Genomic DNA, 144,179 nt, shown 5'->3' on the forward strand with positions numbered 1-144,179 from the left:
TAATAAAATATAACAATGTCTATTAATAATAAGTTTACATCTGAAATAAAAAGTAGCAAAATAATATAATATAAAATCTAAAAATAAAGATATTAAAAATGATAAATTAACATAATTATTAAATTATGTTTATGAAAGAAATATTAAAAATAAATTATTCTAATTATAATTTTTGCTCAAATATTATTTTAATAAAATACATTTTAAATTAAATTTTTAAAAAATATTTTTTTTAATTGAATTGGTTGAAGTGAGTTTGATCAATTTTATCAATTTTGACCAATTCTAAATTAATGCTATCATTTTTATTTATTGATTTGCAGCAAAATGATTTTTTATAGATTAATTGAATTGATTTTGGATCAATTTTTGGTTCAACTGGTTCGATTAACCAGTTTGGTCCAATTTTTATAACTATGATTGTAAATGCTAATTAGTATAAAAAATGTTGAACAACAAAAATTGACAAATGATCGGTTGAATTACAAGCTAATTTTTTTTTATATAAAAAAATTAGAAATCATTGTGGACTAGGGTTTTTTCCTAGATCGTGCCTTAGAGGCAGAGCATTCAAAAGTGTAATCTGCCGTCTTAGCTTTAGGGTTTTAGGTTTTATGCTTTTCTGTTCATGGGCCTCCTGGGCCTTGTGAGCGCGAGGATTTTCATAACGGTTTTCCTTGGGAATATTTGATTATCAAAGATAGGCTTTTCATCCTTGATTCTCGGACCAGTCCAAGGGGTGAGACCCACTCGGACTTTGGGCGATCATTACCATGGTCGAGTACAACCTGGCCGATCTCTCCATGGCCGAGTACACCCTGGCCGATCACCATGGCCGAGCACACCCTGGCCGATCTCACCATGGCCGAGCACATCCTGGCTGATCTCACCATGCCGAGTACACTTGGCCGACCTCTCTATGGCCGAGCACACCCTGGCCGATCACCATGGCCGAGTACACCCTGGCCGAGCTCGTCCAGAAGGTGGGTGAGATCGCAGTCCGACCGAGAAGACCCATATTCAAGAATCATCGGATCAAAACCTGTAAAGGGTATCAGATCGGGATCTGACCGAGACGGTACACTTGCCTTTCAGTCCTGAGCCTATAAGGCGAAAGGGATAAAGCAACTGCCCCTTCGAACCACATCGGAAATAGGCCGAGAATCATATCGGGAAATAAGTTGATAATCATGTCATCATGTAGAATCGTGGTTTCCCAGAACTTGAAGTGAGATAGAATTGTCATCCTTAATCCTCGGAGCACCTGACGTGAGACCCACTCGGACTTTTGCCGACTGCACCATGGCCGATGTCAACATGGTCGAGCTCATCCTGGTGGGCTCACCTTGGCCGAGCTCATCCTGGCCGAGGTCACCATGACCGAGTACACCCTGGCCGAGCACACCCTGGCCGAGCTCACCGAGGAGTGGGTGAGATCGAGGTCCGACTGATCTTACATACGTGGAAAGTTCGATCGCCTGCTGACCGAGACTACCCATATTCAAGAGTCATATGATCAATACCTATAAAGAGTATCAGATCGGGATCCGACTGGGACGGTACAAAAACTAATAGTAACTATGTCCTCTCTTTATTATTTTCGTGGTTCCATGTGCTTAAATTTGCAGCATGGTGTCTGTACTGAAAAATGAAACTCGAACCACTACACAATCTCACAAGCGTTCGATCGAACCTTTGCTTCTCTCTTCTGCCAAATTGAACCTACGGGTCATAAGAAGCGACAGGTTCGATAATTAGTTTATTTATTTTATTTTATTTTAATTTATTTTCCTTAGACGCCAGTATACTATATACGTGATTATATATTTATATGAATATTAATGACTGAAATAATCCGTGTTAATTTGATATTATTTATTGATATTTTATATTATAACTTTGATATTAATTGTGGTATATAGGGAAAGTGTAGAAGAGGGAGAAATAAAACCCAGAATCTCCGTTTCCAGGGACGGATCTATGTCTAAGAGGGTGGGGCACTTGTCCATACTACCATTTTATACACATATTTTTTATATATAAAATAATAATATATTTTTAAAAATAAATATTATATTTTAATAAAATAAATAAATATATATATATATTTAAATTATCATATATATAAAATATAAATTTAAAATAGTTATTCATTTAATTGATATTTATCAAATTTTTAAAGGAGATCGGTTTTCATATGTGACAAAAAATACTCATTAATAACGAATTAATTTTTTAAAAATTTTTAATTTTTGATAAAAATAAAATTTGCAACATGTATGCTTTACCTTTTATACTTTCTATTTATGCATATATTGATCAAAAAAATCAAAAAAATAAAAATTATATACATTGATTAAAAAATTTAAAATAGGAAATATTGAAAGATTTATATTCTATTTAAAATTTTTATTATAAAATATATTTTGAAATAAATTATCATCCAAAAAATTATATTAGATATAAAAATATGTTTATATCATAAATAAATTACACTTGATTTTTATACAATTTAACATGTTTATTATGTTTTTATTAGTATTAAATTATTATAAATTATATTTTTAGAATTGTAATTTTAACCAAACATTTAAAAAATGTCTATGATAGAAAAATAAATCATATTTAAGACACATTTAAAAAAAATTAAATTTAAACTTATTAAATTATAATATAATATAGTTAGACCTAATTTATTTCATAATAATTGATATAATTTTTTTAAAAAAATAATTATAATATATATTTATACTTTTAAAAGTTATATATAAAATTTTTAATAATATAAATATATAAATAAATATTATCTCACTATCTAAAATTTCTGGATCTATTATTTCCATTCTCACATAATCCTTTGGGTCTTGCTCCGTTCTCCTTACTATAATGTTCTGTTTTCTCTCTCTCTTGCCGTCAATATCTTATTTTGTAGATGCATGCCTCTTTATATATGCCTTGCATTTTTTTAACGCTTCGAATCTGTACGTAGGTTCACTTTTACCTATAAAGGAGCGATGGATTCAGCAAAGATAATCACACACTAATAATTTCAGCAGCAATGCGAGCAAATAAGAATGTTGTGATGCTTAAATCAGTGGGTTCGTTGGAGGTCAACACCCAAATGCAACAATCCACCGACTTCCAAACGGGCAAGTTCTCTTCGCAAACGTGCATCACATACTTACTCGGCAAGACACGTGTTACTTTAAACGTCACCCTAGAGGACGCAAACGTCGTACACATCAACCTCTCCGAAGATAGTGGCAAGGGTTCTTCCGCAAATCTGTACCTGGTGGTCACCAGAAATGACAGGTACAACCATTATTATTCTTAATTATATTATTAATGCAAAATAAATGATTAATATATTTATGCACTTTTTACATTCAGATACGGCATTATATGTAATTACATGAACACGAAATTTATGGGCTCGTATGATTCGTGTAAGGAGAATTATTGTGCGCCGCCTCTGCAAGACAGAGAAGTCATACGTTACTTGTGTCGGGAGAGCGGTTCCGGAGGATGTTTCACGGTGGTGAAGAAGAAGGACGAGAACGACGTAACGGAGAGGGTGAAGGCCGCAACATACAACTTCATCGTTGGCGAAGAGACCATGCACGTGAAAATAAGAATAAGGAAGGAGGGAAGAGAAGGGTTGAAGGTTGAGGTGGAGGGGCCGGTGAAGCTTACGACGGAGTATATGATTCATGTGGTTTCCAGAATGGAGGAGAAGATGGAAAGTGATCAGAAGGGGGTGAGTTTAGTTAGGAACTCCAAAAGTCAACGTCCCCATGATGTCAACATGGAACATGCTGTTGATGACCGCGTGCTTACGCAATGGGGGATTGATGGACGGGTTAAGTCACGATAACTTAATATACTTAAATTAAATGGTTGAATTTGTAATAATACGTGTACACGTATTACAATTTGATTGATTATTATAAGTTTAATAATTTAAATTTATTAAGTTATCTTTTCATATTTTAAAGTTAAAGATTCTAAATTCAGTAGATTATATTACATGAGAAATAATAAAGAGAAAAGAAAATTAGGATGAAAGAGAAATGCGATGTATAAATATAATAACGAGGGTGATGGAGAAATAAACATCCCTCATGTAATTGTGCATGTGCGGTATTTTTTTTCTTCTTCCAATTATGATTTAGGAAAGTAACGTAAATAAAATGAATGTTACAAAGACCATTTAAAGAAAATATATTTTAAAGGATTAATAAAAGATACGTTACGCTACCACGCATAAGTATATTTCAGCATAACGTTATCATATATTGAACATGAAAACTAATTGGCGGGACGCTAATAAAGTTATATTTCATATTATACTAGTGCATGTGTCCAACGATGAGTATGAGATTAAGATTTTTTTTCACAGTAAATAAAGATTTTTTTTAATGTAGTTGCAAGTCGTTCTGCTAAATATAAACTATTAAATATAAAACTAGCTCCACTTGTTAGATATGCGTTTGTATCTATCTTAGCTGAAATTTTGTCTGTTGGGTACGCTTTGGTTTATATATACATATAAACCTTAGAATGAAAAGAGAGTGATATACATACAACTCTGAATACTAAATAAAGAAAAAGAGAATTTGTTGTCATCCGTGGATGTAACCCATTGGAATTGGGTGAACCACGTAAAATTTTTTGTGTGTTTTTTTTTCTTCTCTTTTACTGTTTCTCTTTACTCTGTTTCTGCTTTCCTTTGCCTTGGCTGTGTTTTATTTTGTTCAACAGATTCACAACAAACTGGTATCAGAGCACATGTTGCAATCAAGAAGGGGCCAAATTTCGTTTTCAAAAGGTAACTCTGATATGATATTTTCTAGCTTCCGCTGCTACTATGAAAAAGAAAGCGATCGAGAACCATGATGAACACCATCAGGATTGAAAAATTCAATGGTAAGAACAACTTTAACCTCTGGCGTATCAAGATGCGTGCACTACTAAAGGAACAAAGAGTTTGGGGTCCCTTGGCTACCACTTCCATAAAGAAAGAGAGCAAAACTGAATCGTCCAAATCAACCTCCATAAAGAAGGAAGATCTTGCAGAACAAGAAGAGAAAACACATTCCTTGATTCTACTTTCTCTATCAGATGAAGTGCTCTATGAAGTTGCAGATCAAGAAACAGCTTGTGGTCTATGGTTAAAGCTTGAGAAGCTCTACATGACAAAGTCCATTTGTAACAAGCTACTGCTGAAGCGTCGCTTGTTTGGCTTGCACATGAAGGAAAGTACTTCACTAAAGGAACATTTAGATGAATTCAATTCAATTTTGATGGAACTCAGAGACATCGATGTCAAGATTGAAGATGAAGATTCTGCAATGATCCTTCTAGCTTTGCTACCACCTTCATATGAGAGTTTTGTGAACTCCCTAAGTGTTGGAAAGGATTTCATCACTCTAGAGGAAGTGAAAGCAAGTCTACACTTGAGAGACCTACGACACAAAGCTTCTGCAAGTACCGAGGAACCAAATGGCATAAGACTTGTTGTTACTAATCCTTCAAAGAATAACAAGAAGAAGAAAGACAAGGGAAAGAAAAATTCAAAGGGTAATCACATAAACCCAAAAGATATATGCAATTACTGTAAAGAACTCGACCACTAGAAGAATGACTGTCCAAAAAAGAAAAATCAGAAACCAACTGTTGCAACTGTCCAAGAATCTACTACCTCATCAGATAATGAGCTTGTACTCTCAGATTGTTGACAATCACCAACAATCAATTCACTACAAGAAAATGAAGATTTTGCGATAGTTATATGACCTACATTGCGATGGTTAGAACTACCGCAAAGACACCATTGCGACGGTTCACCAACTATCGCAGAAATGTTCGTCACGAGTGAATTTTGCGACGGTTACTGGAACCGTTGCCCAAACCGTCGCAAAATTGGAATTGCGACCCTTACAGCACCCGTTGCACTAACTGCCTCTAAATCAGTTATTAAATATTTATTTTTTATTTTATTAAATTTTTTAGACGTCTCAAATTCGGTTGTTATTCTTCTTAAGGATCGATTTCATATTCACAATACTTCACTAGGTCACCCATCCCTGTATTACTCCAAGTCAAGCACACTTAACTGTGGAGTTCTGATGAGATAAGCTACAAAAAAGCAGATACATGTTGTCAGTATAAGTAGTACTAATTAATTCATTTAAGTCATTCTGAACTATACAATCTCATACTTATACTATCTTTGGATCCCTCTCATTCCGGTGTGTCCGAACCATTATAAATATATAATAATTATATTACTAATAATAATTATATTATATTTAGTTAATCTTTATTTATATATATACTTACTTTTATAATTAACAATCTACTTATTTCTATTTAAAATTAATATTATGATATAATTTAAATTATTTATTATAAATTTAAAAGTTTAAATAATAATTTATATATTTTAAAATGAGAAAGGTTATAATAACACCGGTGTAACTTTTACTAAGTATTACACCGCTTAATAATCTTATATTAAATGTGAATTTTGTAAATCTAACCGTTGGATTGAAAGTTCATATCACCTTTATATGTTTATATCAAATTTTGTTAAAATTGACCAACTTTAAGGTAATCAAAGTGGTCATATTTTAGTATATTTTGAAATGTATATATTACGTCAATTTTTTTTTTACAAGAATGAAATATCAAATCATCTTGAATTAATATAAAATTTTGTATATATGATCTAAGAGTAAAAAATTTTCAATCTAACGATTGAATTTATAAAACTCACATTTAATATAAAGTTATTGAGCGGTGTAATACTTAATAAAAGTTACACTGGTGTTATTATAACCTTTCTCTTTTAAAATATTATTTTAATAAATTAAATTTTAACATTTTAAATAAATTATTAATTAACTTAATTTATTTATTCATCTTAAATCTAAGATATAAAATTCAAAAAATGTATTTATCTTTGTTTTATTTTCTAATCAATTTTTTCTATATTAATTATTAGTAAAATTTAATAACTTTGAATTTAATAATTGGATCGATAAAATTTAACTTATACCATGAGTTATTGAGCGGAGTAACTTTATTAATAGTTACATTGTGAGTCATTTGATTCCTCCTCTCTCTCTCTCTCTATATATATATATATATATAAATTTTTTTTGATGATAATTGTGTATCTCATATTAAACAAAATATATATAAAATTGTTAATAAAATATAAGTTTATTAAGATAATATAATACTTCCAAAAGAAAAATATTACTTTTGCTCTAATATACTATTAAATGTATTTTTAATCCTAAACTTTATCAAACTTCACCGTAATTTTTGAACAAAATAATATTTAGTTTGTACTAAAAATAACTTTTAAATTCTAATTAAATAGGGGTTATATATGTGTGTGTGTATTATATTCAAACCTAGAAGTGATTTTGAAGTTATTATTTGTGAAAAGATAATTAATTTATCAAATATCTCATATTTAATTAACCATTAAAATAATAAATGCCATAAATTATTTATTATTTTTTTAATATTCTCGATTTAATCCACAATTAAGATGTATTATTAATTTCACTAACACATAAAATGTAACATATATATATATATATATATTTTTTTTTTTTTTAATTTTTAGTTTCCTAGGATTAACATAAAACTTTTTTATTCTAAAATAATTTAAAAGATAGAGAAAAAAAAATTAATATAGTATATTAAAGTATTTTTCCTTTTTAACATTTCTAAATGTAATTACATGTCATTATTATTTTATTTTTCTATTTTTTATTGAAAGTAAAATTATATAATTTTAGAGTGTGCATGACTTTGTATGAATTTTTATTTCAATTTTTGTCTTGTAAATTGTAACGGTTGGGAGGAACCGTCGCAATGTTGGAAAATTTTGCGACGGTTTGGAGAAACCGTCGTATGAAGGGTCGCAATATCAAAGCGATGACGGTTTCAGGATAACTATCGCAATTTATCCGTCGCAATTTATCATTTTTCTTGTAGTGAATTAGCTGATCAATGAGTACTTGATTCAGGCTGCTATTATCATATGTGTCCTAATAGGAGCTGGTTTCTCACATATGAAGAGAGATTAAGAGGAAGAGTTTTCATGGGAAATGACATGCCTTGCAAAATAGTTGGTATAGGTACAATCCAAATCAGAATGCATGATGGAGTAATCAGAACTCTTATAGAAGTAAGACATGTACCAGATCTGAAAAAGAATCTTATCTTTGTTGGAGTTCTAGATTTTAAAGGCTTTAAGTGCAATGTTAAAAATGGGGTAATGGAGATCAAGAGAGGGTCTACAGTTGTGATGAGAGGTTTTAAAAAGGGAAATCTCTATATGCTTCAAGGATCAACTAGTTCTATATCAGAATCTGTTTCTGTTGCTGAAAAAAACATACCTGATCTCACCTACCTATGACACATGAGTGAAAGGGGAATGATGATTCTAAGCAAGCAACAATTGCTTGGAAATCATACTGTCAAAGAACTCAGATTCTGTGAGCATTGTGTTTTTGGTAAACAACACAGAATCAAGTTTCCAAAAGCTCAACATTCAACCAAATCTACTTTGGATTACATTCACTCAGATTGCTGGGACCTTCTCAAGTACCTTCGCTTGGAGGAGGCAGGTATTTTCTCTCAATCATAAACGACTACTCAAGGATGACTTGGATATTCATTATGAAGCACAAAAATCAAGCTTTTAAATGCTTTAAGGAATGGAAGATTTTGATGGAGAAACAAACAAGTAAAAAGGTCAAAAGATTAAGGACTGATAATGGTCTCGAATTATGCTCAAAAGAATTCAATGATTTCTGCAAAGCTGAAGGTATTGATAGACAATACACTGTGAGAAACACTCCACAACAAAATGGAGTGGCCGAGAGAATGAACAGAACCCTGCTGGAGAGAGCCATATGTCTTTTATCAAATGCTGGATTGAGTAGAAGTTTTTGGCCTTAAGCAGTAAGCACAACTTGTTACTTGATAAACAGATCACCATCCATTGTTATAGATTGTAAAACACCGATTGAGGTATGGTCAAATAAACCTGCAAACTATTCCTTACTTAGAGTTTTTGGTTGCAATGCATACTATCATGTTAATAAGGGTAAGTTAGAACCTAGATCTAAGAAGGGTCAATTCATGGGATATGGTGATGGAGTTAAAGGGTATAGAATCTGGTCACCTTCTGAAAGAAAGGTTATTCTAAGTAAAGATGTTATATTTGATGAATCTCACATGTTTCACCCGAGTTTGGAGTTTACTGTTTCAGGTAAAAATCAAAAAGTTCTCAAACAGGTGGAGGATGGTAACGCTTCAGGAACCACATAAGATGAGGACAAATCAGAAGATCTTAATGAAGAGTCACAACAGCAACAATCCGGCGTTGATGATAGTGATCCTTCAAGTCCTCAAGGAACAAGCCTTCAATCTGATACATAAGCCTATCAAAAGCCAAAAAGAATATCTAACCCTCCTGTCAGGTATGGTTTTGAAGACATGCTGACTTATGCATTGCATGTAGCAGAAGAAGTTGATACAACTAAACTAGTCGCATACAAGGAAGCCATGGATCATGCAGAAGCTGATAAATGGATCCTTGCTATGAAGGAAGAAATGGAATCACTTCAGAAAAACCAGACCTGAAAGTTAGTAAAATTGCCAAAAGGAAGACATGTAGTTGGATGCAAATGGATCTTCAAAAGAAAACCAGGAATCCCTAGAGTTGAACCCTTAAGATACAAAGCAAGGTTAGTCGTAAAGGGGTTTAGTCAGAAGGAAGGAGTGAATTTTAATGAAATCTTCTCACCTGTTGTGAGGCACACTTCTATAAGGGTTCTTCTAGCCCTTATAGCCTGTCAAGATTTAAAACTTGAACAATTGGATGTAAAGACAACCTTTTTACATGGAAGACTAGAAGAGGATATCTTAATGAAGCAATCGGAAGGCTTTGTGAAACTAGGGAAAGAAGACTATGTGTCAACTACAAAAGTCTCTCTATGGACTGAAACAATCACCTAGGCAATGGTACAAGAGATTTGACACTTTCATGATCAGTAAAGGGTTCAACAAAAGTCCCTATGACTGTTGTGTTTACCACAAGAAGGTGGAGGATGGCTCCATGATTTATCTTCTATTGTATGTAGATGATATACTCATAGCTGCCAAGAACAAATCTGAAATTCAAAATCTGAAGGCTCTTTTGAGTGGAAAATTTGACATGAAGAATTTAGGTTATGCCAAAAAGATCTTAGGAATGGAAATCTACAGAGACAAATCTCAGAAGAAACTTTTCTTTGTCAAAAAGATTATATTCAAAAGATTTTACACAGGTTCGGTATGCATAATGAAAACCCATTGAGTACACCTATGTGAGTCAAAGAAAAATTGAAAATTGTTGCTCAGACTCTAAGCCAAACTGAACAAAACAATGTATTACAGGTTCCCTATGCCAGTGCTGTTGGAAGCCTAATGTATACTATGGTATGTACTAGGCCTGATCTTGCTTATGCAGTTAGTGTTGTAAGTAGATACTTGAATCAACCACAGAAGGAGCATTGGCAAGCAATTAAAAGGATATTCAGATATTTGAGAGGAACATCTGATATAGGTCTGATCTATGGAGCAAACACAAATTGTTGCCTAGCTCGATATTCTGATGCAGATTATGCAGCTGACTTAGATGGAAGAAAATCTATAACTGGATATGCTTTCACATTCGGAAGCTGTCTAGTAAGCTAGAAAACAACTCTTCAATCTTCAGTTGCGCTATCTACAATCGAAGCTGAATATATGGCCTTAACTGGAGCTGCAAAAGAAGGGATATGGCTAAAAGGTTTGATATCTGATTTAGGTGTTAAACAAGAGCATGCACTGATTTTTTGTGATAGCTTAAGTGCTATCTGTCTTGCTAAAGATCAAGTGCATCATGAAAGAACCAAGCACATAAATGTAAGGTACCACTTCATCAGATCAGAAAGAAGAATTGAGGTTCAGAAGATTGACACTCTTCACAACCCAGCTGACATGTTCACAAAATTTGTCCCTTAGAGCAAGTTCTTTCACTATTTGGACTTGCTCAATGTTGATTGTTGGAAATAGCTTTCTAAGATAGGTGGCAACAGAAATTTTTTATGATATAAAATTTGATGTTTTCTATACTAAGAAGGTCCAAATGTAAGGTGGAGAATTGTTAGATATGTGTTTGTACCTATTTTAGCTGTAATTCTGTTCGTTGGGTACTCGTGTAATTTTGTCCGTTGGGTACTCTTTGGTTTATATATACATATAAACCTTAGAATGAAAAGAGAGTGACATACACACAACTCTCAATACTTAATAAAGAAAAAGATAATCTGTTGCCATCCATGGATGTAGCCCATTGGAATTGGGTGAACCACGTAAAATTCTCTGTGTTTTTCTTTCTTCTCTTTTACTTTCTCTTTACTCTGTTTCTGCTTCCCTTTGCCTTGGCTGTGTTTTATTTAGTTCAACAGATTCACAACACCACCCTCTCTTTCGTGGTTCCATATGCTTAAATTTACAGCTCAAATAAAAAAACTATGAAGTACCAGCTCGGATACGATACTAAACATGACAGAAACACAAGTTAACAGTAAGTGTTGTTTTAGTCACATGACAATGTCTATAAGTTACAGGAGAGGTGTTTAATCTGAAAATTAATATATATATATATATATATATATATATATATATATATATATATATATATTTTAATTTAGAAGTGTTGAAGATGTGTTTGGCAAGTATTGTCTCCCAGCAGTATCCTATATGCAATCCTTCAAAGTTGGCCCGAAATTTATAGGTGAAAAATGAAACCCGAACCATACAATTTCACAAGTAGTGTTTGATAGAACCTCTTTTTCTCTCTGTTGGATCACTTTCTTATCTTGAAGGCTTTTAATATATATCAAGAGTGCAAGTAAAACAATCCTTTAATTGGTCCAGATTTTTGTTGCAATTTAGGCATGCAAAATACTTGGAGGCAAGAGAAACACAATTAAGAATCCTACTTGCAACTAAATCATTACATTTTTGTTAATCAAATTTTGTTCAAAAGGTACAAACAAAGTCCATGTCATCAGGATAAAGGAGAAAACATATAAAATATACACATATTCTATTAATAAGAGACCTTTTAAGAAATGATAAAAAAAATAAAATCATAAAGATACAAACCTAAAATAAATAATTTCATATCTGTTAGGTGCATACAGCTGCCACCGAAACACTTTCGGTGGTTTTCTGCTTTTTTAATTAAAAGCGGGTCCCACATAATAATAAAATAATATTAAAAGTTTAGGAGAAATTATGAAAATGACATTGGAACTTTCCTATAAATAAGGAAGCTGAAAACCATAATTTTCATCCCAAATTTTCTTCTCTTCTCCCTTCCTCTCTTATACACCTTGAGATCTGTTCTCGGTAGTAGTAGTCTCCTAATTCAAAGGAGTAAGTTATAGAGAGAGAAGTGTTGTAATTTCCTTCCTTTCAGTAAATAATATGTTTACTGTGGTTATTTTCTCCCTTGTCTCTTTTTATTCATCTCTTATTTTAGCTGTGAGTAATTATTAAGTCTACTCTGATTCTAACAATATCAATGTGTGTAAGAAATCCCCTTTGATGTATACATTTTTTTCAAAGTTAGGATCGATTCATCAATAATATTCATGTTTGTTTTGGAACAAAGTGCCATTGTCACGACACAACTCCACAAACCATAATTAATTATCCCTAGTCAGCAAAGGTGAAATTAGAATAGTTTAAGGACTATCTAAGTGATGAATGAGAAAGGAGTCTGTATTGATGGTGGGGTGGGTTGTTGGAAGGAGATATGTTCCTATGTTAGCCATGAAACTTGAATTCATACCATACTATGTAAAATAGCATGTAGCAATATGAAATAATTGATATTAGAAGCTTGTTTATTTCGATAAATAATTGTCTGATTTATAATATTCCCAATTTTAAATAAGGTGTGCTCATGATCAGGATAGAAGGCTGATAATGTAAAATATATTATCACTTATTTATTATAAAAGGTAACATTTATGACTTTTTGAATTTAGAAATGAAATTTCTCTCTGGCTTTCTAGTCAAGTCGAACAGGAGTGACTTGACAAGCAAAATTTGTCCGTCAAAACTCGAATTTGGGCTCCCAGGCCCACTACGTTAAGATTTATTTGGGCTAATGAAACAATATCCCGGCCCACATATTTTCACAGTCCTAAGGTTAAAAATATGTTTGATTTCCTTTTCATTTTAAAATCTACTATTTAAAATAACTCCATAGCACTCAACAATGAAGATCAAAGTTGTAGTTTGCTCCTCTTAATGCAAAAGCAAACTCGTACAAGTCCCAAAACTTTCTTAACCCCAGACCGAACAAATCCAACATCCATTAAATTACCAAAGAACTTCCAACCCGTGGGGACCTCACTTTGAATAATAAATTAAATTACATATTTATGTCACCAGTGAACATTTTCATACTTGAAGACATTGTGGAGCAGCATATTCAGATGTTTGGCCACAACATTCAACATCCAGGGCAGCAGAGGTTGGCATGCTCTGATGCTCCTACAAAATATTTATAATATTTAAAATTAATACATTAGTAAAACTAGTGATAAAAAAATTAAGCTACCCAAATGATCAAGTTGTTAGTATATAAGCTCAAGAACCAATGGCAGATCAACAAATTTTGTCACTGGGAGAAATATATAACCAGCAATTATAAATTTTTAAATCTTTGTATTTAATTTAAGAAGAATGCTAACATATTTCTATCGTACCATCTATTATTGATTAATTATTTTTTTATTTATAAAATTATAAAATTATGAGAGACTCATTCCACAGTTTAACTAGAAACAAATTTAATGACAACTCTTGGCAACTAGCTAAATGATTACATGCAAATATGCAACTACTCCCTCCATCCCACAATAATTAGAATTTTAGTATTTGAAAAATGTCTAAAAATGATTAATGTAATATTAATTAACTTTTCTTAATTTTCCATTTAAATTATATGATCATGACAATTAAAAGTAATGTATTTACTAAAATAATGGATTATTTTAATAAAATTGTGGGACAGAGGGAGTATAACCCTGCCGTTACTACAAGACACACAATTGTAAATTGCCGCACGTGTTTCTTTGCATGCAAACACACTACTGATGAAATTGAGAGAGAAAAGCTTAAGAGTTGAAAAGTATGATGAAAACCTGGCAACACCCTTTAAACCAGCAGAAAAGTATGGTATACCTTCTACAGCATTTGCAGCAGTAATGACCACGGAATCTGAAGGAGTGACAAAAGACCTAACAAACAAGGGATACATGAATATTACACACAAAAAGTTAGAAATTATTTAAATATATCACAAATGAAGAGCAACACTACCTTTTACCAAGTATCATGTTGCGATCTGATCCTGTGCTTCTGATTTGCCCAATCCTAAAGGAGCAACAAATTCTTTTCTGTATGTCAAATTGGGGTCTAGGTGCCCTCCTACGAACTTCCGAAGTCTTCTTGTATCCAACAAAGTGATCCACAAATCAAAGATAAATCACAACTATATCATTTAGACCATATTTAAATACAAATTTAAAAGGATTTTTTTTAAGAGTTTGTTTACTAAAAATATTCTTTATTTTTAATAAAAAACTCTTAAAAGTCTTTTTTAGATTCTATTCAAACAAGCTCTTATAATACTTAAATAAAGCTATCCTTGGCATTAATCAACAAGAGAATAAGACCCTTGGTGTACGGGTCAGTAAAGAGCTTTCTTGTGCCCCAAGCTCTTCCACAAAAATATGCTTTCCATATGCTCCAGCAACCTCATATAGTGCCATTGTAACTTCAATAAAGTAAAGAAATTTACCATTAGGTTTTGGGATGAAGAAAAGAACAAAGAAATCTCAGTTTAAAACAACAACCACAAAATATACCAGAATGTGAATTTAGGAGATGACAGCAGTTTCCTCATAGATTCAAAATCAAAAATTGACAGGTGAAATTTCAATCATGGAGTAAAAAAAGGATTGAATCAGTGGAAGCACTAGTGAACATAGAACATAATCAAGATTTCCTGTAGTAAGAAGAACTGCCTCATATGCGACTCTAAACTGAATACTCCAGATGGAAAAGGCAGGAAAATCTATTAAAACACTTTTGCAGTTTGACCAATTTAAACATTTTCTTCCTTCAATGTTCTCCAGTTTTGCAGGTCAATTGGCATCATGACATGATATAAATAAATCCTCTTGCGTAAAACTTCTTTGCATAAATGCAGAGCGTAAGATAAAGTTGTAAAAAAGTCTTTTCATCAATTTAGTATAGTCACTTGTTGAATCAAAAACCTCAACATCAAATGGTCCTTCAGGGCCTGTAAAGTTTGTAATACCAGTTTTGGTGATATCGACCTGGGAAAACATACAGAATGGAGAAACAAGGTTTAGGTTGAGCAGTACATCTGATAGATCTTCAGCAATCAAGTACTCCTTAATTGTTGTTGTGAATTCATTTATCTTGTTACATCTGGCAGATCCTCAGCTACCTTTTGTAATTCCACCATAAAAGTATGGACTATCTTCGAGGAAACAAACATATTCTGAGCATAACAGAGAGAAGCAAGGACAATGAGAAGCAAACTGCAGAAAACATTACTCTCGTCAGCTCCGACTCTTTCAGGTATAACAGCAGATACTGAAGGAGTTGGAAGCAACCCATTTTGACCAATCCAAACACGTCTTACTCCATTTGCTGCTGATATTTTAGTTGTAATCTGCAGATTCAATAAAACCGTTAGTGATTTGCAATGCGATATTGACATTGAGAAGACAAGCATGTGATGTAACAAGGAACGAATGTCCTCTCATATAAGTCATAAGTGATGGTATACATTACCAATGGTATAGTAAGTTGTCTGGTATTGCAGTAGCTACCTATATTTGCTTTTTAAGGAATCTTTCCGTAATGTAGCTTTTCTGGCGTTGCAGGTATCTGACATTTTCTCAGGATCTTCCTTCAAGGTTTTCTCTGATTCCTTGGAGAAAGTGGAGTCATCAAAGTGCTATGTGTACCTTCTGGCATAAAAAATTACTCAAATTCTGCTCTTAAGAAAGGTGATGTTTACAATGAAGCAATCAAATCTGGTGCAAAGGGTTTGCCTTTTCTCAAGGTCTTGGATGATGGTAATGGATGAATTTCTTATTAATAATATTTATTTTTTGATATTGATAGATATTTATTATATTTCATTGTCTATTGCGTAATAAATAATATCTATCAGTAAGGAGTTTGGGTATAATAAATACTAGTTGTATTTGTTATTTTTTTTGCTGTTATTCTTAATCATGGTCTAATGCAGGCTCGTCATCATCCTTTCACTGCACCAAATCCTGAAGACATGAATGACCTTGCATCTGCTCGTGCATTGGCTTATGACATTGTTTACAATGGGGTGGAGGTAATTGAGATTGATTTCTGATAACTTTCCTCTCCCTATAAGCTTTGAGGCTGATGATTTGGTCACTGATATCTGAATTAATTAATAAAAGTATTAATGCCTATTTTTTGTCAGATTGGTGGGGAAAGTCTGAGAATTTATAAACGTAATATACAACAAAAGGTTTTGGAGATTGTTGGCATCTCAATGGAGCAGGTTAGTGGACCATGAATCTGAATCTGCAACAATAACCGACTCCATTGCTATGCTTAATTATCTTTTTCATTTATTTTGTATCTTTTTAGATTTATAAAATGTTTCAGTGATGCTAGACAAATTTAAACTAGAATTATGTATGGTTATTGTTTTCCTATATATGTCCCATTACTTTTTCTGGCTTCACCATCCACTATGTTTCTGAATGAATGTATGATAAGTCTGAGTAGTCTGATTATTTTAGTTACCATCCTGATAAAAATAGGTACATATCTTAATGGAAAGAAAAACTGAATGGATCTATAACGGAATGGCTAAAGGGTAGGAATAATACGAGCCTATTAAAATCTCAGAAAATGCTTTCCAAAATGATACATATCTTAACGGAAAGAAAAACTGAATATAATTATTTTCTTTAGTGTTGTTTACTTGAATAAAATTGCTATCTTTGTTATAATTATTTTAAAAGTTATATTTTAAGTAATTTTTAATTAGTTTTATTATATACAAATATTTAAACTAAAAATATATTAAAATTAAAATCATTTTTTTAAAAATTTTATAAGTTTAATACATTAATTAGTCTTTGAATTTGTTAAGAATTTTTTAATAAGACTCTTATATATATTTTTTTTAATTTGACCCTTTTTATATGTTTATAAAAATTATAAGTCTAGTTATAATTCGTGAAATTTGACAATATTTTTTTTTTAGAGATAGAAAAGATTACAAAAATGGTTGAAATGAGGGATTGAACCTAGATCCTCATGCTTCTAACTACCCTAACTTTTCCCTACCCAACCACTAGGTTAACCCTAGTGGTTAATATTTTTTATATCTTCACAATTAGACAACCACATTAAATTAATGTTTCATGCTATTTATGTGTATCAATTTTTAATTCTCACCTCACTAGTCTCCCAAACACTTACTCCCTGAACTTAAAAGGTAGAGCTGTCAAAACGGGCCAACCCGGCCCATGTGGGCCGACCCACTTTGACCCACTTTAAAAACAAGCCAACCCAACCCGGCCCACTTGTGATTTTCTAAAAAAAAAATTGGCCCGGCCCGGCCTACCACGGGTTGGTGGGTTATACGGGCCAGCCCACCAGCCCACCAAAAATTAAAAAAAAAATTATCAACAAAATTCAAAATTTTAAAATAATTATAAATTAACATAATAGTCATAAAATTAACATTATTAATAGTCATAAGTCATAATTCATCATACAAAATTAAATACAAATCACGATAAAAGTATAAAATAAAAATTTTCAATATACCATCACACAAAATTAACTACAAATCATACTTAAATTTTTATTGCAAAAAAAAATGATGGATTAGTGGGCCACCCGGCCCACCACGGGTTTAGCCAGGGTGGGCCGGGTCAAAATGAGCCGGGTTGAGATATACCCACCGACTATAAAACTTCAATTTTTTTTGGCCTGGCCTGGCCCATTTTCAAGGTGGGCCAGGTTGGCCCACGTGTCCCGGCCCACTTTCACAACTCTATTAAAAGGTAAACCAAATGGTGAAATGAAAGGTAAAGGGCAGTGAATAGATAAGAGTATGGAGAAGCGGATGAAGGTAGTGAAAGAGGTGAAATCAACGAAGAAGGCAGAGTGTGTATGCAATGAGTGAAGTGAAAGGGGAAGATAAGGCAAATGAAGAAGGAGGGTGTAAGAAATAAGAATGAATAGAAATGCGGACCGTGAAATCATAAATCGATTTTTCTATAAAAAAAATATTCCATGACACATTCCATGTATAATGTTAACACATAAAACAGAGAACTAACAAAGGTTAGGGACTAAATTATAAAAAGTATAAATTGATGAAGGACTTAAAATTTTATTTGATCAGGAACCTAATTAATTTTTTTTAAATGCTTAGTGACCAAATAGTTTATAAAACCTATTTTAGTCTATATTCTATGAAAATTAAATTGAGGCCTCCCAAATGGATGGTTATGCATCAATAATTATTATTATGAATAATAGATGATATACATTTTAGGTTAAATTGAAAACTTGATTCCTATACCCAATACCATATTTTTATCCTATATGGAAAGAAAAAAAATCAACGTTTTTTTTTTGACATAAAAAATATATATTTGTAAATAGATCCTTTTCATTTGCTAAAGTAAGTTATGATAGATTTCGTTCTCTTACTTGATATCATTTTTCGTTTTAGTCCCTGTGTAAAAAAAAAAATCACTTCATTTGATTTCTATTTTATTAAAGAAAAAGTTCAAATTTTAGTTTCTTTAGACAATTTAGCTAAAAGTCCAATAGTAAACAATAAGCTGGATTTAATTAACAGAAATCATTAGTCTCGATCGTAAGTATATTACAAAACTAATCAAATAGTACTGCATAAACTTAATTTAACTAATATTTTAGCATGTTAAATGTTTAAATTAACAATTAATTTAATTGATATTATAATTGGTTCTCAAATCTTAAAATCTTAATTTTTTTATAAAAAAATATTCTAAAAACAATAATCTTAATATAGTCAAAGTTACGAAGATTTCAATACTATGTTAAAAAAATAATGTTAAATATTTATTATATGTAATTAAAATTTATAATAATTATATATAAATAAATATCATATTTAATATATAAATTATTTTATATTTAAAATTTGTATAATTAGATTTTAAATTTATATAGTGAAGCATGAAAATTGTTGATATTTTATTTTAAAATATAAATTATAAATATATAATAAATATAAATTATAATAAATAAGAAGTTTAAAAAAATTTAAATTCTCTGAAAAAATGTTTAACATAACATTTTTATTAAAGCATAAAAATATTCTCACACAAGATACTTGATCATGTTTAATATATGTTTATATTCTTAATAAAAAAATTTACTTAAAAAAATATAAATAAACAATTTGAGCCAATGAAAAACTCTAATAATAAATATAAAAATTTAAAAAGTTATTTTTTATTATAATCTTAAAAAGATAAAAAAAAATTGCTACTACATTAATAGTACAATAATAGTCGTAAATACAAAATAATATTATAAAAATAAAATAAACATAATAAAATTGTATAAAATAATAAATTATTGTTTTAATAAAAAATAATTTAAAAAATAGAGGTATCTGTACATGGCTATGAAATCTAGTATTGTACTTATTGTTCAGGTTTTAGACTACTGCTATATAATTGAGACTTGAGAGAGAGAGAGCAGCGTAGGAGGGAAAACAAGAGCACCCAAAAGGAGCGAAGAAGAAGCTTTACTACTCCCTTCTCACCGTTGCCAAGATGAGTACCATGAAATTTTGCCGCGAATGGTTTGTCCCCTTTTCATTTTTCCTCTTCAATTCTCTTTTTTTTTTTTTTTTTTTTTTTTTTGTTGATTCAATGATTGTGGTTCAGCAACAACATTCTGTACCCTAAGGAAGACAGAGATCAGAAGATTCTTCTCTACGCATGCCGCAACTGCGACCATCAGGTTCTTCTCTTTTACCCCTTTTTGTATACCCTTCAAGCACCCCACATCACTGATTCAAAGAAAGCAGCCACATTTTGTTTTCAAGTATAAAACTTCCTTCATGCTATTGCCGTGTCTAGTGCTTGTTTGCATTGGTTTATTTGGGACAGGAGAAAAAATTATATTTTTAGCAGAAAATAAGGATTATTTTCTGAATTTAAGCTGTACCCAATAATGGGTCGAATTGGTGGTTGTCTTTCTTTTGAAGAGGGTGTTGAGAAGGACTCTTTGCAATTCTGAAATGCTCAACGTTGATGGGATATGTGTTTGACTAGTTGTTTATTGTTGTTGTTGTTCAGGAGGTTGCTGATAACTTCTGTGTGTATAGGAACGAGATACATCACTCTGTAGGAGAGCGCACTCAAGTGTTGCAGGATGTGGCTGCAGATCCAACGCTTCCTCGAACTAAGGCCGTTCGCTGCACTCAATGTAATCATGGTGAAGCTGTCTTTTTCCAGGTAAAGTCTCTGTTCTAATTATGTACCTGAGGAATTTTGTTGTTTTTGAAGTTTGCTATCATGGTATTAAGAGCTTAGAGGGAAGATAGGTTGTTCAATGTGCCCTGTCAAGGTTAGGGCATATTGCAAGCTTCATGATTTAGCTCCACATTGGATGGGTACTCACTTCTTCCGTGTGTTTATGGAATGATGTGGAGGTAGAGCTGTGAAGATTTGAGGATAGTTGAGTTTATTATTTTGTGGATATACTACAGTTTTTCACTGTTTAATATTAGTGCTGATCTTTTGACCTTCACCCTCTTAATTTGGAAGAAGTGAATTGCACAAGGAGAGCAACAAAAAAAAAAGTTTAAGTCTTGACTATTTGATAATGTGTAAAGGTGTGCAGATATTATGCTTTGCGCTGCTTAAGATATCAAATCCATGTGTGAATCTGTTTGGGGTTATAAAAGTATCAAGACTGTGGCATAGATAACAGGAAGCATGAGATCATTGTATAGGTTATACACAATTTGAGAACCTTGGCTTAATGACATTCATTAGTTGGAATGTCTGTCTGGCAGTTCAAGTTAAGAATGAAAATTATGCCAGAACAAGTTTGACCTTTATTCAGCATGGTTTGTCTTGCTGCTCTAGCATCATGGTAGTATTAATTGTTCTAGTCTAGGCAGTTTTTGCAATGAATAAATTTTTCCTTGTCTTTTCTGGAAAAAATATTGGTGAAATGTAGTACTGTGATGATTTGTTGTGTCCTTCTGCAGTCTTTCCTCAAATAAGAAACAAAGTGGAATTTTTATTTTTGCTAAATAGGAAGTGTTTTAGTGATATATAAATCCTCATGTATTTAGTTGTTAACTTGTTTTACTTAAAAAAAAAAATGCTAATGTCTTTTATGTTTTAAATGTTTCTTTTTCAATTATTGATCGTGTATGTTATAATTCATGATTTGGAAAACAGGGCCTCCAATTCTATATTAAGGTTCTGGTAACCTCTATAAATTTCTTTCTTTTATGCTTCAAATGCTAAATCGGTTGCTTAATTGAACACTAAAGACTAGTTTGGCACACCTTAATGAGGGACCTCATTTTGGTGCAAATGTCTGTGCTACACTTTAAACACAAAAAAACACTCATATCTGTGGAGAAAAAAATGATGCAGATATGTGTATAGATGAAATAAAATTCAGTATAACATTTTGAATCTGAAATGTTGTATTTCCCGTTGAAATAGAAATATAGCATTGAAGAAATAATGCTCATTTCTTTACAACCCCTTTGAATGCATTTTCAGAAAATTTTCCGGCTGCATGTTAAGAAACCTTAATTTAATTACTTATGGAACATCTGAATTTTTTATGTATTCAGGCAACGGCCAGAGGGGAAGAAGGAATGACACTTTTTTTTGTTTGCTGCAACCCCAACTGTGGATTCCGGTGGAGAGACTAAAACTTGTGCTTCCTCAGATCAAGGTTCAATATTGGGGAAATCTAACATATTTTGTTTATATTTGGTTTAGCTTATTTGGAAAAGTTAATTGGTTTTTGTTTTCTTGTCATTTGTCAACTTCCCCAAAAAGTATTTCTCAAAATTTAAGCTAAAACAAAATGGGCTTTGTTGTCCATTCTATGGTTGATGAGAGATAGTTTTTTTTTTACCAGTCTAGCGATGTAGATGCGAGGACAATAATGCTGATGTTGTGTTACCTGTTTAACTGCAGTTCTTGATCAAATGATTAGAATAGTTGATGGACAATCTATTATTGGTCACTGCTGATAAATTTTCTGGATTAGAGTTTTTTGGTTTATTGTAAGGAAAAAAACAAGGAGTGACACTGATTTTCTGGATGGGCCTAAATTTCATGGTGGAGAGTTATCAGTTAGGAATCAAAATGCCTGGCTTTTTTGTTGTGCCGTGTGATACTATTTGATATAAAGGTGTATTCAAAGTTGAATTGGATTATTCTTTTTCTTTTTGGCAAGGGGTGACAATGATTAACACAGGAATATAAGCCATCCGAGATTTTGTATAAAATCAGTCCTAAAAGTAACGTTGTAGATTTGGACTCCTAAAATTGTTAGTATACAGATTAGTCTTTAAATTTGTCAGGATCTTTACACTTTAATTTATAATTGTCAATCAAGTGTAACCAAATTTTAGTTGTATTGTACCGTTGCCATTTTTATAAAATATTGTATATATAATAATAAACCGACATGGAAATTGATTATTAGGTGTGGTGCAATGTTGTTGTGCATGAAGACAAGCGAGTGGATGTGGAAGTGTGTTCATGGACTATTGGAGCCTGAGGATGAGGATCATAGGTTTTGTTAGTAATGAGATCTAGCACCATAACCTCTAGACGTTGGGGATTCTATAGTTTAATCTAATACTTGGGAAAAGAATGCCTAAGTTATGAATTAAGAGTGACTTTAGTTGTTAATCTCACAAAGGGATGCATTATGTTTTTTCTGTGTGTTATCGATCTATGTTTTCCGGAAGAAAGATTGAGAGTATAAGATTTTCATGACTTGGGTGAAAAAAAACATGTTGTAGATGGTTGGCGGCGTCTCACCAATTTGATTTAGGCTTGTATTTATTATAAACTTCACATATAGGTTACAGCTGTTTTCTCATCTAAGATTTATCTTATATATCATTCTCACAATCTTTAGTGCAATTTGGTGTTTCAATGTCACTTGAATAAAAAAAACATTAAGAGTTTATTTCACATTTAATATAAGTTTGATTGGTGGAGATAGAATATTAAATAAGAGTTAGATAATAACATGATAAATGATAAACTTGTTTATACTTTCAATATATGATGTGCACCAAGTAATCTTTAAGATTGTATACGTTATTTTATGTTTGAAATGAATAAGATAATGTGAGAATATGTGTGATAATATTTCCATTTTATCATTATTTTATTTTATTTTTAAAAAAAATCATTTGTTAAGTCTATGGAGTTTCAAGATCATGTCTCCCTCGTGTTTGCTCTTGTTGTACCTATGACTATTTTCGAGAAGAACACATAGAACAATATTAAGCACGTTTAGGAATTTACGAGGGACAATCTACATAGGATAATTTGTGATGTTATTTAAACATGGAAATACAAAGACTAATTAATATTATTTACTGATGTAAAGACTAATTTAATAAATTTTTAAGTATAGAGGCTAAATTAAAAAATCTGCTACTCATGCATGGACTAAATTATACATTATTTTATTTTTAAATTGTAAATCCATATAAAACAAAGTGAAATATTATTAACCAACAAATTTGACGGTTTCAAAATCCTTCGAATTCAAGGGGTACGATAGAATTTCTCACTTAATTTTGCTTCTATTACACCTTGATTCTATCTTTTATACTTTCTTCAAAAGTACATATTTAATTTACAAAATATATTATAGTATTTCTTTATAGTAACACATAAGTTTATAATAAGTATATATTTGTGATTAAATTATTAAATCTTAAATATATATATATATATATATATATATATATATATTTTAAATAATCTTTAATGGATCATGATTTCATAACTTACAATAATATTATTTTAACAAATAATTATTAATTTTACTTTTTTAAGGTATACATAATTAAAATTACTTTACATTCTAATTTATTACATGTTAATAAATCTATTTACAAGAAGATTTTGTCACGTTGACAAATGTCACTTGGAATCACTAATTTTTTTTCTCCTACTTTTTTATATTTTTAATTAATAAAATTATATTATTATATTTTCTTATAATAATAAAGATGTTTATAATAAGTATATATTGTGATTAAATTAATAAATTAAATTATCAAATTATATGTGAATTTTTTTCTTAAGAATCTTAAATGATCTTATTATCAAGATTTTACAATAAGATATATAAGAATGTTATTGTAACCAATAGTATGAATATTAATTCAAATGCTATTTGATTACATGTCAATAAATCTATTTATTCAAATAGTTGAATGTAGTGTTATGATATTTCATATGTAGTTAGATATGTTAAAAATAACTTAATGTGTATTTGAAACTACGTTACGTCAACTTACATCTACGTATAAGAAAAATAAATATTTATAACTTTTGTATTTATTATTAATTCTAACTAAATTTTTTAGTCTAATGTAAGTAAATAATCTTATATTCTTATGAATTATATTTTTGTTGATTACTTAGTCAGATGAAAGTCCAAATCTTTGTTGGATAAGTGAATTAGATAGACTACTAGAAAGTATTAAATGTGGATTGGGAAAGTATATTTTGACTATTGGTTGGTACTTGGAGAAAATGTGTAGAACAAAGGAAGAAGGAGGGTAGTGCAGTTAATATCACACTTTTGCAGAATGGGTGATGAATCTCATATCTTGTGTCTATTGAGGGAAATTCATGTTTTGATTTTTTTTATAAGCGTTAGGGCTCCAAATTATGTGATTAGAGGCAGTTTACTTAATTTACTCTTTGAATTGATTTTTTTTTTTTACTCTCACCGGAAGCCACCTCTTGTGCTTTACAGGTTATTATTACTATTAATAAAATTGTTTGGCTTCTAAAAAAAAACTTGGGACATTTCTCTATATCACCATTATATATTATTTATTATAAAGAAGATTTTGTCATGTCAACAATGTCATATATCATCATATTTATTCTTTTTTCGCCTAAATTCTATTAATTTTTTTTAATTTATAAAAATATATATATTTATTTATAGTAAAAAAGATGTTTTTAATAAGTATATATTTTTTGATTAAGTTAATAAATTAAATTATTAAATCTTGAATGGGTCTTTGTTACCTCTTGAATGGATCTTTTAATTTAAACACAATATATATTTATTATAAACATCTTTGTTATTATAAATAAATATAATAATTAAATATATTTTCAGTCTCTTAAAAGGAGTAGTTTTAATATAATAATAAGACTAAAAATAATAATTTTAAATTTTAGAACAATGAAAAGTAAATAAATTTTTATGAGAAACAAAATAAAAAAATTATTTTATAGGAACTAAGTGCACGTTTAAGTTTAAATATAATGATATATTTTTATAATAATAATAATATATAATAGTGTTATAGACAAATATTCTAAGTATCAACCAAATAGTTAGAATATCTTTTACCAGTTGACATTTAACCTTTTCCAGATACTTTTCCATTCTTTTATTCACCCAATCATAGACATATTTTTTTTAAATAAAAAAATATCAAAACACATTGATTTTTTCATATTAATTATTGCACTTATTCTAAAATTCTTCCTAAATAATTAGCATATTTAAGTCATTAACAAAAATCAAGTTAAGTAATCACGATCAATTACAAATTTATATCATTTAACTATAAACATTATAAATTTATGCATGTTGCATCGTTTTTTTCCCCTCACATTATAAATTGAACTATAATCGAAAATTAATATTTCATTCCTATTATTGTATATTAAGATATTAAGATTTTAATGTTTTGATTTCATTAAAATTAATACATATTCTAATTTTAATCTTATCTTAATCTTAATCTTATTAATAATAAATCTAGGATAGTTTCTCATTTTATTTTTTCACTCAATCTTAGACACATTTGTTCAAATAAAAAATATCAAGACACGTTGATTTTTCCATACACTAATACTAAAACTCTCCTTGAATAATTATCATATTAAAGTCTATAACAAAAATTAAAACATACATTAAGTAACCACAACTAATTATAAATTTAAATCATTTAACCATAAACATTATAAGTTTATATACGTTATATCATTTTTTCTTCACATCATAAATTTGATTATAATCGAAAATTAATATTTCATTTTTATTATTGTATATTAAGATATTAATAAGATTAACACATATTTATTTTGAAAAATAATTAATTATAAAAAAAATCATTGATTTTATTATTAGCGATTTTTTTATTTAAATTTATTTATTCCAACAATTTTTCATAATTTACTAATAGTTAGACTCATAAATTAATTTAATAACATATTAATCATATTAAACCAAATTATTTGTTTCTTTATTTATTAAGATATTAATATGTTATATAAAATATGACATGGTTGTAAAATTTTTCATTGTACCTATTGTAAACTCAACATATCTATCTTTTAGGAAAAATTTTAATATTTTAAAATTATTTCAAGATATATAGGGCAAAATTAGAACTAAGAAATGACATGGTTGAACAAATAAATAATTACACATTGACCTTAATACCTGAAGATGAGAATGAGTATTTATGTGTTGATGGTCCGTTATTTATTAGTGGAGATTTTGATAGACTAGACAATGTTCACACTCTATAATTTTTTAACACCATTAATGATTTTGTATTGCCAAATCATATCTTAAGACTTAAATTGGAGTACTCATTATGTTACTTAGAAACATAAATCAATCAGAAGGTTTGTACAATGGTACTCGATCGATTGATCATTACAAAATTGGGGGAATTTGTCCTTGAAGCAAATGTTATATTAGGAAGTAATGTTGGAATGAAAATGTATATTCCTAGATTATATTAACACATTCAGATAATAGGATCTCACTCAAATTTTAACATAGACAATTTTCATTTTCAATATCTTTGGTAATGACTAGTATTAAAAATCAAGGTCAATCGTTAAAACATGTTGAGACCTATCTTCTTAATTATTTTTTTTCCTCTCATGGATAACTTTATGTTACAATGTCAAGAGTTACATCAAGGAAATAATTGAAAATATTGTCAAATTTTTATTTTTCTTTCAGGTTGATTTGTTATTATTTTATAATCAATATTGTAAAACAAAGATTTAAATGTGTGTTTTTAATTTTATTTTATATTATCATTTGCAAATTTTTATGTTTTATTATTAGTTTTTTAAAGTTATACTTATAATGTGAACATAAAATAAGAATTCTTTTCAACAAAGGAGTATTACTTATATTGAGATGGACATTTCTTCATCTATTTTAGTAATTAATTTTTTTAAATTATTTTTATTTTTTATATAAATTTATTGTATGTGAATATAAATAATAATTTACAAGTTAACTTTTTTATTTGACAGGAATTATCCACTAAATTTTGTGACACCGTTCTATTAAAAAAAATAAAAATCATATAAATTTAGTAGATTTTGATGTAACATATTTCAATTTAATCTTATTTAACAAACTGGAACTTCTTTCAACACCATCAAGGAAGGAACTAACATCCCAATTGGAGCGAAGAAGGATAACCATGATTGCTTTTACTCTCATTTCATCTTAGTTTACATTAATATATGACATTTATAATTTTCAAAACTCCCATTGGATGAACAATCTAATAAACACTTTTTTTGTTTTTAGAACTTGACAATTTTATATTGAAGTGTTTCGATTTTTGGATATTGACAAATTTATATTGAAATAATTTATTTTTATACCTCCTGAATTATATGATTTCTTTTGATTTGGGTATTTATATTTAGAGTTAAACACCTATACACTGTCAGTGTAAAGTTTTTTTACACTAACCGTCAATCAGAATCGTTAATAATACATTTTCATCTGCTCATTTAATTAAATTAAAATAAAAAAGACACTATTAACACCAGTATAAAACACTTTACACTAGCAGTGTATAGGTGATTAACTCTTATATTTATATTATAGTTTCCTAAGTAAAACAATTTAAATGTGATTAATATAACTTTCATGTCATATATTTTAATAATATCCATTACTAATATATAAAATTTATGAATAATTTTAATTTCAACTAATTTAATATCAATTTTATAATATTTCAAATTAAGTCAATCAAGAAATAAAATAACATATTAGTTTTTAAAACATATTAAGGTTATATATATAGAAAAAGTTAGTAGAAATTACTCGGGCAAAATATATTTAATGTATGTTTCTCTTTATTGTTTGTTGTGTGTTGGAGTGAGAAAAGGTATAAAATTGTTCCATAGAGATAGAGATGAAAGTACAATACATGATTCCATATATTTTCCCTATTTTCTTTCTGTATGTTGTTTGTTACACAAAGATGGAAATGGACTAGCAGTGAAGTTTGTATTTGTTCGACGACTCAGTTATTGACGTGATGTTTTTTTTTAATTTAAAAAATGGACTAATACATAAAGTAACATCAATTATAAGGATTAAATGAATTAAAGAGTAATGTGTAATTCTTGAAAAACTCAAATTATGATTTGTTAACCTATAATTCGAGATAAAAATAAACTTATAATGCTAATAATTAGAGATGACAAAAGAATATATTTATCTACTATTCATCTTATTTATCTACAAGTAAATTTTATTTATTTAATTTTATGAATAGTTAGTAATTTATTTATTATTTTTTTAAAATTTATTATATTATAATATGATATGTTTATTAGATTGAGATTTTAAAAGACTATTTTGATATTAAAAAAAAGTTTTATAAATTTTAAAAGACTATAAAAATATAATGATTAATATAAAAAAAAATAATGAAATAAAATATTTCAAAAATATTTTTTAAAAAATTTAAAACATTATTTTTATGGATATATTAGATATTCATTCATCAAAAAGTATCGTTAATGAATGAACCGGATGGCTTTTTTCTCCTTAAATTGATTGAATGAATTGAATTTTAAGTGAAATTTTAATAAATTTAAATAGATTAATTTTTTTTTTACCCAATCCGATCCATTTACAAAATTATTTTCCATCCACCAATATGTCACCCTTACTAACTTAAAAATTAAGTTATTTTGGAGAAGATTTTAACTAACAAGGTAGTCTCAAGTCAAAATCATGCTTCTAAAATTATTTGGTCAAACACTAAATTGTACATATAATTAAAACAATTTCTTAAATACAAATACGAACCCATTTACAGTTGTAAGTATATGTTTAGTTAATTAGTTCATATAAGCGTATAAACAAAATGAATAAAATCTCTCCCTCAAAATCTTCTTCCCTCCTAGTTCTACCACCTTCCATTTAAAACACCAAGAATTTATTGAACTCAATTCAGTTGTCATTACAATCAGTTCAATTGAAACCAGAAACATTTTATTTCTTTTTGTCGGTAAAAAAGGATTATAAAAGACAACAAAAATCAAACTTAAGTTCACATATATACTATTCCGGCCATCTTCCACTAAATCCACCATAATGTTTCAAACAATTTATTTAAGAATAAGACTTGAATTACTTTTTAATCATTATATGATTATTTTCAATTTCATCCTTTTTATCCTATATATATATATATATATAAGAATGATCACATCAAAATTCTTCATAAATGATTGACAAATTGATTACAAAACAAGTATGTTTTTTAAATTAAAAGGAGCAACATGAATATCTTTCTATATAAAAATTACTAAAATGAAAATTTTATAATATAAAAGAGAATTATATCAAAATTTAATAATTTTATAGGAATTGAAATAATAACGTCAGACTCAAATAAAACAATTTTTAAGAGGACTGAAATGAAAAGGCATATATTAGAAGCCACTAAAACTTATTTAAATCTAAACATAATATTCGAAGATATTCTAATTGACTATATGAGGATGATTAAACATTTATATTATTTTTGGGTACATAGTTAAACATTTATAGATGACTGCTCATTATCATTGTTTCATTTTAGAAACTCTAATTATCAAAAAATTTGTAAAGCATCGGTAGTAATTACCCCAAACCATAACCAGAAGACAAGACCATAAACTCTGAATGTGAATTATGCATTTGCAATCAATGTGGTATCTCTGTACAAACAATGAATGTAGCCGCAGAAATTTTCCACAGCAAAATGCTACTTTATCCCGATATTCCTATTTCTATCCTCAGAAGCTAATTTAGCAAGAAAAAACTAATCCGCAGTACAATTGAAAAATCTATCTACAAAAAATATATGGGGGAAAATAACCAGCAGGGGCTGCTTTTGCCTTAATGCTGGCCTGTGGCCCCAGAAAGCCAAGAGCTATAATGATGATAATGTCCGTGTGAACCATTCTGATAAACGTTTGATTTTTGCCGACATCTCTGCATCCTTTTCAAGAAATGCGTTGGCATTAGACAATAGAATTGTCACATCGTGCTTCACCGCCTCCAAACTACGGTAGTAGTTGTTCTCCAATCTTGACTGTATCAATTCAAGAGATATAGGAACAGGAAACCTGCAAATTTAGCAAAAATATTTACAATATGTTTGATCAGATGGAAATTGTGGGAGGGGAGGGGGAGGGGGTGATTTTTTTTTTTTTTTTTTTAATGTTACCCTGCTTGGTTAAAAAATTTGGATGGAAGGAGGGGGAAAACGAAGAAGCTAAAATCCCTCCTTCCTATTTTTGTCTCGCCTCCTATAATGGGAGGATTAGTTGGGAAAGTGTTTTGTAATTTTTGAACTGCACAGACTAAATTGCTTCAAAATCTTATTTTATCTCTGATCTCCATTGTTATTTATAATTATAATGATATATTATCCATATTTTCACCCCTTCTCTTGCAAACCGAATAAGGTAACGTTTTCTTACCCTTCCCCTCTCCCCTTCTCTTGAACCAAATCAAACAAGGGAACCTTCCCTTCACCTCCAGTCTATTAAAATCTCTCCCATCTCCTTCCCTCCTTTGAACCAAATGCTGTTATTCATAGTTTCATACACTATAGTATCGCATAAAAAAGGCTAGATGGAATACCTGTTCATAAATTTGGACTTGTTCGAGATTTTCCTCAATTCATGCACTCCATAACGATCCTGGATATCAATAACAAAGTAGTTAATTATTTACATTCACTAGCACATAAACTAAAGAACACTATGTAATGGAATTTTTTGGACTGATACCTGGACTGTATTGCCCGACTGCTGTAATTTGGCGAGAGCGGATTGCAGTTTATTTCTCATGTTATCATCAATGTGAGGCTGTTCCCATTCAGTATCAGCATCAAAAAGCTCCCAGGGACTATGCAAATGTGTTTCGGTAAGGTCACTCTTGTACCGAACAGTACAACTCTCCCATGGACTGCCTGGAAATTCAGAAGACTTGGCTTTCACGCACAGAATTCGACCATCCCACCAATTACCAGAGGAATTATCCTCATTCTTCCACCAAACCCTGCATTTGTCCCTGCGTGTCCAATTTCTTTGCATAGCAGCATCAAACCTAGTTCTTTCAACAAGAAAATCTGGGAAACTAGTCACTTCAGGTAGGGTTAATTTAAAAGATTTGCTGACTACACTTGAATTAGGATCTACAAATTGAAGGGTCATTTTGCAGCAGCTATCACCAGACCCTGGAACATGGGAATACTCAAGGCTTTGAACTCTACAATATTCTACAGCTCTTATATGTCCCTGAAGTGATACCCAAGGCCCTGACTCTCTTCTACGGCAATAATCTATATACTCCTGGTGCCCCTGAAAAGCAGATATTTTCATAGGAAAACACATTATTCAAAATTTGAAATTAAAAATAAAAGAAAAATAGCACACCCGTGCAGAAGTTATATCATCACATAAAATATCATCGTTACTATGTAGTAATCTCTAACCTGTCTCAAATATACAACTTCATCTCCCTGTTGTGGAATATATCTGCATCCCTCCTCATGGGTTGATAACAGCAACCATGATCCTTTGGTAGCTGATTGTAGTGATTTCCTTTTATTTACAGGACTAGCCTCATGAATATTATAACTAGACCTCCGACTCCTAGTTGACCTCAAACCTACGGTCAACTTTGAATTAGAACCCCTTTCTTCTTCTGTGAATTGTTCTCCACTTGTGGAAACATTTTGTGGACTTTTAACCAAACCATTTCCATGCACTCTGAGATTATTCTTCTCATTATTTGGGTCACAAGTGGTTGGTTCCAACTCTAAGGGTCCATTTGTATGAATAGCCTCATTTGTCCCATTATTGAAGTCTGCTGCTGCATTAAGAGTACTGTTGCTCCCATTTGAAGTGGATTCTCCTGGGCCACTACTGTCAGCTAAATTAGTCACAGTCCTGTGTGATCTTGATCTTCTATAAACAGCTTTATACATTTTATCTCTCTGTGAATGTGGCTCTAGAAAATCATGTGATGTACTATTTTGTCTAATCCGAGGCTCTATTTCTTGAGTTCCATTGTCTCCCTGATTACATGTTACTTTAGTGTTGTCGTCCACAACCACATATTCATTGTTGAAATTATTATTATCATCACCGCTACATGCACTATTCTTTAGCATGGAAGATTTTGTTTCATGCTTGGATGGACTTTCAGGATCCCTTGAACCCCTTTTAGACCTTAGTTTAGTTGAAACAGAAGGAAACCCAATATTTGGTTCAGGTAGTTGGTCAACCCTACCATAGCTGATGGAAGCAGGAACAGTATCCTGAGGAATCATGTAAGCAGAAATTAGTGATTCATCATTGTCCCTGCAATTGCTGGAAGCTGTGATCTCTTCTGCTTTCTGAGTAGGATTAAAAGGCTGCGAGGTAGTACCATCACAAATTTCATTAATCTCCATCAAACTGTCATCATTTTGGATTTCTAAATCAGGGGTTAATGGACTGAAGTTCTTGTCCTCTTTCTCATGCCCAGTACTAACAACATTTTCTTTTTCGTCATGATGACATGTTTCGGCGTCTGATGGAACAGTTTCTCCCACTCTCAAAGGCTTAGATGAACGAGCCCTAACCATTCCCCATCTAATTTCCCCCAGCATGTCAACATGGTCTATTACCTGATCCGTTCTTTCAACTGTAGGGTAACTTGTGCTACCAGAATAATACCCTGAATCCTTAGAACTTGGTTTGTTCATAATAAAATCAGTAGCTTCTTGTGCAGTTTTTGATGATGAACCAACTAACTCAGCCTGGTAGTCAAACTCATTCGCAGGCTTGGATATTTCACGAATTGGTAACTTGAGAACCAATCTCCTCTTGTTCATTGAATTCACATGAGTTCCAGTTAACTCGTGAGATTTTGTGTCCTCGGATTCACAATATGATATTTCTTTTCCCTTAGAACAATTCAGTTGGTCATTCTGTAAAGTTTCACCAGATTCATCACTGTCTATGTTAGACTCTTGCAATGTTGATTCACTATCTGAAAAATCACCAACCAAACTATCTTCTTCTCCATCTGTTGGGGTACCAGTAATTTTGGAAAATAGATGCAAAGCATTGCGTGCAGCAGCCCTTTGAGGTCTGGAAGATTTTGATTTAGAAGATTTCCGTCTTGATGTCTTTTGGCCACTTTTTCCCTTCCTACTTCGGCTACTTCCAAAAGTATTTCCATCACACTCATCCAAATTTCTCCTTTTCACACGTCTCCCTGAAGACGTCATAATCTCAGTCTGTAGAAAAAGAAAAGGAATTATTTAAAGTTGATACAAAAATAATGAGCAGTTTCATTTTATATTTTTAATATGTACTTACTTCAATCTTCTGTTTTTTCCTTTTTGATCTACGAATGCTATCCATGTGAGTCTCCTCCCCGTCACTGTTATCTGTGCTACACCCTGAATCACCAGAGGCATTGGAGCTTGAACATCCTTTCTCACCCCTAGAAGAGAAATCTTCAGTGACATTATATTCTGAATCTGTATCATCACTAAACACTTCAACTTCAGGTTCCCATTCCATAGCATCTATGAACTCAGGCAGTGGTTCTGTAAGCAAATCCAAGTCTGCCAATGGAAGCATATGATAATCTGGGTCCAGACTGAAATCAGGACCCACAGCAAGCTTTAGTGAAGAAGGGCGCCATTCAAGGCCTAAAGCTCCTAATCTTCTTTGCTGAAATTCACTCTGATAAGGTTCTGGGTATGGTATCATTGCTGGAAATTCAGCAGAGCATACAACCAACAACTTATAAGAATACAGGAGTGGATAAAGAAACATAAGTCATAAGAAATAGATAACGCATAAAGAACAGATCCAAGAAAACAAATAACCTGAATCACAAAGCAAATCTTGCAGGTTCCGCCGATATGGAACAATTTGAGTTTCCTGATACAAATTTTAATATTATTTAAAATTAGGAAACACATGTTATATGATAATAGATAAAACATGCATTCAAAACCAGACTCACAGTATCAACAAAAGCCATTTTAATTTTTAAACATGGTTCACCCATCAAAATCACTTCACATGTATGCCTATATAAAAATCATGAGCAAAGCCGGTGAATGGTCCATCCCAGAATGCATCAGTGTGAAAATTAAATACTTCGCTAAACTTTATTAGAATATAGTGTTAAATCTGTATAAGCTGTTATGTAGTTACAACTACTTCTGAATTCTGTTTTGCTGAAGTGGCTCAGCTTGTTAGGCTTCTGTTAGATGCTCAATGTTATATATAGCCTGTTGTATTCATTCATGAATATAAAGAAAATATCAATAAAGAAGTTCTGTCAATTTCTCTCTTTTATATGAAACTTAATATGGTATCGTAGAACTTTTTTTTTCTTCCTTGGGCCTGTGTTCATTTGATGGCACAATCCTCTTTGCTTCTCACCAACAATGGAAATTCCTCCATGCATGCTCTGAATCACTATACTCACGCAATCTCTGTCAAGCTCAACAACAAGAATTTTCTTCTATGGAAACAGCAAGTTGAAGCTGTTATCAAATCATTACATCATCTTCATCAACTTGTTGTTAGTCCTCAGATTCCTTCACGTTGAGTCTGAAAAAGATTGCGAGCTTGGATTGATCTCTGAAGCTTATCAGTGCTAGGAAACACAAGATCAGATGTTGTTTTCTTGCCTTCTTTCATCCTTTTCTGAATCCATACTCACACAAGTCATTGGATGTCATCATTCCTATGAGTTAGGGGAAAAAGTTCACAATTACTTTCACAAGAATCTTCATGCAAAAGTTTGGCAGTTGTGAACTGAACTTTGCAGTCAAGAAATTGGACCGGTCAATTTTTGAATATTTGTTTCGTATCAAGGCTCTAGTAGATTCTCTTCTTGTTGAGGATCTTGTTTCCTATGAGGAACATCTTGGTGCTATTCTTGTTGGCCTTCCAGAGGAATACAATTCTTTTGTCATGATAATCCATGGAAGATCTGATCCTCCTACTATTGAAGTTGTTGAATCGCTTCTGCTAGTGCAAGAAGCTTAGTTCGATAAGTTTTGAAGAACTCACACCTACATCAGTTACTGCAAATGTTGCTCAAGCCTTTGCATCTCAGTCACAAGTCAGAGTCTCCAATGAACAGGTTAATGGAGGATCTCAGAATTTAAACTCGCAATGTTTTGGATATGGTGGTGGACATGGACATGGTCGTCACTATAGTAGAAATCGTGGTCAAGGTCACTACAACGATGGTGGAAATCATCCTACCTGTCAACAATGTGGCAAGTATGGTCATGATGCGTTCAATTGCTAGAATTGCTTTGATTCAAATTTCATTCTTGCTTAAAATAATCGTCAGAACACTTGGCATTAAAACCCTAACTCTCAGTGTGGTCAACATGTTGCATATGTCACTAACTCTCAACCTGCTCATTTTTTACAAGCACCAAATAAACAAGATTCTCAATCCCAGTATCCTAACTCTAAAGCCTCCCATCTCATCACTTCTGATCCTCAGAACCTAACTCATAGCACTCCATTCAGTGGCTCGGATCAGGTTCTCATGGGTAATGGTCAAGGTCTGTCCATTTCCTTTATTGGCTCATCTAAATTCTCTTCCCCCTTTGATGCTGTCATAATACTTGCACTTAACAATCTGTTATTGATTCGATATTACATGCAATTAGCTTCTGCCCATTTCCTTTATTGACTCATCTAAATTCTCTTCCCCCTTTAATCCTGTCATAACACTTGCACTTAACAATCTGTTATTGATTCGACATTGCATGCAATTAGCTTCTGTATCTAAGTTGGCAAAAGATAATGGAGTCTATTTTGAGTTTCATCCAACTAATTGCTTTGTCAAATCAGGCTTTTCTTAAAGGAATGATGGGGAGTGATGGCCTTTACTGTTTTCCTCGATCCAAGATTGCCAAGACTGATCAATGTTTTGCTGCTTACAATTTACATGTTATTCATAATTCTGTTGTTTCTAATGTTGTATATACTAGTGCGTACTCTGGTATTGTTATTTAGGGCATGTTAACTCTGCTGCTGTTAAAACTGTTTTACATCTGTGTAATATTCCATTTGTTAATAGAACAGTCTCTGAATTTTGCAATACTTGTTGCTTAGGCAAGTCACATCGCTTACCCACCCCTTTATCTTTAACTGTTTATAATGCTCCGGTTGAGCTTGTGTTTAGCAACCTATAGGTACCAGCACCTTTACCCTCTTTGAGTGGTCATTACTACTACATCTCCCTTGTAGATGCATACACAAGGTTCACTTAGATTTACTTTCTCATGAAAAAATCAAATGCATTCTCCGCGGTTTAGCTTTTTATGAAACTTGTGGCCACTCAATTCTCTACAAGTCCTAAAGCATTTCAAACAAATTGGGGTGGAGAATTTCATCCTCTCACTAAAATGGCATTGCAGAACAGAAACATTGTCAGATTGTTGAAATGGAATTAACCCTTTTGTCTCATGTTTCTATCCCACTTCACTTTTGAGATCACAGTTTTACTACTGCATACAGATCATCAACAAATTACCCACCGTGGGTCATCCCAATGGCCTGTCATGTCACCACATATGATAGTTTATCAAGATTCACCAGACTACAAGTCATTAAGAGTATTTGGCTGTGCATGCCTTCCCTCTTTATATCCATATAACCTGCACAAACTACAGTTCCACTCGCAAGAATGTGTACTCCTTGGTCAATCACCATGGCACAAAGGCTACAAGTGCCTTGCTCCTAATGATCGTATATACATATCCAAAGATGTATTATTTAATGAGTACAGGTTTCCCTACAGTTTTTTCTGCCACAAATATTACCGACTCCAAATCAACATCTGTTCTGTTGTACATAATCCTCTGCATATCTTACCCCCCTCAACAAACCCAATCCACTCCCACTTCATCAACAAACCCAAATGATCTTTCCAATGAGCCAACTGCTGTACCTAGTCCTATACAATCTGACACAGCTCGAGATATATCTAGCCTTGCATTCTTATAGCTCACGTTGAACCAACATCAATTAAAAGCAAGCTCTTGCCCACCCATATTGGTCAACTGCAATGGAGGATGAATATACAGCCCTTCTGACAAATCAAACTTGGTCACTAGTTCCTTTGCCTCCTAACTGCACAACTATTGGTTGCAAGTGGGTCTTTCACGTCAAAGAGAACCCTAGTGGTACTATTAACAAGAACAAAGCGCGTCTTGTGGCCAAAGGGCTTCATCAACAACCTGGCTCCAATTACATTGAAACATTCTCTCTGGTGGTTAAACTTGTAACTTTACAGGTCATACTAACTTTGGCTTTAACTTGAAGATGGTCCATTCAGCAAATTGACGTAAACAATGCGTTTCTCAATGGACATCCTCAAAATGTATATGACACAACCCCCAGGATTTGAATCCAGTGACAAAACTCTAGTTTGTCGGCTTCACAAAGCACTCTATGGGCTCAAGCAAGCCCCTAGAGCCTGGTATGACAGACTTACAACGACTTTCCTCTAGCTCGGATTTGTTGCTAGCCATTGTGATTCCTCCCTATCTGTGTATTCAACTGGTTCTAGTTGCATATATTTTTAGTATATGTTGATGATTCTTATCACTGGATCCTCTTCCACCTTTGTTGATGATCTCATTAAAAATCCTAATATACAGTTTGCTTTAAAACAGCTTGGATTGCTTGACTATTTTTTGGGAGTTGAAGTAAAGTGAGGGTTCTATTTTGCAGACTCAATCCAAGTATCTTTGTGATCTTCTTGATCAAGTGAAAATGCTTGAAGCAAAAGGTATCTCAACTCCTATGGCTAGCAGTACCAAATTGACTAAAGTTGGGACTGCTACTGTATTTAATTCGCATCATTATCAATCTATAGTGGGTGCTCTACAATATCTTACGCTAACTCTACCTGAAATTGCCTTTAGTGTCAACAAAGTTTTCCAATTCATGGCAAACCCTTGCAGGCTGTCAAACCAGTGTTTAAAAAACCGGACCGAACCGGCCGGTCAGACCGGTTGGACCGGGAACCGGTGGTCCAGTCGGTCCGAACCTTAAGTTGGATCGGTTATGCAGTCGACCCGTTTCAAACCGGATTGAACCGGTCAATTTTCCGGTTCAACCGGTGAACCGGTGGGTCAAACCGGTTCAACCACTTTTTTTTAAGGGACCATAAACCAAAAAAATAATAATGAAAATTGAATCTTTTAATAGAAGAACAAAGATTCTTATTAAATATAACAATAACTACTTGTTCTAATGTATTTGTTTATATAATATACAACTTAAATAACTTTTATAGTATATTATTAATTTTATATTATATATTTAATAATATAATATATATGTAAATATTACATATATTATTTTGTGATATCAATTGCAAGCATATTATATATGTACATATTATTTATATTTTTAATTTGTATTAATATACAGTTTAATATGTAATTTTTTATATATTTTTTACAAAATAAAAATAAAAATAATTTTAAATAAGATAGAAAAATTGAAATTTAAAATAAGATATAAATTTATTAAAATTTATAAGTATAAAATATATTTAATATGAATATTTTTTTAATAAAAATAAATAAAAACCGAGTCATGCGGTTCAACTAGTGACCCACCGGTTCAACCTTTGACCCACTGACCCAGTACCTTAACCGGTTCGATGACCGGTCCGGTTTTTAAAACTATGTGTCAAACGCATTTTGCATTATCTAAAGGGTTCTATCACCTGTGGACTTTCTCTCCAACCTGCTTCTGTTAATAGTCCTATTTCTATTCGAGAGTACTATGATGCGGACTGGGCAATGAATCCAGATGATCAAAGGTCCACCTCTGGGTATTGTATTTTCCTTGGCCCTGATGTGGTTTCGTGGTGGTCCAAGAAACAACCTCTAGTTGCTCGATCAACCATTGAGGCTAAATACAAAAGTTGGGGCTTCAATCCTTACTCGCATAATTTTGTATTCCTCATACTTCTCCAATAATATACTGTGACAATCTCAGCACTATTGCGCTCTCTCATAATCCCATACTTCAAACCAGGACGAAACATCTTGAGCTTGATCCCATCTCAAAAAAGTCGTCTCCAAAGCTCTACATGTTCATTACATTCCCGGTGTTGATCAAATAGCTGACTCTCAAGAAACCTCCTTCTGCTGCTCACTTCAGTGAATTACCGGACAAACTCAGGGCACTTGAGTCTCCACAACCACCCTGAGTTTGAGGGGGGCTATTAAAATATAATATTAAATTTTTAAAAGTTGTTGTTACAACTACCTCTGAATTCTGCTTTGCTGACATGACTCAGCATGTTAGGTTTCTGTTAGATGCTCAAGGCTATATATAGCCTGTTGTATTCATTCATGAATATACAGAAAATATCAATAAAGAAGTTTTGTCAATTTCTCACTTTCATTTGAAACTTAATACACTTTAACAAAGTAGTATTTGGACTTTTGGGTACATAATATTTCACTCGAGGTAAAAACAATAGAAAAATATTAAAATTAAAAAGCCTCAAAGCACCCCACCCACTCCAGCCTAACCCAAATGATAAATCGGTACATAGTAGCACAGTCAAGCTAAAAAGATGTTTTAACCTAAGTATGAACTCTTCCAAATAGTAGTTGTGTCATGTTGTACCCGTGTAAGATACATATCCATTACATGGACACTTACAAGCACTTTTTTTATTGCATTTTTATAATTTTTTAAACTTCTATACCAACACTGATCAGAATACCACAATAATTAGATAGCTTTTGTATTTCATGTTTATAATGACTTATGCTTATTTTTAGAGCATGAATTATCTCGTGATTTAAACTTTTTATTTTATGCTAATTTTATTTTAATTTAATATATTAGATTATAGTTGTGTTGTGTTCTAACATTTTTAAAATTCACCGTATTATTATGTCAGTGTCATCATAATATTGTATCCATAACCCATTTGTAACCGTACTTCCTTGGTTCTAACATTTTCATAAATGAAAAGAAATAGTAGCAAGCAAGTGATCAACTAACCTGATCTAGTACATTACCATGAGTATCTTGAATCAGAGGTCGATAATCACCAAGAAAGAACTGCAAATATTTGCAATCGACATTAGCACCAAATCAGTAGCAAAGGAAAGAGAAAATTAAAATAGGATGATAATGTATGTACCTGATCATATTTGGCATCTTTTTGGGACTCACCTTGACCTGTGCTTAATATATATAGTTGACCAACATCATCTGAAAGTATAATTGATGTCCCATCCCTATGTCATAAAATATATTTCAACAAAACAAAAAAGCATACTGATTTAGACAGTATACAATGAATTTATTAAACTCCACAGACCAATAAATAAATCAAGGCTATAAAAGGTCCACTGTAACAAACTCCAACAAATCATGATGTCATCATCAGTCAACGTTATTTAACTTTACAAGAAAACAGCATTCAATGTTACCGTGATTCCAGCATCATATCGCAATCTGTATTGTGTACAACAATGGATTCAATTTCAACATGGCACTGATTTAAGAAGCAAAGGCATTTGAAATTTAACACGACAACTTTATCCTAGTCACGGAGTGATAGTAAGAAAATGATATAAAGTATTGGGACAAAAATTTTAAATTAACAAATAATAAATATGCATCAAAAGAGTGGATCCTAAAAGGATCACTTAAAAGCCACATCCTCAGCAAAATACTTAACTGATTCTAAATTTAATATTATGAGGGATTATAAATAATTTTGAAAGTCAAATAATAAAAGTATGTTGCAAACAATTAAAGAGAGTACAAAACTGACTACGAGTATCTGAAAATAACAACTGTAAATGATTATGATATGAGAATAGCTTTGAGAAAGAAAAACAACAAAATATCCAAAAACATTTGATACAAAATAAAGTTCTGAGCTAGTTCTCTCATTGTATACTTACGGAGAAAACTTTCCATCCACCAACTTGAAGCGTGATATCTCATATATCCGGATAGGCATGCCTTCCCATATCTAGAATAAAATATGAAAGTTATTTAAAATATAGAGGAAAGCCTACAGAGCAGTGAGATAAAAGTAACTGGTGACTCACATCCCATACAATAGTTCTTCCATCATATCCAGCACTCATAGCTATCCGGGGATTGAAAGGATGAACATCCAGAACATATGTCTAAAATGCAAAGATAGAAAGCAACTTAAGACCGATATACCCAAGAAAAATTAAGCATCCAAAATTTAAGTTTTTTTACTTCATCAATTGTCATAGGACCAAGAGAAGAAAAAAAATAGCATATCATCAAAGAGAAAAGTAGTAAACTGAGCAACAGAGAAGTGAACAAGTATGCAAGGGCTAATCAAAGGCAGACAATGCAACTTAATGTTTAGAAGATCTCAGTTTGATCAAATTCCTCCTTGAAAGAAAATGACTTTCAGAAGTCAGAGCTATTAAAATCTTTCTCTTAATATTATAAACTTAAACATCAACAACTTTTTTTCAATAATAATAAAAAAAATAAAACTAGTCAGCCGTGTGTTAAATGTTTAATCCATGCTACCCTTGATCTAATAACTGAAATTTCTCAATGAAATAGTATACAGCTTCAGTGTACTTCCATTATTTCAAGCCCAATGAGTTTTCAAGTAAGGAAGTATGTCTAATGAACCATTGTTAACATCTTCAATCTTAATTGCTTAGACTTTCAGGTTAAGTGTTCTCCACTTTTTTAATCAATGAAACAAATAGATAGATGTCAAAGCAGCATCAAATTCTTTTGTGCATAATTTTATAAATGAACACTTAAAACCAAAAAATAACAACCAAATAAACTGGGCTGCATAAAAAAAAGATGAAAAACAATCAGGGATGCTGGAGACATTGGACTATTGGAGAGATGAACTGCTAAAAAGATAGCTCAACAAGACAGAGAGAATAATCATCAGCCTAAGGGGACGTTTGGTACATGGCAAATTTTCACGGTGAGGAATCATAATTCCCGGGAATCACAATTCCTAGGAATCATAAAAATCTGTTTAGTTGGTCATAAATGTTTCTAGGAATGTTTTTAAATGTTACCTGAGAATCAAGGATTTTTAAATGTTACCTGAGATGAATTGCTAAAAAGATAGCTCAACAAGACAGAGAGAATAATCATCAGCCTAAGTGGGCGTTTGATACATGGCAAATTTTTTCATGCCCAGGAATCATGATTCCTGAGAATCAGAATTCCTAGGAATCATAAAATCTATTTGGTTGGGTCATAAATATTCCTAAGAATGTTTTTAATTGTTACCTAAGAATCAAGGATTTTTACTGCATTAAATAAGTAAATAAACATAACATGATATTTTTACTGCATTAAAATTTTATTTTTACTTCAAGAAAGTTAGTTTCTCACCTCCCCAATAGGAATATTTTCATGGGAAACCTATGCAAAAACCTCCTAAAAATGTTATTTTTTAAATAATAAACCAATTGCGGGAAAACAAACCCAAAGTCAGATTCCCAAGAAAGTAAAAAATTTCCATATACCAAACACTCCCTAAAGGGATAGTTAACTTAAAATATTACATGACCAAAGAAGAGACTTCACTGGAAGAAAAGCTAAGTGGAATTTTCCTGGCATACAAATATACAAAGCAAGAACTAACTTCTCCATGATAAGCATTCAGAAGCTTGAAACAGTAAGAGCTAAGAAATGATATATTTATACTTATATATAAAAGCGATTTCCTGTTTTTGTGTACATAATTTTTGAACTGTTTTACCCTTAAAATTTTATATAATAAAAAATAAAGTTAAAAATTAATTATTCTTACAAACTTAAGACTCAAACCCGAAACCTTAAAATTTGAGAACTAGACACAACACCAGTTGATTCAATAACATTAGTAATTCTTAAACACCTTTAAACAAATATAGAGGTACAAACAAATATAGAGGTACAGAGTATCTTGACCCTATTAGTAGCATACTAGCATAAGTGTAACTCTTCGTATTCTAGAGTGTTCAAGTTAATTAAGGTTTCTGTTATAGTTTTGTAATGACAGCTGTATTATGATGTAACCATCAGTTTGGTTTCTTCTTGTCTAACAACCTTGTATACAATCATATAAATGTAAATCAGTCATGAAAGATTAATGAAAAGTAATCATAATTCTGATATACAATTACTGATTACACACTTTAAACTCCAAGAAAAAACCTAACTAAACTCAGAAATAGAATGAGGCTATATTAGAGTAGAGTTTTACTCTACTCTAATAGGCAAGTGTGAATCATTGCAATTGAATATTGGGACTCAAATTTGTGCAATGCTTGAGTCAAAGCACTCAGCTGGTTGCATATACGTGCACATTTCTGAATTAATTACATGTTAGATTTACAAGAAGCATAAATATAACAGCAACGCCCTAAGTTACATTTCTGAATTAATTGAATATTGGCACTATGCATGAATCTGAAAACTCCATGAACCTAAGCTTTAAATGCATCAATTCCCTATAGATCAGTTTCCAAAGATTGTCAACATAGATTTCCATCAAAATGAGCGCTGATGAAAGAAAAAACACCACCAGTATGATTCACCCAGGAGGAAAGAAGTACTAGTTGAATGGTTGTTGGTGAGAAAAGAAATCCCCACTTCTATGATTCACCATTGGGAAAGAAGTCAACAGAATACCATTGACTATTCTTATCATTTTCTGTACCCTTCTCTTCTTTCTTAACAAATCCATTGTTAACAATAATTAAAAAAAGTCACCAGAATGATCATGGATGGGAAGAGAACAGAATGACAGTTGAAAAACACCAGCAGCCAAACAATGAGAAACAATTCAAACCACAATGCCAGTCATTACACAACACAAGGCAGATTGGCACCAAAAGAAGTCAAAGTCTAACTAAAAGAGAAAACACTGAAAAACAAGCCAAATAGCACAAAAAACAAGAGAAAGCCATCATGATTCATAAAGAATGCCAATTGCCAAGAAACTTCCCAAACAACTCAAACATGATGCAAGTCAGGAAGAGTACACTGGAAAGCAGCCTAAGGAAGCCAAGCAATCACATGAATGTGGCAAGCAGAAGAGATGGATGCAGGGCTGGAAAATCATTTGTATTGATGAAAATGAAATCTATGAATTGGCAATTACAACAGAAAGTGAAAACAGTTATATATAGCCTTTCAAGTAAATAGAAAAGCCTAACTACACCAACTGTAACTGCTCTAACTAATTTAGAGTTGGTTAGAGGTGACAGCCATCGCCTACATAGGAAAGGACAAAATGAAATGCAACCCAGTAAGTATACTCAAATATACTCCAATAGAAATGATGCAACAAGGTAAATGGTGGTTACAGCAGCTGGTGATGTATCTTGACATGCTCTCAGGCATATAAAAGAGCAAGGCTGGTCAGATTCCCTTGAGTGGCTCGTTAGAGCTTTAATCATTCTGGACATGCCAGAGCTAGTGACAAAAGCTGTGCAGACAAAGGAAGATGTGACTCACAATCATGGAAGAGAAAAAGGGGTGAGGCAAGATCTAGAGACTAGAGGTTAGTGAGTCAAACGAGACAGATGGTGGCTGGAAAAATACACATTGTATGACAAAAGACTGTTGCTAGAAATTAAGGCTGGATGAGACAAAATATTTCAAAGAATAGACTTCCAAATTTTAGGGAACTCAACACTGAGATAATTACAAGGCAGGTTATAGAGAATGGTATCATGGTACTGCTCTAATACCATGTTGAGATCATATAATTTAGGCAAAGCCATAGAGAGGGATATAAAGAGAACATAAAGGCTCTAGATAATATTCCCATTAATGATATGATACAAAAGAAGAAATCATTAACCCTTATTTACACTAATACCAGACTTCTAATGCCAATCAAATAAAGAAATCGATTAGGAAATATAATGAAATCTCAAAACTGCTCTTAAGAGATCATCTAACCATACTCTAAAATATTTTAAAAGATAATTAAGCTTTAAGATATTTTCTATATGTTCCAACAGACCTTACTTTGATTTCAACCTTCCAAAAGCCTGTAAAATGAATACCTAAAACTTGGCATTAGAAGGCTGGATAAACCTAAAGTTCATAAAATATGTCAATATGCCTTTTGCAGAGGTGCCATGCATCCTCACAGTGCAAAAGAAGTTTCTTTTGTATCTGAACTCTACAAAACACATAAGTAAAATCATAAATGAAAAGACCAACTCTTTGAAACATTAATTAAATTAAACTGAAAATCCTAACTGATGTTTGAAACAAAAACAAAGAAACACAATGCTCAGAATCAGATGTCATGCTTGTGAGTTAAATACCATCATAAAAAGCCTCAGAAACATATGTCCGGCATTACATTTACAAAAGACAGTAACAATGGTAACGAAGTAGGAAGATAAACCAAAACCAATAAATAAACACTTACAGATTCAGTATGACCAGTCAATGAGTGTACTAAGCTGCCATCAGAAGCATTCCAAACACAAATTCGGCAATCTGCAAGAATAACTTGCAATTAGACATAATAATCTATTACTGTCAAAATTATGAAAATTAAAATGGTTGTTACATTATCATGACACATGCTCGATAGTGGCATGATGACAAATGCAATGCATGAATAATTAAAGGTCTCTTTAGTAAAGCAAACATTTTTAAGTTTTCATCACCTGTCTCTATTACTAATTACAAAAGAGCCTCATTATTTTCACTTTCATGTTTTAAAATATTAGTACAAAAAGGGTGAAAAAAAAATGTTTTCCCTAAACTTCAGATATTTAAATATAGAAAATAAATATAAAAAACAATGGGATACTTTTGTAATTTTCTAATGAAAATACAAAATAAAAACAGAAAACATTTTTTCAAACCAAGCACACCCTAAGAAATTGTAAAGTGTTTTCAGATATTGGTTTCATATATTGCAAGCATAAAGGCATATAAAAAATAATATTGAATTGACTAACTAAAACTGTCAAAATAGCTAATTGCCTTAGAAAGAGTATTTGGAAGGTATAAATAAGAATCTAGACTTAACAATAGTTCTCTATGATTTTAAGATGATGCATTCATTGCTCAAGGTGACAGAAGCCCTCAAATCTTCTTTTGTTGACTGAGTCCATTTGGCCCAGCTTAAAAGATAGACTAAACATTTCAACACCTATATATTAAACATGAACGGCTATTGTGTGCGAGAGCATTTTTAGGAGCTATTCTCTAACAGAAGCACTTTTAGAGATTTTTTTAACTTATTATCTAATTCAATTTTTTATTTTTCATATTTATTTATGAATTAAAATTTAATATTTTAAAATAAATTGTCAATAAATAAAAGTAATCTTGTGCCGCAATATAAATTATTTATTTTAAATTGAAAATATAATTTATATGTTTAAAAATATCTATTTATACAAATTTAAAATATAAACTATATATTAAAATATTGTATTTATTTGTATATATAATTTATTATAAAATTTAGTTATATATATACAATAAACATTTAGCCTGTAAAATATACATGTTAAAATACTAGTCTGTATAATAGCCCTTAATAAATAAATAGCTTTTGAAAAAACTAACTCAGGGAACTTAAGTGTAGTTTAAGCAGAACTCTTTTGTTAGAACCTCACTTCGAGTCTCACCAGTTTCTATTTGAATATATTTTATTTTATTTTATTTTATTTTTCTGTGGGTCTAAAAACTCTTGCTCTCTAATTTGTTTTGTTGAAACACTAGCTCTCTGAAAACTTAGCTATTTTTCTCTTGCAAGATTTATTTTTTTTAAAACTATTTTTCACTTTTTATTTCTAATTAGAACTTTTAAAAAAATGATATGTTATATAGAATTGCGTGAAGTGCTTATTATTTTATTAAATATTTTGACATATATAATACTTTTTGAATATTTTTAATATAATTCAATATTATTAAATTTTTCCTAAATAATTTTTATTTCTTCAAAAATAATATTGAACAATATATAATGAATTAAATATTTTACTATTTATAATTTAAATTTAAATTTCCGTAATTGATATTATATATATTATTTGCAAATAATTGTTAAAATAAAATTTTATCAATTAAGTATTTTTTGCATTTTAAAAAATTAAACTTTCAATATTTGTTCTTTAATATTTTTATTTGCTTTATTATTATTAAAAATAATTTTACAATATTTTTTGTTTGATAAATATACTTTTTCATTAGATGAGATGACTAATTTTATGTAAATTTGAATTTTTTTGAAAAAAAAAACCAAATAATTTATAGTTTTAAAGGAAATTTTAAGCTAAAAAAAATAAAATTTAACAAACAATTTCTACTTTTTTAAAGTTCTTATTTTTAGCTTTAACTTAAAAGTTACTTTCCTAAACTACGTCGATTGATGAATCATTATAATTCATTAAATCTAGCAAGAATTTCTGTGCTAAATTGCCAAACACAAAAACCAGATAGATAGCTAGATACAATGGAGCAAGTTATAAAATCACTTATCACTAGTGCCGAACTTAAGTTTTTTTTTCCTATTTTAATTGAACAATTACTAATAAACAAAATAATATTACCTACAGTAAATTGTATATAGAAATCAAAAATCAGAAATGGTTGGAAGAAAGAATGGTAGTAAGAAATAAAGAAAGCACAGGAAAAGAAATAAACAAATAAAATTGGAAACATGATAGCAAGAATGGGAAACAACCAACTTACCCATAATAGCTGCGAGGACAAAGCGGTTGTCAAGGCTCCAAACAATCATATTTACACCACGTGGAGTTGGCAGAATTCTCTGACGAGGACCACCTCTCTGAGGTTGAGGAGGCATAGGTGGAGGTGGAACTCTCAGATGATATGCCCGTGTCCAGCGACCACTTTTTCCCTAAATGAAATAAAATTAACAAATTGAAATATAAAGTAGCACTCATTATCCAATAACCATTAACTTTTGCAATTTGAATACCAATGTTGGCCAACAATTTTCAAGTTATGTTAAAAGAGAAAGAGAGATAACATTTGTAGAAGAAAATTATATTTGATGAAGCCTTACATGTGACCTGCGTGATTTGGGAATCCATATAATAGCACTCCCATCACGAGAGCAGGTAACAATGTTGTCATGATTCAACCTGGGATAAAATATAGCCATTTAGATAATAGATCATAGCAGAAGCTTAGAGAAATGGGAATATGACATTTCTTGTTCTGAGAAGCAAAGGAGAGGAGCGTGCTAGGAGTAAGATCATTTAAGAAGTTACTTTGAATTCTTAAACACAGAGAGTAGAGACACACAAACTCACCAGGAATTTTTAAATTTGGGAATATTTTCCTCCTTCCAAGTTTCTGCTGTGGAAAATCGAGATGCTACTGCACATCCACTGCAAAATAAGGAGTAACAGACATCAGCATGCAAAATTTCATTATCAAAGATCACAACATACTGAAACAAACTAACCTGAATTGCACATAATTCACATCATTTTCATGCCCAGAGAGCACATCTATCTCATGATTTGGTTGGTCAGTGTCATCCATACTAAGTTTACAAGCATTCCACACCTGCAAAACATTTTAAGTTAGCTTAAGAAATAGTGAAGATGGATATCTATTTGGACAAATTTAGAGCTCTTTATGGTTTTCATCATTCTAAACTCACCAAAGATGCATTTAGATGTAAGAAATATGTCAGATTACAGATGGATAATCATATAAACCATAAAGGATCAAACACCTCACAAACTATTTTCAGAGTAACTGGATGCGTATTATTAGCATTTGACAGCCTAATGAAAATGGCCAGTGACCATGTCTAGGCAGTCAGAAAACGGTTTAAGCCAAGAAGGTCATCACTAATAGACAGGCATCAACAAAGAATTGATAAAGTGGGATCAGGGATCAACTAGCACTGTGATGTTGATTTAGAAAGTTTGAATGGGGATATGAAAAAAGGCTTCTATTTATAGAAGAACTATATTCTGCCTCTTTGAGAGGTTATTTTTTCCTCAAACAGTCACAATTTAGAAGCTCACCAGAAGAGCAGGAAGGGAAAGAACAAAAATGCAAAAACAGATGATTATTTTCCACAAAGAAAATAAAACCTTCATTTACCCTCGCATTACAGAGTTATTTATGCATCTCTCCAAACTATAGGTAAGCACTTAAAAACACACACACACACATACATACCCTAGCAAGATTGTCAGAGCTACCAGTTACAAAGACAGTTCCATTAGCATTAAATGCACAGCAAAAAATCTGATGGCTCTGTGGTAAAGTACTTGAAGATGGGCCACTGCTCTTCCCTAAAGCCAATAAGGTATTCCAAATTAGTTCTTTTCACCAATAAATCAATCAATCATAGTTCACAAAATAATCGACTAACCAATTACTGAATCAGGAGGTCTTGGAACATATAATCTTGGACTTGACTGGGTATACCTTGCATCCCATATCCTACAAGTTCCATCATCAGAGGAACTGCAAAGTAAACAAAACATGGCCAAGTTAATTTATAACAGAAGCCTGGAATGCCCAATGGTGACGATCATCCACATAAATCATGCCAGAAAGTTAATGCACACAAAAACATGTGACCTGAAGGTGAAAGAAATTTTCAGTGTCATAATCACACAAAATAGCATCAGTTAAAGGCATCTTTAAGAGAAATCAAAGCATCAGTTCAAGGCATCTTTAAGAGAAATTAAAGCATCATTTTAATCAATAGATGAACCATTCCAATTACCATGGATGATCTCTCAAAAACTAATCAAAGTAACAGGTAAATTTACACCAAGGTTGTCAATCTCGAGAGTTTACGTAATCTCATGGAGGCTCCGTAAACTCGTATCGTAAAAATAACATAATAATTGAACATTTTAACTCCATATTAAAGAGTAAAATAGAAATTACATTAATAATAAAATGCTAAAGTTCTTAACAAACTCGCAGAGAAGCAGAGTCGCGAAGAAGCAGACTCGTGAAGCCGCGCGACTCGCGGAGGAGAAGACAGGCTCACGGAGGAGAATGGTGGTTCGTGCACAAAGGAAAAGAGATTCACGCAAAGGAGAGTGGTCATTCGCAAAGGAGAACGACAAAGGCGAAGTGGTTCGCGCCTTCACCGAAGGAGAGTGGTCATTCGCGGAAGAGAACGACGGAGGCGAAGTGGTTTGCACCTTCACCGGAGGAGAACGCACGGGTCGCACGGCGGTTTGCCTTTGTCGGGGAGAAGACAGCGTCACAGCGGAGTTGCGGAGGAGATCTTTGCTAACAGGGGAGAGTGAAATGAAAGTCTCATTTCAGCCCTAACCCAAAACGAACATTTTGTGGAGAACAAAAAAAAAATGTGATCTGTTAAACTCGAGATTGATCTCGCGATATTACACGAGATTACACGAGATCACCAAGATTACTCAAAAACGAGTTTACTCCCGAGTTATACAGGTAAGTTGTCCTAATCTCGTAAACTCGTACGATTTTACGAGTTATCACTAAAGATTGACAACCATGATTGACACTAAATGTAGCCCCTTAATATTTCATAAACAATTATTAAGACCTAAAGTAAAAGGAAAAATCAGAGAGATCATCAAGGATTTGATAGAAACAAATAGAAAGAGACAGTAACAAACTTCACTGCATTCAAAATACCAGGGTGATTGTGATATATAGTTCGCATAATTGCCTGTCTACTGGTCTGAGAAAGCTCACGTTATTTCAACAAACCATATATATTTAGATTATGGTTAAATATGCCTCAAGATTGAATTGGCATCTTCAATATTACTAAATATATTTGTAAATATAATGAAAATATTGCATTATAGCTTACATGACATGAATCCACATTGCTGGGCATACGATTATATTATTAACTCCTTTTCTTTCTCTATTGACCAGAAGACTTACGATAAAAGCTGGTATACAGCATTTGGTCTGGGACTAAATGCTATGGCTGTAACAGCTCCGGTATGTCCCCGCAAAACTGATATTGGTAAGCCATCTGGCAAGCGCCACTATGAAAATCATATAGTCAAACATAATGTACCAAAAAAAAACCTGGGGAGAAGGGATAAAAAATCAAGAAACTTGCTTAACAACAACATGATAGCTTACCACTCGGATGACACAGTCATTTGATGAGGATGCAACTAAAGCATTGTTTGAACTCACAGCCAAGTCAGTGATATCACCCTATTAAAATATAGCACATAGTTAATCCAATGGCAAGCAAAAATTAAAGCAATGCCAGTCTATACAAACAAAAAATACATATTTACAGTAGAAAAACAAACTCACATCATGCCCCCGGCAACTGGCCAAACAATATGCAGTTTCCATTGACCAGACTTTTACGAGTCGATCATCTGAACCAGTAATCACATATCTTCCTGATCGATCAAATATAGCTGTAGAATACATGTTAAGGAAAAATCAGTTTCAAGACAAGAAGCAGCATAACCTACAAAAAGATGGAAGAATTCAATGAAATACCCACAGTAAGACCTAGGGCTGCATGAATTTATCCAATATTGGAAGGTACAGTAATTGAATTCATTCAAAATATCCCATATATTAGGAAGGAGTAAACAAAAGCATCTCCTTCTCCTGTCAGTTTTAGGAAGTTTATTGTTCTAAGAGCAAACAAAATAGAAACAGTAAAAGAGAAACGATATTTTTGTTAACAAGATGTTATGGACTTGCGGTAAAACGTGATCCACATTTGCTATGCATAGAAAAACAACAAATTTGTTGCTGGTGTAAAACTGCTGGGTTTTGAAAATCTACAAAGGTTTTCATAAAAGTAAATAAAATTCAGAAATAAGGATGGAATAGATCTAAAAAATGTTTAACACCATGAGTGACCAATTGTGAAGTTAAAACTCCTTTTATCTGTTAGCTTTGTAACTAAAGTAAGTTATAACTTTAAGCCACTTTACAATTCGGTTATTGTGTACGTTAGTTGTAAATTTCTGTTAGACAGTTGTAGTTTCCTTTCCCTGAGTCTCTTAGCATGTTTGTATTGACATTTTTCTCAGTTGAACGAGAAAGCTTTGTGAGATTGCTTCTCCATTCAATGGAGCTTTGGAATTCAGAATTGCGCTTAAGCACTCATACTCTCTGTAAATATATAGGGGTGTAAACAGAGACTCAGTAGGCTGTATCAAATTTATTTCAGTCAATGAAATACAATTCAGTTTTCTCTAATACCTTCCAGTTTGCTACAACTTAATTTCAAATACCAAAACATTTTAAATATTAATCATCATCTATCAACCGCACCATATTTTACCCTACATTATTGATTCTTGTTAACTCCTTTCATGTTTCAAGGACAAACAGTTCATTGGGAGTTCTTTGGTTCAATTTGAATTATCTGTAGTACAACCATAGAAAAAAAAAATCACAAACATGGGAAACCAAAATTTCTGATTTAAGATTTTCAGGAAAATAAAAACATTTCACGTACAAAATATCCCCTAAAGGAAAAAAGGAAACAAGGACAAAACTTTTTTCAACATGTACTCCTAAGTTACACAAAAATGTCAAAAGCTTGAGTACTTAGTACTGTATGGAATAACCTACCACAATAGACAGCATTACGGTGTCCTCTTAATCTCTTAATATTTTGCATCTTTTGCACCATGGTTGAAGGTTTTGCGATGGCATAGCATGCAGCACGTATAGATGGTGCACGGTGGTGTCTTGGGAAACCACCCCCAAGTTCCCTCAAATTAAGCCCATGAACCTGATTGGCTTTCATATGAGGCCAACGCATATGAGAAGGTGGCCTTTTGATTTCTTTCATTTTATCCCTATCAACTGTAGTAGAAAGCAATATAATAAATGCAGAAAGAAAAGGAAAAACTAATTCAATAAGAGGCACAGCTAATAAGGGAAACTTCTTTTTTTTATATTCAAATAATTTATTAAGAAAGGAGAGATACGAATGAAAGAAGAAAAATCCTCAGAAGCTAAACCAAGAATGAAAGAGCAGGGTAAAAAAGAACATGGCACATGTAATGCAGCAGTCATCTCTCTAGAGATCTACCAAAGACAACCCCCATAAAAAGACTATTGGCAGAACACCACAAAGAAGATTAAAAAAAATAAAAATAAAAAAAGGAACGCAACACATCTAATGCAGCAGGTCAATCTCTCTAGAGACCGATCTACCAAAGAAACCTCCTCCTGCCTCTTCAAAAAAGACCATTAGCAGAACACTACAAAGAAGCTAATTGAACTACTCAATCGCAAATGAATAAGGCAAATACTTGATCAATAAAATTTCTAACATTTATTTTCAGCCATATACACCAAACAACTGCAAATAGAGAAAAACCCCAAAGCCTTTTTAGCATCTCTGTTGGTGCTAAAATCTCTAAAATTATCAGACAGGAACATCTGGAGATCCTCAGGGAAAACCCAATTTTCACCAGAAACACCAAACAAATTACTCCACAGAAAGGAAAATTTTATTTGTTCCAAAATTAATAATCAGTAAATTCGTAAATCAGTATGAGAATTTTCACTACAGTACAAAGTTTTAAGAGTTGATAATGATTGAAGTACAAATAAAGGACACGTACAGCTCAGAAGTGAAAATGAACCACTTCCTAGAAGAGTAGGTACATCAGCTGCATTTGGAGCATTTCCAAGATTCATACCCAGTGATGGGGAAGCTGTATTTAATAACAATTGCTTCAAAAGCTTTACCAAGTGATCTTTTTCAATATGAGAATACCTGCATAATAAAGGAGAAGGGTGCATAAAGGACCTGTATAATAATTGATTATAACATCAACAAAAAATCATAAAGGAGAAAGGGTAAATAAAAATACCTCTCCACTAACATATTGTAATTTAAAGGGCATGATAGACCGTCATCATCTTCATCTCCACTACGTGCTGCAGTCCTTGAATACCAAGCATGATACCTTCTAGGCAAAAGCTGATGCTCAATAAGCTCATTCCAAAACTGTAAATAAGTTTTATGACATGGCCCAGCAGAAAGAAAGTGCATAATGAGGAAATAAACTTCCCTAAGGTCAACATCCACATCCATGTCATGATTCTTATTTGCCTCATCAAGCTCAGCTTTCTTAGGCACCTTACTGGAAAAGCTCAAATGTTTCATATTACCAGAAGGTGCATTGCCAGAAGGAACATACTTCTGCAATGCCATATTCCTGTAAAGCATCAAAGGAACAAATAAAGCACTAATCTAAAAGTTTTCCCTACATTTAAGAAAAATAGTGATAATAAAATTAAAAGACAATTACTGAGGAAAGTATTAAATAGAAAATAACAAACAGCAAATGGCCAAGATTCTAATTTTGAATTCATTTATTAAGAAAGAATACAAGGTAAAACAAAAATAACACTTTCTTTTGCCTGCTTATTTCCCAGGATTCTACCATCCCATGAAAAACGGTGATAATTAATACCCTTCCATCCAATCATACCATCATACCAAACAACTAAACAAATTTTAATCTCAAACTTAAGCAAAAGACATGACTAATGTGCATTTAAAACCACCAGCCCCCTGTCTATAACTAATATTTTTAAGTTAACAATACAGTAGTAACATAACCAAGGGCTGCCCAATGCACAAGGCTCCCAAGGGCAGATGAATGTAGCCTTACCCCGCAAGCAAATAGACTATTATCAAGATTTGAACCCTGACCTCCAACTCACAAGGAAAAAACCTTACCATTGCACAAAGGCTCACCGCAATATTGTAATAACAAGAAAAAAGTTTAAAATGAAAATGAGGCTTATTTATCCTTCAGCTCTCATACAGATAACAATGTAATTCAGAGTCTCATATAGTAGGTTTAAATCTAACTTAACCCTACAAAATCGACTTGTATGAGGAGAATTGCCTCCCATTTAGAAACTCTTTTTCTATCTTATCTTTAGTTGATGTGGAACTTAGATTTCTCCAAATACACTTCCTCACATTTAACACTATTAGGTTTGATACGTACATAGATAAATGGCGGGTAGTCCTTTTTAATGATCTAGGATAGACAAGATTAAGACTTTTCTCAATACACCCCATAACGTCTAACACTATTAGGTTTGCTACATGATAAATGGTGAGTGACCCTTTCTAATGATCTAGGATAGGTAGGGTTTGGGTTTTTCCCAATACACCTCCTCATGCCCAATACTATTGAACTTGGTGCATATATAAGCGGTGGGTGACATTTTTAGAGTGGATCTAGATAACTCTAATATCATCTTAGATAGTGGGTTTGAGCCTAATTCATCCTTACAAAATCATTTATAAGCTAAGAGTTGTTTCCCACTTATAAACTTTGTTTGTTTTATCTCTAGTTGATGTGAGGCTTGGATTTTTTTTCATACAAAGGTAAGGTTCCTGTTTGAAAGAAAGTAATCACAATTAGAGACAGCGACTACCTTGCTTGGAATGATAAGAGAGAACAAATGAGATGAAATGCCACAGCAGCTAAAAAGCAAGACAGTCAGAAAGCACTTGGAGTGTGATACGAGTACACACCATTAGTCATCCTCTCACAAGTTTGTCGATCTCTCAAATGTTTCAAACTGGAATATGTAATTAAATGAGAGGACAATGAGAATTGATTATTTGAATTTTGGAGGGAAGAATAGAGGTGTTCCTTGTTGTTATTTCTTATATTTACAGGGTCATATTTCTCTATTCTCTAGCACATTGTCAGATATTTAGAGTCAAATCATGGACAGATGCTTCATTGACATCTATTAGGTACATCACTATCATGCATGCAATGTGTAGTAATAGGAGAGCATCTTGTGACATTCTACTCTAGCTACAATCTCAGCAGCACCTGCTTTATGAGACAAAGCACAGTGACCAGAGTTTGAGATAAGGATGGTCAGCGTTCTGTTTAATTAATTAGTTTCTTGTCAGTAAGCATGTTGGTAGCTGGTAGGTAAAGTTGATGGTAAAAGGCTGACTAAAATAAACAAGTTACTAAATGATCATGTGCTTAAAGTGTGATGTGCCTTGCTAGCAGCAAGACCTCTCATCTTATGATCCGGTGGCTAAAGGGAGGCATCCTTCATTCCAAATCCTATCACATGACACCGTAAGTAGTTCTCATGTGTCATTGGGAAAGCCCCCTCTATTTGCTTTGAATATGAGGAATGTAGAGCACTAGAGCGTTGTCCTTACATTAGCTTTCCAATCTACAAGTCTTCTGATCAAGGTGTAGGCCTTTGACATCTAACTCCAAAACAAAATGATAATTTGGAAACCAGGTCTGAATCTTCTCAAGTACTTGCATAAAGAAATGTCCCAATTTGAGTTTAGACTTTTGGTAATGGCATTGGTATAATAATGAAACAAGCATGCATTAAAAAATACAGGAAAATATATTTCCCCCCTCTTTTCTCTTACATTTTTTTTTCAGCTACAGCTGTTTATAATGTATCACCCAAAATTGCCAAAAATAAATTCTTCACAGTATGTGATTTAACTGTCAAAAAATATAATGAAATCAATCACCTTTGAGGCATAAGTAACTCAATCACAGTACAAAGAAGATATCCAGATTCACTAATCTCTACTTACTTTCAAAGAGAACCAGCAAGCACATTCATATTTAACATCCAATTTGGTACTATCAGTCTCAGCCTTCTGACCATTTCCCACTCCACGTCCTCTTTTCCCATTCCACATTCATATATTAAAGTTGCATACATACATCTACTCTCCCCAAACCCCACTAGGTGCATGCCTAATGCTCTGGGTTTCCCTTTTTATCCCTCTTCTAGCATGCCTACATTGTATTATATGTCTCACAAATGGCATTGCTCCAGCCATAACAGAAATCCCTCAATTGTTCTGCTAACATGACCTAAAGCTATTAGTCCTTCATGTAAAAAAGAAAAAAAGAAACATCACCCAACAGCATGGTGCCCCATCAAATCCAGAACATTTCTCAGAAGAAAACCTATTCAGCATTCACACACCAAGATCTAAACATAGAACATGAGAAAGGATCAGCACACACAAACAATTAAGCACCAAAATGTCCGCCCTCCCTGCCTCACACTCCAAAACTGCTCAAACAAAAGCAAAGGATAACGAAATATCTGCAGCATTAGGCATAAAATGCACTAATAAAATTAAATCAAACATTCAAACCCTACTCAAATTTTCCAATCACTTCCCCCATTCTTAATCTCACATTCCATTCACCATTCATCAAACTGAAAATCCAAAGAGCCGACTAATCGAAATTAAAAAAGAAAAATAAAACTTACAAATGAGTGACAGATTCAACCAGAGAAGCACTCTCCAAAGCTCTTATCCACTCCACTGAAACCCTGAACCTCCACAGAATCCATGACGCATTCCTCTGCACCATCAAGAGCAAACAAAAAAAGATTAAAAAAAACCCTAAATTCAATGTACCAAAGCTTCACAACCACATAAACTAGCCATAAACTCGCAGCACACACGTCCACAGAGAACCAATCAAAGAAAATCCAACTAACCACAAGAAACAACACCAATCCCTCAAAAATCAAAAAAGAAAAACATTCCAAATTGTTAAATATAATAAACAATTTTAATCCAAACAGGTTTCATCAATGGAATTGAGTACGCATAAAGATAAACATGGTTACGCATGGTGGTTCCTGCACCTCGAGAGGTTCGGTCACTGGAATTCGAGAGTAACCGTGTCCTGGGCCAGTCAAATTCCGCGGAACCCGTCGAGTGTGAATCACGCGCCACAATGCGAATTTAGATTCAAGGAGGGAGCTCTCTGCTGTGCTATGCGTACAGTTTTTTCAGTATCTACGATAAATAAGTATAATGTGGCAGAGAAACAGAATCGAGAGAGGAAAAAGAAAGAAGATGGAAGAAGGAAAAGGGATTGAACCAAACGATGCGTTTTATGCCTTTCGGTAAGGTCGCTCTCTTTCAGCCAAAAATTAAATACTATTTTAATAAAATAAAATATATTTATAATGCTACGCGCAAGTAAGTTCGTGCATATTTTGGACTAACTAGTACTTGAAACGATGTCGTATTTGACTTTACTGGATGCCTCTTCATGGTATTGCAAATTTTTGTTTTATTTTAATTTTAATTGTTCCTCTTTTCATGAGACAATATTATTATTGGCAGGTCTCGTGTATTCAGGCAAAGTTAATAAAGTCACATGATTATAAATTTTCCTAAATCAAAAAGAAAAATTACATGAATATTTAAGTAAGAGTTTAAGAAAATAAAAAATAAAAAAACTTGACAAGACATATTGACTTTCGTTTTGGACGTTATTTCCAATTACGGTTAATAACTAACTCAAAAGTTTCAACTGAAGAAAAGAAATTGTAGCGTGCTCGCGCGACACAAGAACAGTATGATGTTTATAATTTTTTTTAATGTTATTTATAACTTTATATTATAAGTAATGGGTAAAGAATAATAAAATAGTGTCACATTATTTTGCTGTAATTTTTTTTTAATTATCTTTGATAGGTACCTATTATATTGTTCAGTGCAGAGAAAAAAATAGGATGAAAATCATTTAAAATTTTAAAGTTTTTATTATTTAGTTGAAAAAAAATAAAGGAAACTAATCTTAAAAAAATTAGTTTTTTTTCCTAATTTTTTTATTCAATTTAAATTTGAAAATTTTCTCTCTTTTTCATTATTTTCTTCTCATCTAAACACACACGCGCAGCGCGCGCGCGCGCACACACACACACATATATATATATATATATATATAATAATTTCTTTTACGTTTTATAATGATGAAACTATTACATGTAAAAAAAATTTACATTTCAATCAATATGAGTTAAAGTCAAGAAGTGAAGGATATAGATGACATAACTTAAGTCAGCTAAATTTTAGGATTTTTATATTCACTTTCCATTATCATAGTAAGGAGCGTTCTCTACCTCTTTGATGCTTAGTGTCAAGATCATAGGGAATAAAAGGTGTTTTGTGGTTGTTTGACACTTAGTGCCAAGGTGGTAGACAACACCTTGTTTTTGGACACTTTGAAACTAATTGTGGGGTGTTTTAATTTAATGTTTGAACCGTGTTATTATATTGATTATGATTAATGTTTGTTGTCATATGAAAGTGAATTGAAGACTAAATATTGATTGTTTTTTATAAAATTATATCGTACGAACTCATGTTGAGGCTTGTGATGTAAGAAGAAAAGTGAGAGTGAGGGAGTTCATAAACGAAATATTATTGATGAAGATTATCAAAATGATTTCACACACATACTCAAATCTATTTACACACACACACACACACACACACACACACACACACACACACACACACACACACACACACACACACACACACACACACACACATATATATATATATATATATATATATATGTTTAGATCAATTGTATCAATCGCTAACTAAAGATTCATATGTTTAAATTAATATCTGACCAACTATACATCATTATATCAAACTAACTATTAACAGAAAAATATTCAAAGAGAATTATATTCTCACCCCCCACAAGATCAAGGTGGTTGAGCCAAAAGTTTGAACACATGAGCTTGGATGATAAGTCCAAAAAACGAGCTATGGGTAGAGGCTTAGTTACAAATCAACAATTTTGATTAGTTCTTGAGATATGAGACACTTTAATTTGCTTATTAATAACTTTCTCTCGCACAAAAAAGGTATAATTTCATATCCTTGGTAGGAGCATGAAGAAAAAGATTGTGAGCAAGATGAACAACACTTTGATTGTCACAAAAGATAGTTGGTGTGAAGCAAGGGATGGAGAGTTCATGTAGTAGCATTTGAACCCATAACAAATTTGCAGTAATTGTAGCTAAGTTGTGATATTCAACTTTTACACTAGATCTTGCAACCACAATTTACTTGCAAGACCACCAAGTAATCAAGTTGGGACCGAGAAAAAATAGCAACCCCAAAAGTAGAACATCAATCATCAATATCAACAACCCAATCACATCACAAAAGGCTCGGAAAGAGAGCGATTAACTAGGAGAAGCTGGAAAGAGACAAAGACTAATGTGTAAAAAGCCTTTAAGATAGAGGACAACGAAACTTGTACAACTCTTAGAGTAATCACGATGTTAATGTTGTGGAGTTAGATCCATGAAAGGACTTCTAGGAGAGAAGTCCCCAATCGATAGAGGATGTCAAGATAGTGGACATAAAGGAAAGTTAGTTAAGATAGGGATTGGGCTGAGTGGCAATGTGGAGGATGGCATAATCAACATGGTGAAAAGGAATGAAAGCAACTTTGCATGGAGCCCAGGCGACATGCTTAGAATCAAACATATATTTCCTATGCCACAAACTAGCATTGGATTCTAGGGCAAAAGTTGTCCAAAAGACGAGGGAGTTTTATAAGGAGAGGAGGAAGGTAGTTGTAAAATAGGCAACAAAGTTGTTGGGAGTGGGCCACATAAGAGAGATAAGTTATCTGACATGATTGTCAAACATAGTGATGTGAAGAAATCTAGTGGCAAGTGGCGTATGTGTACAATCTTTACCAATCTCAACAAGGCTTGCCCAAAATACTCACACTCATTGTCGAGCATTAATTGCTTAGTAGATGGAGCATCTGGTTGTGAGTTATTGAGTTTTATCGATGTCTACTCAAGTTACAACCATATTCGAATGCTCTCAAGCGATGAAGACAAGACCACCTTCATGGTTGACCAAAACAATATTTGTTACTAAGTAACGCCTTTTGGGTTCAAGAACATCAGGGTGACATACCAAAGATTAATGGTGTAGGGTTCAATAATGATGTTCTCCTCAACCCCATCTTTGGTGATTATATTCTTTAGGTTGAAACGTCCCACCGAGTTCTAGTTCGAGTAGACAGACTTCAAACGGAGGATGTCATCCTTCACCCATGGGTACAGGTACATGTACACCATTCTTTATAGTTCATTTTCTCTCAATATTCACTCACACAACCTCTCCTCCTAAATAGAACATAGTGAATAATGGCAAGGGGAGAGGAACGTACCTATAAATGGAGTCTTTAAGCACTCTAGCATTCATTGCCCCATTCACCACCACATTGTGAATATTTGCCCGCTACCACGATGTTATAGTAGCAATGAACCACTTCCTCTCTCTTTCACCTTTGGTAAGAAAACTCGAGAAGAGGTGTCTTCTATTTATAGGCCAAGGAAGGGAGGTTTGAAATGCCAAGCGACATGAGACATACGTCGTTCGATCAAAGGTCTCTTCATTTTTCAATGCATGTCATTTGGTCAGATTAAATTCATATCATCTCACATTGTGTTTTGAGAAGAGTCTTAAAGAGAAGGTGCAACCCATTGAGCCACAAGTAGAGGTTTATGATGAGTAAACATTGAAGAAATGCATCATTTGAACATTCAAGTTGAAGCGTGTGCTTGGGATAGAGGCGACCAAGCTTTTTTAGTTACTTAATCCTGATCTAGAAACCAAACAATCTCTTCATCTTTTTAAGACTCGAGACTAAGTGGTTATGTACCCCTAGTGATACATGATTAAACCAAGACTAACCGATCTATAGATGAGATGGTGACCGACCAAGCATGCAATATTTAGCGTGATCTCATAAACTAAGATCTCATTTGAAAATCAATTAGCCTTTTCTTTTTAGAATTGAGACTAAGGATTGTGTACTCTCATAGGTTTATGACCAACCAAACATGTTATATTATCCAATGCTGATTAAGCTCATCATAAAAAGATGACGGTCGCTCCTACCATGTCAATTACAATGACTCAATTAAAATGATAGATAAAGGATATTAACCACAACTTGATAAGATAAATGTACCTGAGATACACAAAATTCAATAATCATGGACATGGTAGAAAAATGTTGAGATTAAGGATAAAAAACAGGCCTCAAGATCACGACCATGAAGCTCTACAACTAGGTTAAAAAGAAAGACAATCCCCTAGGGAAGAGGGGTTATTGTTTGAGGGTAAAAGCACACCCAAGAAATGGAGAAAAAAAGAAAATTAAGTGCTCTAGTAGGGTGATCACATTTGTGGTCGAAACATGTGTGGTTGATGTTGTTCTCCAATAAAAATTAAAGTTTTACTTCAATAATATAAATTTACAATTAATACAAAGTTCAATAATATACATTCATTAAATTTATATGCATATTATGAAGTAAAATTCTAATTCTGATTGGAGAATAGTACCAATCACACTTAAAGAATTGCACCTAAGTTTTATCCTTTGCAAAAAAGATAATTTGTACCATTGTTTTGAAATTAGACCAACTAGTTTGCCTAGTCGAATCATGAAACAATTTGGTGACTAGTATAATTACTAATGAAAAAGATTCGAGCATTTCATAATCGTTATGAACGGGTCAAAAACTAATGTAGAAAATTGGTATAATTTGGTTCTGTTCATTTTTTAAAAATTTAATTTAAATATTTTAATAATAAAAAATATACATTTAATAAAAAAAATTATTTTGAATTTTTTAGTCTATTATTTTTATATTTATTTTATAAAAATATAATTTAATCATTTATCTTAATTTACAACTTTTTGTATATTAAGTTTTTATAATTTATATTAAATTAATTTGACATTTAGATACAAACATGTTATTGTTAATGCACATTATTTATTTTATTAAAATTTGAACTTAAATATTATATTACACTTTATTTGGACTCTTATATATATATTGAATGTTAAGAACTTATAAATGATGTTTTATCTTAATTTTTAGTGATATAAAATTATGAGATTAAATTTATTAAATATTTTTTGTATTATTAATTATTATTTTATTAATACATGTCTGATCATAGTTCAACCACAGTTGAACCATTAAACCTTGAACTAGAACTTAGATTGGTCTAGTTTTAGAAATATTGCTTCATATATTAAGATATATGTAGAATTTGGTCTTAAGAACATGTTGGTTGGATCCCTAATTAGTCATAACCAACATTGTTGGAACATGGAATTAAGTGCTAGTTTGTTCAACTTAAGAGATTATGAGGTCATCATAAATATTCCTATTATTGACTTTGACAGAAGATGTTGTATCTAAAACTTGAGCAAAGGTGGTCATTATTATGTAAAATTTGCATATTATTTATAATAGTAGTTTGAAAATGCCTAGATCTTGGAGTTCAATTTGGAAACTAAATGTTCCCCTATGGGTGAAAAGCCTCATGTGGCGGGCTTGTAGAGTTTGCCTCCCAACTCAAACTAGATTGCAGGCTAGGGTGTGGAATGCCCCATCACTTTTTTCTTTTTGTGAAACAAATCTTGAGAATAGTTGACACATCTTTTTTTTTTTCCAGATGAGACCATGCCAAGGAAATATAGATACTAGTAGGTTTTTAGAAAATATTACATAAATAAGGTCTCTAAGAGGTCTCTATATCCATTCATTACTTTTCTAAGCACTATTTTAGAGAGACTAGAGAGAATTCTTGTGAGAGTGTCCTTGTAATCACAGGTCAATTGAAGATTCCTCTTTGCTTGTGTAATCCTTATTATGAGTGACTAAATTTTTTACTATTGGAGATTGATGTAGTTGTTGTATTCATATAATCTTCTATGTTCTCATTCAATATATTATTTTTATTCAGTTAATCACTTTTACTTTGTACTTAATGCATGTTTTGGTCAATGTATGATTTTATAATTTTGACTGAGGTTGAAAAACTCTTCTAGAACTATGATCTAAGTAAAACACTAATAACATTTATTATTGAAAAATTGGAATAAATTTTATCGATTGATTTTTGGTCTTTGACCTTAATGTAGTATTGTTTAACAAAAATTATCAAGGAATTGAAATTTCTCTTAAACAATCTAGAGTTTCTCGCATGATGAATTAGGATTAAAATATAGTTGTGGACTGTTAATTAAATTAATAATATAATTACAACATTAAATAAAAATTGGGAAGGATTTACATTGGAAGGTTAGTGAAATTAATCTCTAATTATTCTTATAATTATCTAAATTTAAATTCTTAATTTCTTAAAAAGAGTAAAAATACTTAACCAATTGCACAATCTTTATATAATAATTAAAAATGATATAATGAAGTGTGTCATATAATTAAAAAAATAAATAATAAAATAGTATTCAGATAACTAAGAGATGTAATTGACCGTGCCTCATATTATATAGTTTCATCTTATTAACTTTTTCGACACTTATTTATCCAAAAGTGAAGGATAAATATTTCAGACCATCAACACATTCTCTCTTATTTAGTGGCTGAAACAACATATATTTTGAGAGAAGTGTGATTCCCACCTTACATGTCACTCTTAAGAGAAATCGTTGCATTGAAGTCATCAATAAAAACTTCCTCATCCCTTTTTCCACCGAACCCAAACGGGTATTTCTTTTGCTTATTGGGACTGAAGAGCCCAAAATGTTTCTCTATCTCCGGACTCTTTTGATTCTCATCGAACATGGCAAATATGTAAGTCTCTGTGGGCTTTGAAGGCCTTCTTGGACTACCTCTTTTAGCACGACGAACCAAGTTATCCAAGTACACGCGTGCATTGTCATAAGTGGCACCAAACCCTCCATCCGAGGGCCACCCACTCTCGGACACAACCACCTCCACGTAACCAATCCTAGTGTTATCAATTGCGGCATGCACCGAATCCAACATAGCATCAAACAAATTTTGGTACCCATATTGACCATCTTGTACCACAACATTTGGTGAGGTGAAAAGAGCATAGGGAAGTGATATGTCACGAGGGTTACCGGAGTAACTAAAATAAGGGTACACATTGACTAATAAAGGTGCACTCGCATATAGCAAGTACCCAATTATTGGGTCTAGGTATGACCTCACATCACCCCTAAAGGAACCTTGTGATGGAGGGTAGGAGTTTCCTATTAGGGTCATGTCAACAGCCGTTGAAACCTTGATCTGATCATGAAGGCCTTGAGCTCTTATAGCTTGGTACACGTTTTGGACAGCAGGTAGAACATATTGGGCTAGCCAAGAAGAGCCTCCAACAGGATTCACTTCATTGCCAACTGCCACGTACTTGATTTTGACACTAGGCCAAAAGTTCAACACGTTTCTTTGCACCCATTGGCGAGCAGTGTCAGCATTTGTGGCAAGGCCTTGAAGATCGGAATTGGGCACTCCAAGAATGAGTTCAATGCCGGAATTTCTAAGTGCTTGTAGAGCAGCTTGATTAGGATCATACAGTCTCATTCTCCTTATATTGTTTGATTTGTAAAGACCCACAACTTCGTTTGCTGGTGGTAGATTGTTGCCCAACATGCCATAACATACGCCAATTTGAGCATCTGCAATAAATCATATATATGAAATTAAGGTGTGTATATGCATCACATACATTTGGGAAATTCATAGATGATACTGAAATTTTTTGGTGAAACTTAATTTAAAGAAATAATAAAAAAAAATATTTTTGTGAAGTTGAATCTTATACAAAAGTCTTTTAAGAAAAGTGATCATTTGAAAAAGGAAAAAAAAATAATTGTTGAACATCCACCGTATATACACTGACGTGAAATAATTACATCTTCCAATTGGTTGTTGAAGACTAAGTCCATCTAAACATATGATCGCATAAATGAATTTTATTTCTGTTAACAATTATTTTTTCAATGCACATGATCATAAAATCTTGCTTGTGTTAATGTTTAAAGAAGTCAACTATTTACTAGCAAGATCTTTTTTATTTTATATATAGAGTTTAATAGTGGCACATAATAATATAAAATAATTTTATACAATCAGTCATCTAATTACAATTTGTATAAATAATAAGTATGTTGACTTTTATAATAAATAATTTAAAAGTCATAAAAATTATAATTTTATTGATTTGATTGTGTAAATTTTTTTAACTAACCATACATCATCAATATCATGATCCAACTATTAAATTCAAAATTATTAATGAATAGATTAAGTTTACAAATTTGTATAAAATTCAAAAATTATTTTATATTTTCTTTTATTAATTCAAATTTATGTATACTCATAATACAAAAACTTAAATTAATGAAATATAGTATCAAATAATTTTTAAATTTTATACAAATTTACAGGCTTGATCTATTTATTAAAAAAATTTAATTTAAGTATATCTCTTTTAATTTACAGACTATAAATAATTGAGTGAAATAATTCTATAAAAAAAAAAAATTACTCTGATTAAGTATATGACTTTCCTATATATACACACATAGCAAAGAGCAAATTAACTTAATTATCAATGGCGCAAATGGATGTAGCAATTAATAGAGAGACGACCAACCTGCCGTGCGAAGGTTTACTGTCAATAGTTCCAAAAGAAGCAGTAGAGTAGCCAATGAGAACCTCTGGTTTCTAAGGAAGAGAGAAGCCATAGTGCAAAATGTAACACACCACAAAAAACTCAGTGAAGGATTAGGCCTATATATAATAGGGCACAGAACTTGATCACACTTCATTCCTGCTGTCTCCTTATATATCAATGTATAAACAGTTCCTTGAACATGTCTTAAAGGAAATTTGAATTATAATATAATAAAATATCGTGATGTCTATGTTTACCCACCTTATAATCAATCCTTATCTTCTACTATCTGTCAACCATGAAAAGTCTTGGTCTTGCTTATTTTTCTTCTCTTATTTAGAGTTGGAAGAACTCTCGCTCCTACAGAAAAAAATAGCATGTATAGTCAAAATATATCTCAGTTTAAAATTGTGAAAAACTGAGTATTTATTTTTAAATTTTGATCATTTAAAAATTATGAGTATTTATTTATTTATTTATTTATTTTAATTTTGACCATTTAATTATTTAAATATAATTTAGCTAGTGATTGGTGAGAGCAATAAATTTGTGTCATGTTTTAATCTACATGCAAGTTTAAGACTTAATTTACTCTTAATCCCTTTATTCTAATATGTAATTTTGGTTTCCTTAACTTTAGTTCCTTCTGTAAAAAAATAAAAATAAAAATTAATAGTTGCTTGCATTTTCCTAATTATTTTCCTAATTTTGGTTTCCTGATTATTTTGATCATTTAAAAATTATGAGTATTTATTTATTTTCCTAATTTGAGGTGATACATTTAATTTAATCAATTAGAAATTAAATGACTCAATGTAAGTAATTGAAATCACGTAGAAATTGAACTATATAACGTACGAGAATACCAAAACGATATAACTAGTCTTAAAATGATCCAGGTAGCAGGCACACCATGACATCTTTGACCTTTATCTAAGTAATTAATTAACCTTTTTAAACCTTCTTGTAAAAAAAAAAAAAAAAAAACCTTTGTAAACCTTATAACATTATTCTTAATAAAAAAAAAAAAAACTCAACTACGTAAGTAATTAATCACACACAAATTGAAGAGTACCACCAACTAGATGATCAATTCACAAAAACAAACATAATTTTTGACAAAAAATCATGTAGACGTATTAAGAAGATCAGAATAGTCAATGTCATTGTAATGCATGCACCTGGAAGAGTGTCACCAACTAGATGATGAATATGGACAATGTATGCTTAATAAATTAATGAAAAGAATATTATAAATATAAATTTTAAAATATTTATTATAAATTAATAAATTTATTCTACATATTAATTTGTAGTTAGATGATACTGTCGTGCAATTTTTTATTATTATTTATATGTAACCACAAAATAAATAAAATACTGATATTAGTAATCAACTATAGTTTCTCATAAGCAGTCATTTAAAAAAGCAATTGATTTTTCCAAATGATGTCAGTGGCTGCTGCACGGTATGAGTGGACTTGAAGAATTATTGAACATGCGTAAGAGAAACAAAATTGAGCACAAAAGATATAAAAAGATGCAAAAACAAATTAGTTAAAGATATCCTTCGATTGAGTTATACGATATTTATGGTATGAGCCAGAAAGACTAGCAATAGAAAGCAGCCATTATTATTTTTTTTTTTTAAAGCAGCCATTATTATTTTTTTTTTTTTAAAGCAGCCATTAACAATGATTAAAATTGCTCCCCAACCCCACCCTTTCCAAATGTCATACTTTAAAGAATACGCGTAATCATTAATAATTTCCAAAACTAAAGTTGATAATTAAGAAAACTTAATAAATCTCTGATCTCTCTCCTTTTTTTTTTAATCAGTAAATTTAATGCATCTCTTCACATGTTATAAATCAATCGTATATTCGTATCGCATGTGCCGATGATTAATCCAATCAATTCCTGTTATATATTTTTAACTCATCGCTCTTAAAATCAGAAACTTAATAAGATTACTGCATTTAACTTTTTTAACATTTTTCTATTTATATTTATTAAAATATTATTAAAAATTCAGTTAATTTTATAACATTTTTTAAGTTACTATAAATAGAATATTTTTTTTATCTCAATATTACTTTTGTTTAATTATTTTTAAAAAGTTTCACATCGAATAAATAAATATTATATAAATAATATATTTTTAATTTTTAATTATTTTCAAAATTAAAATCTCATTTAAGTGAATAACATAAATATTTAAGATAAATAAATTTTAATATTTGATCAAAATTTAATGACAATTAATTAAGAATGTCTTCTACTTTAAAAGACATGTAAGAGACTCTGAGTAATTATAAAATTAACTAAAACTTAGTAATATTACTAAAATGTTACAAAAATATCAATTTATTAACATTTAAAAAATAATATTTAATTATATAAAAATATTATTAATAATATTTAAATTATATATAATATTTGATAATACGTTACAAAAATAAATAAATATGCATATACAATTAAGTAATATTTTTTAAATATTGTCAAAATTTTCTGGTACAAAAATCTAGTTACATTAGTCATGAGTATTATTTTTATTCATCAAAATTATAATAATAATATCATAATTTAAATATAAGATCTTATGTATACTATTCTAACTCTATATCAACTTTAGTTGTTCATCTGCCTTGAGCACAAAGAGAAATATGATTAAAAAAAAATTAAGATAGAAAGAAGCAAAGACGAGAATATTTAATGAGAATTGATATATTTTTAGAATGTTTGAATTGAAAGATGGAAGAAACACTACAATAAAATTTAGTATTATTGACAATTATTTAATGGTAATAAATTAATTGCCTCTATTTTATTATTTGATAAAAATATTAATGATTATTATATAATAGCCACTAAAAATGTATTTACATCACATCAAAATTTACTATTAGCGACAATTATTTGTTAGAAAAAACTTAAGTCCCATATCGACTAGAAATAAAATAATTAAAGAGTATATAAGTGAATGATAACTCTCACTTTACAAGTATGTTTTATATAAGATTGAGTTAAGCCTATAACTTACTATTCTAAGTTGGTATTTAGGAGATAAGATAATTAAAAAAATTAAAGAATATATACTTAGAAGATAAATTTCATCTTCTAAGTCCCACATCAATTAGAAATAAGGTAACTAAAGAGTATTTGTACTCATGTTACAAGTCCTACATCGACTAGAAATAAGATAATTAAAAAGTATTATAAATCTTTTCTTAAACTTTTAGCGACAATTTTAAATGACACAAAAAGTTATACAATTTTCCTGACCATTATGAGGGTTTTTACCAGCATATAGAATAATTGCCGGTAAAATTTTAGCGACACTGCATACAATGACTAATGCGTGAAATGCCAATAAAATATTTTATAACAATTTTTATTGTCACTAAAAATCATATTAAATACTACTAAAAGTCCATTTTATTGTAGTGAAAGAAGTAGAAGAGAATTTTTTTAATGAAATAGATCAGTACAAAATGTCTACATCTGTGAAGAGATTTTTTTTCTCCTGATCATAGGTTTCTCTATTTTTATTTCTTTATCTTCTCCTATTTCCAAACAACTAAAATAAATTATTTTCTCATATACTTTCTGTAATAATTACTAGAAACAAAAAATTAATGAGTTATTTTTTTTTCGGGATTTGTACTATTTATTACCAATAGATTATTATTATACATTTCTCACCCTTTTATTTGTAGGGTAGTTATCAGAATTAAAATTTAATAAATAAATTTATTATATATTCTATAATTTAACTAATCGATATTTTATATATTTAATAAATAAATTTGTATAATTCATAAATTTGCGTAATTAAAATAAAATATTTAATAAAAAATTTATCATCTTAATTTTTAATATTTTTCATATAATAAATATAAATACACACTTGTAAAACAAAAAATACAATCACAAAGAAAATAAAGGTATATATAAAATATAAATTTGTACTACAATTTATGGTAATATATTTTTCACGTTATACTTTTTTTGGGGGTAATATCATGTTTTTGTACAATTATTAAATGCACTATCCATAAAGTTTTGTTATGGGCACTATGTATCTTGTTTTATTTTATTGGATCCTTCATTGCTACATTATATCTGAGAAACTTATTTAACTTTTATTCTAATATAATGTTTTATCAAAAAATTGTTTAATTCATAAATTTTTTTTTCTCTTTTCAATATCTCATATTCTTTTTTCTACATGTTCAAAAACTAATGATAAAAAACTTACAAAGGAAGAATCTCTTTACAAAATCATATGTGACTTTTAAAATAATATTTTATTATTAAATAAGTCACAAATAATTTTCATTGAAGATGCTTAATTAATTATTATAATGTGTTTAATTTGTACAAAAATATTACTATTAAAATATCTAATTATTTAAATATATTAGCCTTAAGCTTCAAACTAATGAATTTATTAAAACATCTTATAATTAATTATTATAATTTACTAATTTAGTGAAAACATACTACAAAAAATTGTTATGTAATAATATACATTTTATAGTGACACATTATTTATTCTTAAAAATTATTTTTACATGTAGATACAATATATATTAATATATTATTAAAATTTGTAAGTATAAATTATAGTTACACATTAAATATGTTGTTGAATCCTATTTAAAATCAATTCTTACATTATATATAGTTATATATTAAATAAATTTATGCTTACATATATTTTATTTATGATGTCACTTTATATATCAATATATATAATATTTCTTGTAATAAAAGTATGATAAGTTATAAAGATGCAATGATCATTAAAAAAGTAGCTTATTACAAATAAAATGAAAATCAATATCATTGTGTTTGGTATGTTAATAGAAGATTACATTCAATGCAACTTATAACAAGTGAAACTTATGGGGTTCCTACTTAGCAAATTTAATATAACTCATAAAAGAGTTGCTTCATCCACATAATAAGATCGCAAGTAGTAAAAGATAAAATATTTTGCTTTCGCATTAGATTTAACAATATTTTACTTCTTTCTCTAACGAGAAATAAAAATTTCTCCAATAAAAACACAATAGCTAGAGATTGACCATTCATTGATCATGCATGGGACATTCAACCCAATTAATATCTAGATATTAAATAACATTAGCTAGTATGACCTGTATTCTTATCGATTAATTATTTTGCTAAAGATCTTAATTAAGATATACTTCAAGATTTAAATTACATCATTCTAATGACTATCACCAGGAGAATTTAGGAATGGACTCACAATATTGACAACAAAAAATATATGACAAGTATAAAGTCATGGTGAGATATAATTGAACTTCTAATCCAACCTTAGTTATGTATTGTGTAACGACCCGACTGGTCACTACACACACACTACTGTACATCGGAAACGCCAGACAGAAAGGACAAGTATATAAATATAGGATCTAGAATATAAATATATACAAAGTCTCTATCCGACTAGAGTTAGAGTGTACAACACAAAGTCCAATCAATGTTACTATCCCAAGTAACTACATAACAAAATAGTCACAAAAACGATCAGCTCTACTGGTCCGCCGAAGACTCATCCTTAGACGCCCACCTATCCCTGCTCTGCTCCCATACATAGTATGATCATCACAGTCCAACATCATGGAGACAACAAAAGGGTAAGCTAGTGTAATTAAAATTCAACATACAAATATATATATATATATATATATATATATATATATATATATCAATATAAATAAACAACATATACAATTATCAGCACACTTATACAGCTTATACCACTCAACAATATCAACACCGCAATGCGGCAATATCAGCACTGCCTTAGCGGTTAGAATCAGCACCCATATGTGGCTAACAATAGCACTGACTTAGCGGCTATAATATCCCCCAACTCAGCACAGCCCAGCACAGCACAGCACAGCACTTCAACACATCAATCAACTTAACAAAATTCATTTAAAGTACCACATTATTTAGCCATACCAGCACACATCTTTAGCATACACCTCATCAATCTTACAGCATAATCAGCAATCAGCACACAATGCGTCGTCACGCATAACTCGGAGATCTCCTACAGCAACTCAACCATTATGGCCTATAACAACTCAGCCATTATGGCCTACAGCAACTCAGCCTTTCGGCCTACAACAACTCAGCCATTATGGCCTACAACAACTCAGCCTTTCGGCCTACAACAACTCAGCCATTATGGCCTACAGCAATTCATATCAGCATTCAACACAACACAACTTTTGCAACTCAACATATCAACTTGCAACACAACACAACTGGACAACTCAACATCAACTTTCAACACAACTCAACTGTACAACTCAACATCAACTTTCGACACAACTCAATTGTACAACTCAACATCAATCAACCAACATCATCCATTAGTCATCACATTATATTCGTCTACAACTCAACTAAGCATAAAACAACATTAACTAACATATATAAATTTCTCATCTCCGCGCCCGGCGCACTCATGGTCGCGCCCAGCGCGGTACAACCAGAGAGTACCAGGGGCTAGCGCGCCCAGCGCAGGTATGCCTGCGCCTGACGAGACTCAGCCAGAGAGCCCAAGGCTCACATGCGCCCAGCGCATGCCAGGCAGAGACTCCCAGGAGTCTCGCGCGCCCGGCGTGCCCATACCCGCGCCCAGCACGGGGAAGGTAGAGACCTCCCCTTGGTCTCGCGCCCAGCGCAATTCAAATTGTGCCCAGCGCCCATAGGGCAGAGACTCCCAAGGAGTTTCACGCCCAGCGCGACAAGGGCCGCGCTCAGCGCAACGCATCAATATCAGCATATACATATATATACATTACAGCGTGACATTTCATCATCAACAACATAAAATAGCATGATCAACAATTTCACAACGTACGACATGTTCAACACATACTCCGACCCAATCCTCTTATTTACAACTCATCTATCTTGTCAAATTACCCACCCAAACAACACCAATCAACCTAAGCACCTAAAACAACTTTAAACTTAACCAAATCACTAAATGGAAAAATGGCAACCTTCACAGAAAATAACACATCATGAGTTATACTACTCCTATCATGCTCATCCTTATCTCATATGAAAGATAATCAAATTTCCTACAACTCTCATGAAGACACCAAGTCCTAATTCTTTCATCTACCTTGTTAAAAATTCTAAAAACCGCAACAGCTATACGTAATGCTGGCAGCTTGACCTCTCTTCACTACAACAGCCATAACTGGAGTTCTAAAACTCATTTTTTGGGTGATTCCAGCGCCATTGGAAAGCTAACATCCAAGGCTAAAACTTTCATGAAGACTATGAAGTCAATTTCGGAACTTCAAATGCGCGCTCAGAGCGTTCAAGTGCGCGCTCAGCGCGTCTCAACCAGAGACCTACAGAGTTCTATTGCGCCCAGCGCGGTTCTCCTCGCGCTCAGCGCGATTCACCCAGTGAGTCCCCATTTCAAGTCGCGCTCAGCGCGAAGAACTGCGCTCAGCGCGAATTCAAATAGGAACCCTCACCTACTTCGAAAATTCCATCAAAACCTGCGAAAATCAACATGCAACCCAGCCAAAAGTTCCCATTCTCACCACGTATCAACAAAAACGCCTCATTTTCGACATGCAAACACAAATCAAGATTTACTCAAAATTTCCGCAAGGACCTCGAAAACCCGAAGAACCCCAATTCATCAATTTCAGCAGTTTTCAGCTCAAATGTAGCAAACATTATACCACAAAAGAGTTCTTAGAACTCGTTTTCAGCCAAACAAATCAAAGGACTAGCTTCCCTTACCTTGATGCGAAAATCCGAGCTTCGGGACCACGGAGATCGGAGAAGAAGAGGAAACTTGAAAACGAACGGAGAAGAGTGACAATCTTCAGCTAGCTCTGCCTAAGCTTGGTCAACACCTTCAGTCCAAGGTCACCAAAGAAGAAAACCAGCAACAAGAAAAAGGAGAGGGTGAGAGTGAGAGTGGGTTGAGAAGAAGAAAATGAGTAAGGGGTTCACGGGTCTCACATATTAGAATCTCAAAATAACTCTTCCTTAATTTGGGATAACATTCAAATATTTAATTAGATATTAACAAGCTAACATCCTAATTTTATCCAACCTTCCTTATGTTTTGAAATCTCAAAATAACTCTTCCTTAATTTGGGATAACATTCAAATCTTTAGGGCTATAATTAGATTTACACGCTATAACATCCTAATTTTGTCCAAATTATCAGGTGGAAACTTCCTTTAGTAGATTAGATTCCTGTTTTTGACTACTCTACTTTTGTCCTAAAGAAATATTCTTGTTAACCTAAGTTTCAGGCCAAAAAATATTGGAATAGATGTTGTTTAAGATGCTAAATCCTATCACATACATATGGAATTGTAGAAATATTAATACAAGCTAATTGCAAAGTACGTGTACACTCAAGACCACATTATTTATAGTTTAGTTAATGAGAGTTTGTATCTCATGTGAACAGTTGTTACAAATTTCCTTATGTCATGGGTGATTTGGTCACTATACACATGAGTAAGTAATTATAAGCAGTGTTTTAAAACCTGGACCGACCCGGCCGGTCGGACCGGTTGGACCGGGAACCGGTGGTCCAGTCGGTCCGAATCTGAAGTTGGATCGGTTATGCAGTCGACCCGTTTCAAACCGGATTGAACCGGTCAATTTTCCGGTTCAACCGGTGAACCGGTGGGTCAAACCGATTCAACCACTTTTTTTTTTTTTTTTTTTAATTTTTTTAAGAGACCATAAATCACAAAAAATAATAATGAAAATTGAATCTCTTAATGAAAAAGTAAGGAGTCTTATTAAATATAACAATGACTACTTGTTCTAATATATTTGTTTGCAATATATACAACTTAAATAACTTTTATAGTATATTATTAATTTTAAATTATATATTTAATAATTCAATATCTATGTAAATATTACATATATTATTTTGTGATATTAATTGCAAGCATATTATATATGTACATATTATTTATATTTTTAATTTGTATTAATATACCGTTTAACATGTAATTTTTTTATGTATTTTTTTACAAAATAAAAATAAAAATAATTTTAAATAAGATAGAAAAATTTAAATTTAAAATAAGATATGAATTTATTAAAATTTATAAGTATAAATATATTTAATATGAATATTTTTTAATAAAAATAAATAAAAATCGAGTCATGCGGTTCAACCAGTGACCTACCGGTTCAACTTTTGACCCACTGACCCAATACCTTAACCGATTCGATGACCGGTCCGATTTTTAAAACTATGATTATAAGTACGGTTTGAATCAATCATTGATTGACTCCCTTATGGTCATGTCAATTATGCATCGATATTGATGAATAATTTGGTTTTAAGTACATGTAATTCTTCAAGTTGATAAGTTAAACATTCATAACAATTGTCCCCAAATTGGTATTATTTTATTATATATATAATTATGAGGTTAGAGTAATATAACTTTGGTTTTCTAATTTGGTTGATTCACCTTATCTATAGATTTGATTAATTCCATCCATGATGAATTGGTTCAACCCACATTATTTTAGGTTGTATTACTACATATTATTTGACATTGTAACGAAGAAAATATCTAAATTCAATTTTTATGAAATTAATTTTAATATTGAAAAAAAAGTTCTCCGGATTTTTGTCTTTTTTTTTATTAAATTTTTTTCCCTAAACTTAGTGAATCACACGTTAGTTGATTCAACTGAATTGGCAATCTCTTAACTCTTCATAAAGAGAAATCAAATTGAATTAACTAATCTTTACACTCAATTCTTGGGACTTAATTGTTTTTTTTAGCATATTTAGGAAGTATTTTCCATCCAAACTTAATCAATGTAACTTTCTTTTTTTTGAAAGCAAGTCGATGTAACTTAAAAATCGATGTTTACTATCATTCCATTTTTGTGGAGCAGTGTGATACAGAATTATATAAGAGCGGCAAATAGAAAGTTTTTATCTTAAAGCTAAAGGAGTATAATTAGAATCATGCTTCAAATTACCGTAAAAAATGTTTCAAATTGACGACTGGTAAGTTTTTAGGTAACTAATATAAAATATTTATATTTATATATGCTTTTTAAAAGTAAATTATTATATGAGATTTCTTAAATTGAGGGCTTAGCCGCTTAGGTTTAGGGTAATTTAACCAGAAAATAAAAAAGAAGAAGAAGAAAACCAAACGTAGGAATTAAGATACAAATCTTTTAATCTAAAAATTATGGAGTACAACTATAATGAAAATTGTCTCATGAACAGTGCATGTAAAGAGTCTCATATTTTCCTTTTTTTTATTGGGTACTACACACAGGATTCTAAATTCAAATTTTGTTGTTATCATGATGATAAAAATAAAGTTTCATTTCTTTTCTTCTAGTTTCTTACGATTAATAGAGCTAGCATAAAATAAATAAAATCAAATAATAGTTAGAATAAATGAGAAAAATCATAAATAAAGAAACTAAAATTATTACAAAGAGCTGGTTGGATGCTATTATAAATCGTGGGAAGTCAATATAACTGCAGTTTATAAGTGAAACTTCAAACCAGTAATTTTTCAAGAGGAAACATAATTAATGTTTTTTAATCTATTTAAATTCAAGATTTAAAAATCACAGACCATTCAAAGTTATTACCTATATTATAAAATAGTGGTGGGAGTTGAGATAATATTTACAAAATTTTATTTTTAGATTTAAATTCTGGTGTTGTCAAATATAATTTTGATGGATAAAAAGTATAAACTCACAAAATATTTTTTTATATATAAACTATGTGACACCCTCTACCCCATTATTAATATACAACAAATGTAACAATAAAATATTTCTTTTCTTCTTTTTGGGTAAATAAAATCTTTCATAGTTGACAAATATTTCAAATATCACAAGGTAGAAGATTCACATTCGTAACTCATAAATCATAACTTCAGTGTAGAAATTATAAAAGAAAAGAAGTTAAGATTTTCAATACAATTTAGTGTAAAACAAGAAATCATATATATATACAAATAATAATAAAGGAAATATAAATTAACTCCAGTAAAGTTGGCAGTGCCTCCTAGTTAGGAATCAATTTATATTTTCTAAATCATGTAATAAAATATAACAAGGATATTCATTCTGGTCTTTTATCAAGAACGTTCAAATTACAATTTCTTAACATACATTTTCCTTGAATTATCTACGTTATCTCTTCGTTAGAAATTACAAAGAAGAGAAACTAAAGTTATTAAAAGAATAACATATTAAACTAAAAATAACTATGCCCCGATGTCACATCCTATCAGAGCATGCCCAATTGAAGCCTTTAAGCGTCATCACCAACATCCTCATGATGCTGATCATCTGCAACATAATTTAAAACATATACAAAAACAACAAGGGAGTGAGAAACATCTCACTCAGTTTCAGATGCAGAAATAAAGGTTAGATAGCACCCACACACACAACCAATATAAGTCACTTATAAATAATACACATACATCATCAATATCACATATATATTCATTTATCATGCAATGATGTCATGATCTTGACTTATAAATGCATGCATGTGGCGCCATAAGGAAGTTTCACATATCATCACTAGTGACCCTAAGGCACACCTGGTTACATCACTGGTGACCCAAAGGTACACCTGGTTACATCACTGGTGACCCGAAGGTACACCTGGTTAGCAAGTTACATCGCTGGTGACCCAAAGGTACACCTCGTTAGCAAGTTACATCACTGGTGACCCCAAGGTACACCTCGTTATCAAGTTACATCACTGGTATGCGGCCTCAGCGGCACACCTGGAATAATATATGCGTATGATGCATGTCATACCATCATAATCTCATTGACTCAATATTTAACTTGTTACATAATTTCATTTAGTACATCATGTCCTCATTTGTCATAGTCTCATAATCATAGTTTGTCTCAATAGTCCATTCTTAGGTCTCATGTCATTTGTCCATATTTCACATGGTCATGTCATCAATACTCCTCATAAGGTCCGCATAGGTATTCACAGAGATTCAGAGAGCATTCTTATTCATATTAAACCTCATGTATTATTAACATTAATTTCATATTCATTTATTACTTCAACAAAGAAAAAGGTAGAGTAAATAGAAAATCAGACAGAACAACGGCACTTTCAACAAAAACAAAGTAGAATAAATAGAAAATCGGACAGAACAACGGCACCTTTAACAAAAAGCAAAGTAGAGTAAATAGAAATTTAGACAGAACAACGGCACCTTCAACAAAAAGCAAAGTAGAATAAATAGAAATTAAACAGAATAACGACAAAGGATTGGGGGCCAATCCGACAAACAACTATCCAACAATTATCCCCACACCCCTGAGCGAGGTTCTCACTCCCCCCCTTACCTGGATAAGCAGGAGCTGGAACTTGGGCAGGGCCTCCTCTGGATTCTCTCTTTCTTCTCTCTCTTTCTCTCTTTCTTTCTCTCTCTCTCTCCTCTTTCTCTCTCTAAGATTTCACTTTCTTACTGAATATAAAATTTTCACCCCCTGCCCCTATTTATAGGCCTCCTGGCGCAACCGGAACGGCCGTACTGATTTCGGAACGGCCCGTTCCGGATCCTTCAAACGTGGGCAAATTTCTCAACTGGAACGGCCCGTTCCAAAACCGGAACGGCCCGTTCTCAAAAAGCAGAACGGCCCGTTCTGAAACCAGAACGGCCCGTTCTCAAACTCAGCAGAACGACCCGTTCTCCCTCCGGAACGGCCCGTTCTCCTTGTTGGAACGGCCCGTTCTGGGCCCGTTCCCAACCTAAAATTTTAGCTTATTTTAAATGCTCAGAACGGCCCGTTCCACTTTCGGAACAGCCCGTTCCGAGTTACTCAAATGCCCCTAATACCTTTATAAAATTACGAAAATGCCATCAATAATTACGAAAATGCCATTACTAATAAAAATATCCTTTTAAGGAAATTGGGGTGTTACAAACTACATTGTAAAATATATTAATTGTACTTCCTACATAAAGCATATGGGTTTGAATAATTTTCTTATATTTTTCCTAGATAAAACCTAAATACAATTTGTTAAAAGTATTTTAATATTATTTTTCAATTAAAATTGTAATTTTATTTAATAATCTCTGTAACAAAATTATAATATAAATTATCAAGATAAATTATAATCTTAATTAAAAATAATTGTGTTCTTTTCTCTCGTATAAATCTATATTATATATAGGAGTATATATTTACACCAATTAAAATATGTCCTTTTCTCACGTACTAAAAGCAATTATAGCTGATGGCTCCCGGTCTTTGCCATCTGTTTCATGTTCTGTGTGGTGGTGGTAAGTCAACCATGATAATCAAGGGAAATTGAGACCAAACCCAGTGATCTGGTTCATCGTTTCTTTCTTCTTCACGTGCGCAATTAATGTTACCCACCGCCGATGGCATCATTTAGAATCTGTATTTGTAATCTGTATCGGCATATTTGGAGAGTATAGCTAGCATTCCTTTTATAATTACGTGGATTTTAGATGCTCAATATATTAGATATGAAGCAAGTTTGAAATTGTATTGTCCATCTTTGTGGACCGAACACGACAAGTATTTAGTCTCTTTGTTTCCACATTTGAATTTAGAGAGTTGTGTACTCTTCATGTCTTTGGTATTTGTACGGGTAGGGGCGTTTAGCCACCCTTTTATCGGCCGCCGAATGGCCGAACCAGGTGGCCGATTGCCAATCGGTCACCTGGATCGGCTTATCTTTATTAATTATCTTTAATAAATGATTAAGGGTTAATTAGCTGATTAAGAAGTATTACCTAATACGGTAAGTATGTTACAGGGCCCATAAGGTCCAGGGCCCACGATTGTCAGTATAAATAACTCAGGTCAAAAGGTAACGTCACTGTTCATTAATTACCCTAGATTTCCGTGCTTGTGCTGACTTGAGCGTCAGAGTGCCTTTTGCAGGTACAAAACCTTTTACTCACATTGGATCGGAGCACTAGTTCGGAGTACTCGTTCGGCCTTTCAGAATACGAGAAGACTACTGGTATATCCTATTTACAGGTACATTTGGCGCCCACCGTGGGGCCGAACGAAGTTGGTTGGAAGTTTTAAGAAGAGCGAAGTTGGTTGGAAATTAGTGGTTGGAACAATGCCGATAACTAGGAGAACAAACACGCAAGATCGTCCTAATGAAGAGCATGTTGAAGTGGTGGATGAAACTGATCTTTCTGAAACGGTGCGACTGTTGAAACAAGAGATGGAGTTAATGAAACAACAAAGAGAGAAGGATGCAAAGGAGCTTTCGGCCTTGAGGGCTGAAAATGAGGCGTTGAAAAGTCAGGATACTTCATGGAAACCTACTCATGTCACCAACACACAAACTCAGGGATCGTATCGATCCTATACGATGCATACCTCGGCTCCTCATGCTTCGGCAGCGGCCCCTGAGAATTTTCCTTCGGCTTTACCTACTATGGGTCGTCCTGCAGATGCAACCACTGTTGGATCGCACCGACATCCTTTCACTTCCTCCATTATGCAACTCCCCTTAATGGATAATTGGAAGGCTCTGCCTATTGATAAATATGATGGTACCACTGATCCTGATGAACATTTGGATGTTTTTCTGACACAGGTGACTTTGAGTACGACAGATGATGCTGCGTTGTGTAGGATTTTTCCCACGTCTCTCAAAGGCAGAGCTCTCAGTTGGTTCACCCGTCTTCCACCCAATTCCATTGACTCATTCAACACATTATCTTCGCAATTTGTTATTCAATTTGCAACAAGTCGTCCTCATAGTCTAACATCTTTGTCTCTGGTTGGTATTAGGCAGGACAAAAAGGAGTCTCTTTGGACGTTTATGGATCGGTTTAATAAGGCTGCATTGGAGATTCGAGATATTAATCCTGCTGTTGCATTGCATCATCTCACAACAGCTTTAAAACCTGGGCCGTTTGTTAATAGTATTTGTAAAAAACCTCCGTTGGACATGAATGATTTAAGGAGAAGGGCTGATAAGTACATGCAAATGGAGGAATTGGCAGAATTTCGTAACCAGGCCCGAGTTGAATCTTCAAGCAAGATAGAAAAGCAGACAGAACAGTCGTACAGGGGGCGAGGCAAGGAGATATCCCTTCGAGATCGGTCTACTCGAGGTCCGAAGTATACTCAATATACTCCACTCAACACCAATCGTACGGCAGTACTTGAGCAAGCCCTAGCTTCAGAAGTATTGACAATCCCAAAAAGGGCAGCTACACCACCACGTGCAGACACTAGTAAGTCTTGTCGGTATCATCGTAATCGTGGACATTCTACCGATGAGTACGCAGCCCTTGTAACACCCCAACAACCCGCATGTGGATATTGTCCGCTTTGGCCGCAGCCCTCACGGTTTTGCTTCTGGCAATGGCACGCATGCCACCCCAAAACGCGTCCACATAAGGAAGGTATCCACACCCATATATATGGCATGCTTCGTTCTCCTTCCTAACCGATGTGGGACTTCACAATCCACCCCCCTCAAGGGAGTCCAGCGCCCTCGCTGGCACACCGGCCTGGGTCCAGGATACCAAATGTAACACCCCAGCAACCCGCATGTGGATATTGTCCGCTTTGGTCGCAGCCCTCACGATTTTGCTTCTAGCAATGGCACGCATGCCACCCCAAAACGCGTCCACATAAGGAAGGTATCCACACCCATATATATGGCATGCTTCGTTCTCCTTCCTAACCGATGTGGGACTTCACAATCCTCACTAAATGTGACACCCTTCTACCCCATAATAGATAAGTAACAACAATAAGAATAATTCAATAAATATAACATCAAGAAGGGTCCACATATTTTAATAAAAACTCATAGGTTCACAAGTCTTGAAATAAATAGAAATAATAATAATAATAATAATAAAGTTTTACTCTTAAAAGAAAATTATCAAGGTCTCTAAAGAAAAATGAAAGGGATCCAGAATTTACAAATATAAGGTGAATATAAAACTCCTAAAAATAAGTCTCCTCAACGACAAATAACAATTCATAACTAAAGCATCCTAAATTCATGCCCCAATGTCACATCCTATCAGAGCAGAACCCTTTCCCTTTAGAACTCAACACTATGAGTGCCTTCATCTTCACCTAAAAGAAAACCACATAAAAACAGGACGGTGAGAGATAGATAACATCATATATGAACATAGAGCTACCCAATTCCCACCCCACACCGTGCACCAAAATATCATCATTAACTATAAACAACAAATACATCTCATATAATTACCAAACATCATTTTTTTTCAATCATACAAGCTTTCATACACATGCTCACTATATGCTCATACACATCTCCTCTCCTAAGAGTCTCAACTTGGCACTCCGCACAATGGGATTACCTCGTCAATTCCCTTAGTTGTTGCCAATGCGGGCATACCGCTCTCACACCCTCCCAGGGCCGGTATGTTGCACGGTTAAACACCCAGCGGCCCGTGCAAAGGCAATCCACCCACCGTTAAACCCTCTGTGGCCAGTGAGCTGCGCAGTTAAACACCCAACGGCCCACGCATGGAATGCCTCCCGTCATGGTCCCCCCTGTCTCAACCCCTCTCTGGGCCCAGGGTCCAATGCAATATAGCCACGTCTGGCTTCTCAAGCACCACATGCAACTCATAAGTCTCATGCAACTCATGCATCCCACGTAACTCATAATTAATGCATCTCCATTATATAACATCATCACATGTCAATAACAATCCATGCAATATCATCCTCACATGCTAGGTACCTATCATTAAGTTATCAACATCATAGACCACAAATTTCACATAATTCTTCACACACATCACAATATCTATGACATTCAGTTAATAATTTAACCATAACTCGAGATATACATATCCTTTCTAAGTGATCCCAACTCCATTAGAATCCTAACATCAATATCTACAACTTTCATGAAGAACACAAATCCTAATAAAGTCGTTTAGGTTACCATTCAGGACTCACAAAAATTGATGTTGTGGTTCGCACACAGATTGGAAGGCTCAAATTGCAACTCACATAACTTGATCAAATATTAATATTTTTACACGATTCTTGTCTCTAAATGGTAGCCCCAGATGTCTAGTTTCTAACTAAACAAACGGCACTCGATTTGGATAACTACACAGAAAGATATCGCAAAATTACAAACATATGTCGGGGTCCCGATGCCCGACGCCCAAAACTAGCGCTGAGCGCCCAAATCTCTGCCCAGACTCCCCTCTGTGAAATTAAACCTGCGTTTTACGAGTTCCAACTAGGTTTTTACCAATTTTCACTACTTCTACACCCCGTTGGTTCAGTTTAACTCCATTTATATTCTTCATACGTTCCAAATCAATCCATACACATCTCAAGCCTCAAAAATTGGTTTCCATTGGTTTTACAAAAAAAAATCTAAACTCTTCTTAACACATAAAATTCAAGTCATCAAATTTAAGGATAAAGAATTAACAAGAAAGCCCCAATGGAATTCAAAGACAATTCAAGAAATAAGTTCTTCCAAATGAATTAAGAATTTAGAACATCGATTGCACAGATAATTGTTCAGAATTTTAAATAGAGTTCCTAGAGGGACTTAGGGATTGCCCTCACTACCCGAACACCCCTATATTCACATATGAAGAAACCCATCTCCCCCGTACCTAGATGAGCAGAAGATGAATGGTCTTGGTGTGATCTAAGATCGTTTCTGAGTACTCTTCCTTAGAGCTTTTTGTTTCTCCTCTTTTTTTCCCTAACCCTTCAGAACGCAAATGAGGCAGATAGGGTTAACACCACCTGACTCCTTTCTTAAAATTAATCCATTGGACTGGGTCAACCCAACCCATTTTCTTTCTCTTCTAACCCACTTCTAATTTTTCTCAAAATAATTAAATAAAATAAATACATGTATATTATAAAATATTTTTTCTCTATAATAATAATATATTTCTGACCCTAAATATAATAATATAATTTCAATAACAAAATATCATATAAAATCAACCTTCTCTTAAAACATATAAATATTTATTTAAAAATGCTAATAAAAATACTTATTTAATACGTACAAAATAATTGTCCAAAATAATAATTATTTAAAACGTACAAAATAATATTCCTCTATAATTATTAAAATAATTATGACCAAATACCATCTAATAATAATAATAATAATAATAACCTTTTTGAAAATTGGGGTGTTACAATACTCCCCTCCTTTAAGAAATTTCGTCCCCTAAATTTTTGTAATGGTAGACTTCTCTTTTCTTACTTTCTAATCCTTATGCAACCTCACTACCTTATTGATGTACAACTCTATCAATTTCACCAAAGGATATCTAAAGGTAAAACAAGTAAACTTAGCGAGTCTATCCACTAAAACACAAATAGAATCGATCTCTTAAGTATCTCAGACAAACCTACAATTAAGGTCTATCCACTCACCATTACAGTTCCAAAATGGGACGTCTAAGTGCTACAAAATTCCAAAAGACTTCTTGCATACTAAACACGAGCATACAATTTCTCTACTCCTCTCTTCACCTTAGGCCACCATGCTTCCGCTGCACCACTCTGATACATCCTCCTAAGGTCCCGATACATCTCAGTAGCTCCTAAATGAATGTCCTTCCTCTAAAATCATCTTTCTTAATTGAAGGTTACTAAGCACCCAAATTTGTTCTTGCACCTCAAAATAACATCGATTCTACTCAAAAAAATTATCTACACTCCTACCAATCTTTTCCACTTGGTTCTCTAAGAAAGGCTCTAACTCCTAGGCTTCTCTAATCTCATCCATTAATTCACTAGTCACTTTCAACATAATCAATTCAATGCTCCTAAGGATAATCTCACACACAAAGCATAAGTCTCTAAATTCTTCAATCAAATCCAACCCTTAAATCATCATAAACGATATACCAGAGGTTATCATAATCAAGGCATCTGCTACAACATTGGTTTTACTTCTATGATCATCTCTAAAGATTAAGCACCTAAGCGTAAGTTCACTAGGTATACATATCAGATCTCTAATTTCACCACTCCATCTACACCCAAGTCAAACTCTTATCCATCACCTTATCCTATAGCCTCATATCTTGTCACCAAAATTGTGCTTCTCCAATTTCCTTCAACAATCCATTCGTTACTCAAGTCATACTTAGTCTCACACTACTAAGAGTAACCTTATAAGCCAAACTTAAATCTCTAATTTGAGCCAAAAGGATTCATCTCTCTAATCATAAGGGAAGATAAATATAAAGGTTTCCTACACAAAACATCGGTCACCACAATAACTTTACTCAATTAACAACTAAGTTTGAAATATTAGTCCTCTAGAAATTAAACTATCTCTTTAGTCACATAATTAACTACTCAGTCAACAGATAATTAAGGCTTTAACGATCAAAAAATACTTCAAGCTTAGAATCATATACATAATGTCTCCAAATCTTAGTATAAATATTAAAGCTACTAACTCAAGGTCATAGATAAGAAAATTCCTCTCATGAATTTTCAATTGCCTAAAATCATAACCTACTACCTTTCCTTCTTGTCACAATACTCCTCCCAAACATATCTTTAGAAGCATAACTATATATCACAAAAGCCTTACTAAGATCGGCCAATGCTCACACTAGCGCACTAGTCGATCTTTCCTTAAGAATTTGGAAACTACTATCACACTTACTATCTCACACAAAAATAACACTCTTCTTACTCAATATGTTCAAAGGTAATGCTATCTTAGAAAGTTACTCAATAAATATCCAACAACAATGAGCTAATCCAAGAAACTCATAACCTCGCTAATAGACTCATGTATCTCTCACTTAAGCACAACTTCTATCTTAGATAGATCTACGTTATACCTCCGCAAGAAAATTACATGGCCTAGAACACTCATCTCATACAGCCAAAAATCATACTTAGATAATCTATCCTAAATTTATCTTGGATATATCTTCACACTTAACTCTTAATATGGTGATATCACAACCTAAGATCAATCTCATTAATACACAAACATCCACTAATTGATCCATAAAGTCATCTATCCTCATATATACATACATGCATATCAAATCATATTAGAATACCTACTTTAAAATCTTCATATATACTATCCCTAAGCATATACGAATCAATCATCGTTTACACCATAAAGCATGAATCAACTTTACCACATAACATCATACAATCTTAAACAACCTCTCAATCCACCTAACATCTTAGAATCATGACAAAAATCAATTTTTATCCTTGCATTGTCTAACGATTCAAAAATATCATGACACCATACATATCCCTTCAACAATGATCAAAGAAAATGATACCTAGAGAGTTATACTCATCCAAATGATCTCAAACCTATCTCAAAAGAAAGTTAAGAGAATAAGTTAAAACTCTTATGAAGACATAAAATTCTAAAAGATCCTCTTCTTAGCTAAAAATTTCAAAAACCGCAGCAGATATATTTGGCGCTTACAGCTAGACCTTTGATCACCAAAGTAGCTATAACTGGAGTTCTAGACCTCTGTTTTACCTGATTCCAATTCCCTTGGAAAGATAACGTCTAAGGATACAACTTTTATGAAGATCATAAAATCTAACTCTGTCAATATGGTAGTCATAATGGCACAACAAAACTGCAGCGAAAATATCCTCTACACCAAACAGCAATAGTATATCAATATATCTAAGGCCACAAAAATACATCAACCCTTCCAAACTCACACCTCAACTTCATATTCAAGCTTCCTACTACAATCCTAAACCAAACAACTCACATATTTAGCACAACAGACTTAGAAAATAAAACTCACATGCTACCTAAACCATAAACGGTAAACATGCCAACACCAACACTCAAGGGAATTACCAACATTTCAATCTCTCATCAAGGATACCAAAACTCCAATTCTCATATACAACCTCCTTGGATTCAATCGCTACAACTATAGATTCTAGAAACTCCATTAACCGTAAACTCTCGACAAATCAATGTCTCACCCAAATCTAAGGTCCCAATAATTTCTAGTTGATTAGCAAGGCTTCGTCCACTACTACTGGCACATATGCTGGCAATACGAGCGATACCACTCAACCACTACTTCTTACGTAAGCAAGAAGTATCAAAACAAATAAGCAATCATGAATAGCCTCAACTAAGCTATATCATGTCTTTTAGCCAAATTCTGAGAAAACAACATAAGTGTAAGCACAACACTAACAACACAAGGGAAACATCATCATCATCATCATTATCCTCATCATAAAGCAAAACATATTCCATCATTCATCTACCAAACAAGCATAGTAGACTCATAACTCACGGCCGATTGGATCGACCTGCTCTGATACCACTAAATGTGACACCCTTCTACCCTATAATAGATAAGTAACAACAATAAGAATAATTCAATAAATATAACATCAAGAAGGGTCCACATATTTTAATAAAAACTCATAGGTTCACAAGTCTTGAAATAAATAGAAATAATAATAATAATAATAATAATAAAGTTTTACTCTTAAAAGAAAATTATCAAGGTCTCTAAAGAAAAATGAAAGGGATCCAGAATTTACAAATATAAGGTGAATATAAAACTCCTAAAAATAAGTCTCCTCAACGACAAATAACAATTCATTACTAAAGCATCCTAAATTCATGCCCCAATGTCACATCCTATCAGAGCAGAACCCTTTCCCTTTAGAACTCAACACTATGAGTGCCTTCATCTTCACCTAAAAGAAAACCACATAAAAACAGGACGGTGAGAGATAGATAACATCATATATGAACATAGAGCTACCCAATTCCCACCCCACACCGTGCACCAAAATATCATCATTAACTATAAACAACAAATACATCTCATATAATTACCAAACATCATTTTTTTTCAATCATACAAGCTTTCATTCACATGCTCACTATATGCTCATACACATCTCCTCTCTTAAGAGTCTCAACTTGGCACTCCGCACAATGGGCGTACCTCGTCAATTCCCTTAGTTGTTGCCAATGCGGGCATACCGCTCTCACACCCTCCCAGGGCCGGTATGTTGCACGGTTAAACACCCAGCGGCCCGTGCAAAGGCAATCCACCCACCGTTAAACCCTCTGTGGCTAGTGAGCTGCGCAGTTAAACACCCAACGGCCCACGCATGGAATGCCTCCCGTCATGGTCCCCCCTGTCTCAACCCCTCTCTGGGCCCAGGGTCCAATGCAATATAGCCACGTCTGGCTTCTCAAGCACCACATGCAACTCATAAGTCTCATGCAACTCATGCATCCCACGTAACTCATAATTAATGCATCTCCATTATATAACATCATCACATGTCAATAACAATCCATGCAATATCATCCTCACATGCTAGGTACCTATCATTAAGTTATCAACATCATAGACCACAAATTTCACATAATTCTTCACACACATCACAATATCTATGACATTCAGTTAATAATTTAACCATAACTCGAGATATACATATCCTTTCTAAGTGATCCCAACTCCATTAGAATCCTAACATCAATATCTACAACTTTCATGAAGAACAAAAATCCTAATAAAGTCGTTTAGGTTACCATTCAGGGCTCACAAAAATTGATGTTGTGGTTCGCACACAGATTGGAAGGCTCAAATTGAAACTCACATAACTTGATCAAATATTAATATTTTTACACAATTCTTGTGTCTAAATGGTAGCCCCAGATGTCTAGTTTCTAAAAAAACAAACGGCACTCGATTTGGATAACTACACAGAAAGATATCGCAAACTTACAAACGTATGTCGGGGTCCCGACGCCCGACGCCTAAAACTGGCGCTGAGCGCCCAAATCTCTGCCCAGACTCACTAAATGTGACACCCTTCTACCCCATAATAGATAAGTAACAACAATAAGAATAATTCAATAAATATAACATCAAGAAGGGTCCACATATTTTAATAAAAACTCATAGGTTCACAAGTCTTGAAATAAATAGAAATAATAATAATAATAATAATAAAGTTTTACTCTTAAAAGAAAATTATCAAGGTCTCTAAAGAAAAATGAAAGGGATCCAAAATTTACAAATATAAGGTGAATATAAAACTCCTAAAAATAAGTCTCCTCAACGACAAATAACAATTCATAACTAAAGCATCCTAAATTCATGCCCCAATGTCACATCCTATCATAGCAGAACCCTTTCCCTTTAGAACTCAACACTATGAGTGCCTTCATCTTCACCTAAAAGAAAACCACATAAAAACAGGACGGTGAGAGATAGATAACATCATATATGAACATAGAGCTACCTAATTCCCACTCCACACCGTGCACCAAAATATCATCATTAACTATAAACAACAAATACATCTCATATAATTACCAAACATCATTTTTTTTCAATCATACAAGCTTTCATACACATGCTCACTATATGCTCATACACATCTCCTTTCCTAAGAGTCTCAACTTGGCACTCCGCACAATGGGCTTACCTCGTCAATTCCCTTAGTTGTTGCCAATGCGGGCATACCGCTCTCACACCCTCCCAGGGCCGGTATGTTGCACGGTTAAACACCCAGCGGCCCGTGCAAAGGCAATCCACCCACCGTTAAACCCTCTGTGGCCAGTGAGTTGCGCAGTTAAACACCCAACGGCCCACGCATGGAATGCCTCCCGTCATGGTCCCCCCTGTCTCAACCCCTCTCTGGGCCCAGGGGCCAATGCAATATAGCCACGTCTGGCTTCTCAAGCACCACATGCAACTCATAAGTCTCATGCAACTCATGCATCCCACGTAACTCATAATTAATGCATCTCCATTATATAACATCATCACATGTCAATAACAATCCATGCAATATCATCCTCACATGCTAGGTACCTATCATTAAGTTATCAACATCATAGACCACAAATTTCACATAATTCTTCACACACATCACAATATCTATGACATTCAGTTAATAATTTAACCATAACTCGAGATATACATATCCTTTCTAAGTGATCCCAACTCCATTAGAATCCTAACATCAATATCTACAACTTTCATGAAGAACACAAATCCTAATAAAGTCGTTTAGGTTACCATTCAGGGCTCACAAAAATTGATGTTGTGGTTCGCACACAGATTGGAAGGCTCAAATTGCAACTCACATAACTTGATCAAATATTAATATTTTTACACAATTATTGTGTCTAAATGGTAGCCCCAGATGTCTAGTTTCTAACAAAACAAACGGCACTCGATTTGGATAACTACACAGAAAGATATCGCAAACTTACAAACGTATGTCGGGGTCCCGACGCCCGACGCCCAAAACTGGCGCTGAGCGCCCAAATCTCTGCCCACACTCCCCTCTGTGAAATTAAACCTGCGTTTTATGAGTTCCAACCAGGTTTTTACGAATTTTCACTACTTCTACACCCCGTTGGTTCAGTTTAACTCCATTTATATTCTTCATACGTTCCAAATCAATCCATACACATCTCAAGCCTCAAAAATTGGTTTCCATTGGTTTTACAAAAAAAAATCTAAACTCTTCTTAACACATAAAATTCAAGTCATCAAATTTAAGGATAAAGAATTAACAAGAAAGCCCCAATGGAATTCAAAGACAATTCAAGAAATAAGTTCTTCTAAATGAATTAAGAATTTAGAACATCGATTGCACAGATAATCGTTCAGAATTTTAAATAGAGTTCCTAGAGGAACTTAGGGATTGCCCTCACTACCCGAACACCCCTATATTCACATATGAAGAAACTCATCTCCCCCGTACCTGGATGAGCAGAAGATGAATGGTCTTGGTGTGATCTAAGATCGTTCCTGAGTACTCTTCCTTAGAGCTCTTTGTTTCTCCTCTTTTTTTCCCTAACCCTTCAGAACGCAAATGAGGCAGATAGGGTTAATACCACCTGACTCCTTTCTTAAAATTAATCCATTGGACTGGGTCAACCCAACCCATTTTCCTTCTCTTCTAACCCACTTCTAATTTTCCTCAAAATAATTAAATAAAATAAATACATGTATATTATAAAATATTTTTTCTCTATAATAATAATATATTTCTGACCCTAAATATAATAATACAATTTCAATAACAAAATATCATATAAAATCAACCTTCTCTTAAAACATATAAATATTTATTTAAAAATGCTAATAAAAATACTTATTTAATACGTACAAAATAATTGTCCAAAATAATAATTATTTAAAACGTACAAAATAATATTCATCTATAATTATTAAAATAATTATGACCAAATACCATCTAATAATAATAATAATAATAATAATAACCTTTTTGAAAATTGGGGTGTTACAGCCCTTAGGGACAAAATTGAAGATTTGATTAAGCAAGGCAAATTGCAAAATTTTGTGGACCGGACTGGATCATCCCAAACTCGCTCATATCAACCTCGGTATCAAGATCGGCGCAGGCAGGACCGTTCCGATAGAGTTCCTCGTGAAAGAAGCAGGTCACGAGAAAGAAGTAGATCACGGGAAAGAAAAGATACCTCGGCACCATCGCATAGGAGGTTGATTAATACTATAGCAAGACGATTTGCTGGTGGAGGCTCAACGTCCTCGGCTCAAAAGAGGCATCTTAGAGCAATTCGATTGGTTAATATTGTACACAGACAGCCTTCGCGGAGATTACCATCAATAACTTTTACTGATGTCGATTTCAAGGGTATTGATCCGGAGCAAGATGATCCGATGGTTATCAGCGTAGAGATCCACAATTGCATTGTTAAGAAAACATTGGTCGATCAGGGCAGTTCGGCAGACATATTATATTGGAATACTTTCAAACAGTTAGGTATTTCTGAAAAGGAATTGCTCCCTTATGACGACCCGTTGGTTGGTTTTGCAGGAGAGAGAGTCAGTACTCGAGGGTATATCAAACTCTTCACACGTTTTTGTTTTGACGAACAGGAAAGCAGAGAAGTTCAAGTAAAGTATATTGTGGTTGATGCTAGCACTTCATATAATATCCTCCTTGGCAGGCCGTCTTTGAATGCATTGGGAGCTATCGTCTCAACACCACATTTGGCGATGAAGTTTCCATCTAACAAAGGGAAAATAATCACAATTCATGCCGATCAGAAGGCTGCTAGAGAATGTTATTATGCTAGTTTGCGAGTTTTACCATTGGAAGAGAGAAAATCGAAGTCAAATAGAATTCATGCTGTGAACGCTTCGGCACTAGTAGAGGAGGCTGTGTGGGATCTTGATCCAAGAATGAATAATGAAGAGTGTGTGGAGCCGATCGAGTCTAAAGTACATTTTCAGATAGGTTTACGTCCTGAGCAAATTACATACGTCGGTGCCGATATGTCCGAAGATGACCGTTCGGCCCTATGTAAGGTTATAGTAGAGAATAAAGATCTTTTTGCATGGACACCTTCTGACATGCCGGGTGTGGACCCGAAGGTTATGTGTCATAAGTTATCAATTTGTGCCGAAGCGAGACCAATCGCGCAGCGTAAAAGAAAAATGGGGACCGAAAGAAAGCTTGCGGTTGAAACGGAGGTGGCCAAGTTGCTTGATGCCGGATTCATTCGGGAGGTCCATTACACCACTTGGTTGGCAAATGTGGTGATGGTGAAAAAGTCGAATGGGAAGTGGAGAATGTGCACTGATTACACAAGTCTCAACAAGGCATGTCCTAAGGATGCTTATCCATTTCCAAACATAGATCGATTAGTTGATGGAGCCTCGGGTCATGGAATTTTGACCTTTCTTGATGCTTACTCGGGATATAACCAAATCCCCATGCATCCCCGAGATGAGGAGAAAACAACTTTTATAACTGATTCGGCCAATTACTGCTATCAGGTAATGCCTTTTGGGTTGAAAAATGCAGGGGCAATGATGGAATAACACTAAGGCCGAGAAGACCAAGAGGTGACATACTAAAGGAGGCAAGATGAATGGGATAGTAAGGCTATTTTTGGACCATTAGCTCCTAAGTTTAATAGCATTTATTTCTTTATTCCTATTTTGCCCTTGTCTTTAATTTCCAATTTTTACCCTTGTATTTTGGGGTATCTTAGTCATAGGATTTATTTTCTTGTATTTCCAATTTTACCCTTGTATTATGGGGTGTTCTAGATGATTAGGGTTTTAATTTTGGGCTAGGGTTTAACATTAGGAGGTGACGCATTTTTTGGTGACCTTGGACCTATTTTTGGTGTTAGAAAGGTTTAAGCCCAAGTGGAGGGCAAAGGTTGCATGGTCTTATCATGCACCTAGATATAGACAATCTAAACCCATAGATTCCATCCTTGGCCACCAAGTTGCATCTAGGGTTCATTTGCATTTCATTTGGAATGCATTTGCCTACTCCAAATGCAACCCTAGATGCCTCCCCTCCTATAAATACCCAACACCCCACCACTTGTAAATACTTTGGATTATATAGATTTTGAGTGAGCATTTTATGCCTCAACATCTCTTCCTTAGTCACTAGGTTGGATTCGTCTAACCCCCTCCTATCTCCACCCTTGGAGAGTAGGAAACCTAGAGTGGCCTCCACCTACACTTGGAGTGAGCCAACCTTGAGCAACCATACATTTTTCCCCACCTTCACCTATTCACGCCAAAATCCATCTTCCACCTTAAATGTTCCTTTTCTAAATCCTTTGGTGAGCCTAGATCTTTGGGCAAGGAGTCTCTCTTCAAGGAGCTGAAATCATCCATGGAAGGGAGGACTCCATCAAGTGGTATCTAGAGCCAAGGTTCATCAAGGGTAAAACTTTGTCTTCCTTGTCTTCTTGCTTGTTTTTCCTATTCGGTCTTTTCTCTACTCCTTCTCATTTCTTGTGTGGCCGAATAGTTTAGGGCTTATTCTTTGTTCCTTGTGAGCCTTCCTTGAATATTATAGGTTTCCATTATTAGGTGTTGCCATGCTTTTTCATTTTTAGGTTTGAGTCTCATATGAATATGCTTTTTGATTTTTGAATCTTTGAAGTTTTGTCAAGTCTTGTTTCCTATATTTTGTCTACAAAATTCCATGTATGTGCCAAACACCTTTGCATGAATACATGAACAAAAAAATACCATAGTGCATGATATATATAGTGGGCGTGACATATAGCTACCATCTAGGAGTCATTCATGCATGCTACTTAGTCCTAGCATGTTCTTTGTATTTTTTTGAGTTTCCATGTGTGAAATGCTTCCTTGCACATGCATAAAAATTGCTGCCCACTTTTCCCTTGCATTCCACTTGTTAGGGTCTTTATTTGATGCTTAATAACCCTAAAAGAATCTAAGAGGTGTGCTGAAAATTTTGTGCAAAACAACTTGTACTAGATAGTACAAATCAATTTCCACTCAAAAGATTCCCTAAGCACCACTAAGAAACCGCCACTTGTCCTCCTCTCCTTCTCTTAAAATTTGACCTAATTTCTCTCCACCCACAAGTGCAAAACCTAAGCAACAATTGGGCTGAACATTAAAAAAAAAATTTGGACCCAAAGTATAAAAGAAAGTGACGTGAAAAGAAAGGAAAAGAAAGAACAAAAAAAAAAATTGACCAAAAAGGACTTGTTGCTAGACTTGTGGACTTGGACCAATACCTATGCTTTTTGGAGTTGGACTTAAGACCATTATTGACCTATTTTGAGACCTTAAAGGTGGCTGGAACGAATCAATTAAAGGACTTAAGCAAGTGGACTAAACACTAATCCATTCTAGTGCCATTCTAGGATTACTCTTTTGTGTGCTTCCTATTTTTGATTGAGTCTTAATTTTAGTTTGTCTTTTCTTTGGCCTCTTTTGTTTTGTCTCAACTAATTCTCTCTGAGTTTAGCCTTCCCTAATTGTGCTTTTCAGTTTTATTTCTTGGACTCTTGCTCTTTGGGTTGGTTTCATTTTGAATGTAGGTGAAGAACCTATCTAGCAAACTAGCAAACTTTTGGTGGATTTGAGTGGAGGAGTGAACCGAATCCAAACCTAGCCTTTGGAGGGATTTTCACCAAACAAAGGAGTGTTTAAACACTTGGAGAGGACTAACAAGTTTGCTCTTTGTGAAGGAACCCAAGTGGAGGAGTTTGAAGACCTATAAATTTTATCTTTTCATATTTTTGCTTGAAATTTTCCTTTTCGGCCTTTTGTGTTCTTTGGCCTTGTTTTCATTCTTTTGGTTTGTAATTGGCCATTCTTAAACCTCTTCATTTTGGTTTAGCTTCGTGTAGTTTGAAGGTGATTTGAAAACCTTCACCTAGGACCTCGACTAGACTATGTTTTAAGTGCTTTTTTTTTTTTGCATGCTTTATAGCTTTTGGTAGTATAATTGTTTAGGCTTTTATCTTTGTCTTCAAATCCGTTTAGAAGGCTTGCTATTTGCCTACTAGGGGTAACGTGCACACACACACTTTATTGTTGTGCCAAATTGTTTTGTAAGAAAAGTAGAAAAGGCTTAGTGATTTTTACTTGATAGGGCTTGGTTATTAAGTGATTCTTTGTAGTCCACCTCCCCTTGAAAGTTCACTTTGTACACTTAGGCCTTTTCCTACCTATCTTGCACTTTGAAAACCTTTTGTGAAAACCATTTTTATCACTCACTCTTTGTGAAAACTTTTCTAACCCCTTTGAAAACAATTTGTGAAAACCTTTTTCTTGATCAAAGATGAGTGATCATTTTAGTGCACATGGTCATAATTCTTGTAGTACTAGGTATAGTGTTAGGGATGAACTTAGGCAACTCAAGGAGTATCTAAGAAAAAATATAAAAAGAGAGGAAGAATTAAGACAAAAAGAAAAAGAGTTTGAAAAGAATAATGAGGAAATAAGAAATTTACTTGCAAAGTTGGTAGAAACTAGTGGATCCAAACCTAGGATTGTTCCAACTAGATCTCAAATAGGAAAAGAAGTTAGAGTCCCTAGGAGTATGCATGAGGAGGAAAATACAAAAAGAGAGGAAGAACTTAGAAGAAAAGAAAAAGAAAAGAAAATAGAAAAGAAAGAAAAAATGAAGAAAAGTATAGAAAAAGTTCAAGAGTGGTTAGAAAATCAACAAACACTCTTAGAGAATAGTAAGGAGGATAATGTTTCCTCCAAAGGGCTTATGCTTGAAGAGAGTCACTTTCCCGTTGAAAATGATTTAAAAGAAACTCTCTTTATTCATCAAGACCTCAACTCTTTCTCCCATGTTGCCACTAGTCACGAAGTGGAGATTCAAAAACAAACCCTTTTTAAAGAAAAAGAATCTCAACTTCAAGATTTAGTGAAGAAGAAATGGACTTCACTTAGTTCCACTTCTTGTGCTACTTCCTTGGTGGTGCCCAAGGTAGATAGCCTTCCTTTGTGTAGGACTTTTCCTACCTTAGTTGTGTCAATAATGCACCCAATTTATGGAATATATTATTTGTTGGATATAACATATGAACCTTCAAGGTTCCTTGTGACAAATTCTTTTCATAACTATCCAACAAATAATATAATCCAAAATTGCTTAGGAAATTTTCTAGTTGTATTTCCTTTGTTTTCTAGGAAATGCCTAGGTTACCACATAGGGTACTTTAGGCAAGATGTTCTAGTTTTTAGGACTAATGCATTAGTGTGCTATAGTTTTAGTCTTTTTACCTTTTTTGGTTTTAGTTATACACCTAGACTTCATCATGGGGAGGATCCTATCCTTAGCATTAGGGAGTCTAGTCTTTTTGGTTTAGAAAATCTTTTTAGCAATTTTTGTGGCACTCCTCTTAGGATGCACTTTCCATCTATATCATATACTATTACCTCTCATGCTTACTTTTATGTTTTTGTTGGTCATGAGGCCCACCATGAAGAACCTCTTGATTTGAGGTCAAATCCTTTTCAAGAGGGAGGGGATGATGGAATAACACTAAGGCCGAGAAGACCAAGAGGTGACATACTAAAGGAGGCAAGAGGAATGGGATAGTAAGGCCATTTTTGGACCATTAGCTCCTAAGTTTTATAGCATTTATTTCTTTATTCCTATTTTGCCCTTGTCTTTAATTTCCAATTTTTACCCTTGTATTTTGGGGTATCTTAGTCATAGGATTTATTTTCTTGTATTTCCAATTTTACCCTTGTATTATGGGGTGTTCTAGATGATTAGGGTTTTAATTTTGGGCTAGGGTTTAACATTAGGAGGTGACACATTTTTTGGTGACCTTGGACCTATTTTTGGTGTTAGAAAGGTTTAGGCCCAAGTGGAGGGCAAAGGTTGCATGGTCTTATTATGCACCTAGATATAGCCAATCTAAACCCATAGATTCCATCCTTGGCCACCAAGTTGCATCTAGGGTTCATTTGCATTTCATTTGGAATGCATTTGCCTACTCCAAATGCAACCCTAGATGCCTCCCCTCCTATAAATACCCAACACCCCACCACTTGTAAATACTTTGGATTATATAGATTTTGAGTGAGCACTTTATGCCTCAACATCTCTTCCTTAGTCACTAGGTTGGATTCGTCTAACCCCCTCCTATCTCCACCCTTGGAGAGTAGGAAACCTAGAGTGGCCTTCACCTACACTTGGAGTGAGCCAACCTTGAGCAACCATACATTTTTCCCCACCTTCACCTATTCACGCCAAAATCCATCTTCCACCTTAAACGTCCCTTTTCTAAATCCTTTGGTGAGCCTAGATCTTTGGGCAAGGAGTCTCTCTTCAAGGAGCCGAAATCATCCATGGAAGGGAGGACTCCATCAGGCAACGTATCAAAGATTGATGAACAAAATTTTTCAACACCAAATAGGCAGGAACATGGAGGTATACGTGGACGATATGGTTGTTAAATCCATAAGCATTGATCGGCACATAGTGGACCTATCGGAGGCGTTCCAGCAGTTGCACAAATATGAGATGAGACTCAACCCGGAGAAATGCGTGTTCGGAGTGTCTGGGGGAAAATTCCTCGGCTTTATGCTGTCGGCAAGGGGTATTGAAGCTAATCCTGACAAGTGTACGACAATCATCAACATGGTAAGCCCTCAAAACCTTAAACAAGTTCAACAGTTAACAGGTCGGCTTACAGCGTTGTCACGATTCCTTCCTTGCTTGGCCGAAATTACGAAACCTATTGTGGGATTGCTAAGAAAAGCGCGAAAATTTGAATGGTCTGTTGAATGTGAAGAGGCTTTTCGAACTTTAAAGGAGCGTCTTGGTTCACCACCTATACTCTCCAAACCCGACCTGAAGTTACCGATTGTAGTCTATTTGTGTGTATCAAACGATGCAATAAGTACAGTGCTAGTTCAAGAAAAGGGAGGAAAACAACCCATTTACTTCATCATTCGCATGCTACAAGAGGCTGAAACAAGATACCAGCTTTTGGAAAAGGTGGCACTGGGACTTGTACACACCGCTCGGCGCCTCCGGCAGTATTTTCAGAGCCACCATGTCGTCGTTCGAACTAATTGCCCAATAGCTAAAGTATTACGTAAACCAGAATTGGCAGGAAGGATGATGGCTTGGTCGATTGAGTTATCGGAGTTTGACATTGGATTTGAGCCACGAGGGCCGATCAAGTCCCAATATTTGGCAGAGTTTGTCAATGAGTTACAGCCAAGGGGTTGTTTCGAGAATGATTTATGGACGATGCATGTGGATGGCTCCTCGAACAACCAGGGCAGTGGTGCTGGTATAATTTTAGAGGGACCAACATGATTGATTCTTGAGCAATCGTTACGATTTGCGTTTAAAGCTTTAAATAATCAAGCCGAATACGAAGCGCTACTGGTAGGGTTAAGGCTTGCGTGGGAAATCGGGGTTAGCCGATTGGAATGCTGGACCGATTCAAAAGTTGTAGCTGAGCAGGTGAATAATAATTTTCAAGTAAAAGATGCAAACTTATTGAAATATTATCACTTGTTTCAGAGAATGCGTGATACGTTTGAAGAAGTTCAAGTAAAACATACAACCAAAGAGCATAATGAAAGGGCGGATCAGTTGGCTCGATTGGCAAGCAGCACGCGAAAACCTGGTCAGTTGAGAACCACGCTTCACTTGGACCTTGAAGCTCCGAGTGTGGTCAATACCGAATGTTTGGCAGTTGAGGAGTCAAGTCGGACATGGATTACTGATATGGTAGATCATCTTGAACATGGTAAAGTGTCGACTGACCCATTGGCTACTAGAAAGCTCCGGACACAAGCTGCTAGGTATACCATAGTTGGTGGAGAGCTATATAGAAGAGGATTTTCGGTCCCATTGTTGAAATGTGTTGATACAGAACAAGCTGATTATATTTTAAGAGAAATGCATGAAGGCATATGCGGTTTTCATTCGGGTGGACGAACCTTGGCTGCCAAGGTGCTTCGCGCGAGATATTATTGGCCTACTCTTCGGGATGATTGTTTAAAGTTTGTTAAGCATTGTATATCTTGTCAACGGCATGGTAACCTTATTCATGCTTCAGTTGAAGAACTTCATGGTATAAGTTCACCTTGGCCGTTCGCAATGTGGGGCATGGATATTCTTGGACCTTTCCCGATTGCCAAGGGTCAGTGCAAATTTTTGCTAGTTGCTGTAGATTATTTCACGAAATGGGTCGAGGCCGAGCCACTTGCCAATATCACAGCTGCCAATGTTCAAAAGTTTTTATGGAAAAACATCATTACTCGCTTCGGCATTCCATATGCACTTGTAACTGATAATGGTTTGCAATTCACCGATCAAAAACTTAATCGGTTCATTCAGGATCTCGACATCAAGCACAGGTTTACATCGGTAGAACACCCGCAAGCTAATGGGCAGGCCGAAGCAGCAAACAAAGTAATACTTGGTGAATTGAGGAAAAGATTGGGAGACGCTAAGGGAGCTTGGGAGAAGAGTTATTAGAAGTTTTATGGGCTTATCGGTGCACGCCTCAGTCCACGACTAAAGAAACACTTTTTCGGCTAACATATGACACTGATGCCATGATACCTGTTGAGGTAGGAGGACCATCTTTTCGGTGACAATATTTTGACGAAAACACCAATGATATATCTCTCCGAGTTGAGGTTGACATGGTTGATGAAGTACGTGTCAGAACAGAGATTATAGCTGAAGCTTGCAAACAGAGGATGGCTCGTAGGTTTAATTCCAACCTTATTAAAAGAAGTTTCAAAGAGGGCGACTTAGTGTGGAGAGTGCAGGGATCGACAAGGCGTAATTCGAAAGAAGGCAAGTTGGCTGCTAATTGGGATGGCCCATTTCGGGTCCGACATAGTTTGGAAAACGGTGCATACAAATTGGAAGAACTCTCAGGCAAGGTCATTCCTAGAACATGGAACGCTTCTCATTTGAAGACATATTATAGTTAGTATACATTGTAAAAAGACCTTGTGTAAACAGAGGGTGTACTCTTTTCCTTGATCGGTCTTTTCTCCCCTTGTAAAAAAGTGAAAAGGGGTTTTGGCCGACAAGGTTTTTAACGAGGCACCCAGTAATGAAATTACTTTAGTTCTTCCATTCTATTGTGTTAGTTTATCAATTTTTAACAGCTGCTCAAATCTCGCAACAGGCTTCCCTCCCGAGTTGATCAACTCGGCTAAGGACGTGCCTTAAAAATCTCGTAACAGGCTTCCCTCCCAAGTTGATCAACTCGGCTAAGGATGTGCCTTAAAAATCTCGCAACAGGCTTCCCTCCCGAGTTGATCAACTCGGCTAAGGATGTGCCTTAAAAAATCGTGCAATAGGCTTCCCTCCCGAGTTTGTCAACTCGGCTAAGGATGTGCCTTAAAAATCTCACAACAGGCTTCCCTCCCGAGTTGTTCAACTCGGCTAAGGACGTGCCTTAAAAAATCTTACAAAAAAGTACAAATCTGAAACAAGTCTCTTCGGTTTTGTCATAAAAGAGTACAAATCCGAAGCAAACCGGTTCGGATTTGTCAAAGAAGAGCACAAATCCGATACACCTCTCTTCGGTTTTGTCAAACCAGAATACAAATCTGAAACAAGTCTCTTCGGTTTTGTCATAAAAGAGTACAAATCCGAAGCAAACCTGTTCGGATTTGTCAAAGAAGAGCACAAATCCGATACATCTCTCTTCGGTTTTGTCAAACCAGAATACAAATCCGAAACAAGTCTCGTCGGTTTTGTCATAAAAGAGTACAAATTCGAAGCAAACCGGTTCGGATTTGTCAAAGAAGAGCACAAATCCGATACACCTCTCTTCGGTTTTGTCAAACCAGAATACAAATCTGAAACAAGTCTCTTCGGTTTTGTCATAAAAGAGTACAAATCCGAAGCAAACCTGTTCGGATTTGTCAAAGAAAAGCACAAATCCGATACACCTCTCTTCGGTTTTGTCAAACCAGAATACAAATCCGAAACAAGTCTGTTCGGTTTTGTCATAAAAAAGTACAAATCCGAAGCATACCTGTTCGGATTTGTCAAAAAAGAGCACAAATCCGATACACCTCTCTTCGATTTTACCAATAAAATATAAATTTGAAGCAAAATCGTTCGGTTTTGCTTAAAAAGGGGTATGTTCGAGGCAAAGTCGTTCGGCTTTGTTTAAGAAGTAACTTTGAGATAAAAATTTGAAGTACGAATAATTTATTGTTAATTATAGACAAATACTTGAAAATTAATCGAGTAAGGAAAATTTTTGAAAGATAATATCATTTCATTCAAGTTTGAAGAATTGTATACCGTCTAAGCCTTCAGTTGGTCGAGTAGGCTGAGCCAAGCATCGTAACTTCAACTAACCGTCCCTTGTATCATGGCACTCGGTTGTCGGCTAGTAGTTTTCCTAACATAGAGATATTGAACAAATTGCCATGATCTATGGAAATTTGCACATTACAACCATAAATTATTTTTGGGGTTTGCATAAAATTCTATTAATCTATAAATGCGATAACTTATTTGATGTAGATATTTTTTTAGATAATTTTATTTTTAAAATTTTAAATAATAAAAATAATTAAAATTTTATTATTTTTATAAATACGAGACTTAAATTTGAGATTTTATGATTTAAAAATTAAGTATAATATTAATTGATTTAATAGATATTAATAAATTTTAAATATTTTTATTAATTAAAATATAGAAATATGAAGTATTTTGACTCTACTTATAATAATAAAGATATTAAATAATAAATTATGAAAAAAAAGAGATTCACATACATGATATAATTTATTGAATATTTTGATTTAGGAAAACTTTGTGATCAATCTGATTTGTATATTTTTTTTCGGTAATTTTTATTCTTTTGGTGCTCACAAAGTTTGGACAGTGACCGAAAAATAAATCCTTTTTTAGTATTTAAAATATGAGTTAATCATCTATAAATAATCAATGTAAAATTTTTTTATACTAGTAATTAATTATATTTTTTAATTATGTCATGTTATTATAAACACATTTACTTTTAATAGTGATATGACATAATTAAAAAATATAATTAATTGTAAAAAAATTTACACACAGAGAGAAAGACAATTCAACGTGATGTAACCGAAAATGACATATCAATCCTCAATTAAACTGTCTAATAGCTTTATTACTTGGGAGAAAAGTGTAATCATTTAGTCATTTCATAAAATTGATTATGTGTCCACTTGATATTAGTAGTATTTATCAATTTCTTTGAGTGATCAATTTGATTGGTATATATATATTCGTTTGCAAATTTTTATTCTTTTGGTGCTCACAATGTTCGGGAAATGCTCATGAAAAAATATTCATTTTTAGTATTTAAATAAGTTAAAACTAAATACTTGTAATTTATTAATAGCAATTTCACACCCCTAAATACCTTATTGGGAGAAGGAGGACCCCAACATCTTGATTTTCTTTCTTTCTTTATTTAAAGAAGAAAAAAAAGCCTTAACAGTAGGAAAATATCGTGACAAAATGTGACAAAAAGGCACAAGAATAATTAATGACTTTGATATTTGTCAAGTCGCAAGTTTATTTTCATTTAATCTTTTAACTTATTCAAAAGTTAATGTGTTCATTTTTTTTATGTATGAAAATCGAACACAGATATTAAAAGAAAGTATACTATACTCAATCACTTTGTCCAGAACAATGAGTTAAATTTTTTTGTAATTCGTTCATTTTAAGGTTCGTATATGATATTTTTGCATTAAATAGCAATACTGATGTCTTTTCAATGTTATTTAAATTGCAACATCTCAATTAGGTAATATATAATGATTATATTGTTGTTACACAAATAATTTGTATACATCCAAAAGTTATTATTGTTGGTGTGTTTTATCTACTAGCTAGATACCATTAATCCTTATGGATTGTTACCAACCTAGTGGGGTATGTCACCGGAGTTGTGGAAAATTCTGATGATAGTCTACATTTCTTTTCTTGTGGGACTCTAATAATAGGTGTCATTAGGTTCAGAAAATTATAAAGTCTCCCTCTTGGCTTGCTTTATCTTTGAAGACGGCTAGGTTGAATTAATCAACACACAGCACACCCATGTGTCCATGAAATGATTCAAATGAATACTCCCACTTGACAAGTTTCACTCTCTATTAATTTCTTTAATCTTAGTACTTGTTTATGGATTAGCTTCTCTTGCTAGAAGCACATCTTAAAAATAAAAATAAAAAAATGACGAAAAATTAAAATAATCATTTTTATAAGTTAAAATACTATTTCAAACATTATTTCATTCCCTGAAGTGAATGTTTTAATGTATTAATTTTTGTCTTCTCATATTTAATAATGCGAGAGATTAATATTATATGATCCTACAAATATAATTAAAGGCTCCGAAAGAGCTAATATATTGTTACTAGGAGGAACGAAGTTGCATATTAAAAATGCATTATATTTTTTTATGTCTTACTGAAACTTATTGAGTTTCAAGGATATTCGTTTAAATGGGTTTCATATTGAAACAAACAATGAAAGAAATGTAGAATATCTTTATATCACGAAAATTCACTTGAATAAAAATAAAGTATTAGAAAAATTACCTACTTCCTCCTATGGGTTGTATTGCACGTATGTTAATACAATTGAAATATATACTATTGTAAACCAGAAGTTTACAAATCAAAATAAATTTGAGGTTTGGCATGATCGATTGGGTCAACCTGAGACTATGATGATGCGAAAAATAATTAAAAATTCATGCAGACATTTATTGAAGAGCCAGAAGATTCTTCAATAAAATATTTTCTCATGTACTACTTGTTCCCAAGGGAAGTTAATAATTAGACCATCACTAGCAAAAATTGGGAATGAATCTATCTTATTTTTAGAACGGATACAAGGTGATATTTGTGGACCAATACACTCCTGTGTGGACCACTTATATATTTTATGGTTTTAATTGATGCATCAACAAGATGATCATATGTTTGTTTATTATCAACTCGCAACTAGGCGTTTGCGAGATTATTAGCTCAATTAATTAGATTAGAGCTCATTTTCCTGACTATCCAATTAAGAAAATTCATTTGGATAATGCTGGTGGATTCACATCTCATGTTTTTAATGAGTTTATTTTCTCAACATTAGGGAGAGAACACAAATAGCTAGAAAAAGATATTAGTTGAAATGAATTATCACTATCTCATCTTGGTCCTCGTACAAAACAATGTGAACTAGAAGTTCAAAAGATAATTCATTTGTAAAATCTAGTCAATCAATTACCAAATGTATTCACATATCCAAAAAGGGTGACTAAGTCATATGTATCAGCGACTAATGCTCCAATAAGAGTTGAAGTCCCTGTTGGACAATCTAATATTGCAAACGAGTCACAAATACGTCTGAAGTGTGGTAGACCAATTGGTTCCAAGGATAAGAATCCTCGAATAAAAAAGGGAGCTAAAGAGCAAAATGACCAAATTGAGGATGTAAAAACTCAAAAAGATTTCTCTGACATAACTAATATTTCAGTTTTAGAAGAAACTCAGGTACCTGAAATTATTGAAAATGAAGAGATCTTAATAAATTATGTCATGAATGAAATACGATAGAATCGAAACAATGTCAATATTGATAACGTGTTTGCATATAATATAATGTTAAATGTAATAAATGATATTGAGGATCAAGTACTAAAGTCCATCAACGATTATCGACAAAGAAATGATTGGCCAAAATAGAAAGATGCAATTGAGGTAGAATTAGACTCGCTTGTTAAGCGAAAAGTTTTTGGACCAGTACTACGTACACCAAAAGGTGTAAAACCAATTGGATACAAATGAGTTTTTGTGCAAAAACGAAATGAAAATGGTGAAATTGTGAGATACAAAGCAAGACTAGTTGCTCAAGATTTTTCACAAAGACCTGATATTGATTTTGAAGAGACATATTCACTGTAGCGGATGCAAGTACTTTTTGATATTTAATTAATTTGGTTATACATGAAAAACTTAATTTACACCTAATAGATATAGTTACAACATATTTATATGACTCTCTTGATGCTGACATTTATATGAAACTCCTAGAAGGATTTAATTTGCCTAATGATGCAATTTCTAGAGAAGATTATTTGATCAAGTTGAATAAGTCCTTATATGGGTTAAAGCAATCAAGTCGTATGTGGTATAATCGCCTTAGTGAAAATGATCAAATTTGTCCTTGTATATTTATAAAAAGATTTGAAAATGGATTTGTCATAATTGTAGTTTATGTAGATGGCATAAACATCATTGGAACTCCTGAAGAGCTTTCAAAGACAATAGATTGCTTAAAGAAAGAATTTGAAATGAAGGATCTAGGAAGGACAAAGTTTTGTCTAGGACTACAAATTGAATACTTAAAAAATGGAATTCTTGTGCATCAAGAAGCTTATATAACAAAGGTGCTTAAAAGGTTTTATATGGATAAATCACATCCATTGTGCACTCCCATGGTTGTAAGATCTTTAGATGTTAACAAAGATCCATTTAGACCCCAAGAAAAGGATGAAGAAATACTTGGTCCCGAAGTACCATATTTATAGGAGCACTAATGTACCTTGCTAATTATACACGACCTAATATAGCATTTGCTGTTAATTTGTTAGCAAGATATAATTCTTCAGCTACACGAAGACATTGGAATGGAGTTAAACAAATCATTCGCTATCTTAGAGGTACAATGGTTATGGGGTTATTATATTCAAATGTTCCCAAACCAAGACTAAATGATTATGTAGATGCAGGTTATTTGTCATAATGGTAAATCACAAACAGGATATTTGTTTACAAATAGTGGTACAACCATTTTATGGCGATCTGTAAAACAAACCATATCAGCCACTTCATTTAATCATGCTGAAATTTTAGCATTACATGAGGCAAGTCGTGAATGTGTTTGACTAAGATCTGTGATTCAACACATACGAGAAACTTGTGGTTTATCTTCTGGAAAAATGACATTGACAGTTATATATGAAGATAATGTTGCATGTATTGCACAATTAAAAGATGGATACATAAAGGGAGATAAAACAAAACATATTCTACAAAAATTCTATTTTTACTCATGATCTTCAAAGAAATGGTGATATAAATGTTCAACAAGTCCGCTCAAGTGACAACCTAGTAGATCTCTTTACAAAGTCACTTCCAAGAAAAGTTTTTAAACAATTGATACACAAGATTGGACTCTGTCGTCTTAAAGATTGTATGCATGAGGGAGAGAAATAAATATTTATGAATGATGAACTCTTTTTCCTTCACTAGGTTTTTATCCCACAGGGTTTTTCCTAGTAAGGTTTTAATGAGACACATTCTAAATTTTGGACATCCAAAGAACAGTGTTATGAATAATAATTAGTGGCTTAATTAGTGAATACCAATATTCATTATCAATCATTACCATTTATATTTCTACTATGTATTATTTTCTTTATTGTATAATTGTTCAGTTACCACATGTACTTATAAATAGGTTAGTCCTCTCCCAAAGATAATACACAAGTCAGATTCTTTTCTCCATCTCATATTTTCTTCGTTGTTCTCTCTATTTTTCTTTCTTTTATAACAATTTTATATTTATTTATTTATCAACGGGAAAGATAAAACTGAAGAATGAAAAGTTAGCTAACCTTTGGATACAAGGTTCCTATAGTACTTGTCAAGACAAAAAGAAACAATTGTCTCATAAACTCAAATTAACCAAAAAAAAATCATCCAAAGAATTGTCTCATAGTTTTGATATGGTGCCACGATGTGTGATGTTTTTTTTATAAAGACTAAATAAGAAAGTTATATATTTATAAGGACTAAAATGGGACGGTCGTATATCTAGAGACTTATAAAATAAGATAGTTATATTTATCAATTAGTTTGTGAGTTTAACGGTTATATTCTATTAATGTAAAATAATTTTACACTATCAACCGATCAAATGTCATAATTAGAATGACTTTTTACTTATCTATTATAAAGTCAACTTATCATAAATGATGACTTTTGATTATATGACAATGTAAAACTGTTATGCATTATTAGTTCATTATCTATTTTCTCTTAGTTTGTTCAAGTTTAAAATATAATATATATATATATATATATATATATATATAAATAAGAATAAACAAATATTGTTTTAAAACTTATAAAAATTATAAATTTCTTTGATTATATTTGAATTAATATTCACAACAATTAATGAATGCACAAGTTATTAATACATATCCAAGTTGATCTTTCCCAGCTTAGTAAGGATTATCTTTCATAAAAGATATTTGTAGTCTCAAACCAGAAATAGTGACCATAATTTTGAATTCAAACTAATTTTAAATATGAGAAGTTAGTTTATAATAAATCTATATTTGTATGTGCAACACCCTGTTTCATTGAATTCAATCAACATTAATTCCATATTATTATATAACATTTATAGACTTGATATCTATATAAGAAAAAAATGATTTTTCTGATGATAATATTTTTTATTATAATCTTAAAAAATTATCATTACATATGTCTTGTGATGACATTTTAATTTATTACTGAACGTCACTAATATGCAAGTCACTATTTTATTATTGACTATTTTTATATATTAAAAATAAATTATTTATTGTGATAAAAATATTATTGCTAGTACTCAGACACAATAGTAACAAAATCACATTATCACAAGTATACAAGACTATATAGTGGCAATTTAATGGTAACTACTAAAAGTTAAAAAATTATTAATAAAATGAACAAATTTATGTGTTTAATTTATATTTATAAAAATGAATTGATAGAGATGATAAATCAAAGATTTAATTTGATATACAAATATTAAGAGATAAATAACTTGAATATAATTAATATGCTAAATTTATATTTATAACAATGAATTAATAGAGATAATAAATCAAAAATTTATTTTAATAAATAAATATTAGGAGACAAATAGTTCGAATATTATTAATATGCTAATATATGAAGATAACTAGTATTTTAATTACGTATGTAATCATCAAATAGTATTTATAGTTTATTGATATTATATGATAACAAAAAAATTATTAAGCATAAAAATAATGTTTTTAAATTTAAATAAATATTCTAAGAGATATATATAATTTAAATTTTACTAATAATTAATATAGAGAAAAATTGATTAGCTCTAGAACAAATTATTTGATAAAAATATAATTGAAAATTAATTATTTTAAGTTATTTAACTAAAATCTTATTGACAATTTACTATATGATCTTGATATTTTTGTATAACTAATATCTGATTTTAAATTTGATATGAAAATATTATGATATAATTAGTTAAAATTTTAAATTAACATTTTATTAATGGTTTATAGTTAGAAAATAAAATAAGGATAAATATTTTTTTTTAAATTTTATATCTTAGATTTAAGATAAATAAATATATTAAGTTAATTAATAATGTAACGACCCGCCGTAGTCTCTACATTTAATGGAATCGCACTATTCATAGTAAACTAAGATGAATAATAAAATTGGATAACTATAAAAATACGAAAAATAGAATCATTTATTATTTTAAATATAGAGTACTTATACAATTATCCAAATCTAACATCTCCTAGTGCCGGTCAAACATAACAACTGATATCCAAAATGGTAACTCTGACTTTAGAAACCAAAACAAAATTCCACTTTTAGCAGCGGACGCAGCCAACATCTCCAACCTAGCCCTAATCTGTTCCCATACATAGTATGATCATGGCAGTCCATCCACATGAAAATAGAAGGGTAAGCTAGAGTTCAATAAACAATCATACAAGTATAAGATAATACTATACTACTCGGACATCCAATCATCATCACAATGCAACCACACAATTCAACATAAAAACTCAACTCATTCATACAACTTAGAAGTAACTTTAATACAACCACAACAACATACAACTTAAAATTTAATGCGTCGTCACACATATACAACTAGGAGATCTTCAACAACTGAGGTTGAGCAGTCTAGGTGGCATAAACCCTACCGAATCCAACGTTTGACCTATCTTAACCAGGTCAGGTATAGAACATCGTTAGGAACTCCGAAGAGAACCAGATATAGACAACAATAGGCAATTTCTCAGGTGTGTCACTTAGACTCGGAGGTCCAGTACTACTGTCAGGACAGAAGGGTTTGGGTACGAGCCTACCACGACCTTGGCTAGCATCACCAATCCACATATGGAGTTAGCCCACCCACTGTCCTCCAAGTACCATGCACCCTCCAGTACCTAGTTAAAGACTACATCTCTAACTAGATACTGTTAAGTCTCAATTTTACCTCTTTTTGGATGAGACTTATTGAACAAATTCCACTCATCCTTTGAACCATTGCAATATAATTGTTCTCTTTTTGGTTCATTTTGTGTGCAGATATAACTAACCCAAATTCATCTAACAATACCTTAATCCACCTCATTTTTGTGCAGGTATTGAGGAAGAGTGGAAAGTTGAAGACTCTTAGGATTGGAAACCTAAGAAGCTAAGGAGCAGAGAAGAGGTTCTGCGCCGGGCGCAAGGTGATCCGCGCCAGGCGAGCAAAACAGAGTATCTCACCTCTGGGAGCCATTGTGCCGGGCGTAATGTGAATTGCGCCGGGCTTGTCCTAAGGCAGAGAGTATCTGGAAGGCCCCGCGCCGGGCGCGAAGACTTATGAGCCGGGCGCGAAACCCTAATCTGACTCCCACTACAAGAAAATTCGGTATTTCAGACGGCAAAAATCCGTGGGAAATGCCTAAAATCCGTGGGTAATGAGGTATTTCCGACGGATTTCCGACGGACACTAATCCGTCGGTAAATTGGTCGTCTGAAATTTACCCACGGATTTTTATCCGTGGGTAACTTTCCCACGGATTTTCCCACGGATTTATCCGTGGGTAATTTCCCACGGATTTATCCGTGGGTAACTTTCCCACGGATTTATCCGTGGGTAATTTCCCACGGATAAATCCGTGGGAAATTACCCGAAAATTATATATATTTTTTTAATTTTAATAAATTTATTAATGTAACAACCCTCATATTTGGCCTCTCAAGGGTTCTATTTCACGATATTTCATTGTTTAGTGTGTTTTATCCTTACTTGTGCAATTTCTGGGAAACTTCCCAGAAGGTCACCCATCCCTGTACTACTCCAGGTCAAGCACGCTTAACTGTGAAGTTCTTATGAGTAAGCTACCGAAATGTATATGTATGTTGTTAGTATAACTTGTACAAATTAATTCATTTAAGTCATCCTCAAATATACAATCTCATATTTGTACTATAATAATAATTTATAATAATTTTATATTACAAATAATAATAATTAATAATAATAATAATAATAATAATATATTTAATTATTATTTATTTATATGTACTTACTTTTATAATTAACGTCTACTTATTTTTATTTAAAATTATAATTTAAATTATTTAATTTTATAATTTATAATGCTAATATAATTTAAAAAATTATAAATATTTATTTAATACATACTTAGAAATTAAATTTTAATATTTTAAATAAATTATTAATTAATTTAATATATTTATTTACCTTAAATCAAACATATAAGATTCAAAAAATGTATTTATCCTTGTTGTTTTTTTTTTCTAATTATCAACTATTAATAAAAAACTAACTTAAAATCTTATCTAATTATATATAATATTCTCATATCAAATTTAAAATCAGATATTAGTTATACAAAAATATTAAGATCATATAGTAAAACCAGATATTAATTATACAAAAATATTAAGATCATATAGTAAATTGTCAATAAGATTTTAGTTAAATAATTTAAAATAATTAATGTTTCAATTATATTGTTAATTCACAAATAATTTATTCCAAAACGAATTAATTTTTTATATTAATTATTAGTAAAATTTAGTAACTTTTAATTTAACAATTAATTAGATCGATAAAATTCAACACACGCCATGAGTTACTGAGCGGAATAACTTTACCAAAGAGTTATTTTATAAGTTATCTTAAATCAAACATATAAAATTCAAAAAATGTATTTATCCTTGTTTTATTTTTTAATTATCAACTATTAATAAAATACTAACTTAAAATCTTATCTAATAATATCATAATATTCTCATATCAAATTTAAAACCAGTTCTTACATTTTCGACAAATATAAATTTGTCTAAAATATTTAATCAATAATATAGTTTTTCCTACAAAAATTTTCTCATCGAAAATATAGATTTTTCAACAGATTTAATTTTGTTTTACAAGAAATCATCTTCGATTAATATAACATTTTGTATATATGATTTAAGAGTAAAATATTTTTAATTTAACGGTTGAATTTACAAAATTCACATTTAATATAAAGTTATACGTCATCTTGTAACTGATTTTGTCTAAAAAATAATAGATAATCATACCGTTAACTGATTTTTATTTTATATATTCTAATTTTATTTGTAATAATATGATTATATATTTAAATAATTTAATTTTAATAAATTTTTAAGTATATTTTTGTCTTTTCACTTAAAATATTTGAATTTCCATATTTTAATTTGAATTATTTTTTAAGTATATTTTTGCCTTTTTGTCTTAAATTTTTGAATTTCTATATTGTAATTTAAATAATTTTTTATTTCTATTATTTATTAATTCTTTTCTTTTTTAATATTTTATAACATTATTAAAATTTTATAATTTTAATCTCTCTAATTTTATCTTACTTTTTATTTTATAAATATAATTTGGATTATTCATTTTATAATTAAATTAATTTTTTTAAATTTTTTATGAGTTTACATTCTAAGAATGTATTGAAACTCCTCAATTTTGAATTTAAAAAAAATATATTTTTTCGCAGGATTTCCCACGGATTTATCCGTGGGTAATTTCCCACGGAATAATCCATGGGTAATTTCCCACGGACTTGTCCGTGGGTAATTTCCCACGGACTAATCCGTGGGTAATTTCTGTGAAAAATTATTTTTTTTAATTCAAAATTTTATTAAATAATTATCCTATTTAAAGATATTAAATCAATCATAATTATGTAAATCAAAAGAAGTTCATTCATACAAAATAAAATGTCATACGAAACAAATAAAGTTTAGGAGTTCAAATTTAAAAATAACATATAGTACGATCAGTAGTAGAATTATAACATAATGTCTAATAATCAGAATATCCATGTTGTTGCTATCTAATAATCAAATATTGAGGAATTTCAATACATTCTTAGAATTAAACTCATAAAAAATTTAAAAAATTTAATTTAATTATAAAATGAATAATCCAAATTATATTTATAAAATAAAAAGTAAGATAAAATTAGAGAGATTAAAATTATAAAATTTTATTAATAATATAAAATATTTAAAATGAAAAGAATTAATAAATAATAGAAATAAAAAATTATTAAAATTAAAATATAGAAATTCAAAAATTTAAGACAAAAAGACAAAAATATACTTAAAAAATAATTCAAATTAAAATATAGAAATTCAAATATTTTAAGTGAAAAGACAAAAATATACATAAAAAATTATTAAAGTTAAACTATTTAAATATATAATCATATTATTTCAAATAAAATTAGAATATATAAAATAAAAATTAGTTAAGGGTATGATTATCTATTATTTTTTAGACAAAATCAGTTACAAGATGACGTATATTTCTCTTTATCTATTACTATAGATAATCAAACAACTATATATTTAACTATTTTTCTTCTATTCATTTTCTCTGTCTTTATCTCTACTTTCTATATATAGATTCATTGAAGTTTTAAATACTCATATTTATACTCGTTACTTTGTATTTTACTGATTTACTTAAATATAAAATTCAAAAATCAATAAAATGTAAATTTAAGAAATTACTACAACTTAAAGAGAGATTTTTAAATCAATCAATTATTAGGAACAAAAATAATTATTTAGTGTAATTATTTTAACTTTAATGTTTTAAGTTTTAAATAAAGAAGATTTAATCTAGAAAAAATTCCATTAACCTCTACTTGAAGTTTTTCTCAATAACGTCATACATATATCTCTTCTCAAATTTTTAAGTGAGTATTAATTTTCTTATTTTTTTATTTAAGTGGCACATACAACTACTTATATAAGATAATAATGTTTATATACTATTAAGAGAAAATAATTTATTACTACAAATATTAATAATTAAATGAGATTTGATCTCTTATTTCATTATTTCAACTTTTTTGAAATTTATTTTAAACATCATGCACACTGTGATTTAAAAAAATATATTAAATTTAAGTAATAATTTTAAAAATGAATTGAAAAAATCTTATTTTCAAAATTGAAGATTAATGAAAGTTTTCATCAAAATGACATAGTATTGGATGTAATTTAGAAATAAATGATAGATACATATATATGATTTGCAGAACATAATTTAATTTTTTCCCCCTTATTTAATTAATAACGTTATTTTTAAAGAGATGAGTGATTTTTAAAAATTAAAGAAAAGATGTGTTATTCTTAAATTTGAACGTCATGTGTTGGTATTTTTCAAGATAAGTAACAAAAAACACATTTACGCTAATTAGTTTATAATTTATAATAACCTAAACTTATAATTATATATAGGTAATATAAGTCATACCTCACACACTTTGATTTATATTTATCTTATTTATATTTTGAAAACACCCATATAATAATGAAAATATTATATAGTGCATTGTTGTGTGTATTGATGCGATTAGGATTGGTTGCATTTGAAAAATAATTGGCTTAAATTTTATTAAATAATTTTAGACATGGGAAACTCCGTCAGAAATTTCAGACGGATTTTAATCCGTGGGAAATTCTGTCGGAAATTTCAGACGGATATAAATCCGTGGGAAATTCCGTCGGAAATTTCCCACGGATTTAAATCCGTGGGAAATTCCGTCGGAAATTCCTTCATGTAAAAATCCGTGGGAAATTCCGTCGGAAATTTCCCACGGATCTATATCCGTGGGAAATTTCCGACGGATTTTGGTCCGTGGGAAATAATCCGTGGGAAATTTGACTTTTTCTTGTAGTGTCCCCAAGCTCGTATTTGAAGCCATTTTCGGGGGAGAAACCCCCATTCTCACATTGGGCGCCTCCAGGAGCTGCGGAAGGGATTCCCAGGGCTTGGGATCGTCCGTGTGCGGATCTTTCCTTCGGTTCTTCACTTCCTCTTCCATCTCTATTTTGTATTTGCCCTCTTTGTTGAGTGGTTTCACCCATTTTGTGGGGTTAGATGTAACCAACGTACTCTATTGTAATCTTTACGGTTTTAATGATATATATACATGTTGTTTTATTCTTTGTTGTGTTTGTTTCTATTCTTAATGCTTGCTTTGGATTGATCACCCTTTGCATGATTTAAGGTTCCATGGGTATTGGAAAATAACCTTTGAAACTAGTTCTGAAACATATGCCTAGTGGTGATTGTATCTAGGGATAGAGCTTGACCCATTAGTAGTCTTAAACCCTAGCCCGTAATGCGGGTGTAGATATTGGGTACTCAAGGGATTGATATTCAATATCCGCACCTAGGCTCTTTCTCTAAGGGATTAGGTTTGAGTAAACTCTTGGGTTGACTAAGCAATGAATTCAACAAGAGATTAAGGATACATTAGTGTTATGTTTGGTGAAATCTGACCCCCACAACCTCACAATACCACAATACCATTCCTTACCTTTTCCACTCACAAAACAATATTTATTTACAGCTTTCATTCCAATAGTCACAACTTTGAATTCACTGCACAAACTATGAAATTGGAATTATTCTTTAGTCACGAATAGTCAATAAATGCTTATTTTACCTTCTAATCCCTGTGGATACGATATTTTTACTACTTGAACGGCCGGTATACTTGCCGTGTTTGAGACCGTTGATAGAATTAAACTAAATTTCAATTATAACAAAAGTACTTCAACGGAAATCTCAACAGATACCTTACTCAAATTGGTCATTCAACCATGACATGGATCGACTACTTCCGCATCGCCCACACAGTACTAAGGGATTCAACTTTAAAACAACTTTTAACTTATCACCTTAGTACTATGTATCTCAACATAGGATATATATATCTTCACCATATGTCCCCAACTTTTCAACTTTACAATAATGCGACAATAGGCATCTTACAACAACAGGCAATTTACAACAATACAACAATAGACATCTTATAATAATAGGCAACTTACAGCAACACAACAATAGGCCTCTTACAGCAATAGGCAACTTACAGCAATACAACAATAAACATTTTATATACCAGCTTAACAACTTTCTATTCAACTATACCACTATACAACTTTAATAATTTTAACAACATGTGAAAAACTTAATTCCATCAATTACGCAACATATAAGCTTCATACAGTTCAAAAATGAACTCAGATTCAACAAACAACAAATCAACTCATTAAAATCATCAAAAACCCCATTTTTCCCAAAACCCTAAAAATGAGGAATTTCTTTAATTCAACCACTTCTCAAAATCATACATCAATGGAGTTTCCAATTCTCCTGAAATTAAACAACCTACATTCTAGCTTCCCTCACCTGAAAGTTGGCTCTGAAAAGCCAAGAATTGAGAAGAAGGAGAAGAAGAAGAAATATCTAAGCTCGACTCTTGAACTTTAATCCTCCAAAAGTAAGCTTTCTAGTATGAAATTCAAGGGAAGACAGAAGAATTAGTGACCTAGAGGAGAAGAAGAATTATACAGAGAAAGTTGAGAGAGAAACGAGCTCACAGACCCAAAGTCTTTCTCTCTAGAACCTCTCTCTAAAACCTCGCCTCCTCAACTGCACATAGGTCCTATTTATAGAAATTCAGGAGTGGCCAGAACGACCCGTTTCAAATCTGGAACGACCCGTTCTGGGGTTGCATTTTTACCCATAACAGCCAATTTGGAACGGCCCGTTCTTAACTAGGGTTTTTAAGCCAATTTAGTAGTTTGGAACGGCCCGTTCCAATTTGGGAACGACCTATTCTGGGCTACTAAATTACCCTTGTTTTAGTAGTTTGGAACGACCCGTTTCAATTTTGTAACGGTCCGTTCTAGGCTACTAACTACGTTACAAATAATTTATTTAAAATGTTAAAATTTAGTTTATAAAAAATATATGATAAATAAAAGAATTGAATTAGATAAAAAATTAAAAAAAAAATACTTCAAAATACTCTTGTTCACATTTAATATATAGGTTTTTAATTTATATTAAGATTAAAAAATAAAATAATGATCAAATTAATCGTATATAGAAAATAACAAAATTATTTTAACCTTGATATTAAAATAAATTCAAAATTTTATTCATTATTATTCAAATAATATTTTAATTTTTATATTACACATTATAAATATTTATATATAAATAAGTTTTAATATGTAATAAACAAATATTTATAATTTTTATAAACTATATTATCATTACAAATTATAAAAATAATATTTTAAAATATATAAATTATTATTTAAACTTTTAAATTTATAATAAATAATTTAAATTGTATCATAATATTAATTTTAAATAGAAATAAGTAGATTGTATAAGTATGATATTGTATAGTTGATGAAGACTTAAATGAATTAACTTGTACTACCTATATTAAAAAAATGCATTTTCAGTAGCTTATCTCATTAGAACTCTACAATTAAGCATGTTCGACTTAGAGTAATTTAGGGGGATGAGTGATCTTCTGGAAAGTTTTCTAGAAAGCATGCGAGTGAGGACAAAGTACGTTGAAAAGTTTTATGTTGGTTTGTAGGGTCAGTTGTTGATCCTAAAAGCGAACAAACATCTAAAAAAGGGCTAACCACAAAAGATTCTATAACATGATGCTAGGTGAGTTGTCTAGAATTTAGTTACTCTTAAGGGGGAGGTATATAAGATTTCTTTAGAGAATAGAGCCTTATAAGTTCTTTCTCCAAAGAAATCTAGAGAAAAGTTTTAGAGAGAAGGACTCTAGAACTGTGAGATCCTTTTTTTCCCAAACTTCTCTGTCTGATTCCTTTCTTCCTATAGATTACTAATCTCTTCTGTCTTTTATTGAAATTCAGGCTAGAAAGCTAAGATTTTGGAGATTGAAGTTGTCAGATCAACTTCTTGTAGTTTCTTCTCCTTCTTCCTCTTCTTGGCTGTTTTGAGTCAGATTCAAGTAACAAAAGCTAGATTGTAAGTAAATTGGTTGAAATTGAGTTTAGAAACTCAAATTTGGTGCATAAATTTGGGGATTTTCTGTTGAATTGAGGTTTTAGCAGTTTTGGGCTAAAACTAGATTTTGGTGATTTTGGCGCATCAAAGGATTGCATGTTATATTTAAGATTGTTTTTACTTTCCTTGAGGTCTGTTGATGATCTTGTATGGATTGTATGTGGTTGAATCTTCTGATTTTTAGGTTTTTGGATGGATTTTCTAGGTTTAGGATGCTGTTGTTTGAATCTGTGCTAGGCACGTGTTCTTGGCGTCGAGCGTGCATTTAACAGAGACAATCATTTGTTAATTGTGTCAGGCACAAGGTTAGTTGTGCTGGGCGTGATTTGAAATAGGAGCCTTTGGAATGAGTCACGTTGGGTGTGAGGAGGGCCACACTAGGGGCAATATCAGATAGTGCTTGTGTGTAGTGTTTACTGATATATGACGCCGGGTGCATGGCTAGGTAGGCTGGGCGTGGAAGCCCATAGAAGTCTCTAACTTCCCGAGGTCGGACGCAATGTAAATTACGTCGGGCGTGATTTTCTCTGGTGATTTCTTATTTTCTGTTTGGGCTGGGCGCGAGTAGGGTTGCATCGGGCGTGAGCCATACTATGTCTGAGGTGGTTGAGTTGTAATGTTTAGAATGTGCTTGATTATTGATGTATGTTGAGGATTGGATCATGTATGTTTGGTACACGATGTGTGGTGATGTATGGTTTATATGTGTGCTTAGAGAGGTATGTACGAATGTTTTAAATTAGGATTGGATATGTATGTATGTTCCTGTGTGGATGATGTTGATCATGATGTTGGATTGACCATGTATGATGTATGATGCATTATTTTCATGTGGTGTCTTACGCGCGCCATGTGTCTAGCCTATGACTGAGGAGAGGGAAAAATATTTTCAAACTAGAAGAGCTCACATAGAGTCTCTTGAAAGTGGTGTTTGGATATGCCATTGATATGCTTGAAAGTGGTGCTTAAAAAGGCCACTGATATGCATGAGAGTGGTGTTTGGATAGGTCACTGGTTTTGGGTGAGAGTGGTGTTTGGATAAGCCACTGGGTTGGATGAGTTTTCTCTAAGTCCTTAACTAGTGTTGAAGCGGGGTATGAGGTCAAGGGTTATTCCTTTAACCAAGTACTGGGAAAGGTGTGTGGTTCCTTGCGAATACTTGTTGGGCGAACTCCACAAGTGACTTGGTAATGCATGCCAAGGTCGTGGTAAGCCTATACCCAGCTGTGTTATACCTGACACTGAAACTAAACTTCCAATTGTGTAAATGACACTATCCGAGTAAATACTTGAGGGGATTTGATATCCCAATTTGCTGTTGACTAGTAGGGCGCTTTGGGCGTAAAAGTGATCGAGGTGATTTTGGTACGATGAGATGTCATTTATACTACTATGTTATTAGGGAGATCTCCTAGGTGAATGCGTGACAACGCATTAGATGATTAATATGTATGGATAGCTATCATGAGTTGCTTTATTGCATGATGGTTGTATAATAGAGTGTATGGTGTGACTCTATGAGAATGACTTTGACCTGATGAGTGAGTAGCACAAAAGTTATTTTATGCTTGTATGGTTGATTATTGCATTTTAGCTTACTCTTCTATTTTCATGTGGATGAACTGCGATGATCATACTGTATACAGGAGTAGATCAGGGTTAGGTTGGAGTTGGTGCAGCTACTGCCAAGGCGTTGGATGCTTTTGTACTAGTGTCAGAGTTACTATTGGGGTAACTAATTAGGTATGCTTGACTGACACTAGGATAGTATTATTTTGGATGACTGTATATACCTATTGTTATGACTTGCATGTAAATATTAACATTTCTTTTATTACTTCTTTTACATGTATATATGCTATCCAGCTTAATATTTTATCCTAGTTAACTAGCATAGTTAGTGTTATTCCATTAAGTGTAGGGACCATGGCAAGTCGTTACAGGTTCTGACCAGTGAAAGGTTCTAACTATCGAGAAGTTGTGAGAAGTGACATTGTGTGAAGTGTCATGGAATGGAGCCATTGAGAGGTCAAATATGATGGGTGTTTACATTAATAAATTTATTAAAATTAAACAAATTTTTTTTGGCAGATTCAGAAATTTTGTCAGTAATTTCTAACAGATATATTTTTTGGTAATTACTGATGGATATTTACCACAAAATCATCCATCGAAAACTTTTGACGGATTAAATTGTTTCCGACGGAATTTTTTTTTATGTCCATTTTTTTGATGAATTTGTATCCATCGAAAATCTGTCGAAAATTCTCTCTTTTCGACAAATATTTCTTTTTACTGATAAATTATGTCTATCAGAAATTTATGTTTTTTTTTGTTGTGGGTAGACAAAGAAGGCATAAAGCATGTTGGAAAAAGGAAAAAGGTATAGGAATGTCGTGTGGGGGCTAGAAGACCATTTTGATTGAGAAAATTTGTGTGATAGAAAATAAAGACCTTGTTGGTATGAAGCTGGTTATTAAAAGCCATAAGGAGGGAAGCAAAGAAGTGATATTATGAAGATGATCTCATATATTGTGTAGGGGTTGGGGATAGTTTGAAGTGGAGGTACATAAAAGAGTTGGTGATAAAAGAGGGTGTTCAAGTAGCTTGTGATGTGATGTGGGTGAAGAATTCAACTATTAATTTGACTTAAGATTGGTATGCTTGTGGAATAAAGAGGTATTGGAGGTAAATAACCACTTTATAGGAAATCGATTTTGGTGTGGAAGGAGTGTGGAAGGAGGAGGGGAGTCTTATTACAATTGTTAATGTATATGACTTGTGTGATTCCACCAAAATGAAGTTGTGAAAGAATCTAAAAATTAAAAGAAAGAATAGCAACATTGACCTAAAGTGTATAATAGGTGACATGTAATGCAAGACGATGGAAGTTTTGAAGTTAACAGAGGTGAGTTCAAAATCTTTAATCAATATTTTGAATGCAGATTTGGTGGATGTCTTAAGTATTCGAGGAGACTTTACTTGGTTTAGGCATAATAGTAAGGCCAAAAGCCGGCTGGTTAGATTCTCTGTGACTAAGGAATGGTGGGATGCGTTTCCAAGAAATTTTGAACAGGAATATATCAGATCATTGTTCAATTTTACTTCAAAATTCAAATATTGATTGGAGACCAAAACCATTTAGAGCCATGGATTGTTGGTTCCTTGATAATAACTTTGAGGATTTTGTGAAGTCTTCACGGCATCAAATGAATTTTCGAAGGTAGACGCCATTCGTGATTAAGAAAAAATTGAAAGAGTTAAAAAGGAGAGTTGAAAATCAAATTACAAAAGTAATTTTGGAGGGTGGATAGGAAGAGGGAGGTTTTATTAAAGCAAAATCTAGAATCAAATGGTTGGTGGAAGGGGATTCAAATTCAAAATACTTCCACATGTCCATTAATTGGAGGGGATAAAAAGTTCTAATAAAAGGGTCATTAGTGGATGAGAGACGGGTGGAGAACCCTCGTGTTGTTAAGGAGGAAGCTAGAGTTTTTATTTTTATTTTAAAAAGATTTTGTCGAATAGGCCAAAGTTGAACAATGTTAATTTCCCTTCTATCTCAAATGGTGTGGCTGAGGCGTTGGTGGGTCATTTTGAGAAGGAGGTAAACCCTAAATCCTAAACTCTAAACATTTAAAAATTTTATTTTTGTCCATGTAAAGAATGAGAAATAAAAATATGTAATCCCAAGTTAAAACTTATTTATTTAGCTTTAATTAATATAGTAAAAAACATGTGGAATATTTAAAGAATCTCATTTGAATAATTTTTTTATATAAAAAAAGCACCATTTTCCTTATTATTATCCTATTTATAAAGTTAAAACATTTAAAAATAATATTACTTTTTTCATGTAAGAATGAGAAATAAAAAAATAATCCATGTTAAAACTTATTTTTTTAACTTTAATTAATACAGTAAAAATCATGCGGAATATTTAAAGAATCTCACTTGAATAAATTATTTATAAATAAAAAAGTGCACCATATGGAATTGTGAGAGCTTCAAGAGTCCGGACTTAGATGACTTCAATTTTAAGTTCCATCAAATTAAATGGGAGTCTTCCAAAGGGGTGCAACCCTAGTTTAATTACCTTGATTACAAGTTGTTTGCATAAAATCCTATCAAAGAATTTAACTAAGAGACTAAAGAGAGACTTCCAAGAATCATTGATGATAAAAAAAAGCGCTTTTTTGGAAGGTATATATAAAGGTCATGATAAAAAATAGAAAAAAAATTAAAAAAATTAAAGATAAAGAAAAAATATATTAAAATAACTCTTATTTATTATAACGCCCAATTTATATAATAATAATTATAAATTTTCTTATATAATATTTTCGCAATTATATCATTAACAATTATTTTTTATAAAGATAAAGGTAAAGATAAAGAATATTTTGTGAATTTAATACATGACATATCGTTCTAAAATATTCACAATAATGTATTATTTTACATAATATTTCTTTCTTTCACTCCTATTACAATATTTACATTGATAGTGGGAATAAATTTACAATAACAAATAAAATTATAATAGATTCATCAAATAGCCTCCACATTCCAATTCCTTCCAAGGAAGACAACAGCTATAACAACTGCAAAATGATCTGGAATCCCAAGTAGATCCATCTATTTTATAATATATTTAATTTTTAAAAAATAAAGAAAAGAGAGGAGTGAGAACAATATCCAATAAATACAATAATTTAAAAGAATATAAAGAATTATTTATAATCAATATTAACATATATATATATATATATATATAGATCATATATTAAATTTTCATGATACAATAAAATTTGAATTATACTTGTAGTGACTAGTCAGGATAAATGAGCATCATCATAATATCAACCAATAAAATAATATTTCACCTTAACAAACAATAGGATATTTTACCTTCATTTCTTACTCATTTAAATCCCCAAGGTCAAACCTCCAGCTACAAATAATTCAAACTTTATCTTCTATGGCCATAGAACAATATTTATCTTCATAAATACGTGAAGAAATAACAAGACGAGTCCAAGATATCATCACAACTATATCATAGTTGATTATAAATATATTTACGTAAAAAGAATATATTAAGGGTACCAATGATATAAATAAAAATGATAATCATTATAAAATAATTAAACAATATAAAATATATATATATACCTGTTGCCACGTGAATGCATATATATAGACATCTGCTGTACATTCCCTATTTTCTAATTTTAATTATTCATATAAAAATATATAAGGTCATAGTAGGATTTGAACCCAGGACCCAGTACATATAATCTTTAAGCACAACTAGTTAAACCATTAAACTATTTTATTTTATATGTTTATAACATCATGCAAATTTATAATAAGTTATTTTTCGTAAGTAATATCTATAATATAATTAGTTAACACACACACACACACACACATATATATATATATATATATATATATATATATATATATTTATTTATTTATTTTACTGAACATAAAATTTTATGGGAGCAGCCGTTCTGAGCCCAGAAAATTATTTTATCATTTTTAATTAAAAAATCCCTTTAATAATCTCATAAATACATAATAATCATTTATTAACATCTCTAAAATATTATATATAAAAAGAACCCTTTTTATTAATCAATAACTATAGAAAAATAATTTTCATAAATATAAAGTATAAAATTTGGGATGTTACATTTATAATTTTATAACACTTATAAAAATTCACAATAAAAAATAAAAAAGTAAATAAATCAATAATATATTACATTTTCTTCTTTATATTGAATATTATTAATTTTTTTTCTAAAATTATTGATATATTTTTATTGATTAGCAAAAAAAATTAATTATTAATTATCTAATTGTAATTAATTTATTTTCTTTAATAAATTTTTAATAATTTAATTTTTTATATTATATAAATTAAGAAATATATTTTTGGTGTCTCTTTGACAATAGAACCTTGGTAATCGTCCCACCAGTCCTACTAAAGGCTAGTTATCATCATAAATAATTAATTCACACCTTCTTAGCAATGCCGCAAATTTCCACTATTTATCCTTATACATCATAATTAATCACAACGTATATTATTACTTGGCACTCTTGTAATTATAATACGTACAGTAAGAAATATTATGCTCTTTCCAATTTTTATTATAAAATTTTTCTAATCAAATCATTCGGACTATTATAAGTAGTTATGCTAATTAATTGATTTTATTACATTTATATAAAAAATTTATGATTTAATAATTTTATTCTTCTTAATTATCATAATTGTCAACTTTGAAACATTGCATAAATCATATTAGTCAACCAAAAAGAATAAAACTTATATATAGATATTAATAAAATGATAAATATTAATTAGAGAGAATTTAAAAAGTGAAAGAAAAAAGAATATAGATATCATCGTAATCTTTAATAGAAAAATAATCTAATACTTTTTAAAAACTATAAAATACTTTATAAAAATACAGAAAATTTATTTTAAATTATACCTTATAAAGGATTGAGATATTATTAAAAAGATAAATTATAAAATACCGCTTCTAATCGCATATAAATACATAAATACTTCAAACAAGAGTTTCCAAATTCATAATTATAAGAAATTTCTCTTCCATATATTATAAGCTAAGTATGAAGTCTTTTCACTTCTGAAATTCTTTTTTGATATTTAGAGCACCTAACTATTTAGTTTGACGACTAAGTAAGTACAAACATATTGCTATAGTAACTTTACCTTCTACTAAATATTTATATATAAGGTGCTTATAATATTTTATAAATAAAAGGCATTCCATTAAATTTTATTGTAACATACAGTAACTATAATTTATTAAAATTCTTACTAATGTATTGTACTTATAATTTAATCTAAAAAAATAACACTTTAAGAATTAATTTTACACCTGTAACACCCTATTATTTTAATATTATTATTGAGTCTTTTCGTAAATTTATTAAGTTTTAGGGGTATTTTTGTAAATATTAATGGCATTTTTGCAATTTTAATAAAATTTGAGGGGTAAATGGGTAACTTGGAACGGGCTGTTCCAAAGTTGGAACGGGTCGTTCCAAGCAATAAAAGGATACTGAAATTTTAGGTTGGGAACGGGCCTAGAACGGGCCGTTCCAACAGGGAGAACGGGCCGTTTCAAGGGGAGAACGGGCCGTTCTGCTGAGATTGAGAACGGGCCGTTTTGATTTTAGAACGGGCCGTTCTGCTTTTTGGAAACGGGTCGTTCCAATTTTAGAACGGGCTGTTCCAGTTGAAAAATTTGCACAGATTCGAAGGTTCTGGAACGGGCCGTTCCGGGTAACCCAGATTGCCTTTAAATAGGAGGCATGGGGGGGTGAAAAATTATAACTGTGAAGGGTGAAAAATTTTAGAGAGAGAGAGAGAGAGAGAGAGAGAGAGAGAGAAAGAGGAGTGAGAGAAAGAGGAATCTTGAGGAGAAGATTCTGCCCTAGTTCCGGTTATTGTTTAAGGAGAGAGGTGGAGGTTCTGCCCTAGTTCCAGTTACTGTTTAAGGAAAGAGAGGAGGAGGTTCTGCCCAAGTTCCTATTTATCCAGGTACGGGGGAAAAAGGGATTATTTATATGTAGAGTACATGAGGGAATTGGGTAGAGGAAGAATTTCTTAGGATTATGATTAATTTTATAATTATTTTATTTGGAGAATTACTAGTTAGGTTTATAAATATGCCTAAGTGTAAGAATGATGATCTGGGAAGAAGAATGAATTGTAAAGAAAATGCGGTGAGCTAGATTTTGGAATAAACAGGGGTTTTACTGTTTATACTAATTATTCTATTGATTATTATATTAATGAAAGTTATTGCTATATTACTTGTTAAGAATGAATGATATTGATGTTAATTGCTTGAGGGATATGTAAACCCTATTTTATTGAGCTTATCTGTTATGTATGTGATATGGAATTGCGTACATGATATGAATTTGAGTTATAAGATGAGATGATGTATGAATGTAATTTTGATTGTGATTGTGGTGCCTCACATCGATGACTAGGGATGGCATGTCCCCTGGGTAAGTGGTGCTATAGGGAGGGCGTGACCCTAGCATGGTGTGGAATGAGTAAGACAGTTAGCACCACCACTTATGTCGTTTATGGCAGCCCTGACATAGGGTTAATTGCAAGAGATTGTATTGATTGTAATGTGATTGTGTTTCCTCACACCAAATGATTAGGGATGGCATGGCCCCTGGGTAAGTGATGCTACAGGGAGGGCATGACCCTGGTCTGGTGTGGGTTGAGTGAGGCAATTAACCTGTATCACTTGTGTCAGATGTGGCGAGGTCTTGGCATAGTGTTAATTGTGAAATTGGCATGAATTATAGATGTTGAAATAATTGTTATATTGATGTGAATGAGGAAAGGTAAAAGTGATAATGTTAAAATCTAAATGGATTGTGATGGATTGATAAATTATGGTACATGCTCGTAAATATTTTATTAAATAAAGAAGTATGATGAGATTTTAATATGGTGTGTTTGGATGTACTTTGCATATAGATATCTTCTTTTCTCACCGTATAATATGTGGATATTTTAGGTGAAGAGGATCCGGCTGCAAGTGGCATATAGGATGCCAACAGTTTTATTTTGGGAAATGCTCTGATATTGTGACATCGGGGCAGAGGATTTTTAGGACGAAATATTTATGTGAATTTGGTACTGTAATATTATTTTGAAAACAATTTGTAAAAACTCTTATGTGTTATGTTCTATATTTCTATTAATGTGGTTGTTCGAAGTTTCTCATGTGAACCCTTTTACTGTAATTGAAAGATTTATTACAATATATGTGTTAGGGTAGTAAGGGTGTCACATTTAGTGGTATCAGAGCAGGTCGATTCAATCGACCGTGAGTTATGAGTCTGCTATACTTGTTTGGTAGATGAATGGTGTAGTAAATTGATTGTTGAACTTAGTGATATGTTAAATGACGATTGATTAAATTTGTTGTTTTGGAGCATAATTGTTAACTTTTCTGGGAGGATAGGAAAACAATGGCAGGAGGTAGAAATGATCGTGCAATCGCTGATGCTCTGCAAGCGATGACTCAGGCTATTGGTAATTTGAACCAACGACCAGAGATAGATTGGCTTGAGAGATTTCAGCGAAATAATCCGCCAAGCTTCCGTGGAGGCTATAATCCTGATGGAGCTGCTGATTGGATTTTTGAAATTGAAAAGATATTCCAAGCTATGGGATGTCCTTTGATATAGAAGGTAACTTTGGCCGTCTTTATGCTTTCTGGAGAAGCTGGCATCTGGTGGCAAGGTGCTTTGCAAAGAATGATGGCTGCGGGAACTCAAGTAAACTGGGATAACTTCAAGCGGCTGTTCTTGGAGAAATATTTTCCCCGAGATGTGAGACATAAGAAACAGGTGGAATTCCTTGAATTGAAACAAGGAGAGAATTCCGTGGCTGAATACGTGACTAAATTTGAAGACTTGGTTAGATTCTGCCCTATGTATGATGGTGTAGACAATGAGGAGGACAAATGCGTGAAGTTTGTGAGCGGTCTTCACCCTGAGATCAAACAAGTGTTCAATTATCAATGGATTACTCACTACCATGAATTGGTAAACAAGTGCAGAGTATTTGATGAGGACAACCGAGCTAGGGTAACTCATTATAAGAGTGGAGGACCGATGAGAAATACTAAGTTTGGTTCAGCTAATAAGAATAAACCTTACACCAAGTTTGCAGGGGACTCAAGTTCTAAAATGAATAATCAAGGTTCTACGCAACAAAGAAGCCAAGTTCCAATGGTTAACCAAACTTCTGGAGGGGGGAGTGTGGGTTTTGTTCCACACAACAACTGTTTCAAATGTGGGAAGCCAGGTCATAGAGCTGTTGATTGTCGGATGCATAGGGTAATGATATGCTTCAAATGTAAAGCGGAGGGACACAAAGCCAGTGAATGTCCCCAGAATAGGAAAGAAATAACAGAGGCTGGAGGGAGTGCTAGCAAACCTAGAGCCACAGGAAGAGTATTTGCTTTGAGTGGTGCTGAAGCTACTCAATCCGAAGACTTAATTCAGGGTATGTGTTTCATTAACGGAACTCCTCTAACTGTTTTATATGATTCGGGTGCGACTCACTCCTTCATATCACATGCATGTGTGTCTAAGCTAAAATTACCTGTCTCTTCCTTGTCTTTTGAATTAATTGTCGAAACACCCACTAGTGGATCGGTAATCACTTCTGATGTCTGTTTAAAGTGTTCTTTGACTATTGAAGGTAGAGATTTCATGGTTGACTTAATTTGTTTACCTCTAAGTCAACTAGATGTTATTCTGGGTATGGACTGGTTATCTTCCAATCATGTCCTTTTGAATTGTGCTAGTAAATCTATTATTTTTGGTAAGTCTGTTGAAAAAGTGAGTAAGGATTATTTGACTGCCAACCAAGTTAAGGTATCTTTGCAAGAAGATGCCCAAGTGTACATGTTGTTAGCTTCTCTGAATTCTAAGAAAAATGTTTTGGTAAATGAACTACCGGTTGTGTGTGATTTTTCGGATGTATTTTCTGATGTGTCTAGCTTACCACCCAGAAGAGAAGTAGAATTTTCCATAGATTTAGTTCCAAGAACAGGACCTATCTCTATTGCACCTTACAGGATGTCACCCATAGAGTTAGTGGAACTAAAGAAACAAATAGAAGACTTGTTGGAGAAGGGGTTTGTGAGGCCTAGTGTATCACCTTGGGGAGCACCCGTACTTCTAGTAAAAAAGAAGGATGGTAGTACGCGGTTGTGTGTAGATTATCGCCAGTTGAACAAGGTGACCATTAAGAACAAATATCCGTTGCCTAGGATAGATGATCTTATGGATCAGTTGGTAGGTGCTTGTGTGTTTAGTAAAATCGATCTTAGATCAAGGTACCATCAGATTAGAGTTAAGAGTGAAGATGTACCTAAGACAGCATTTAAGACTCGTTATGGACACTATGAGTATCTAGTAATGCCTTTTGGTGTGACGAATGCTCCTGCAATTTTTATGGATTACATGAACCGGATTCTTCATCCGTACTTGGATAAATTTGTAGTTGTCTTCATAGATGACATACTAGTTTATTCTAAGACTAAAGAGGAGCATGAGGAACACTTAAGGGTAGTACTACAAACCCTCAGGTAGAAACAACTTTATGCTAAATTGTCCAAGTGTGATTTTTGGCTTGAGGAGGTGAGTTTCTTAGGACATGTAATTTCAAGTGGGGGAATAGTAGTGGATCCATCTAAGGTTGAGGCTGTGCTTAATTGGGAGACACCTAAGTCAGTTCGTGAGATTAGGAGTTTCCTTGGATTGGCTGGATACTATAGAAGATTCATAGAAGGATTCTCTAAGTTAGCATTACCCTTGACAAGTTTGACTAGGAAAGGAGTTATGTTTGTATGGGATAGTAAATGTGAGGATAATTTCCGAGCCCTTAAGGAAAAATTGACTAGTGCACCTGTTTTAGTATTGCTTGATCTTAGCAAGACTTTTGTGGTTTATTGTGACGCTTCTAAGATGGGTTTGGGTGGAGTGTTAATGCAAGAAGGAAAGGTCGTATCTTATGCATCTAGGCAATTAAAAATACATGAGAGGAATTACCCCACCCATGATCTTGAATTAGCAGCAGTGGTGTTCACACTTAAGATTTGGAGACATTATTTGTATGGTTCAAAATTTGAAGTGTTTAGTGATCATAAGAGTCTTAGGTATTTATTTAATCAAAAGGAATTAAATATGATGCAAAGGAGATGGTTGGAGTTCCTTAAGGACTATGATTTTGATCTTAGTTATCATCCAGGAAAAGCTAATGTGGTAGCTGATGCTTTGAGTAGGAAATCTTTGCAGTTGTCTTCTCTTATGATTAGGGAGATGGACCTTTTGGCACAATTTAGAGACTTAAGTCTGACTTGTGAGGTGACTCATAGTAGTGTGAGACTAGGTATGACTCGGGTGACTAGTGAGTTGTTGAAGGAAATTGGAAAAGCACAATTAGTGGATTCATTTCTAGTAGCTAGACGTGATGCTATAGGGCAAGGGATTGAAGGAGAATTTACCTTGGGTGTAGATGGAGTGGTAAGATTTAAAGACCGAGTATGTGTGCCTAGTGATCCTACACTTAGACGATTGATCCTAGAGGAAGGTCATAGGAGCAAGCTTAGTTTTCACCCAGGAGCAACTAAGATGTATCAAGACCTTAGGAAGATATTCTGGTGGCCTAGGATGAAGAAAGATATAGCTGAATTTGTGAGTGCCTGTTTAGTGTGTCAGAAGGCTAAGATAGAGCATCAAAAACCCTTAGGACTACTTCAGCCTTTGAGTATACCCGAGTGGAAGTGGGATAACATTTCCATGGATTTTGTAGTTGCTTTGCCTAGGACTAGGAGAAGACATGATTCCATTTGGGTTATAGTTGATAGGTTGACTAAGAGTGCACATTTCTTACCTATTAACATTAAGTATTCTCTAGAGAAATTGGCTAGATTGTATATTGATGAGATTGTGAGATTACATGGGATACCATCTAGCATAATTTCAGACAGAGACCCTAGATTCACCTCTAGGTTTTGGGAGAGCCTACAACAAGCTTTGGGAACTCAATTGAGACTTAGTTCAGCTTACCATCCTCAAACTGATGGTCAGACTGAGAGGACTATTCAGTCTTTAGAGGATTTGCTTAGAGCCTGTGTGTTGGACCAAGGGGGAAGTTGGGATAGTCTTTTACCTTTGATAGAGTTTACCTATAATAATAGTTACCACTCTAGCATAGGTATGGCACCCTATGAAGCCTTGTATGGTAGGAGATGTAGGACTCCTTTGTGTTGGTGCGAGCCTGGTGATAATGTCATCTTAGGACCTGAGATTGTGCAACAAACCACTGAAAAGGTTAGATTGATACAAGAAAGGATGAGGACAACTCAGAGTAGACAAAAAAGTTATGCTGACAGGAGGAGAAAGGATTTGGAATTTCAAGAAGGTGACCATGTGTTCTTGAAAGTCACTCCATGGACTGGGGTTGGCAGGGCATTAAAATCCAGAAAACTTACTCCTCGATTTATTGGTCCTTTTCAAATTCTAAAAAGAGTCGGTAATGTTGCCTACCAAATTGCTTTGCCTCCTAATCTGTCAAATGTTCATGATGTTTTTCACATTTCTCAACTTCGAAAATACATCCATGATCCTTCACACGTGATTGAATCGGATCATATTGAGGTTAAAGAGAATCTAACGGTGGAAGCAACCCTTGTGAGAGTCGAGGATCGAATGGTAAATCAACTTAGGGGTAAAGAAATTCCTTTGGTGAAAGTTATTTGGGGAGGAGCTACACTAGAAAGTGCTACTTGGGAACTAGAGGAGAAGATGAGAGCGTCATATCCATTTTTATTTACTTCAGGTAATTTCGAGGACGAAATTTTTAAAAGGAGGGGAGAATTGTAACACCCTATTATTTTAATATTATTATTGAGTCTTTTCGTAAATTTATTAAGTTTTAGGGGTATTTTTGTAAATATTAATGGCATTTTTGCAATTTTATTAAAATTTGAGGGGTAAATGGGCAACTTGGAACGGGCTGTTCCAAAGTTGGAACGGGCCGTTCTAAGCAATAAAAGGATACTGAAATTTTAGGTTGGGAACGGGCCTAGAACGGGCCGTTCCAACAGGGAGAACGAGCCGTTTCAAGGGGAGAACGGGCCGTGCTGCTGAGATTGAGAACGGGCCGTTCTGGTTTTAGAACGGGCCGTTCTGCTTTTTGGAAACGGGCCGTTCCAATTTTAGAACGGGCCGTTCCAGTTGAAAAATTTGCACAGATTCGAAGGTTCCGGAACGGGCCGTTCCGGGTAACCCAGATTGCCTATAAATAGGAGGCATGGGGGGGGTGAAAAATTATAACTGTGAAGGGTGAAAAATTTTAGAGAGAGAGAGAGAGAGAGAGAGAAAGAGGAGTGAGAGAAAGAGGAATCTTGAGGAGAAGATTCTGCCCTAGTTCCGGTTATTGTTTAAGGAGAGAGGTGGAGGTTCTGCCCTAGTTCTAGTTACTGTTTAAGGAAAGAGAGGAAGAGGTTCTCCCAAGTTCCTATTTATCCAGGTACGGGGGAAAAGGGGATTATTTATATGTAGAGTACATGAGGGAATTAGTTAGAGGAAGAATTCCTTAGGATTATGATTAATTTTATAATTATTTTATTTGGAAAATTATTAGTTCTATTAAAATTATCTGTGTTGAGGTTTATAAATATGCCTAAGTGTAGGAATGATGATCTGGGAAGAAGAATGAATTGTAAAGAAAATGCGGTGAGCTAGATTTTGGAATAAACAGGGGTTTTACTGTTTATACTAATTATTCTATTGATTATTATATTAATGAAAGTTATTGCTATATTACTTGTTAAGAATGAATGATATTGATGTTAATTGCTTGAGGGGTATGTAAACCCTATTTTATTGAGCTTATCTGTTATGTATGTGATATGGAATTGCGTACATGATATGAACTTGAGTTATAAGATGAGATGATGTATGAATGTGATTTTGATTGTGATTGTGGTGCCTCACATCGATGACTAGGGATGACACGGTCCCTGGGTAAGTGGTGCTACAGGGAGGGCGTGACCCTAGCATGGTGTGGAATGAGTAAGACATTTAACACCACCACTTATGTCGTTTATGGCAGCCCTGACATAGGGTTAATTGCAAGAGATTGTATTGATTGTAATGTGATTGTGTTTCCTCACACCAAATGATTAGGGATGGCATGGCCCCTGGGTAAGTGATGCTACAGGGAGGGCATGACCCTGGTCTGGTGTGGGTTGAGTGAGGCAATTAACCTGTATCACTTGTGTCAGATGTGGCGAGGTCTTGGCATAGTGTTAATTGTGAAATTGGCATGAATTATAGATGTTGAAATAATTGTTATATTGATGTGAATGAGGAAAGGTAAAAGTGATAATGTTAAAATCTAAATGGATTGTGATGGATTGATAAATTATGGTACATGCTCATAAATATTTTATTAAATAAAGAAGTATGATGAGATTTTAATATGGTGTGTTTGGATGTACTTTGCATATAGATATCTTCTTTTCTCACCGTATAAATTGTGGATATTTTAGGTGGAGAGGATCCGGCTGCAAGTGGCATATAGGATGCCAACAATTTTATTTTGGGAAATGCTCTGATATTGTGACATCGGGGCAGAGGATTTTTAGGACGAAATATTTATATGAATTTGATACTGTAATATTATTTTGAAAACAATTTGTAAAAACTCTTATGTGTTATGTTCTATATTTCTATTAATGTGGTTGTTCGAAGTTTCTTATGTGAACCCTTTTACTGTAATTGAAAGATTTATTACAATATATGTGTTGGGGTAGTAAGGGTGTCACAACACCCATAAACAGTTTGCATTTTAAATATTTTTCAACACTATTTAAATATAAAAATCCATGTTATTTAAGTTGTTATTGTCTATTGGACATTGGGGTCACACATATACATACCACTATCTCTACATTGATACAATATTATTTATTTTGAATCTAAGTTCTCATAATTTTATTTTTTTTTGTCATCTCTCCAAAGATCTCATATCAATGAAAATATGTATCTTATAAATTTTATTTCTTATCATGATTCAACAATGTGAAACTTTGTTTATACTCCAATAACTACTAATTTAGAAATAAAATATTTTAACAAGACTAATAATTAGACAATGTTATTCTGAAAATTGCTATATGTCTTTCATATTTTTGTGGTCACTTATTACGCATAAAATAATAGTTCCTCCTTATAAAAGTAGCTAAATAATTAAATTTATATTATAATTAGGTGATTTCTAAAATTTGTTATTTTAATCCTTTTTATTTCTAAGAGTTCTATATTATCAAGAAAAGGACAGAAACCATTTTTTGAAAGTTAAAACAATTACTTTTAACTTGTATATTAAAAAAGCAACACTTTTTAAGGACAGCTTGTAATAACTCACGTTTTTTATTTTATTTTATTCACTGAGTAGCCATTTTCGGAGGTTGTATCTCTCTGATCGAATGAAGGTCTTTTACATAGTCCGATCAAACTAGACATAAAAATTCGTCTTTAATAAAAAGCGTAATACCATTTTAAAGTCACGAGTGCTCAATGTTTGGCAGAGTAGACATGAAATTTTTTTTGTCATTTGAAGGTCTCAAAACGTGCCACAAAATTTATGTGTGTTATTTTTATTTTATTTTTATTTTTTGTATTTGTATTATCAGTCTTTAAATCAAATAACATATAAAAAAATTCAATATTAAATAACTATCATATTGTATACATTATATATTGCTAAATCATAAAAAATACTCACTTAATATTGTTCAATTTGAGCATTTGGTAAGAAAACCATAAAGAAAAGAGAGAAAAATTTAATTGTCTTTTTAATACATACCTTAAAAGATACCTATTGCAAGATTGGGTGGATTGTTTACTAATTTTCTGCTGTGAGGAATATAAAAATCTCACGATGCTCAAATGGAAAGGCAATTTTGATGATTGCTTTATTATAAAAAGCAGCTTTTGCTTTAACTAAAGATTTGAGAATGGCAAAGTTGCGGTCCATGCTATTGGTCGGAGAGGATTTAAGTTAGAAACCTTCGGGAGAATATGGGAATGGCAAACATAACGAATCGTGTACTGTTTTCTGGCACATGCATGATTGAGTGCATTTTGAATGACATGAACCAATTTCTTTGTGTGGCTGCAGGGAAAAGAGTCAAAGAGTAACTCGTATGATTGCAACTTGCCTATCAAATAATAAGCCTGACTACACAGATTACAAAGATTCACATAAAACTGAAAAATAAAAATAAAATAAAATTTTGAAAAAAAAAACACACACATACATACATATATATATATATATATATATATTTATTTATTTATATATCTATTTATTTATTGAAGCAAGTGAATTATGAAATATTATTTTTATCAGTTTCTTTTAGGCACAAAAGTTGTAGAATAGAAGAATATTAGATACTAATAAATTTATATGAAATAATATATTTATATCATATAATTAATATATATATATATACATATATAATGATATAACTATATTAGAAGAAGGTTAAATTAGAAATATATGATATAAATATATTAGAAGAAAATTAATTAAAATATATGATATAGTTCTTTTTTAGAGGCATCTGATAAAACTGAAATATATGATATGAATATAAATTTCAGTAACTAAAATATATATAAATTAGTTAAGAAAACTTATATTATATATTTATACGTTTCTAAAATATATTAATATATACTAATTTATATTTATCAAATTATTAGTTTACTTGTAAATATGCTAACAATATTATTAATACTAATAATATAATTTATTTATTTATAATAATAAATATATGTTCTTTGATACATTAATGATATTTATAATTTATATAATTTAAATAGGTTAATAATTATATAATTTTAAAATATTAAAAATATGTATAATTATCAATATTACTTTATCAATAATATTATTAATATTACAGTTATATATATATATATATATATAGGAGAGATGAAGTAAGTTTATCTAGACTTACTTCGTTCAATAACTCATGTTCTACATCAAATTTTAACGATCCAAATGTTCAATTTAAAGTTCTTAATGCATAGATCAAATCTGTAAATTTTTAGAAAATTTAAAAATTATTTGATATACTTCGTTTCATTAATTTGAACCAATGTATAAAATAATTTTATGATTATCCGTCAGTTTAAATTAATGAAATAAAGTATCAAATGATTTTCAAATTTTTTAAAAATTTGCAGATTTGATCTATGCATTAAGAATTTTAAATTGAACGGTTGGATCTTTAAAATTTGATTTAGAACATAAGTTATTGAATGGAGTAAGTCTAGGTAGACTTACTCCTGAAGTAAATGGATCCCTCTTTGTAACATCCCAAATTTTATACAATATTAATAAAAAAAAAGGTTCTTTTTATTTTATGTATTTTAAATATTTATGGGATTATTAAAGAGATTTTTTTTATAATTAAAAATAATAAAATAATAAGTCTGGGCTCAGAACGGGCCGTTCCAAAAAGTGGAACGGGCCGTTCCAAATTTCTAAAAAGGCTTGTGTTTGTTGGCCCGGAACGGGCCGTTCCAAAAGTGGAACGGGCCGTTCCAAAAGTGGAACGGGCTGTTCCAAATTTGTAAAATGACCCATTTTGATTTCTCTAGAACGGGCCGTTCCCAAAGGGAAACGGGCCGTTCCAGAATTTAAAAAATGCCTAAAAATCTATGTTAGAAACGGGCCGTTTCGATAATGGTCAATTAGTGTAAATTGGAACCCCAGAACGGGCCGTTCTAATTTTAGAATGGGCCGTTCTGCTTTTTGAAAACGGTCCGTTCCGATATTAGAACGGGTCGTTCCAGTTGAGAATTTTACGTATATTTGAAGGTTCCGGAACGGGCCGTTCCGAAATCAGTACGGGCCGTTCCGGGGACCCCAGAATGCCTATAAATAGGAGGCATTGGGGGGTGAAAAATTATAACGAAGAAGGGTGAAAAATTTTAGAGAGAGAGAGAGAGAGAGAGAGAGAGAGAGGGAAAGAAAGAGGGAATCCAAATGAGGAGGTTCTGCTCAAATTTTAGCTCCTACTTATCCAGGTAAGGGGGATGAGAACCTTATCTCTTTAAAATTTTATCTACTACTATTTTTATTTATTTATGTTATTTTTTATGTGTATTTATTTAGTGGGGTGTTCCTAACCTCATTTATTTGCTTAACCTATAATTATTGTTGTCCATATTAATTATTAAGGTGTTCATATTTTATATTGTTTAATTATTTTATAATTATTGTCATTTTTATTTATATCATTGGTACTTTTAATATATTCTTTTTACGTAAATATATTTATTGTAAATATATTTATAATCAACTATGATATAGTTGTGATATCTTGGACTCGTTTTGTTATTTCTTCACATATTTATGAAGATAAATATTGTTCTATGGCCATAGAAGATAAAGTTTGAATTATTTGTAGTTGGAGGTTTGACCTTGGAGATTTAAATGAGTAAAGAATGAAGGTGAAATATCCTATTGTTGGTTAAGGTGAAATATCCTTTTATTGGTTGATATTATGATGATGCTCATTTATCCTGACTAGTCACCACAAGTATAATTCAAATTTTATTGTATCATGAAAATCTAATATATGATCTGTATATATATTTATATTTCTATATATATATATATATGTTTAATAGTGGTTATAAATAATTCTGTTTATTCTTTTGAATTATTGTATTTATTGGATATTGTTCTTACTCCTCTCTTTTCTTTGTTTTTAAAATTAAATATATTATAAAATAGATGGATCTACTTGGGATTCCAGAGCATTTTGCAGTGATTATAGCTGTTGTCTTTCTTGGAAGAAATTGGAATGTGGAGGTTATTTGATAAATCTATTATAATTGTTATTGTAAATTTATTTCTATTATCAATGTAAAGTTTGTAATAGAAGTGAAAGAAAGAAATATTGTGTATAATAATACATTATTATAAATACTTTAAAACGATATGTTATGTATTAAATTCACAAAATACCGTTTCTTTATTTTTATCCATAAAAAAAATATTGTTAACGATATATTTGCGAAAATATTATATAAGAAATATATAATTATTATTATATAAATTGGGCGTTAGAATCGGGTGTTACACTCTTCATATATATAACACAATAATTTTTTTTAGTAGTAATATGTATGTGCTATTTTGGTTTCAATTAAATGTATATTATAATAATAATTTTCATTAGTTTGATAATTAAGTATTATTCTTAAAGTCATGAAAGAATAAAGTTGTATACAATGCTTCTAGCTACTGTGAATACAAGGAGCTATGTTAACATAAAAAAAAAACATCTAAAACCAATATGAAGTCACACTCTAGTCAAATTGAGCCAACTCCTTGCATATGCTTTATGAATAGCATGCATAACTACCACAAGTTCTAGCAAAAAGGTTGATGAAATACCAATATAAGAGGAAAAACCCCCTAGAAAAGCTCTAGAACTGTCATGAAAAAGACCCCTATAAGTCGCTAATTGACTTGGGGATCCTTTAACACCACCATCCATATTGCACTTTACAAAACCTTGAACTAGAGGATGTCAATCAATCTACTTTGCTACTAAGGGTCTGGGCTAGGATGAGAAAGGAACCTACACACTATGCATGCATTCTACTAAGAATATGAGACACACCTAAATGAAAAACTATTAGATAGGGAAACCTCATCCATCACCCAAGAAAACACATATTGAAGAGATAAAGTTTGATTCTTGAAATGCAAACCATTCCTAGCCAACCAAATAATCCAAATCACATGCACTATAATTGATACTAGCTACTCCTTAATTTAACTACTCCAATGCATATCTAGTATAGAAAACTGTTGATCTCGTGGCAAGCGTACCAGAGTCAACTTATAATAGTGATGAGTGAGGTCATCTCCTTAAGGACTAGGTAGATTGATTGATTCTCAATTAATTTAGAAAAGTAAATAATAACTAAATATAATATATTCACACATGTTCAACGTTTGATTCATTAAACTCAAAGTTAAAATTAATAAAACTTTAAACAAGTGACAAATATGCAAATAAGTTTTAGAAAAATTCAGATATAAGTTTCTTGGGACTGGATTTCACCTTCTACACCTTTTTGTAACCTTAATAAGCATACATATGTTAATTCCTCTTCTACAATATTATCTAGGAATCACTCAATACTAATTCCTTAGTAAAGAGATTCACAATTTCCCCCCTTAAATATCAATTCCTTACATATTTAAATAAAGGAAAACTTGCATTAAGAAAATCTTTTAAGGACTAATGATTTTAGCTCTATTCTTAGCAACTTAAACCATTAGGTGATTCGTTTTAAATCATGATCTAGAAAATATTTTCCAATTGAGTTCTAAATCAAAGTTCCAAATACGAGCAATCAAAATGTAAAGGCATTAAGAACAAAAATGAATCACTAATAAGTAGAAGAGATCATAAAATATATGTGAAAATCAAGAGTTACATTAAGGTGCAATAGATTACATGCAATCTCAAAAAGAAAAGATTAGCTACTCATTTCCATGAGAGCCAACCAACAAAAGAAGAGAAGAAGAAAAATCTAGTAGAAATTGTCATCATTCCATTCCTGAAACATCGAAATCACCACCAAATTATCTTCAACTTAGATGGTCTTCGAGGTTAGAGAAAGAGAGAATGATGGGAAATTTCCGACGGATTTTTGTCCGTGAGAAATTTTTTTCTTGTAGTGTATGATTTGTAACTACTACAAATTGGCTTAAGCTATTTGTGAATGGCTCATGCCTTTTTTTAAATACTTCACCATGAAGAAATTAAAATGGCTTAAGCCTTTTTTTTGACAGATTATAATCTTAAATTTTTCTAAAATGACTTAAGCCTTTCTGATATGGCTTAAGTCTTGTTGAGTTAATAAAAATAAATATATTTTCTTCTATAAATCTTTTCGAACTTCAATTCTTTTCTCTAACTTGATTTCTCTTCTCTTAACCTATAAAGAAAAATCACCATAATTAACCAAAAATTACCATAATTTGATTAGATTGGATTTCTATAACATAATTTACATTTTTATATATAATATTCACATCCTTAGACAATTTATAAGGGACAAAATGAAAGCATGTCATTTTATACAATAATATTCATAAAATTCAAGTAAAAATGACAACTAACAAAAATATAGAATGCAATGATGTGAGATCTATCTATTGTTGAAATATGTTCCGAATCCATTGCCAAAAAGGCATTGTGAAGGTGCACTGAAAAAATAAATGAGATGAGTCCTCCTTTTGATTGCCACATAAACTGTACATTGAGACAACTATAATACCACATGATCTAAGATTTTTTGTTTATGGGCATTTTATTGTGGAGTAATATTCAACTAATACAAGAGCGAGAGGGAGAGATATGATGAGTCTAGATGTATTTAAACTATGCAAAAGAAGGCGTAGAAGTTTTCACATGCATGAAAACTTCCTTTAAGAAAAGAATACCACTAGCCATTCGACTCCATATGGCTTGAACCCTTCCCTACCCTGCCACACTACCTGCAATATTTCAGAAAGCTTGAAGATCAAAATTTGGGAATGTTCCAAGTAGACCCACTCATGAAACAATTGACCATGGTTGAAAGCTTGTGACGAGCCTGCATGGGAATTCCAAGAACCTTCGCTATAGATATGTTAAGGCACTAAACATCATTCTAGAAGTTCACCAAACCACAATATCCATCATGTGTTATCTCGGATGGATGGCCAATGTTGATGAATAAACAACCAAATGGATGAGGATTTGAATCTCAACATATGAGCCCCTCCATGCAAAAATCGAGCACGCATGAGAAAATCCCATTGCATTCGTGAATGAGTGAAACCCTATACAACTTTAAGAGTAGTTATTATATTAATGAATGATATTGATTCAAGACCTAAGCCTCCTTCATGTAGAGGTTTGGACACTTTTTTTTTCAAGCCACTGTGAGGTGTTTTCTAAGCCATATTATTATAACAAACAAAGTTCCTGATCAAAACATCAATTTTCTTCATTAACGATTTACCCACGAATAAATATGAAAGATATACAATAACATCCTTGATATCACTAAATTCACCAACTACACTCTACCTATTATGGATAAGAGAGAACCTTTCATGGCATCAACTTGCTCTTGATCCTATTCACCACCCCTTGAATATGACACACATGTGGCTTGCCTTTAAAAATGGGTACCCCTAAGTAGATAAAGGGAAGACTCCTAGCAACGAATCCTAGAATCTTCTTTATATGTGCCACGTGGATAGGAACCATAGCCCTATGGAAGAATTGAGACTTCTCACAACTACTATGTTTTCCTAATCGACACATCCTCATCTATCTTGAATAAACGTGAGATTTTGCAAATTACTAACCTTGCGTTTGTAGAAAATCATAATATCATCAACATATACAAGGCATGTGAAGGTGTAGAAAATCCATTCATGCTTGCCATGGGTATCAACTAATTATGAACCATTAGAAAAAAGATCCTTTGACTAAGAGCATCCATTACGAGACAAAAAAGCAATAGATACAATGGATCACCCTAAGAAACTCCTTGTCTACAAGCCAATAAGCCTATTGTTGATCCTAGTATATTAAACGATAGCCTAGCTGATAGGATTGTACGTATTCACAACCACTAAGTTTCTCATGAAACCTAAATGCTCTTAAAAACAAGAGAAGAAAATTCCAATTTAAAGTATCAAAGGCTTTACGTATATCCAACTTAATTGCTAGGTTACCACCAAAAGCCCACCGATCAAGCATATTGATAGCCTCAGATGCAAAACATATGCAATCAGAGAGTTCTTTCCCATGAATAAAACCCCTCTATTAAGGAGAAATAATCTTAGGAGTAATTAAAACAAGTTTATTCACAAGAACTTTGAAGATGATCTTGAATTGAAAGTTTGTGGCAATAGGTTGATATGTCCTAAGTTCTATCTACCCCAAAAAACTTAGGTAAGAGTGCCACCAAATTGGAGTTCAAACTAGAAAGAATCCAATTCCACGAAAAAACTACAAGACTGAATGGTAAACATACAAACCAATAACATCCCAAAAGAAATGATAAAATATCCATTGAACCCATCTAGCCTTAGAGCCCTAGATGGATTCATATCTAAAATAGCTTTTTTGACCTCCTTTTATTGCATGGGCAAGTTAGCGAGCATAGTATTATCCTCATGGGAAACACAAGAGGGAATCACGATATCTACCAACTCGTTAGGAGAACAAATATTCTCTAAAGCATATAAGGAATAATAATACTAAATGATATGGCTTCAAATATCCTCTAGAGCATCAAAGATGGAATCCCCAACCCATAAAATGGTTAATTACTTGTAGGTACGTTTAATCTTTACCATACATTGGAAAAACATAATGTTACGATCCTCCTTCAAAAACCGATTTAAGTGAGCTTTCTCATGCTGGTAGGACTCCTCAAAGTTCAAGGCCTATTGAAACTCCAATTGAGTTGTGGCTTCTAACTCTAAGTCCATCTCACTTCAAGGTTGAACAACTTCTAACTTTTTTTTTTTATAGCATCCACCACACATGTATGCACATCACCACACATGTATGCACATTACCAAACACATCACAGTTGCAAGATTTGAGTGCAATTTTCAACAGTTTTAGCTTTTATTTTAAAACAACATTGGACATCCCACCACATGCGTACTCTAAACCTCCTCAACCAAATGGTTCAACTGAAAAGTTAATTTGGTTTTATGTGGGTGGACAGATTTCTATAATCTTCTACCTATCTTATGTATATGGGTTTTGGTACCCCTTGTACCGGTATATAATAATATAAATATTTATTGGCTGATAAAAAAAAAAAAAAAAAACCTCCTTAACCAAATGTCTACGATTTTGATGATCAATCCACATGGACATGAATTTAAAGAAAGTGAAACTAGGACTAGCTGTACTATTTTCCAGGGAGATCATAATGGGGTGATGATCATATTTGCAACATGGAACCATACTACAAGAGATAAAACATCGAACATCCACACAATTAGTGATGCAAATAGCATTATATCCAATATCATATATCCACACATTGTGATCTTGTTCGACCATTCATCCACGTTTAAACTGCTCCTTTAGTGGGCAAGTGGGTCAGGTGATACATATTAGACGTATATGAGAAATCACCACATGATTGTGAGTTCGATAAGTTCCTACCCAACTTTTCATGTGCACCCAAAACAATATTAAAGTTGCCAATGAACAACCATGGGCTAGGACTCTATTGTTGCATAAATCCAAGCTCTCCAAAGGTCAGGTCTTTGAATATACATCATAGCACCATAAACAACCGCAAAGAAGCATGGGCAATTGTTGATGGATAAAGAGAAAGATATCAGTTGACTAGAGACTAACAATACCAACTAGTCCAAATTTGATGAGCAAAGGCACCAAAGGTTAGGTTGAAGCAAGTTTCAATGATTAACCAAAAAATAACTTTAGTCTCAAACCCAACCAAATGAGAGTCAGGGTCTTCTCCCAAACAACCAAAGGTTTAGATAATAGAAAAGTCTAGTTTGTATGAAATGCATAAATTAGCTAACACACCACGTCAACCCACATTAGTA

At 32.4% G+C, this 144,179-nt stretch overlaps 4 protein-coding genes and 1 long non-coding RNA gene across 8 annotated transcripts; 2 read left to right on the plus strand and 3 right to left on the minus strand.

Moving 5' to 3' along the window:
- Positions 1-2,975: 2,975 nt before the first annotated feature.
- LOC109791098 (uncharacterized) lies at positions 2,976-3,973 on the plus strand. Its single transcript, XM_020350353.3, has 2 exons — positions 2,976-3,312; positions 3,391-3,973. The coding sequence occupies exons 1-2, from the start codon at positions 3,059-3,061 to the stop codon at positions 3,872-3,874; spliced, it is 738 nt and encodes a 245-aa protein (XP_020205942.2). The 5' UTR covers positions 2,976-3,058; the 3' UTR covers positions 3,875-3,973.
- An 8,929-nt stretch (positions 3,974-12,902) lies between these two features.
- On the minus strand, positions 12,903-16,766 carry LOC109791093 (uncharacterized). The gene is made up of 4 exons (XR_014429509.1): positions 15,006-16,766; positions 14,458-14,914; positions 14,320-14,375; positions 12,903-13,626 (listed from the first exon to the last, which is right to left on the minus strand). It is a non-coding gene; the product is annotated as an uncharacterized LOC109791093 (long non-coding RNA).
- A 3,118-nt stretch (positions 16,767-19,884) lies between these two features.
- On the plus strand, positions 19,885-23,424 carry LOC109791094 (DNA-directed RNA polymerases II, IV and V subunit 9A). Of its 3 annotated transcripts, none has more exons than XM_020350349.3 (5): positions 19,885-20,044; positions 20,130-20,205; positions 20,544-20,702; positions 22,067-22,170; positions 22,933-23,424. In XM_020350349.3, exons 1-4 carry the CDS (start codon positions 20,016-20,018, stop codon positions 22,145-22,147), a joined length of 345 nt encoding a protein of 114 aa, XP_020205938.1. In that variant the 5' UTR covers positions 19,885-20,015; the 3' UTR covers positions 22,148-22,170; positions 22,933-23,424. The 3 variants fall into 3 exon arrangements, with proteins under 3 accessions (XP_020205938.1, XP_020205939.1, XP_020205937.1); XM_020350350.3 differs by lacking the exon at positions 22,933-23,424 and adding an exon at positions 22,419-22,453; XM_020350348.3 differs by lacking the exon at positions 22,933-23,424 and having other exon boundaries at positions 22,067-22,453.
- Positions 23,425-30,446: 7,022 nt separating this feature from the next.
- Positions 30,447-58,769, minus strand: LOC109791095 (WD40/YVTN repeat and Bromo-WDR9-I-like domain-containing protein). Of its 2 annotated transcripts, XM_020350351.3 has the most exons (25): positions 58,515-58,769; positions 58,131-58,225; positions 54,692-55,039; positions 54,440-54,594; positions 53,436-53,672; positions 52,149-52,258; positions 51,966-52,043; positions 51,759-51,865; positions 50,236-50,330; positions 50,040-50,155; positions 49,309-49,412; positions 49,154-49,231; positions 48,904-48,982; positions 48,567-48,735; positions 46,279-46,349; positions 41,930-42,010; positions 41,780-41,850; positions 41,008-41,104; positions 40,866-40,925; positions 34,673-34,727; positions 34,155-34,555; positions 32,279-34,072; positions 31,572-32,144; positions 31,423-31,481; positions 30,447-30,902 (listed from the first exon to the last, which is right to left on the minus strand). In XM_020350351.3, the coding sequence occupies exons 3-25, from the start codon at positions 55,033-55,035 to the stop codon at positions 30,707-30,709; spliced, it is 5,130 nt and encodes a 1,709-aa protein (XP_020205940.1). In that variant the 5' UTR covers positions 55,036-55,039; positions 58,131-58,225; positions 58,515-58,769; the 3' UTR covers positions 30,447-30,706. The 2 variants fall into 2 exon arrangements, with proteins under 2 accessions (XP_020205940.1, XP_082919392.1); XM_083063266.1 differs by lacking the exons at positions 51,759-51,865; positions 51,966-52,043; positions 52,149-52,258; ... (3 more) ...; positions 58,131-58,225; positions 58,515-58,769 and adding an exon at positions 51,682-51,713.
- A 6,224-nt stretch (positions 58,770-64,993) lies between these two features.
- On the minus strand, positions 64,994-67,330 carry LOC109791097 (Glycosyl hydrolase superfamily protein). The gene is made up of 2 exons (XM_020350352.3): positions 67,162-67,330; positions 64,994-66,181 (listed from the first exon to the last, which is right to left on the minus strand). Exons 1-2 carry the CDS (start codon positions 67,250-67,252, stop codon positions 65,160-65,162), a joined length of 1,113 nt encoding a protein of 370 aa, XP_020205941.3. The 5' UTR covers positions 67,253-67,330; the 3' UTR covers positions 64,994-65,159.
- Positions 67,331-144,179: the final 76,849 nt, after the last annotated feature.

Source organism: Cajanus cajan, chromosome 1, assembly GCF_000230855.2.
Source record: "Cajanus cajan strain Asha chromosome 1, NIPB_CcT2T_4, whole genome shotgun sequence".
NCBI lineage: Eukaryota > Viridiplantae > Streptophyta > Magnoliopsida > Fabales > Fabaceae > Cajanus > Cajanus cajan.

What these genes read in the sequence shown, in the direction of transcription:
- LOC109791098 (XM_020350353.3), top strand. Translation starts at nt 3,059, where the DNA reads ATGCGAGCAAATAAGAATGTTGTGATGCTTAAATCAGTGGGTTCGTTG. An exon ending in GTGGTCACCAGAAATGACAG is followed by an intron (nt 3,313 to 3,390) that starts GTACAACCATTA and finishes TTTTACATTCAG; the next exon opens with ATACGGCATTATATGTAATT.
- LOC109791094 (XM_020350349.3), top strand. Translation starts at nt 20,016, where the DNA reads ATGAGTACCATGAAATTTTGCCGCGAATG. An exon ending in ATGAAATTTTGCCGCGAATG is followed by an intron (nt 20,045 to 20,129) that starts GTTTGTCCCCTT and finishes ATTGTGGTTCAG; the next exon opens with CAACAACATTCTGTACCCTA. An exon ending in GTGAAGCTGTCTTTTTCCAG is followed by an intron (nt 20,703 to 22,066) that starts GTAAAGTCTCTG and finishes TTATGTATTCAG; the next exon opens with GCAACGGCCAGAGGGGAAGA.
- LOC109791095 (XM_020350351.3), bottom strand. Translation starts at nt 55,035, where the DNA reads ATGGCATTGCAGAAGTATGTTCCTTCTGGCAATGCACCTTCTGGTAAT. An exon ending in GCTCTGACAATCTTGCTAGG is followed by an intron (nt 49,413 to 50,039) that starts GTATGTATGTGT and finishes AATGTTTTGCAG; the next exon opens with GTGTGGAATGCTTGTAAACT. An exon ending in AAGTTGTATATTTGAGACAG is followed by an intron (nt 32,145 to 32,278) that starts GTTAGAGATTAC and finishes TCTGCTTTTCAG; the next exon opens with GGGCACCAGGAGTATATAGA.
- LOC109791097 (XM_020350352.3), bottom strand. Translation starts at nt 67,252, where the DNA reads ATGGCTTCTCTCTTCCTTAGAAACCAGAGGTTCTCATTGGCTACTCTA. An exon ending in AGTAAACCTTCGCACGGCAG is followed by an intron (nt 66,182 to 67,161) that starts GTTGGTCGTCTC and finishes GATTTATTGCAG; the next exon opens with ATGCTCAAATTGGCGTATGT.